Consider the following 144,179-nt stretch of genomic DNA (forward strand, 5'->3'; position numbering starts at 1 on the left):
CTTGGAATATGTGTCCCATCATCCGTGGTATTTATATATTTTTACATGGAATTTTCACTAGGGTTGTTACAGAACCCTCCCCCTTGGGGGAACACCGTCCTCGGTGTTCAATGACACCTATAACCAACATGACTGCTAAAAACAAAACATACTGCCCATGGAGCTTTATAACACAACTCGTTGTAGTATTTATAATGAAATACTTGCTCAAAATCAAAACATCATGACAACATACAACATATTGGAGCTTTATAACACAGCTCATTACAGTATTTACAATGATCATTCTGCTTAAGAAAACTCATATGACATCATAACATCATGATAACATAACCACATGATAGCATAATAACATTACACCCATACCGCATAGTGGAGATTTATTACATAGCTTGTTACGGAATTTACATCCATACACGGGTGTACATATAACAACATCATTAAAATATATATACCAAAACATATTCCAAATCATATACCAAACATATATCCATCATACACTAATAATCATATAGCATATATCAAAACATCATAAGGCATATATCAAAGCATCATATAGCATGTATCAACCAACATTAAGCACATATAAAATCATCATAAAGCATATACCAAACATCATAAAGCATATACCATATATCATAAAGCATATATCAATCACCATAAAGCATATACTAAACCAACATAAATCGAATACTAAACCATCATAAAGCAACTACCAAACCACCATAAGCAACCACAAAACCACCATATCAAGCTGCTAATTCTTGTAGTTGATTTCAACTACCCAACCGGGCATGTTCATGATGTACCACGCACATAGCTTCCATCAGTTTTAAAATAAATTAAAATAAATTCACATCATACCTCATTGGTAGCTCGTCAATACGGTACATTCTCGATCATGTTCGCTTCCTGTCACAACAAGTCAAACTAGCATATTTGACCAAGTCAAAATATATAAAAATATCACATTAGGTTAGATCAAAGATAATCATCAAAATCATAATAATGTAACCATCATAAATCAAAATCATAGATCACATATAATCATCATATACCATAGTCATAAATCACATGCATAATAAAATTGAAAAAAAATGATGATACTTATCCTTTCCTCAATCCTTAGCTTCTTCCTTTGTCTTTGTTCCATAGGCAATCCGGATCGGTTACTACACTCAACAAGCACCCAGTCCTTCTCCTCAACCATGTGCATAGACACATAATGTACATCACACACATACAACCACACGAGATACCACACAATGCAATACATGCATCTACACCTGACATACAACACATACACCTACACCTACTGTATACAATACAATGCATCCATCTATACCCAATGTGCGATAGCACCCAATACATGTTACTACACAAAGTACCACACAACGAGTACACATGTCACAATACCATGACTACATCATGCATATACATAATATTGCATGCCCATAACACAACATCAACGACATGCACATAATACCACACGTACACCAGTACCATATGTACAACATGTACACAGTACCCCCGGTACACCGCACCACCTGCACAATGTGTGCACAACATCACATGTACATGGCACCACCTGCACAACGTGTACACAATGCCATGTGTACACTACACCGCTATACAATGCATACACAATACCACATGTACACAGTACCACATGCACGACATGTACGCGACACCACATGTACATAGCGCCAAATGCATGACAAATACATAGCACCACATGCACACAACGCCCCTTGTACAATATGTACACAGCACCACATGCACACAACGCCCCTTGTACAATATGTACACAGCACCACATGCACACGACACCACTTGTAGAATCATGCACACCACACCATATGTACATAGTACCAATGTACCACATGAACGCAACACCACTTGTACATAGCACTGCATATCCAACACGTACATAGCATCATCTGTACACAACACTGCATACCCAACATGCACACAACACCATATGCACACCACATTGCATATCCATCATGCACATAGTACAATATGTACACAATACCACATATCCAACATGTACATAGCACCATCTATACCCAGTATTGAATATGTAACATTCATACAACACTATCTGTACCATCCTGTACATAACATTGCATAAATAACATGTACACATGCTATGTATACATAACACCACATGTGCACACATCATATATGAAACATGTACAACATATACAACGTATGCTCAACAATGGTACCACACATCTAAAACCATACTGTCCTTACCAAGAAACCTTGCTTTCGGTATCTCATCCAAGCTTATCCTAGCATGCCGCAAACCACACAGCTTTCACTTTGTTGATGTATCCTTCAACATTACCTGTTATAACATAGACATAAGCATACTGAAAGTATACAATATCAAATCATATCCACATGATACCAATCTCGTATATTTTTCGCGACTCTTCCCAGTTGATTCCTCGTAAGACCAGGAACCTCTTCATGTTGTTCTCTTGCATAAGCAATCATTCCTCCACATGAATGACCCCTGACAACCCTATTAGATAGTAACATATATACATGGGTATTACATATATAAACGTTAGCATAAAACAATCGTGATCCTGTCAGACAACGACATACATACATTCATGTATACATATATAAACATCAACATAATCATGATCATAACATAATTACCAAATAACATAAGGTCTAGGTTAAGAGAAATTCCTTTATTCATGCAACACATGCGCAACATTGAGAACAACAGTTCCCAACATAGCCAAGGCATTTGACACCTCAAATCCATTTACTTTACCTTTTGTTGTTACCTTTCTTGTGTCTGCGCTGCTACTGTCCATTTAGCACAATGGACCCAACCAATCCAACCAATTGTCATAGTCTCACCTTCCGTTGAGCTTACTCATGCACAGAGCTTCATCTGGGTCTTATATCATCGGTTGGGTACGAGAAATATCTCTCAATTTCCATCAAATTTCCTCTTTCCCAACCAATTCCCAAGATTCAAAACATAAAAAAAAGGCAAGACAAGAAACAAATAAGAAGAAGACCATAAAACCAATAACAACATGACTCCGCAAACAAAGTGGCATAGCTATGCACCAGACTCAATCAAAATTTAAAATCAAGCGCAATAATCGTAAAAGACCAAAAGCACAAGACTAATAATAGACACCATAACTCAATCCTCATGGTTCCCAGGGAAAGCTCAACCCGAGCCTCCTTCAAGATTTCATAGCAGTCTCTTGCCATGAAATCCCCTGCATCATACTACCATAAACACATAATTGTCAGTGCATTTATCTTTTTGTGCCAAGCATGCTGCTTGCAATTGAACACATCCACGCCATCTCTCAAGGGATTCCAATCCTTTAATAGATCCACCTGTAGCTAAATACTAACTAATATACCTATCAAATACATGTTGATGAATATAGCATGTATCCACATAATTTCAGACTAGATTAAGATTAAGAAGACTTCATGTATGCAAAGAAAACATTCATTTGGAATTAGGGTTTCCAAACATAGCTAAAGGAATTCTTGCTCAATTCCTTTCTTTTACCTTTTTACCTTGCTAGAATCAAGGTTTACTATGTGTTGTCACACCACCCAACTATTAGTTATATAGACACATCAACTATTACATTGTCATGCTAATACCAAACATGTTACCCTGTAACTGCTCACACATGTCAACCACTTGTTCAAAATATCAAGACAATCATATCTATTAATTTGAATTCAACCGTTACCAAGACTAACAAACACGTCATGATCCATAGTCAACTCATAGTCATCAGTCATAATACTACAACTATCAACTACATTCAAGTACATATCAACTGTCTCAACACATACATGTTAGTACAATCATCTTAAAACAAAATCATTTGAACACATATTCATATTATGCAATTCATCAAACATTCATACCATGTTAAATAAATCAACTAGATGACATAGTAAGCACCGAACTCAAATACCAAATAGACGACATAATCAACTATGAAACACTAAGTATAATACATAAGCAAACTCATAACTTAGTGTACCTTAGGGGAGGCTATATTGTCTGCATTATCAATCTAGTTAGCGAGATATAATTTTACAACATGTCAACTGAAGCACTCATAAGATCATGATATCCATAACAATATCTAACTAACATGTTCACATCGTAAACTCATACACAATTGTCATTCACACATATGAAAAGTCAATATAGATTAGTATGACACCATCTCACAAATATGTCGGTTCATACCTGAATATCGCAACCATAACCATCTGCATGCCGAACATACAATACATGTATGATGATCTTCCCTTGCCTCGAGGTCCAATGCTACAAATTCACTTTGATTATCTGCATCTCTTACTTGATCTCAGCCAACTCATTAGCATCATAACAACCAATAGCACCATGATGACCTAAATTGCATACAATGACTTCACAAGGCATGTTTGACCTACTATACATGCATAATCATAGCACCATACATGCATAACAACAATCATTAATCCATTGTACACATTGCCACATGCAACCAACAGTGTGCATAAGCAATGCAGAAACAACTACCAATACGCAGAACCACATGTAGTCGAACATAATCGACCAATCCTTGTAATCAATCTACAAGACTGATGCATGTAATCAAAATATTCAAAAATGTAACCTAACATACAAGGATGTAAGTAGGTATCATGAAATCAACATATAATCCATACGCAGTTAGTCGAATGTTCCAAAAATCAATACATCATGTCTATTACTTTGAAATCAATATTCACCAATACTAACAACCTATAAGCATACCCCCTTTACTATCCATGGTCCACACTAAGGTAGAAGGAGGAAGCTACTATAATGGTCCGACCTCCAATATCCAATTATGGAAATGGGATCTCCAAATCTCTATTCAATTTAACCATACTTGAAAAGAAATTGATTTTTATTTCTCCTACTTTTGTATGAGATTAAGTCAAAACATTGCACTTATTCCACTTGTAGCATAATAATTAAAAACATGCCACTTTTCCATTTCCTTACATGCAACTTTTCAAATTCTTGCATGCAACCTTTCAAATTCCCTACATGCAACTCTTCAAATTATTTGCATGCAAATAGGAATAGATCAGCTACATCCATATTATCATACTACAATATTATCCCATCCAAAAATAAGAAAATAACACTTTATTCAAACAATTACCGTACTATTACATTTTCTTCAAACAACTACTATACTATTACATTTGCATGTAAGCATTTCTTCAAACAGTTTACATGCAAACTAACATAGCAAGGTATTTGCATACAAGTAAGCATATATCACTACAACAATACTATTACACATCAATGCTATCCCCAACCACAAACAACATACTTAGTGGGGCATTTTATCAAACAGTTTGTATGCAATTAATCATTGAAACATTTAAGCATTTCATCAAACACTTTGCATGCAAAGTAATATAACGAATGATTCAATGAATATATCCTAAACTGTAGTAGTGCAAGTTATGGAAACAAAACCATATGATCAGTGGTATTTTTCCTCACTATGGTTCAAGTTTCAACTTCTAAGATTTCATAGATGAAAAGTTATAACAAAAATACCAACACAATCATATTTGGTGCACAATTCTAGGAGTATCCAGAAATCGCAATTTACACTGGTATATCTCCTAAAATATAGCGAATAAATGTCTGAAATTTTTATCACAATATAAGCGCGATTTCCTCTCATTGTGGAAAAAAATTCAGCTCCTGAGAGTGCCCATAATAAAATTTATAACAAAAATGTTAGTGTGACCTGTTTGAGACCTCATTTTAGGAGCATTTAGAAGGCTCGACTCCCTCTGCTCATATCTCCTAAAATATTCTGACCTATTACCTGAAATTTATACCACATAATCATTGGTATTTCCCCTCAGTGTGGAAGATTTTTCAGCTTCTGAAATCCTACAGAAGAAAAGTTATTGTAGAAATTCCAACGTGACCTGTTTAAGGGTGCATTCAAGAAGGTCATTTTCCTTAGATCATAATTCCTAAAGTATTGTGAACCAATATCTTGATTTTTTACTACATTATCAGTGGGATTTACCTTCATCATGGACAAAATTTCAACTTCAAATATTCCACAGAAGAAAAGTTATAACGGATATGACAGAAAAGTCTAAAAATTAACCTTTATTCTTCATTTTACCTATGATAGAGCCCATCCAATCCAAGTGTTTGAACCATGCTCTGATACCACTCTGTAACAACCTCTAGAGTAAATGTGCATATAACTACACTAATCAACCAACATATATCATGAATGTAACCATAACATCAAAAGACATGTACATAAACCTAGTGCATATAAAAATCATTAACTACATACCTGCAAGAAAATCTAATGTAGTTGCTAATGTTGATGCCTTCTTGCGCTTTCCTGGTCTTCCTTGGCCTTCTTGCTTAAAGAATCCAAGTATGCCACACCCTCTAAGAGTGCTCCAAGAAAACTCTAAGTAACCAAGAGTATGAGAGAGAGAATAATGAGAGAGCTCCAAAGCTAAACTGGCAAAAAGCTTGCCCACAGATCCTCATAAGATTTTTTATTAATGAGGCCTCTATTTTCTTCATTTTTCGTTATTTTCCTTCAATTTCCTCCTCACATGCAAAATGTGACCTTTCACCTTCCTTTTCTCCTAATTTCCATTATTTTCATAAATAAATGTGCCAAAATACCTTTTTGCCTCTTTAATGCCTTAGCCATTGCCTTTGCCAATTTCCTTAACCATAAACAACCAAATGAACACCCACTAGGATGTCCTACCCACCATTCAGATTGGAATACATGTCCCATGATCCGTGGTATTTATATATTTTTACATGGAATTTTCACCACGGTTGTTACAGTGTTGCACAAGTTCTAGGTGGGCGACAAATTTTGGCTACATTTGCAAAAGGAGTGCCTCGATGGACCCCAACCTCATGCTTCGCCCGCTCCGATATGGGCCATACACCATCACCAAGGTTGTCGGTGACAATGCCTTTGAGCTTAACATCCCAAGGTTCCTTTTTTTGCACCTAGTGTTCAATGTAGACCGCCTTCGACCATACTTTCCACCATTGTTGGACACATCCGACATTGTAGAACAACTCACACCAATAGAGCTCAACCCAGGCTACATGGAACAAGTGAAAACTGATCAGTTCAGGGACACGTAGATCAAGAACACTCGCCAGCAGAGGATCTAGTGAGATCGAGTTGTCAAAGTTGGCCAACTCCTTCACAAGGGAAAGTGGTTCACCAGGGACCAGGTTTAACATAAATTTCCTCACCTCATAAAGGCTTTGCACGCAATAGGTACCATTGCTTCCTAAGAGGGGAGGAATGATCCAAGTGGATATTGGTGACCACTCGCCTCTTCCACCTAGACCTCCGGTCGGTTTCATCTGTTTCCTTGTTTATTTCAACATTTACTATTTTTAGTAGTTTTTTAGGTCCTGAACTTCTGGAGCAGTTTTGATCCCCTAAACGACCTTTTTTTAAGGTTTGTTGCAGGCCCATAGCCATACGCGAGGGTCTGTCGCAAATTCTGTAGTACTTGGATAGACCTTTCCAACAAGGTATCATACGCATGAAAACAAAGATAATATGACCAAGTTACGACCCCGGGAAGTTGGTTGCCCAACTAACCCCAACGGGGCCCACAAACTCTTGGCATTACATCTCCTGGGGTTAGGGTTTTGGTTGTTTATGGTTTTCTCTTGTTGTTCAATAATAAATAGGCCCTTGAGCCTCATTATAACATAGTTTAGAGGCATGTAGCCACCACATCTCTTCTCAGAGATAAGCTACTAACGCCCGAGCTAGTTTATTTCCATTCTATTTGTAAGCATATTTTAGTATTCCACTGCAGTGAAATGAAGTGTTATTTCTACTGCATCTTTGTATTTAAGCTTATATTTGTAATTTGTTGCGTTCTTGTTTAAGTTTAGATCATCAACTTACTAAACCAACTGCAATATAATCGATCACTGAGTGCAGCAAATGTTTACTCCCAACTCATCCAATGAAATCATAACAGAGCCTAAACTGAAGCGACATCCTCATAAACTCTTTCTATCTTCAACACTCCGAACCCAGTATGAATACGTAGTTGTACTTCATTGTTTGAGACAAATCTTAAATCATAATTGACTTTGTCATAACCAATTGTATCATGTTGGTATTCCAACACATGTTAAGCAACATATCTTAGCTCAACCATAAACTAATTTGCTCCCTTCTCTGGATCACAGACGCTTTCCGGTCACCTTGACTGGGGGCTCCCTCTTAGACTAAGACATATCATGTTGTGGCAACTCGGGTTGCTCCCTCTGCCACTATTTTCTTACAGTATATAAGCTATCAATGACAATCCCTCATCTTGAACTCAGAGGTGAACTCCCTCTGAAGTTAAAAGCATGGTACCTGAGGAAGTCTTGATTGTTCCCTTTAAAGTAATTCTTTTGGTCAATGCAACTCTCTTTGACACATGAGCTCTTCTATTTTCGTTAGTAAACAAATCATATAAGATCAGCCTTGATCTGTCAATCCAAGTGTATAAAATATGAGGAACTTATACAATGCCTTCTTTTTGCTTGCAAGTGTAAGACTTCGTCATGTACCTCACAAGTTTTAGGTAGCTCTTATGTACACTTCTTCTTTCATTGAGGAGGACCTTCTTTACATCAAACATAAATCATAGAAATAAAATTTTAAAAGGAATGTACCTGACTTCATAATCTTCCCCCTCTTATTGAGATAATCCTATGCTTTGTACTTCTTTCCTGTTAGGACTCTGGACACCACATATCTCCACAATGGTATGATATTGTCCACTTTGGGCCTAAGCCCTCATGGATTTGTTTTTGGGCTTTACCCCAAAAGGCCTCATACCAATGGAGATATTTGTCCATCCTTATATACCCATGATCCTCCCCACTTCTAGTCAATGTGGGACTTTGGTCGTATACCAACAATCCTCCCCTCGAACAAAGGACCATCGAGCCTCCCCTCAAATGATTATCCATCCGTCCACTCTCTACCAACCAGGATTCTCCGCTCCAATGCGTTGGAAGCACACGCCTTACATGGAAGCACCACCTGCCTCGAGAGCTTGCTCTATCCCAGGTCAACTCCTCTTCACCGTGTTGGGACCATGACACGTCCATGAAGAATCCGGAGGACACCGCCTGTCTAACCGAGTTCATCCACGGATCCCATCGTGATATTACTGAGGCCCACCACCTTCATTCGGCATTCCGAGGATTCATCCACTTGGCTAACTTCGGGGCATGGCTCTGATACCACTTGTTAGGACTCTGGACACCACATATCTCCACAAATGGTATGATATTGTCCACTTTGGGCCTAAACCCTCATGGATTTGTTTTTGGGCTTTACCCCAAAAGGCCTCATACCAATGGAGATATTCGTCCATCCTTATATACCCATGATCCTCCCCACTTCTAGTCAATGTGGGACTTTGGTCGTATACCAACATTTCCATCTATTCACACTTTGTCTTGGAAGTCATCATTGACTTATTTTTGGCATAGATGAAGGGCATACTTCAATATTTGTTGATCTATCTACTCCCTCTGATCTTGGATCGCATCTAGTACAATATCTCTCAACATAAACCATGATTTTGGGAAAGTCCTCTTATCACATGCTTTACTCTGTTCTTCCATTTCATCTATCTCCTGCATCAGAAACCTTCAACACATACCTACAATCCTCATTAGGCTACCATGGAAGAACAATTACAACCAAGCAAGGATACAAAGATAAGAGAATATCTAGAAATAACAATAGTAATAATCAAAGAAGAGAGATATAAAATATTCATCTTTTGAGGATTATTGGGGAATGTCAGCTCCTCCTTGATTTTAGCTTCCTTGCATCCATTTTGCAACTTTATCATCCTTGTCCACATCATCAACATGGTGTCATTCCCTCCTTGCTAGGGTTAGGATTTATATATATATATATATATATATATATATATATATATATATATATTTATATTTATATATATATATATATATTTTTTTTTTTCAAGTGAAGAAAACATTTATTTAATTCTAGGGTTTTGTCCACAAACCCTTTTTTTTTCTTATTCAAGCCCTTTTATCTAGCTAGAGTTTTCAAATGCCTAACTAGGGTTTTGAACTTCAAACTTTAGGTCTTCGTAACCCTTCAAAAATTAGTCTAGGGTTTATAAACCCTATTTTTTGCAAGTCAACACCCAAATGTCCAAATAGAGTCTTCAAGCTTCTTAGATTAGGCATATACACTTAGGTTTCCCAAACAATTTTGCTCATCATTTTATGAGTCTTTTAATAATGATCTCTTTTAATGACACTTTTTATATCATATCATTGCATCCAAATGTAATCTAACAATGAAACAAACCTTTTACTATCAGACAATGGTAACGTCCACATATTTGACATACAAGCCCTTTTCCGACGTATTCAGGAATATTGTTCATTCGTACTTTGCCTTATCTTTCATATATCAACAAATAAATTCTATGAATTTATTATGGTTGCATATACCATTTGTAACTTTTTCTCTTTATTCCTTTGATTAGCAAGAACATCCAAGCATCTTTGTATTACATGAGACATCTGAATAGAGATATATTAAGGATACTTCTTAGGATTCTTGATCTGCAACCTTTCGTAGGTATTTCGGATTTTCAACAAAAGTATTGTGGTCTTCAAAACTTAAGTCTTAGATAGAGGTTCTCAACCTATTTAAAACATACCCTTGATGGACTCTTCAAGAATCACGAATCACAACTCAGATACAAGGCTTTTCAATCAAACATTTCAATGATCGTTTCCTTTAGCTGACCTTTCAAAGCTTATCAAGGTAATGAATACCATTGATATCTGTTTTTTGTAAGGCAATAAACCAACCAATATTGACATGGTCCTTTACTATGGAAGGATCTATAGTCTTGCATGAATTTTAGAACTTTGAAATACTTTTATCTTTAAGCACTTTAGGCATAAGGTTTTTCATTTGCATAACACTTTAATATGTGATCCAAAGGAAAAATTTGATACATACCTTGCATGAAGTAGACACCAAACCTTGGACTAAGGAAACCTTGCTTTTGTTCTTGCTGAACTTTGAATTTAATTGCAACACCTCTCTTGACCTGATACACTAACATGATCTCTCAAATAATGATCTTGGTAATTCAAAGTGACACAAGCTCAAATCCTTTTAAGAAACTTGTTCTTTCAATTCTGAAATGACTCAATCTAGCAACCTCGACTTCTTTAGAATTATGACAACAATCTCTCATTCTTCTTCCAAATGCTTGCACAGAGGCGACCTTGCATCTGAGACTTCTTGATAGATAAGGAAGCTATAACTTTTGACCTTTTCTCCTTAGATATTGAGGCTTAGAATTATCCCACCATTAATCTTAAGCTCTTCCAACAAGAACGCCACAACCTCGTCCTTCTGAATCAATCGATTAAGATTATTTTGCCAATCTTACCAAGGCTTTTGAACCTCTGTAACACTCTGAAATAAATTTAGTTTGAGGTTTTGAGATTCAACCTTATGTAATATGCTCTGAGGCCTTTTTGGCCCATTGAGACAAGAATTAGGACTTTGATTTTTCTTATAAGTGATTTTGGCCTAATCATAGGTTTACGAATAGATTATGATCCTTTTAAATATGAGACTTGAGATAAACTTTGACCTGCCTATAGTAAAACAAGATTTTGAGGCTTCCTCTAAAATAGTCCTAATATTTTCTTAGTCACGAACTCTGAGGCTAATACTTAATTTGTTTTAATTCATCAAGATTTCAATCCTCCTTTTTGGTATTTTTACAAGCTTCTTTGATCAATCTTTTTAGAGGCAAATGCAAGCTACAAATTTCAGCCCTTCTACTTAACCATCACAAAGATCCCTTGATTTTGACCTTAGATCTTATGGGGCACAAATATTCTAAGAGTATTTCCAACCAGAGATTGACTGGGGAAAAAGGAAACCTAAAGAACAAACTAGTTTCTCTTCTACCCAAGCTCTTATACCATGGTGAAAAATCAAGTGCAATGTATAATAGCACTTGTTTATGAGTCTGTTAGTTGCTTGTGATAACTTATTTTATCATTTACAATTTCTTCATCAAGAAATTATACTTCAGAAATGCAACCATACAAGAATAAGAAAAATAGGATCTCAATGCACAAAATCAACACAATGTTTACCCTGGGAAAACCCACTTGGGGTAAAAACCAAACAATTATTTCCTTAGAGAATCAATTCAACGAGAGACATTAAAGTCAAGACAATAGACATACTTACCAGCAAAGACGCCAACCAAGAGCCCAAGTCAAGCCTTCCTCAATCTATCTGCAATAGAGGTCTGAAAAGTTTAGCTTTCCACAAGAATTTGGATTTGACCAAAGAGATGTCACATAAAATTTCGGCCCCTTTCCACAGAGTGCATACCATAAAACCTCGATTATTTTCATAGAGTGTCTACCACAAAACCTCGCCCCTTTTCACAAAGTGTCTACCATAGAACCTCAACCCTTTTCATAGAGTGTCTAGCACAGAAGACTCGACCCTTTCCACATAGATAAACCACAAAAGTTTGAGCCTGTTCCTCAGATAATAACTACAGAAACGTCAACTTCTTCAGAGAGATTCGACTTGTATTTTTAATGTCTTTGATTTACTTCTTGATCTGCTTTGTTCTGCTCCTTGAGCTCCTTTTTATGGTTAAAAGATATTGACTTTATAATCAGGTTGAATGGTGCTTACGAAGAGGTCGAATGCCTCATATATAGTGATCAATAGGTTGAATGTGTGTCGTGGAGGGGTGGGATGACTTGAAGTCATGAGGGTCGACTTGGACACCTTGACGAGCCAAAAACAAAATTCAAAATTCAAAATTTTCTTTTGATAAATACATGAGTAATATAACTTTCTTTCCAGCATGAAGAACATGCTTTACATAAACAAGTACATCAACGATAAAAGTATATTAATAGGAAGACCGACCATAGCTACAAAATTCAACACTGCCTAGACAGTGAACCCATTCTCCTAAGTATTTGATTGGGCCTTGGTGTGTATTCCCTTGAGCAAATATCCCCTCAGACTCTGAGCTTGATTCAACGTTGTTTAGCTACAAGAGAGATTACAATGTAGTCGGCCTATGTTTGGGTGGAGAGTTGAAGTCTTCCTTCCGTTTCCAACCATATTTAAAAACATAAATAATTGTAACTTTCCTGTGTATATTGTTTTATGGATTGTGATGATTCTTGTCGAGTGTGAATGATGCAATATCTTGTGTTTTAAATATTAATGATTGTCTGAGCTGTGAGTCCCACTATTATGCTCATGATTGGAATGATATCCTATAAAATTATGGTTTCGATGTCTATTAGAACTGCACTGTCTATTGTTATGTTCACGATGAATGTGTAGTTAGTGTTTATGTATCCTCAAATGCACTCATACAACATGTAATTGAATACATAGTTCAAAATACTCCTCCATTGGTTACTCTGTTTGAATCAAGAGTTGGGCCCCAAGTTTTGGGCCATAAATTCAAGCAGTGGATAGTTCTAGCTGCTCTTGTGCTAAACACCATCATCAAGTTTGATGGATTGGGTTGCAAGCGAGAGGTGAATTGGCTTAAGACTTCAAGTTGCCAGACACGGGCGAGGAAATCACCTTCATGTTAATAGACATTACCTTGGATCTTGTATACTATGCTATAAGTATATGTCATTAGCACCGACGTGTGGGAGAGATAGAATTAATTGAATGCGAGCATGACCAACATTAAGCGAGCGCTAGTGGAACCTAACCCAAAGGAGCCATACCACATGGGCTGGCCATCAACCATCGAACACAGTCGGTAAGCCTAAGGGATAGTTAGAGGCCAATACACTTTGCCTAAAAGCATTTAACCATGAATGAAAATGCTAAGGGTGGGGCTCGGGTGAAATCTAGAGCACCAAAACGCTGCCCACCATCCACCATTTACTGCCTACAACTGTGATTGTTGCACAACATAACACATGTGAGCGCACCGATGGAGGTCAGTTGACCTGAACCATGGTTCCATCATGGAATATTACCACTGTTTGCTGCCACTGCCTCCTTCTCCTTGTTTAACTCTGAATGTCACTGACGGTGATAACCCCAAGCGATATGACATGGGCCTGACCGACATAACCCAACAAGGTGACCTATGAGAATTACGTTGAGGCCACATGGGCACCACGTGGGCAACATTTTGACATGGCCTTTTTTAATAAGCTGAAACCTTATTTGAGTGTAACTTTTGATTTTGGGTTCAGAGAAGGATACATTTTATATCATCAGAAAACTCTCGACAAGTTGAGCACAACAATGATATAAAAAGATTTAATTTTATAGACTCGAAAAAAAAGAGTTTTTTGCTAACCCCATCTTCATAATAGACCTTGGGGATTAGGTTAAACATTTCGTAACACCTTCCTTAGCTCGAGAATCCTTGAGGGGGTGGAAGGTTACATAAACTTTGGGCCTCTCTTGAGACTCATTAGGGTCTAAAGTTACTTTGGAGTTCAAAAGGAGAGGTGGTAAGCATACCCTCTTGCCATGTCTTGAGATGAGGTGTTTTGAGAGTGGCAACCACCTCCTTCCCCATGGCCAAGGTTGTGGGCTTGTTTCATGTTGATGCATGATAAGCCATTGACTTGTTGGGTTTATCCTTTTGTGTTGTTAACAAACATGTTGCTTTGAGAGGTTTTATAGTTTAGTTAAACCTAACGTCCATTGGAGTAATTAATGTTGACTAGTTGACTAAGTTTGAGCTTGATTGGATGAAGTTTTGGGTGGGTTTGACTTGAGCATATGTAGACAAGCATAGATCTTGTGATTTAGGTCTTGGCATCTAACGAGAATCAAGAAAATTGATATGTTGAACATCTTGCTCATTCATTTTTTCCTCCACTTGTATAAGGACAAACTCTTTCAAATTCTTGGACTTGATGACACACCCTCTTATGGGTTAGAGGGCTAAATAATCAACTTGACTCATGATATATATGAGAATCAAGAAAATGATATGTTGAACATCTTGCTCATTCATTTTTTCCTCCACTTGTATAAGGACAAACTCTTTCAAATTCTTGGACTTGACGGCACACCCTCTTATGGGTTAAAGGGCTGAAGGATCAATTTGACTCATGATATACAAAATTGCATATTGACATAAAGATGCACTTAAGAAAGGGCCAAAATTTAATGGGAAAATCATAAAATTGCACTTGGATAGGGAAATAGAGCCCAGCGCATTAATTCATCACAAAAATAGAATTGGAAAAGATGATCATATTGTTATAATAAACCCATTGAGAATGAATCACAATGGAAAGAAATACAATTCATTTGAAAAGACAAACATTTGGTTAACTCGCATGTGTAATCATAGTGTTATCCATGTGCCCCTCATGCCTCCTTTCACCTATGCCCAAATCGTGGCACATGACAAAAAGAAATACCCAAATAATGTGTGTTTTTTATATAAGGCACACACGTCATCATATTCAAAAATAGAAATATTAATAGTGAATAGGGATGTTCTTAAGAGCATTGTTATTATCTTGCCCTATGTTGAGTACCATATTAATAAACACCAACTAATCTAATGTGGCAAGGAATAAGAGTTACAAGGAGAGTGTTCACTGGAAAACCCCAACATAGTTCACTTAAAATTACATTTCACACTTTTTAGGTAGAATAACTTGATTTGAACTTTCTTATAAAAATATAGATATTTGTTTCAAAATTCGATATTGTAATTAAAATTTACTCAAAATATGCATTTTCCAATAAATTTTGTTAAAATTTAATATTTTTTTTAATGAGTCAAATTTATTTAATGTGTGTTTTTTTTTTTAAGTTTTATGGTTACCAATATATATCTCACAAAATATTAATATATATATATTTTGTAATATATCTCATTTTATCTAAAATTACTTTATTTTTTTAATTGGAAAAACTACTTTATAATCTTTGTAACTTAAAGTGGGTGAGGATTTATTGACTTTGTATTTTTTGTTTTTTTAATTGACGGCCTAGAATGATTCTCTAAGGGAATATGTTTAGCATATGCTTAATCTTAATGCTTATAAACGACTATGGCGTGTTACAAAGTTTGTTAGGTTGCATTGACTTTTAATAAATTTAAAAAATTATATTAATGCCACGTGGCTCCCTATCCACCAATTTCCTAGGGATTTGAGATTATTCCAATTCTAATAAGTTCATATTCTAATTAGATGGGGAAATTAATATATAAGTTTAAGAGAGATTCTTTCGGCATAAATCACATGATGTTTCATTTGTCGACGCGTTTCGAACCAACTAGTGTGGTTCATCGTCAGGACAAGTTGAATGAACAGATCTCGCTTATGCATATTAAATAGATAGCAGAACATTCTAGACCAGGTAACGGTTATAATGACAACGGTTAGATTCGACTGGGAAACGACTAGTTGACTTGGATAAGGGTTAAAAGCTTGATTAAATAAGTCAATATTCTTATTAAAAGACGAAACAGATCATTTTATAATTATAAAAATATATTAGAATAAGTAAAATTTGAATCCGTAAATCATAAAATAAATTAATCCAAAAATGTTAGTTATCAAAGTTATTATAAATATTAGTTAGTTATAGAGTAATCCAAAATTAGTTAAATTATATTTTAATCAAAATATAAGTTAAAAGGACATGTATTTATAAATATATATTGAAATAAATTAATTTTAAATTAATATATATTAAAATAAATTAGATAAATTAACCTAAAATTGTTAGTTATAACTGTAGTAAGAAGGTTGTCAATTTGTCCAATTTCTCTTTTCCCCCTTCGGTTTTTAAGGTTTTAGGCAAAGGTTTAAATTTTGCCTTAGCCCCTAAGAGGATCCCGGTTGATGAAATTATTTGCGACATAGAATATGGGATTCGTGGTTTACCTGAGAATGTTAAAAACACTATTAGATAGGATTGTGCTGTTATCCTGAGGAAGGCTAAGCCTCCTAAGAGCAACCTGAGCAGGGATGAGTTTGAAGCCTTGAGATCCTTAAATCAGAACAAAGATATTGTTGTTCTGAAAGCTGACAAAGGTGGGGCTGCTGTTATTCTTAACAAGGAGGACTACTACAATAAAATGTTGGAACATCTTCATAATAGTGGAAGCTATAAGAAGCTTCCCAAAAACCCGTTAAAGAAGATCTCCAGGAATGTGGCCCTTGCCATTAAATCCAGTAACTCGGTGGGTCCCCTGCATAATAAACTCATCGAAAGCAATCCTATTTCTCCTCGAATCTATGGTCTCCCTAAAATTCATAAGGAAGGAGCTCCCCTTAGACCCATAGTCAACACCATTGGTGGTCCTACCTATCTTCTGGCTAAGTTTCTCGCCTTAAAGCTTAAACCCTTGGTAGGTCGGACAGGGTCCTATGTTAAAGACTCGGCTTCCTTTATTGAGGAGCTTAAGGACATTAGGCTGGACTCTGGGGACATTCTGGTCAGTTTTGATGTTGTTTCCCTGTACACTTGCATCCCTATAAATGAGGCCATGGAAGTGATCAACCGTCTAACCGATCCTGATACCGCTCGGTTAGTTGAGATCTGCCTCACTTCGACCTTTTTTAGTTTTGAAGGTGAGTTCTTTGAGCAAACCTGTGGGGTCACTATGGGCTCTCCCCTTTCCCCTGTCGTTGCGAATCTTTTTATGGAGGATTTTGAATCCAAGGCTCTTAACTCAGCCCGCCTCCTGCCTAAGCTTTGGAAGAGATATGTAGATGACACTAATGTCATCTGGTCTCATGGCCAAGAGGAGTTAGACCTCTTCTTTGATCATCTCAATAGTCAATCCTCGGCCATTAAGTTCACTAAGGAGCAAGAAACCGATGGCTGCCTCCCTTTCCTGGATATTCTTATCTCTAAGAATAGTGATGGTTCCCTCTCCCACCGTGTGTTTCGTAAGAAAACTCATACGGAGCAGTATCTTCATGCTAGTTCCCACCATTTCCCTGCTCAGAAGTTGGGGGTTCTCAACACCCTTGCTACTCGTGCCTTAAGGATCTCTGATGAAAAGAGCTTCGAGGAGGAGAAATCCCATCTCCTTAATGTCTTTGTTGAGAACGGTTATAGTAGACACTTGGGACAGAAGGCTTTCCTCAAAGCTGCTAAGAATTCATTCACTAAAAGGGATAAGAAGGAGCGGATTCCTGGTGTCCACCTTCCGTTTGTTCAGGGGACCATGGATAGGATTGCGAGGATTCTTAAGATCGGTGAAGGATCCTATTGACCCCAAGGACATGAAGGGGGTTTATATTATTCCTTGTTCGTGTGGGACCCCCTATATTGGTGAGACTGGTCGCTCCATTAATCAGAGGATTAGTGAGCACGCAACTGACCTTAAGCATAGGAGGGCTAAGTCTTCTGCGTTAGCAGAGCATGTGGAGAAAACCAATCATCATATCTGCATCGAAGAGGCTAGTGTTATTGCTGGAGTGTCCCAATTCCATCACCGAAAATTTAGGGAAGCGCTTGAGATTGAAAAAAGGCCTAACAATCTCAATAGGGAGGATGGCTGGAAGATCAGTAGTTGCTGGGTCCCAGCCCTCTCCTCCTAGTCGTTGTCTTCCTGTCTTCCCCTCCCTTTGTCTGGGTTTTTTCTTTTTGCTTTTTAAATTTTCCCCTGGTTTTCTGTTTCTTGTGGCCTTTTGTTCTGCATGATTGATTTAGCTGGCATAGAAAATTATCTGGAAATTAATCTATGATAATTTTAACCCTTAAATCATCCTTAATTTTTAAAATAAAATTTTAGTTATTAGAGTTTTCTTTCCTCACATTAAATTACTTTAATATTTATATATTAAATATTAAATTAGAATTAATTTATTTTTAATTATTTTATTTATAAGTGTTTGTCCCTTTTCAATAAATATAACTATATATTCCTATAACTAATGACTATAATAATTTTTAGATTTAATTCACTTACCATTAATTTAAATATTTAAAATTTTTTTAACTATTAATTTAAAATTGATTAATTTTATAATTAATTTATGTTAATATGTATTTATAAATATATGTCCCTTTAACTTATTATTTGATCAAAATATATTTAACTATTTATAGATTATCTAATTTGTTTTTATAACTAACTAATAATTATATATAATAACTTTATAACTAACCATTTTAGGTTAATTTATCTAATTTATTTTAATATATATTAATTTAAAACTAATTTAAATTAATTTATTTCAATATATATTTATAAATACATGTCCTTTTAACTTATATTTTGATTAAAATATAATTTAACTAATTTTGGATTACTCTATAACTAACTAATATTTATAATAACTTTGATAACTAACAACTTTGGATTAATTTATTTTATGATTTACGGATTCAAATTTTACTTATTCTAATATATTTTTATAATTATAAAATGATCTATTTCGTATTTTAATAAGAATATTGACTTATTTAATAAAGTTTTTAACCCTTATCCAAGTCAACTAGCTGTTTCCCGGTCGAATCTAACCGTTGTCATTATAGCCGTTACCTGGTCTAGAATGTTCTGCTATCTATTTAATATGCATAAGCGAGATCTGTTCATTCAACTTGTCCTGATGATGAACCATACTAGTTGGTTCGAAAAGCGTCGACAAATGAAACATCATGTGATTTACGCCGAAAGAATCTCTCTTAAACTTGATATGGATCACAGAAGCCTCAATACAATAATATATAAGTAAATTTTATTTAGCAAAATGTTCAATTTTACAATAAAATGTGTAATCCTTTTTGTTCTTAAGTTAAAGTTGACCCATAATCTTTTTATACATGGTTAATCAAGTAAATGTGTACATTGATAAAACACTCTTCGTATTGCAATATTTTTTTTGTTATATTTATAAAGCCTTTGGCTATATCAACTACATTAATATTTTTAATATGGCTGTATTAGTATTATATAAATGTTTCATTTCTTATTTAAAAAAAAAAGATAAAACCAACAAATTATTTTAAAATACATCAAATTAAAACACATATAAATGTAAAATGTAATGTAAAAACTAAAATGAAAAATGCATAATGTAAAATGTAATGCAAAATGTAAAACTTAAAATCTATAGAAATCAAAATAATGATTTACTAACCATATTTAAATTTAATTAATAAGCACACAAAAACTTAATACTTGCAAGAAACTTTTAATATAGTAGGATTTTTAACCATGCATATTTACTCTCATTTTACCATGGATATTATTAATTTGTAAATAGTTAGAGAGATAGAGGTGGAGAGAGAGGGAGTGACAAGGGAAAGATGGAGAGAGAGTGAAGGAGAGAGGAGAGGAGGAAGAAAGAAACTTTTAATATAGTAGGATTTTTAACCATGCATATTTACTCTCATTTTACCATGGATATTATTAATTTGTAAATAGTTTGAGAGATAGAGGTGGAGAGAGAGGGAGTGACAAGGGAAAGATGGAGAGAGAGTGAAGGAGAGAGGAGAGGAGGAAGAAAGAGAGAGAGGAGGAGAGATGGTGGGGGGGGGGGGGGGTGTGGGTGCAGAGACAAAGGGAGGTGGGAGAAAGAAGGAGAGAGTGAGGGAGAGAGGAGAGCTAGAGGGAAGAGAGAGTGATTATTTTAAAATGTAAAGTATATAATTTATTTGAGCCTTAAGCAATCCAAGCCTCAAGTGAAGTGACATGATTACCACTAGGAAGAGTTGTACTAAGACTACATGGACACATCGTAATGTTCACACTCATGCATAAAGGATGCACATGTGGAAAATTAGGTTTATGATGCTAGGTAATCATTCTAGAGTGCACAATAATGTATATACCAAATGATTTAGTGGTAAATTATAAGCAACTTCAAATTTGGAAAGAAAGAATTAAATTATTTTAATGTCCACCAAGCTAAAGATAGCCTATGGGACAAATTGCTTCTTCATGTTGTTGTATTCCACGCTTTTCCTCTGAAGCCTCACAATAAACGCTCCCAACTTCTTGACACCCCTCGCTAAATAGATTATCCCAAGAGAGTATCCAAGAGAGCTAGCTACCAAGATATCTTCATAACTTTCCCTTATGTCTTTGAAGGCCTCACATTCTAAAATAAAATGCTTTTCTTTTTCCACTTTTGGTAAAAAACAAAAAATACATACTCTTTCCTCCCACACTTCTTTTGGCCTTTTCCAACGCCCTATTTCACAACATCTAACTTGATTATCGTTTATGTATTTGTGGTAAAACTAAAAACTAATAATCTTATTTATATAAACCAACCTAAATCCATCTTATCTACTAAATATCCAAAAAATAAATAAATCTTATATCATTTATCTTACTAAATACATCACATAAAAACCATACATTTTTATATATATTAATTATCCTCATAAATCAATTTTCATTTTTACCATACATTTAACTTAACTACTTTACTCACCTCAGCTCACCTTTCTATAAAAGGCTAGGCCTGCATCCTCAGCTCTTAGAAGGCTAAACCCTCATGCATACCGCACAGTTATATTAGTTCTGATCAAAAGGGATTTTTGGCTGGATTCACCCAATTGCCTCGAATGAGGAGATGCTCTAAATTTTTAAAAACAAGCAAACTACCAATTCAGCTCATTCGTTCAATTATGTAAACCACAACCCTAGTTATAGAAACCAAGCTAGAATACTGAACGCCATTTTATGATTGAATCCAAATACTAATTTATTTAAACCCTGGCTTGCAAAACCCTGAGGATTTTCTTGAGTGCAAGAGCAAAATGTATATATATTCATAAAAGCAGGACCATGAGCTTGGAACCAGAAGCAGACACACTGTCAGACAATGCGAAGACTAGGCAGCGCAGCGAAAAATACAAAGGAAGCCCTTTGAATAGCCAGCCATCCATAATTAGAAACCATTTTAAATGCCCAAAGTCTCAAGGCAGGAGCTCAGCGATAAAATACCGTGGAGGAAAGACGGTCTTCAGAGCTGTTGTTGTGTGAACGTCAGCAACAGAGTAGAGTGGAGTTGAGTGTAATATGACATCCCCAGCAGCTTTGGCTGGAGAAATAGAGGTGGAGGCGTTCAGAAGACTTTATCCCCTGCAGTTCTATGAGCGTCACCTCAATGACAATGTCCGTCCCGATGCCAGGCCTCTTGGACGAGCAAGAGCCACCTCACTTGCTCTAGGTGTCTTTGCCTTTACCTGACCCCAGATGGACTAGTGGTTCCACGCATGTATTTTGGGTATGTTTTTCTTGAGTGTTTTTGTTGTCTATATCGTGATGAGCGGTGTTGTGAATAATGCTTCAGGGACAGTGCCCACTGCAGATGGCTCAGCCATGGCAAAGATTGGCCACACTGTAAGCTTACTGCCTCTATAATACTTTTCAAAAATTGTCGGGTCATTTTGCATCTCATTTTGAAAACATCTGTCTTATAATTGAGGAAGTTACAGTGATATCTGAAGGTCATAAACTTCTAAACAGGGAAGAAAGGAAACGATCTGTATGTTCTCTACCTCTGCAAGTTATTGTTTTCAGAAATTCCAGTGTACTTTGTGCAGTGCATTTCGATAAACAAAACATGCCCCTTTTCAATCTACTTTCACCCAAACATGTTTAATATAGGTTAAGAATTTCTATAGAAATAGCTGCGGTAGACCCTCTCGTGATATCATCTGGGTTTGGCATATTATGTAAACGTTTCTTTTACCATTTGGGTGCTTTTTTGATCGCAGACCATGTTGGCTGGAGTGAAATTGGAAGTGATGACGCCTGCTACAGACGCTCCGGATGAAGGGCGCATTGGTCAGTTTGAGTGTACTTTCAACTTTGGAGCTCTAATATCTCAATCCTTATTTGAATTTGGTCCCTGGCATTAGACACCCAATTCTTATTCTGCTGGAGTTCTTTGCATTCAGCTGTCGACTTTCAAATGCCACCCATTTGTTCTCCGGATGTTCGCCCTGGCAGACCTGTAGATACAGCAGCTGTGATTTCTGAGCAGTTGTTTAGCGTCCTTGCGAGGTAGGTGCCTCTCAGTATATCTTAAATAGTTCTCAGGTAATCTATCCTGTTGCAGTTGGGAGAGCTTTATTGGTGCCCCTATACTGTCACATACTCAATCCGGTACAGGATTGATAAATTTTTTAGATATTCTGTGTAGAAATTTTATGCTGTCAATTTGCTGATTGATTGAGGGTGACTGAAGCGTTGTCTTTGCATTCATTGTTTTTAAAGCATTTGGGTACTTTTAATATTGACCAGGAGTTTAGTACTTGCTTCTCATAAGCACGAAGAAGGATCAGAAGAAACTGAAATGCAGATCTTTTGCTGTTTAAAAGATGCATGTATAAGATGGATCTATGGTCTTATGTTTGTTTTTCAGTTTTTTTATTGTAATGCATAAGTGGCTAACTCTTTTTTTTTTTATTATATTAATTTGTAACTAATTTTTCTAGTGGCTTTTGGCAATTTCTTTTTGTCAAACAACTGACATAATTGAAATGTAACCTGGAGGCCAATGTTTATGACCTGCCAAAATGGCATAGGAACTGAAATATTTATTGTCCGAATTCTAATCAGACTACTAAAGCGTAATGGTTTCTTTACCAGCTTTGCGGATGGAGGTTGTGTTCAGGGCAATGTCCATTGTTTATTTTGTCACCATTTCAAACTCGTATATCTGTTTTCCAATTGAAGAAGTTGTACATGTGAGGATGAAATCATATAGGTGGGAAGAAGCAATAGCCACGATAAAAAGGCGGAGTGCCGCATAGGTTTGTTTGCTTTGATTTTAGGATCCACATATGACTATTTTATAATTTGTCATTGCATCATCAATATTGTTATTAATATCATTTTTATTTCTTGAATGGGATGTTTTAGTTACATAGAATAATTAATAACGATACCACTTGAGTGGGGCCAATTGGTCCTCAATAGGTGAACTTCAAATTACCTACTTTTGCAAGCAAGCCATCCCATAAAGGGTGTTGCTAAGCACATGCCTTGAAGGGATTAGAACCCTAGTGGGCAGCTTGAAATGCCACTGCGGTTGTGTTAATTTTAGGTATGTTCTATGCTTAGAGCAATTTATTCCAATTTTCACAGTTAGCTCAATATCTTTTTCAGACTAGCAATCACACTAGCATAATAGTAAATTGCAGATAGAACATAAACATAAATCGCAGAAGACAAGACAAGACAAGAGGACACAAGATGTGGCACTAGCCAGGGACAAACCCCAATGTGGGGAAATCCTTGATCAATTCTTCTTATATGTTCTTTAATAGTTCAACAGAGAGAGAGAGATAGTACATATACAACAGAAGTCAACACTTTGACTTATCTAAATAAGAGCATAGATCATCTCTAAGAAGATGATACATGAGGTAGCTGAACTCAGTTGAAGACATGCTGCTTCAACTGATTCTCCAAGGTGACTCCATCACCATGCCGCACCTATCATTATGCTGCACCCATCATGACTGTACCCATCACTATATTGCATCTCCTCATGCTGCACTATGCTGAGCTCTTCATTGCACTATGCTGCACCCAAATGCATGCTGCAATACCTCATCATCCTGCTGCTGCAATACATTCTTGCACCATCACTACTACTGTGTGCACTATGCTGCATTGTACATCCTGTACCCATTGCTGCTCCTGTGTGCACTATGCGGCACTGTACATCCTGTACCCATTGCTGCTCCTGTGTGCACTATGCTGCACTATACATCCTGTACCCATTGCTGCTCTTGTGTGCACTATGCTGCACTATACATCCTGTACCCATTGCTGCTCCTGTGTGCACTATGCTGCACTATACATCCTACTATGCTGTCTATAATGTTACAACATTCATCATAAGGCTTGGATCTATCATTCATGATTGTGATTCAATCAAAACAATAGATAGAGCATCCTTATTTATAACAACGTTAAGGGTCGCTGAAGGTGTGGCTTCTTTATCTCAGCGTTTAAGTGTGAGAGCATTCCTTCTATGACAACAAGGGTATTCCTTTTATGACTGAGTGTAGGATGAGGGCTTTTCCTTCCATGACAGCGAGGGCATTACTTTCATGACTGCGTATAGGATGAGGGCTTTTCCTTTCATGACAGCAAAGGCATTCCATGTGTAGAACACTCTTTTAAGACAACGTTTAGGTGCCATCTCCATTAGGCAGTGTAGCAACTAAGTTTAGGGCATCTCCTCTCCCTTAGTCCTGCGGTTAGGGTTTCTGCCTTCATTTCCATGGCTACGTATTTAGGGCATCTCCATAACTGCGGTTAGGGTCACCCTTGGGACAACGTATTAGATGAGGGTTGTTTTCCTTGACGGTGTAGAGGATTACGACATCTCTTCTTCACAACATGACCACGTCCTAGATCTAGGTCATGCGTAGAGTTGTCATGAGCTAGGGCTCTTTTAGGACTGCGTTTATCCCTTAGAGATTCTTCTTTCCACTAAAACCCAAAACAAGTGGAGAAGAAGAAATCTCAAGAGAGTTGTGTGTCCAAATGACTTGCAAGGCACCTGAATTTATACTAAAACATGAAGCGAAAGTGGGGGCAGATTAGTTGCTAGCCAACCTTGACGAATTGTCCCATAACACAAATAAATTCATATCTCCATGAATACTTATTGAAATTGGATGATCTTTAGATCAATCCTACACCTCTTGATGAGAGGATTCCAAGAAAAATATCAGTTGCCATAAATAAGATGACCCACATGGAGTTTCGATCTAGTTGCCAATTTTAACACTCCCTCTCAACCAGGGAGAACTCCATCTGCTAATCCATCTGCTAGATTGTACTATCTCTGCCATCAGTGCCCTGCACTGCTTTGCTCTGCTCTACTGAACCATGAAGAAGAAGAATTGATCGAGAATGTCTCATACCATTCTCTATTGATCCGAAGTTAGTCCCATATGAAGAGTGTGTGTCATGCCACTCTCACTGATCCCAAATTCGTTCCAAAAGAGAGTGAGTTATATCACTCTTACTAACTCGAAGTCAGTTTCATTGATCCCATATCAATATCAAAAGAGAGTGTCTCAAACCACTCATACTGACCCGAAGTCAGTTTCATTGATCCCAGATCAATATCAAAAGAGAGTGTCTCAAACCACTCATACTGACTCGAAGTCAGTTTCATTGATCCCAGATCAATATCAAAAGAGAGTGTCTCAAACCACTCATACTGACCCGAAGTCAGTTTCATTGATACCAGATCAATATCATCCTAGCATAGGGAGTGCGGTAGTAACATGATACGTACATCGGTACTACTATGGTCCCTTTCCTCATTTCCCTGCTCATTGGCCAGATGAGAGATAGTTGCCATGAGTCCCAGACAACATGGGTAGGATGTCTCAGCAGGAGAAGGATAAACCACTCGTCTTGCCTACATATTGCAAGGGGTATCCCATGGGAAGGTTGAACCACTCACCTTGTACACAACAAATCACTAGGGGAACGCTGAACCACTCACCCTATGATTGTGCCTCGGCAGGAGAAGGATGAACCACTCATCCTGCCTACATAGCAAACCATTAGGGGAAGGATGAACCACTCACCCTATGGTTACTCATTGCTCCCAAGCCCCTCGGAGCTCCCAGAGCCCAATGTCCATATCATATAGGACCCTTAGGAGAGAGTCTCTCCACGACTCCTAGTCGTTCTCGGAAAGTCACAAATTTGACCTTTCCCCGGGGCTTCAACAGAATGTTGGTGACTTGCACATCAGTCCAATGCGATGGAGCCTTCTTGCTCATCAATGTACCATATCCCAGATAAAGTGGTACTTGATGTCTATATGCTTGGAGCGATCATAACACACGAAATTCCTTAACAATCGAATCCCCCTTTGGTTGTCACAGAAGATCACGGTGGTATCCATCATGTGTCAAACAACTCACTGAAGAGCTTCCTCAACTAGGCAGCTTCACACGAGGTCATACTCGTAGCTATGTATTTGGTCTCAGCGGTGCTTAAAGAAACCGACTTCTGCTTCCTGCTCATCCAGGATATTGAAGTAGAACCCAAAGAGAACCAACACTCAGAAGTGCTCTTGCGATCCTCCACACTGCCTGCCCAGTCAGCATTCAAATAATCATGCAACTTTACATTTCTGGCTTTGTATCTCAATCCATGAGAGATTGTGCCCTGAAGATATCTTAGAAGATTCTTGACACCAATCCAGTGGGGCTCAACCATATATGAGCTGAACATGCTAACTGCAAAACACATATCCGGACTGGAGTTCACCAAGAACATCAATGCTAGAATGAGTTTATGAAACTCAGTGGCATTTCCCAAATCAGGATCGACATCCCTACCACATAACTTCTGAAAGTTAAGATCCATCGAGGTAGTCATGGGCTTGTTGTTCACCATTCCAAATTCGGAATCCAACTCCCTCTTAGTCTTGCAAATGAGAGGGTCTGCACCTGTCAGAAAGAGGTCATCCTCATAAGGTGCCAGTATGAGAGGTGTATCATCCACAACCTTTAAGCAAAGGTTTGGATCGGCTTCACTCCTAGTGAATCTCAGCTTCATCAGACAGCTATCAATCCTCTCATATCAAGCCCGGGGGTGTTTTGCTTTAAGTAATAGAGTGCTTTCTTCCACCTGCATACATGAGATTCCCGATCATGAATCTCAAACCCCTCGGGTTGTTCCAAACCTGTGGACTTGCTACATGAGGGGAATGGTCCCCTTGTAATATTTTCCTTCGGTACATCTCAGACATGTACCTTCATGCTTTTCTTGAATTTAGGCATCCCTGTCATCATCTGACTCACATCGAGTGGGGCCCCATAATAAGCAGACCTCCGGTGCTATAGATGAGATGTGTCAACTGACATGGTCCCTAATGGACTTCCTGCAACTTGATACAAATTGCCAACCCTGAACCTATGAGTAAAAGCATCTTTGAAAATTTCATTTTCAAACACGTACCTTTCCATCGATGAATGCCACCTTGAAGCCTTTGGCTTCCATTGTCGAAATGGACACCAGTTTCTTCTTGCGATCAGGTACATAAAGAGATTCTTGTAAATGAATCGAGTTACCCTCATTCAATTGAGGGGTAACATTCCCTACACCCTTTCTGGGATAGGTGGCATTGACTCCAAGTATAATCCCATGATTGTTTCCATCTCTACCAAATTAGAGAGAGCACCCATCTATCTGATGAAGTGCCTCGAAACATTACAATTAATAAGCGAGATTCCCAAAGAGTCTGGAGGAGAGGGCCAATATAAGATAACGCTGCTTTATCTTGTTAGAAACAAAATTTGATTCTTCATACATGGAGTTCCTTTCTTTCTTTGAAGAGTCGACCATTTCTTTGATGACTTGCATTACCTGTCATTCCTCCGATCATTGAAGATGTCCCTGGAATGATTGTTATCATCATCAAGTGATGTGTCCCTACCATTCGGACACTCCTTCGCATAATGGCCGAACTTATTGTAAGTAAGGCATTTGCCTTTCCTTCTACCCTTAGATCTAGACTTCCCATTGAAATGATCTTTAGGTAGGCCATCAAGTGCTTCCGCTGCGCCACATTAACATTCTCTGCGTCGACTTCACCCTTGGTGAATTTGAAGAGGGATGAGGAATCCATTGATCTTTTTGTTCTTTCCAACTGTCTAGGGTGATTGCTCTTTCACTCTTGCTTGGACTTTGTCTTCACCTCAACTCTGATACCATGTTAATTTTAGGTATGTTCTATGCTTAGAGCAATTTATTTCAATTTTCACAGTTAGCTCAATATCTTTTCCAGACTAGCAATCACATTAGCATAATAGTAAATTGCAGATAGAACATAAACATAAATCGCAGAAGACAAGCCAAGACAAGAGGACACAAGATGTGGTGCTAGCCAGGGACAAACCCCAATATAGGGAAACCCTTGATCAAGTCTTCTTATATGTTCTTCAATAGTTCAGCAGAGAGAGAGAGATAGTACATATACAACAAAAGTCAACACTTTGACTTATCTATATAAGAGCATAGATCATCTCTAAGAAGATGATACATGAGGTAGTTGAACTCAGTTGAAGACATGCTGCTTCAACTGATTCTCCAAGGTGACTCCATCACCATGTTGCACCTATCATTGTGCTGCACCTCATCATCATGTTGCACTCATCATGACTGTACCCATCACTTTACTGCATCTCCTCATGCTCCACTATGCTGAGCTCTTCATTGCACTACGTTGCACCCAAATGCATGTTGCAATACCTCATCATCTTGTTGCTGCAATACATTCTTGCTACTGCTATATGCCCATCATTACCATGTTGTCCCATTGCTACACCATGCTATGTCCAACATCACTGAGCTACACCATGCTGCACCATCACTATGCCCAACATCCTTGAGCTACACCATGATGCACCATCACTACTATTGTGTGCACTATGCTGCACTGTACATCCTGTACCCATTGCTGCTCTTGTGTGCACTATGCTGCACTATACATCCTGTACCCATTGCTGCTCCTATGTGCACTATGCTGCACTATCCATCCTACTATGTTGTCTATAATGTTACAACATTCATCATAAGACTTGGATCTATCATTCATGACTGTGATTCAATCAAAACAATAGATAGAGCATCCTTATTTAGAACAATGTTAAGGATAACTGAAGGTGTGGCTTCTTTATCTCAGTGTTTAAGTGTGAGAGCATTCCTTCCATGACAACAAGGGTATTCCTTTTATGACTGAGTGTAGGATGTAGGATGAGGGCTTTTCCTTCCATGACAACGAGGGCGTTACTTTCATGACTGCGTATAGGATGAGGGCTTTTCCTTTCATGACAACAAGGGAATTCCATGTGTAGAACACTCTTCTAAAACAACGTTTAGGTGCCATCTCCACTAGGCAGCATAACAACTAAGTTTAGGGCATCACCTCTCCCTTAGTCTTGCGGCTAGGGTTTCTGCCTTCATTTCCATGGCTGCGTATTTAGGGCATCTCCATAACTGCGGTTAGGGTCACCCTTGGGACAACGTATTAGATGAGGGTTGTTTTCCTTGACAGCGTGGAGGATTAGGGCATCTCTTCTTCACAACATGACTGCGTCCTAGATCTAGGTCATGTGTAGAGCTATCATGAGCTAGGGCTCTTCTAGGACTGCGTTTATCCCTTAGAGATTCTTCTTTCCACCAAAACCCAAAACAAGTGGAGAAGAAGAAATCTCAAGAGAGTTGTGTGTCCAAATGACTTACAAGGCACTTGAATTTATACTAAAACGTGGAGCACAAGTGGGGGCAGTTTAGTTGCTGGTCGACTTTGATCAGTTGTCCCATAACACAAATAAATTCATATCTCCATGAATACTTATCGGAATCGGATGATCTTTAGTTCAATCCTACACCTCTCGATGAGAGGAGTCCAAGAAAAATATCAGCTGCCATAAATAAGATGACCCACATGGAGCTTGGCCCTAGTTGCCAATTTTAACACGTTGCCTATTGAATCACAATGACCTTGGTAGTCTATTCCTCCTTGTAACCAAGCATGGGAAATCCTTGAAGACTTAATATTGTTGACACGTGGTAATTAGGGAATTCATCAATGTTGAGCTTCAAGAGACTCAAACCTTTGAGCTCCCCAACTTGCGGGAGAGATGTCATGTTTGGCTCATAATTGCTTGACCTAACCCATGGCGATAAAATATTAGAAGCATTTTGTCTTGCCCTCAACCACCTCAAATGAGTCTAAGATTGTTTGTATCTTGCTAGCCCCAATCAACCCATAAGCAAAGATGTCACAAGTGGGATTTGAACTTGGTTGGAGAGGATGACTTCTCCTCTCAACCACCCAACCTAAACCTAAATGACAACCTCCTTGGTGGTTAATATCATTAAGACATAAATAATGCATTATTAGGTTATTATTAATGGTAAGAAATATATTTCCGCATTGTGGGTGATCATGTAGCAAGGACGAAGAAAACTTAAGAGATGGGAAGGATGGGGGTGGTGGAGATTTGTGCCACCTCCCACCTGGTGGCAACCATTAAATAATATCCATGCGTGCAAGGGAAGGCTGAGGAAGAATGCAAGCATGGGGTGGTGGGTTAAGTCAGCGCATCTCCATCAACGCGCCATTATTGTGAGGTGAGAATGTATGTCTAGACTAATCTCATGGAAGAAGAAGGGATGCATACAAAAGGATATGGAACTCTCTAGAAAATCATGGTCAAGAGGCCTCATGGGTTTTGCTTGATCAACTTGCCATGTATCTTTTGGGAGCCCTGTTGAAATAAAAAAATATTCTAATTCTTGATTCCGTTCCATTTTTACGATATGGTGGTTCTCCTTAGCTAGTGACTTATTAAGATTTAGGGTTGGTGCAATTTTCTGGTATGGGAGGTTCGGGTTTTGGCTAGAATCAAGGTTGGTACCTCATTTATGGAGATGGGAACCTCAGCTTATAGGGTTGGTGGATAATTCAATAGTGGTTCTTGGTAACATTGTTTTGATTTCAAAATTTTAGGTGAGTGAGAACTCTCTAGTGAGTTTCGAGTCTCAAGTTGGTTCTTGTTGTAATTTCCTTGAACAAGTGGATTTATTTGTCATAGCTGTTTCCTTTCGTAGCTGTTGTCTAGTCTCTGTTTTATGGGGGGTGTCTGTATAGTCAAGTCTTTTTCCTTCATAGAATATAGTTACCTGTTTAGCTCTTGGCTTAAATTTTTTTGTGGGCAATTTTTATGTGCGGTCTTTATTGTGATTGGCTTAGCTAGAACTGGGACTGAGTTTAGCTTTGGGGGGAGTTCTCTTGCCCGAGGTTTAAGTTCCTTGGCTCTGCCTAAACTATCAATTCCTATTACTCATCTGGTCACCCCTGCTCGCTCAATTCTTCCCTTCTCTTGTTTACTCGCCCGGAAAATTCTACTGCTCTTGGTCCAACTTCATACCAAGTGTTGAGTTTGAAGATTCTTGTTCTCCCCTTTGCTACCATGGTTCGCTCAACTTGCACATGGGGTCATAGGGGTGAGAAGAGGTCAATACCCCCCCTCCAGCCCTCGGGTTCAACTTGCTGCAGAATGCTTAGTTGCTGTCTATGTGCATTCCATCCCACTTGAAATCAAAAGAGAGATACAAGAGGCCAAAAGGGAGGCCATGATAGAACAAATATTCATCACATATGTTGATGTGAAGGAGGAGGTTGGAGCCTAGGTCTCGGACATAGGAAACACTAGAACCCGACAAAGTAGATATATACAGACCATTGGCATTTACTGCTGGTTAAAAATCATTATGGGTAAAGTTTTAGTTGAGTGTTCTGAAACATAGCAGGAGATCATAACAGATTTCCTTAAAACCCAGTAGCTTATTTGCAATTTTCCAAGTGTGCTACCAGAAATACAAACAATTGCTGTTCTGAAAACTAAATTACAAATACATTGAGTTTTCTAACTTAGCATACACAACGGAAATAAATAAATTAGAAGACAAACACCATTCAACAAATAGAACACAAGATATACCCAGGAAACCTCCACTACCTGCAAACTGTGCATGTCTTTTATTATTCTTTGGCAAAGGTAATTCTTCATAAAATTTACAGCAAGGGAAAGCTTCCCTTTCACCACAAAAAATTCTGATAAGCTCTCCCAAAGAAAAATCGAACTCCTGCGCACTCGTTCGGCTTATCTGTGTGCAACCCTATCTCTCTGCGCACACGTGCGAGCTGAATGGCTGCACTAAGGCTATCTGTGTTAGAGCAATTCTGTCCTCACTTAATCTCTCTTTCTTGGTCGCTGAAACTTTGCGATCTGTTGAAACTCTAGTGTCTCCCTTCACTGATTTGATACACACTGCTTGTGCCCAAGGAACTGGCCACTTCTTCAGTGTATCTCCTCTTATAATTTTGACCGAAACCCCACAAACACTCTCAACAACTGCAATTAGATCTTGGCAAAGGGCTGAGATTAAATCATAAGTTGACTTTAGGATTTTAAAATTTTCCTAAGTCTAACTTTAAGAAATAGTTAAATAAATTAATATTCTGCTAAGTGGCTGTCTTGTGGGTACCTTTGCTAGCCTTGGCACCTAGGAAAGCAGAACCCTTACTTCTCTACTCCAATCAACACTCCCTCTTTGAGAGGAAGGTGTTTTGCACTACACCCAACTTCACTTTGAGGTAAAGAAATCTGCTTGTGGCAAAGCCTTGGTCAGAATGTCTGTTGTCTGCTCCTCTGTGGGTACATACTGGACTGTAACTACACCTCTCTGAACAATGTCCTTGATGCAGTGATAACGTATGTCAATGGGCTTTGAGCAATTGTGAAACACTGGATTCATAGAGAGTTTGATGCAACTCTGATTGTCATAGTGTATCACAGTGGGCTCTAGCTCCTGTCCAAACAAGGCCACGAGCAACTTCCTCAACCAGATAGCTTTGGATCCTGCCAAACTGGTAGCCATGTACTCAGCCTCAACTGAGCTCAATGCAACAAATCTCTACTTTAGGCTAAACCAAGAAATAATTGCTGATCCAACATTGAATGTGTAGCCCGATGTGCTCTTCTTGTCTGTGGAACTCCTTGCCCAATTTGCATCAATGAAGCCCTCAAGCTTCACCCCATCAACTTGTACATACCACAATCCTTACTCTACTACCCCCCTAAGATATCTCAATACGTGCTTGGCAGCAACTCAATGCACTCTGGCAGGCTCGACCATAAATTGGCTCAAAGAGTTAATTGCAAAACATATGTTTGGTCGCGTGTTAGAGAATCTAGGGCAAAGTAGTGTTGTGGTGATTCTCCGAGACTTGATAACAATTTGTGAAGTCTTTTTACTTTTTCTTAGTTAGCTTATACTTCTTCTTGCTCTTATTAGTGCATATGTGTGTGCTTCATCAAACGGCTACCAAAACAAAGTACCAAGAACACAAAATTTGGCTCTCTGCTAGAGACAAACCCTCTCCACTCTTGAGAGGGAAACCCTTTGTAAGTTTTCTCTTAATGAAGCTTCTTATTTGAACAACTGTCAAACCCTAGACCCTTGATTAGGATATCCTCCGAGCATAACTCAATTCCTTCCTCTTTCTGCAATGTCACTTTCGACGCTTCCTCCGACACTTTGTCTTCCAACACTTTTGTCTTCTAGTTTAGGAAACCCTAGAATATTAGGGCTCCTCTTCTTTGCTATGAGGAGGTCCTTCTCTGCTTATCTTGGAGACCTTGTAGACCTTTCTCTACATCCAAATGATACCCCTCAAAGTGCTGTCTTTAGACTGCTGTCAATTTGCAACTGTACCTCGCACGTGTGACTGTTTCTAGCCCTAGAAACAATCCCTTTCTTTCTTGACTTCCTTCGTTTGTGAGGGTTTCTCCTTCGCTCTAGAGGGAGGTCTTGTAGACCTTAAATTCCACCCCAACCAATGATTATTCTTGACCTGAAGTATGACTGCGGTTAGGGCTGCAGAGTGGCCTTCTTACTTCGCATGTGTGGCTGAGTTGACTTTAAAAAGTTCTTCCTTCACTTTGCTTGAGAGTCCTTCTTCCTCGCTATAGTAGGAGGCCTTTATAGGCCTAGTTACTAGCCCAAACCACAAAGAATAGACCCCTGCAATTTCACTGCTGATCTGGCCGCAGATTGTCCCTTCTTTCTTCGCACGTGTGGCTGTAGCAGCTTCAAAATAGTCCTCCTTTGCTTCGTTGTTGTCTTCTTGCTACGCTGCCCTTGTAGCCCTTCTCCTCGTCTTCTTTTAGTCCTTAGAGGCTTCTATTACTTGCGGATTTCAGAGCTTGTGAAATATGTCCAAGTGAGGAGTGGGCAACCTCTATTTATAGAGGTCTGTCCCTCCTCCTTTAAGCCGACTTGACAATCTCTTAGGCCGACTTGCAGTTGCATTATATTTCAATATTTATTCATTGTTTTTGCTGCTTGTAGACTTCGTTGCTGCTAGGAGAGGATTTGACTTGCCCTGGAGGTATTCCCATGACCTTATATGACATCATACATGATGTAACATGCCCTCAAAGGGTCTTATCATAATTACATTTTGACTTTGATTCCTGTTGTAGCTCTTTTATTTTTGATAAGTTAGCCATTAGTTGAAAAAATCAAAATGCCATAGGAAAAATGATAAGTAGGGATATGGACCAAAAAACAAAACTGAAAATAAAAAATGTTAGGATTTATTATTATTTCAGTTCCATATCATAAAAAATGATAGGGTAGTTGCTCTAAAAAAGGAAGGCAAATAAAAAATGTTAGATAAGCAATAAAATAAAATATTTGCTTTAGAAAAATTAATTAAGGCTGCTAGTTCAAACGCGCCTTTAAAATTATTGTTTAGTTTAAAAATAATGTTTAAATCCTTAACCAGGGTTTAAATTATTATAATAAACATGATCGCTTTGCAAATAGTCAATAAATATGATGTCGTAAACGACGGAAACGACAAAAAGTCAAATCAAGCGCCGAATAACTATCGAGCATCTTTTAATGGATAGGGTTCACTCCGCCCAGATCGACGACAGAGGAAGCTTTTCAGCCCCCCTTCGGAGGTTTCTCGTTAACGCGAGCGGGGGGGGGGGGGGGGGTCCGAAAAGTAGTTTTAATGGCTGCCATTTTTTGCTACGTGGCATTCCCGTAGCGTTTTGGGCCCCCAAAGCTCAAAACCGAAAACCACCGCACCCCACCCCACCCCCCCGGAAATCCCGTCGGCGGTTTTCCTCCATCCAATCGTTGACCTTGTTCTTGTGCCATGTCATAGACCCATTATCCTTTTCCATTCACAACCCTCCACGTCATTAGTTCGTTATATCTCACCCATTTGTCGCCCGCCATGTCGCAAAGCTGTTGCGCCCTACGCTCCAAAATCGTTACCAGCCTTAGTTAACCGTTTAATATCCCGTTAGACATTAATTCTCGCTCCTCTGCAAATTAATTGCCTACGGCTAGATTTAAATGGCAAATTAAGCCCGATTTCATTTATAAATACCCCATGGCTCTACATTTTACCACTTTTCTGTTTTCGTCCTATCACCTAAAGCCTTTTTCGCTCTGTGTATTTTCCCCTGTCATCTGTCTTTCAATTAAAACAATTTCCAAATCCCTCACCCGCAGAAAATGGCTCCCAAGGCTAAAACACAGAACGCTGTTGAAGAAGGAAATCCATCTCTACAACATTGCTTGATTTAGATCACCTTCCCCTTGTAAACTCCTTGTTCAAAGCAACTGAATGTGAATGCGAATTCGATTTCCACGAATTGCATTTATGATTAAAGCAGAAATATGCTGATAAAGAGGATCCCATTCGTTTTTGGGAGACACTTTTGCCCTTGTACTCCTTTCCCAAGACTCATCACTTCCCTGATTTAATCACTTGGTGTCAAGCCAGGTATGATCTTGTACAAAGAACAATGATGACTCAGGATGGAAAAATCCTGATCACCATTACTGCTCAGAGCATAAACCAAATGTTAATGATACCTCCATCTGACTCCCTTAGCCTTTTCTCACTAGTAGCTCTCATGGACCTTTACAATAAACTCACTTTCCCACAGAGAGCCCTTATCTTTGAACTTTTTCTACCAGAAGATGTTGAATTACCCAAGAGAAATCCACCTTATCCATCTTCTATGTTCCCTGAAGCCACTAGACATATTATCTCCCTGCTATCATACCTCCTAGGCTATGAAAATGATCAATCTGTTGATGAATCCATCCTTGGATTCTTTTCCATTTTCAACAAAGAATATCAACCTGCTTTCATGTATAATTATAGCCAATTTCTGGCTGATAATATACATGAACAATTTATGAATTTTACCACTCAAGGAGTTTTCAGATATAGCTCAGTCATAATCCATTTGATTTTGTTTCAGCAGGGAGATTCATTGCCCATTCAGCTTAACAGACAAGATGAGCAGGGAGTGAATCAATCAGTGATTCACTGGACAGAGTTAGTGAAAGCAACATCATCAAAGTTTACTTTCTCTCAGTTTATAGATTCTTTTGTACATCCAGTTCTTCAATTACTCAATAGCCAGGCAGAGCCCAAAATTGGAGAAGAGATTAAGAAGACATTGCACTTATCAGAGCAAACCAAGACTGGTGACTGGTATCTCTACCAGAACTACACTGAGATTAGGATATATGGCAGTGAGTTGGCTCCATACAAACTGCCTAAGTATGTGCCAATGAGGATATTCTCACTGGAATACATCAGGCAGATGATAAATATGGATGAAGTCCATTTTGTCTCAAGCAAGAAAAAGTCATAGTTCAAACTCAAAGCCAAGGTAGGGACATTCATTTGTAATACTAGGTTTGTAGGTATAGAGGCAGACAAATTATTGAAGAGTATGAATCTCCAGCCAAGCTTCACTTGGTCTTATGATCCTTTTGGGATCATTTCAACCCTAAGAGTTCAGTTGAAGGCAACACCTTACAACCATACTCCCAGGCCAGAATTGGAGAAGTTTATGAACCAGGAGCAGTGGTTTGAAGGAACTCTCACAGAAGTAGATGAACAGGTTATATCCACTCCACAGGTAAAGACTCCAGTCACTCAAAGTACTCAACACAAAAGAGCTAGAGAGGAAACTGAGTCAGCTATAGAATCAATTAAAGAGTACTATATACTACAAAAGAAATTGAATACAGGATTGTCACTGTCAACAGGGAGCAAGCCACCAGAAATAATTGATCTTGGAGAATTGGAAGATGTTTCATTAGCAGGGACCACTGATCCCAAACCTCCTTCTACTTCTTCAACTCCTTCTTCAACTGAACCTATGGAGATTATTCAGTCAACTGAGACCAGCTCAGCAGAAGATACTAATATCTTCTCAACATTTTTGGAAATCAAACAAAAGAATGAAAGTCTTAAATCACAAGTATACAGTCAGTTTTGGAAACAAACATCCACTTCTCAGCACAGACTTCTCTCTGCCTTTGACAGTGAAAGAGGAAGGATGCAAATGGCATTTTTGCAAGCTCAAATTCCATTTCCCAAATCCACAATAGATTACAAGAAGACTATATTTTTGTTTGATGTAAACCAGATACATCCTATTGACCAAATGGATTTGCATAGGCAATCAGGGGAAATGTTATTTTCAACAATGACTACAACTGCCATGTCTCTTTCAAAGCTCAGAACTGCCTTGTCAAATGTGCAGTCACAACTTAAGATTGAAAAACTGTCATCTTTATCTAAAGATAACAAATTGAAATTTTAGAAGATATTATTATTAAGGTCGGATATGATCCCCAAGACTGTAAAGCAATTGAAGAAATGCTCAAGAAGAAGAATACAGAGATAGCAACCTTGAAGAAACAGTTGAAACTGCCTTCAACCGAGGATCCACAAACCAAATAGATTGCAGAAAATGAACGACATAGGGAGGAGATGTTGAAGCTCATTATTGAGCAAAACATATAGATCAAGAAAATGGAAGAGCAAATAGAACAACTGCTCAAGGAAAAAGAGGCATCACAGCTTGCTGTGACCTCAGTAACAACAATTCCCATAACAGGTACAGATTTAAGCTCATCTCCTACTGACATTGCTTCATCTTCAGCAACAGTTGAAGCAACAAGATTATCACAGGAGTTACAGGTACAAAAACAACAAAATGAAAAGCTACTCCAGAAGTTCCAAGCCCTGGAGTCACAGAAGGTAAAGAATGATACCTTGTATGTAGAGGAAATGCAAAAATCACACAGGTTAGAACAAAGGGTCAAACAATTAGAGAGTAAGACTCTAATGGCAGACACTTTGGCCCAAGCCAAAGAAGACATCTGGTTAGATATCATCCACTCCATAACAGAAGTATGGCCATCCATACAAATCATTTTTGAGCAGCAAGAATTGATTGCTAGATGCAGGACAAAGATAGATAATCAGAAGGCAACATTGGGCACAAAACCCAAAGAAGCAGCAGGGATGATCAAGGTACTAAACTCTAAGACTAGGCAACAGTTAGAAGAGATAAATATTCCAGATAGGACAACTACTATTTTGGAGATTAAGAAAGTCCTAATGAAGAAAAATCTATTAACTCAGCTGAAAACAAAGTGTGAAGCTTTGAACACTGCAGTCAGAAGGTTTCATTCTAAATTCAGTATGTTGCATAAGAAAGGTTTACCAGAGTTAGTGTCATCAAATGATCAGCTAGTAAAATTGGAGGATTATTGTGAAAGATTATATACTATTGCAGCAGACAACAGTCAATTTGCAGGGATAAAAAGACAGATTACTGGCAAAGAGTTTTTGGAAGCTTTGAGCCCTGACCTCACAATTAAATATGAAGTTGGACATCTCTTTCTCACTAAACCCAATTTTGAAAGATATACCAAAGTTGATGAGATACTTAGAAGAATGGTAAATCTGGAGATACTGAGTGAGCAGAGGTGGGATTAATTGTGTGAACAATTGATTAACTTTCAATCTCAATAAGAAGACAACACAATAGTTTTGAAGGAACAATCATCAACAACTTCCTACCTAATAGGGACACATCATTCAAAAGTTTTCTTTTCCTATTTTCTTTCAAGCTATTTTTGTAATAAGTTTTGGATATTTTGTTCACTATCCAAACTAGTATAAATAACTCTCTTCTACGAGTTATTAAAGGTGGCACCTTTCCATAAGCAATTTTGTAAAGCATTGATGTACAAGCTTTTTCTAGATCACTGATAATAAAGCAAAGGATTCTGAATTTGGTATCATATAGTTTTGTTTTCTTCTGTAAGTTTTTCATGTGTTTCATTCATTTTGTTAATTCTGCATATGCTTAAGTTTTACAGAGATATCAGGTGAGAATAAATGTGTTATAGTTATTCTTAAAATTCCTTCTGAAGTTATTATTATAAAGAGATTGAGATATTGGATTGTTTGTCTGAAAGGCTCCCTCTAAATCATAAAATTGTCAGTATCTTATGTTAAGCATATTTTATTAAACTTCTGAACATTGGTCAAAGGTTTCCCCACTTATGATGATTTATATTTCTATCTGAAGTTCAAAGTAATCATATCTTCTTACTATTCTTCTGCACATTTTATCAACTTAAATCACTGTGTGAAGTTAAATAGCAGCCCTTTGGTTATTTATTAGTACTATCTAAAAAGGTTAAATACATCATTCTTATAATTTGTTTTATGTATTGGTCCTCCATAAAAACCAAAACCAAAACCCCAAAAGAAATATCTTAGATGCTCTGGCATGATCAATTGACCACTATCATCTCAGAGGTACAACAACTCCCTAGAAGCACTTCAAAATGTGCTTGACCTATTTTCAATGAGCACGAAACTCATTGACAAATAATATCGAAATAAATTCTCTTTTCTTGAATAAGTACGAATATCAAAATTACATATATGAAGACCGAACCTAGTTACATCTTCTCCAACACTCCCTCTTAAATAGGGAGGTATTCATACAACATTACAAGGTGTTTGGAAATTTTCAATCTTGAAGAATTCACATAAGAGAAACTGGATTAGCAATCCATTTGTTATAGCATCATATCCATCAACATTGTCATAGTGCAAGGCCTTGACTAATGACTCCATCTCTTTACAAGACCATGAGCCACAACGCTGGCGAGACCAATGATTTATAAACACCTTCATCATTGTCTCTCAAGGTACGTACCCACTCGGGTGTTCTCGAGTATGACCTTCTAGGACTATTCTTATCTTGGGTTCCCAGCCCTCAAATAATGTCGGTCCTCTTGCCTACTCTTGTCTTGGATGCCCTACACATCCTCAAAGAGTATCAGATGCTAGATGATTACCTAATCCTCCCATTCTTTCTTCTTGTGTCTACATTTCCATTCATGGCCTTCATCTAGACTTACGACTGTTAGTCCTGCATGACCCATGACATGGAAAACACAATAGTCACTCCTTTGTAATCATGGGTGATTCAAAACTCCCTCTTGATCAGGGACTTGTCAGAGCTCCCTCTTAACTGGGGACTCTTTCCTTCATCAACAACTTCTTCTTCGTGGGTCCTTTAGTTGCATGATCTCCTTCCTTTCTTGATGTCATGAAGTCTTCGATCAAACTTCTTCTCGGTAGGGCACCATCCATCCATCACTTTCCTTCTTGGTTAGTCATGTCATTGCTTCGTGGAAAGTGACTATCAGGGTCTTCTAGTCATCTTGGCTACTCCTTTGTCACTAAGTTGCATGAAACGGGGAAACGGAAACGAGTTTCCGAAACGGGAAGCGAAACGAAACGCGACCTCCCCAAATTTTGGAAACGGGAAACACGAATATATATAATAATATATATATATATTAAAAATATTTAAAAATTATTATTATATATATGTGCAATCATAAAGCATGAATGATACATTTACATTATATGATTATAATTTATTACATTTAAACATTAAGATTAAATTTACATCACATTTACTCATGAGTCATGAATGATCACATAATGAAAATAAAAATATAGGAAAATCCAAAATCAGCCTTTATTTATATTAGTATATGAGGTTGCAAGTACAATAAAGACTATAAGGCTGCAAGAACTATAGAGACAAGTCACAAAAGACTAATCCTCATCATAACAATCCTCATCAAAAATAGAAGCAGCACAATGCTCAACAGTGGATGGTAGTGCTGAAGAAGATGATGCACCAATTCCACTATCAGATTCGCCCTCAATATTCAGGGCAGCAAGAGAGAGATCCAAATCAGGATTTTCTGCATCCACATCCCATTCTTTAGAAGGACCACTGTTGTATTCTGGACCCCTACGAGATGCAAGGCGAAGGTTGGAGTGCACATAAACAAGATCCTCTGCTTTCTGTGAGCCCAAACTATTGCGCTTCACAAAATGAATAAAACCATAAGTGCTCCAATTCCTTTCTGTTGATGAAGAGCTTGCCACTTGTGAAAGAATACGAATGGCAAGGTTTTGCAAATGTACACCATTTGCTCCATGACAAATCCACCACCTAACTGGATTCATGGTGCTTCTCTCCTCCAAAGCTGATATATCTGCATAATCATCTATTCCTGCAGCAAAACTGGCAAATTCCTCCTTTAGCTCCCTATGTAGATGAGAAGGAAACATTCTCATAAGTGCTTTTTTCACCCCAGTAGCCACCTCTCTATCCTTATGGGGTGCCTTCCTCTTCCCATTGCTTTTAGCAATAAGCTCCTCATCATAAAATTTGGGGTTCAAAGCATGTGCTAAAGTGTGCAATGGTGTATTGAAATTGTTCCACCCGTCAACAATGATTTTCTTGATCAAACCAGCAAAATGATCATCAACAAACAAAAGTTGTGGAGACTCCTGCGAAATGATTTCCATAGTTTTCTCAACCATGGAATCCATGCCATCATATACCTCTCCCAAGAAAGGTTGGTCAGTGTCAGCACTCCGGAGAAGCTCAAATGCAGGGGTTGTGAACTTTAGCAAGAAATCTACCTTGCTCCACCAACCCTCATCAAGGCACAATCTACGCACCATAGATCCCTGCTCTGAATCTGCTTGTCTCCACTCAATCCAAAGTTGACTCACCACCATACAAACTAATGCATGCTTAACCTCAATAAGGCGGCGCAACATCACGAAGTTTGAGGCATATCTTGTCTCAACAACTTTTAACAACTCCAATTTGGAGTACTCTCGAAATATGGCTTGAGACTGGTGGTGGTTGGTGATGAATTTGATAATCTCCCTTGCTTCCCCTATGAGTTCCTTTATCCAGGAAACTTTGTTGTCGATCTCCTCTAAGATCAGATTCAGATTATGGACAATGCATGGTGTCCAAAAGATGTGGTCATACCTCCCCTCAATAATTAAACCTGCAGCTTTGCAAACCGGTGCATTATCCGTGATAACTTGCACCACCTTGTTAGGCCCTATTCGTTCAATAGCTTTTATAATAACATCAGCAATGTACTGTGCATCTTTCACCTCTCCTGAGCAGTCTTCTGCCTTGATAAACATTGCTCCTTTGGGGGAAGTGGCAATGATATTTATCAATGGTCTGCGCCTCATATCTGTCCAACCATCTGAGACTATGGTAACCCCAGAGCTACTCCAGGAAGAACGAATTGGAGCTAAAATGTCCTCCACAAGGTCCTTCTCATTTTTGAGAAGCTGGGTTCTGACTTTCTCATAGTTGGGCCCCTTGTACCCTTGAGGAGCTTTGTTAACTGCCCTTATCATATCTTGCCAATAAGGAGAGCGAACAACATTGAATGGGATACCACATGCATAAATGCACCTAGCCACTCTGGAATCAGTTTCTTCTCTTGCTTGCACATTCACCAATCTAGCAATTCTGCTATCCTGAACTGAAGGGGATGCCCCTGGGCCTCTGGTATTTTTGGGTGCTGGTTGTTCATGTTGTTGAGTGTGACCAACTCTCCTCTTTCTTGCTTCAGCTACAATCCTTGGCTCAATGTTAGATGGAGCTTGAGTAAGGTCATCATGCCTTCTCTTAGTACCATCCGCCTCATCTTGCTCTCTTTGATATGCCCTCCTTGCCAACGGATCTGATGTTTTTGTGCAACCTGAAATCCCCTGTCCTCCTCCATGCAATAGATGCGCCTTCACTCTTGGGTAGGAGCCCTTGTACGTATTATTGCAAAGATTGCATCGCCATTCCCATGAGCCACCACCTCCACATCTTTGAAGCTTCGTCACATGCCTCCAAAGAGGATAATATTCAGCCCTTGGGTTGGTCCTAGGGCTTGAAGTTGCAGCTGCACTTTGGCTGGAAGCCATTGCTGCAAAAATAAATAAAAAAAACAAATCTGTAAATAATAAAAACGTTTTTCATATTTTTGGCTGTATAAACCCTAGAAAAATTAAAGAAATAGTAAGAAAAAAACTAAGAAATGAATGTGGCTTACCCAAATTAATTTTCTGTGGCTGAATCTACCCTAGAATGCCAGAAAAGAGGAGAAATATGGCTGTAGCTGAGCCAAATCTGCTGCAAAAATAAATTTAAAAAACAAATCTATCAATAAAAAACGTTTTTCATATTTTTGGCTGCCTAAACCCTAGAAAAATTGAAGAAATAGTAAGAAAAAACTAAAAAATGAATGTGGCTTACCCAAATTAATTATCTGTCGCTGAGACTACCCCGAAATGCCAAAAAAGAGAAGAGAAATATGTTGTAGCTGAGCCAAATCTGCTGCTACTGAAATCTCCTGCTGAAATCTCTTTCTCTTGCTGCTGAAATCTCTTTCTCCTGCTGCTGAAATCTACTTTGCTCACTGCTCAAAACACCCTAGTTGAAACAACTGCCAGTCTCCAAGAGAAACGACTTGCTGAATAGTGTGATGAGAGAATGAGACAAACTGCTCTTTTATAACTTTAGAATAGGTTTCTAGAACATCCTGGAAACCTAAAAAAAATTTAAAAACTAATTAAAAAAAAAGTTAAAAAACACAACATAAATTTGGGGAAACGTGGCTTGTACGGCTTGGAAACGCGTTTCCGTTTCGGGAAACGTGGCTGTACGGCCGGAAACGCGTTTCCAGGCCGTACAGTATGCGGAAACGCGTTTCGTTTCGTTTCCCTGGGTGAAACGACCCCTAGGGCCACGTTTCCTGCAACTTAGTTTGTCATTTTGTCCATGCTTCGGAATGCTCTCCTCATGGATGCTCCATCATACTAGCTAGGTTATATGCTTTGACCGGATAGCCCATCATGACTTCATCCTGATATTGCTTCAACATTGTTTTTTCTTTTGTTGGATGGCTTCTTCATCACAACACCTTGATAGAGTAGAATTAGTTATCTGCACCTTTTATATCTCCAAGGTCTTCAAAGGTGTCAAGGGTCCTTTCTTCCTTCATCAGAGTTATTCTGCCTTCTTTTGGGAGATATCTTTCAAGGCATTTTGTCAAATAGTGATCCTCAGTGATCATGATGTTCTTTCACATGCTTGATTTCTTTCTTTATTTGCTTCTTCTCAGATAGATTGGTCAACCACCTAATGCTTCTTGTGGAAGCATTCCTTCATCCCTTGCTTTCTGGACTTGTCAACATTTCTTCTTGCTTCTTAGTCAGCAATCTTATGCTCCTTATGTGAGCATGTTCTTTTGTTGACCTTTATTGCATCGTGGTACATGCCTTCGAGCATGTTCTTGGTGAAAGAGATCCTTTCATGCTTGATCATGTTATAGAACTATACCCATAACTCAATAATATACAAATGATGACATGACTTAAACTTTGATGCATACATACCTCATCTTGATCCTCCTTGATCATTCTTTGGTGTAGCCCTTCTTGCTTCATCTTAGCCTGCCTGCATATCATCCCTTTTCTTGAATCCCATGAGTGGGATTCCCAATGAGACATTTGCCTTGGTTCACGAACCTTCTCTTGAAGATTCCATCATAGGATTTTAAAGATCCTTGCCTTGCAAATGTTTCCTACCTTTGATGATTTAGTTCTTTGAAGATTCTTGTCATGATCAAGTTTTCTTCCATCATATATGAGGTCCTATTCTAGGTATGCTCCTTCTACATGAATATCTTTGAGCTATATTTGCCATGCTCCTATATTCTAGAAGATATTTCTACTTATGCATTTTTGTTCTTCTCATAAATGCTATATCTATGTGAGTGTCTAGAACTCCATGTACAACATGCTGCTAGATTCTAGAGAGTCATTCTAGCCATGCAATTTAATTTATTCCTATATGCTCCTCTTCTACTCAAAACTTTGAAAGAAATCTACAAGGAAAGAGTTTGACCTAGCCATAGTAGAGACTTGGAGGATCTTCCTTCTTTTGCTTCTTTCCTTCCTCTTGCACCTCTTGAGTTATATGAGCTTCTTCTCTCTTTCTCTTGTTGTTGTTGTCCTTCTTAAGCTTGGGACAATTCCTTTTGTAGTGTCCATATTTTTGGCATCCAAAACATTGGATCTTGGACATGTCTTTGTTGTTTGTTCTTCATGGACCAAACTTGCCAAATTTACCCTTTCTTTCGGCCATGGTAGCAAATGCTTGCTCCTTTGATCCCACATCTTCTTTCGCCTTAAGTCTAGTCTCCTCTGTTCTGCATAGAGACCACATATCGTTGCGAGTGGTTGCTTCCTTCTTGGCATAAATGCTTGATGTGATGTTCCCCACCCCTCAGGTAGAGCATTGAGTACAACAATTGTCATCTCTCTGTCAAACATGACTTCCCCAAGCTCTTGAAGTTGATCTTCCATCTTAGAGATTTTCATGAAGTAGGGAGCTTTTCCTTCCTTTGTTATCTTCAACTTGTATAATTCATTCCTCAGAGACAATACTTCTCCAGTGGTGGATATTGCGAATTGCTCTACTAGCTTATCATAAATTTCTTTTGATGTCTCAAACTTGGAGACATAGGGAATGAGAGAGTCCTTGATTGATTCTATCAGAATCCTTTGAGCTCTTGTCTCATCCTTACTATACTTGGGTAAGGCTTGAGTTTGTTCCTTAGTAGGGACAATGATGTTCTCCTTGACATATTCTAGGAGCTCATTCTCCTTGAGAAGTAGATCAATCCTCTTCTTCCATGCAAGAAAGTTATTGGTGCCTACCATTTTATTGCTTTCCTTGCAAAAAGACATTGATGTATATTCAGCAGTGATGCGAAAATCGCGATTTATTCAGATTTTCGCGATTTTTATTTTTTCCCGATATAATCACCTGATTATTAAACCGTTTTTTCTTTTTGGTTTGCGATTTTTTTTTTTTTTTTTTTTTTTTTGTTGCTGAAAAAATTGCGATAACAACGCAAAAAATCGCAATTCGATTAGTAAAAATCATTGGGCCAGAGGACAACAGGTTTATATTAACAAAAAACGATTTTTTTTTTCATTCATTTCGACAGACAGGGGCAGCGGTGGATTGGGAGTGACCTAGGAGAAAAAACTTGTCGATTGGGAGTTGATTGGAGGAGAAAAACGACTCAAAAACCCTGGTGGATTGAGAGCTGAGGAGGAGAGGATCAATTTTCTCCAGCAAACCGGTATGGGCACCAAATTTATGTGTTTTGTTTTGTTTTTTTTTATTTTTTGGTTGGGTTTGGATAACCCATTGTTTATCAAATATTTTTGAATTGATTTGATGGGGTTTTTGTTTGTTAAATTGTCAAAAATTCCATGTGTTTTGTCATGTTACTCATATATGTAATTTTTTTTAATTTTTGTAACTTGCAATCATTATTTTGCCATAGGTTCACCATTCAACTTCAAAGTTCAAATTTCATCTTACAAATTTAAAACTCAAGAGTCAAGAGTTCAACCAAGTTACAAACATGCCAAGGAAATTGGACCCTCTGTGGGAATTTGGTGAACCTGATGGAGGGTTTGATAGAATGAACTTGAGTTGCAAGTTGTGTGGGCATCATATGTCGGGGGGGTTTATAGATTGAAGTATCACCTTGCACAAATCCCTGGATTGGATGTAGGGCCTTGCACAAATACAAATTTGGAAATCGTCTGAAGAGCCATGAGATCATTGGAAGAATTAGAGTACGACAGAGAGGCCAAAGCAGAAATGAAGAGGCAACCAGCAAAGAGGGTGTTAGGCTTAGGTGAAGGAAGTGGCACTGGTTCTACTTCAGCATCAATATCTACAACCAACCCGGTAGCTGCCTCATCATTTTTATTCCTAGAACCACACCTAGTTCACAACCATCTATCACTTCAATGCGTAAAAAACTGAGAAAGAACAAGCTGACAAGTTGTTGGCGAAATTTCTCCTTTGGAGTGATATTCCTTTCAGCGTTGCAAGGAATAAGCCATTTTTCCAGCCTGCTGTTGATGCTATTGCAACTGTTGGCCTAGGGTACAAAATCCCTTCTTATGATGACTTTAGAGGCTGGATTCTTCAAAATGAAAAGGTTGACTGCACCAAAAGATTGGAGGAGTTTAGGGCATCATGGGCACAAATAGGATGCACTGTGATGTCGGATGGTTGGACCGACGAAAAGGAGAGAACCCTTATAAACTTCTTGGTTAGTTGTCCCAAGGGGACAATGTTTATTAAATCTATTGATGCATTTTCACATATCAAAGATGCAAAAACTTTATGTGATTTGCTGGACGTGTTTATTTTGGAGGTGGGTGCAAAACATGTTGTCCAAGTCATAACGGACAATGCTGCAAATTATGTTGTTGCTGGCAGGTTGCTTATGGAGAGGCATTTTACTTTATTTTGGACACTTTGTGCTGCACATTGTATTGATTTGATGTTGGAGGACATAAGAAAAATTTCCTTCGTCAAAGATATTGTTGAGTCATCAAAAAACATTACAAAATTTATATATAATCATACATCTGTGCTTAGCTTGATGAGAAAATTCACCAACAATAAAGAGTTGGTGCGCCCCTCCATTACACAGTTTGCCACCAGTTTCATATCTCTTCAATCCCTCTTGAATTCTATGTGGGATGTGAAGAGAATGTTTCTTTCAGAGGAGTGACGTGCTTTGACAATGAGCCGCAAACTAGAGGGAGAAGCCATATGCAGATTAGTTTCATACCAGGAAGACTTCTGGGCGGGAGTGTAGGAGGTGTGCACTGTTACTGAACCTTTGGTAAAGGTTCTTCGATTAGTTGATGGTGAGAAAGCCCACAATGAGCTATTTGTATGAGGCCATGGACAGGGCCAAAGAATCCATTCGAGCCTACTATGATGATAAGGGAGATGAGGGGTTTCAGAAACAACTCCTCCTATGGGAAGTGATTGATGAACGTTGGAACAACACACTTTATCGTCCCATTCATGCTGCAAGGATCTACCTGAACCCTGCATTTTCTTACCCATGTGGGTTCGTATTTGATGCTGAGATCAGTGATGGATTCTTAATCTGTGTTCAGAGGATGGTGCGATCTCCAGCTGAACGTACAGAAATCTCCAAAGAAATGGAGACATACAACATGGCAGGTGGCACATTTGGCTTTGAGATGGCTGTGACTGATAGGACGACAAAAATGCTAGGTATTTTTTAGTTTGTTTCAAATTTCATTGTTTCTTCAAATTCATAACTTCATACTTTGCTTCAACTTTCAATTTTTCTGTTGTTGTTGTTGTTTATTTAAAATTTTATTTGTAATTTTGTTGTAGATGCATGGTGGAGAATGTATGGTGCCAGGGTACCCCTTCTGCAAAAGTTTGCCATTTGAATCCTCAGCCAAACATGTAGCTCCTCAGGATGCGAGCACAACTGGAGTGTATTTGAAAAAATACACAACAATAAGCGCAACAGGTTAAACTTAAAACTTAAAATATTGCAAATTTCCAAATAATTTTTTGAATTCATTAAAAAAATGATTTTTTTTTTTATAATTATTATTTCATGATCTTTGTACAGGTTGGAGTCCCAACAACTTAATGACATGGTCTACGTCTACTACAATCTTCGATTGTGGGTGAGGCAACTTGAGAGGACACCTGATATGGAGGCCATCTCATTGGATGGGATTGACATCACTGCTGCATGGAGGGTTGAGACCGAGAGGCCTCTCATAGACTCTGTCGATGATTGGTTAGAGCAGGAGGTAGTGGAAGGCGTAGAGGGGGAGGAGGAGGAGGAGGAGGAGGAGGAGGTGACACCACCTACCCGGGCTACCCCTGCCACCAGTAGAGGACGTGGTATACCTCCTATAACTCCTAGTTCTTCAGCGTCTAGAGCACAACAGAGTCCACTGCCAACTCCACCGACATTTACATCTAGAGAGAAAAGGAAAGCTATTGCATTTCCTCGCAAGAGGGGTAGTAGGAAATCAGTAGGTGCCTTTATATAAGGTTCTCCTTCTAGCTTTGTAGCCGTCCTTGATGGATTGTAGACCCTTCTTGTCCTTGAAGTGGTTGAGACTTCTAGGCTTGATGCTTCAACTTTGTAGATGCTCGAGTGTTCTTGAGTTGCCCTTTCCTTGATGTGTCACCTTCGCTCTGATACCATGTTAGAGAATCTAGGGCAAAGTAGTGTTGTGGTGATTCTCCGAGACTTGATAACAATTTGTGAAGTCTTTTTACTTTTTCTTAGTTAGCTTATACTTCTTCTTGTTCTTATTAGTGCATATGTGTGTGCTTCATCAAACTGCTACCAAAACAAAATAACAAGAACACAAAATTTGGCTCTCTGCCAGGGACAAACCCTCTCCACTCTTGAGAGGGAAACCCTTTGTAAGTTTTCTCTTATTGAAGCTTCTTATTTGAACAATTGCCAAACCCTAGACCCTTGACTAGGATATCCTCCAAGCATAAGTCAAATCCTTCCTCTTTTTGCACTGTCACTCTCGGCACTTCCTCCGACACTTTGTCTTCCAACACTTTTGTCTTCTAGTTTAGGAAACCCTAGAATATTAGGGCTCCTCTTCTTCGCTATGAGGAGGTCCTTCTTTGCTTATCTTGGAGACCTTGTAGACCTTTCTCTACATCCAAATGATACCCCTCAAAGTGTTGTCTTTAGACTGCTGTCAATTTGCAACTGTACCTCGCACGTGTGACTGTTTCTAGCCCTAGAAACAATCCCTTTCTTTCTTGACTTCCTTCGTTTGTGAGGGTTTCTCCTTCGCTCTAGAGGGAGGTCTTATAGACCTTAAATTTCACCCCAACCAATGATTATTCTTGACCTGAAGTATGACTGCGGTTAGGGTTGCAGAGTGGCCTTCTTACTTTGCATGTGTGGCTGAGTTGACTTTAAAAAGGTCTTCCTTCACTTCGCTTGAGAGTCCTTCTTCCTCGCTATAGTAGGAGGCCTTTATAGGTCTAGTTACTAGCCCAAACTACAAAGAATAGACCCCTACACTTTCACTGCTGATCTGGCCACAGATTGTCCCTTCTTTCTTTGCATGTGTGGCTGTCGCAGCTTCAAAATAGTCCTCCTTTGCTTCGCTGTTCTGTCTTCTTGCTATGCTGCCCTTGTAGCCCTTCTCTGCGTCTTCTTTTAGTCCTTAGAGGCTTCTATTACTTGCAGATTTCAGAGCTTGTGAAATATGTCCAAATGAGGAGTGGACAACCTCTATTTATAGAGGTCTGTCCCTCCTCCTTTAAGCCGACTTGACAATCTCTTAGGCTGACTTGCAGTTGCATTATATTTCAACATTTATTCATCGTTTTTGCTGCTTGTAGACTTCGTTGCTGCTAGGAGAGGATTTGACTTGCCTTGGAGGTATTCCCATGACCTTGTATGACATCATACATGATGTAACATGCCCTCAAAGGGTCTCATCATAATTACATTTTGACTTTGACTCCCTAGAAGCACTTCAAAATGTGCTTGACCTATTTTCAATGAGCAAGAAACTCATTGACAAATAATATCAAAATAAATTCTCTTTTCTTGAATAAGTACAAATATCAAAATTACATATATGAAGACCAAACCTAGTTACATCTTCTCCAACAGTGTGTTTACCAAATACATAAGTGACCTTATCAAGCGTCGATAGAGTGTGGGTTTAACTCGATCCATCCAAGATGTATCAACCTTCCTCCAGTTTGTGACTAGAGACATGGTCATGGTTCTGTAATCTAGCATGCAAAATCTCCTCAGAACCTCCAGGGCCTACTTTCCTTGTCCAAAGAGATCTCCCCATCTCCCTGCCAAAACCTCCAGCCCAAGGAAATAGTGCATCAACCCCATATCCTCCATCTCAAAGTCGCATGCAAGATCTCTCTTGCACACCTAGATAAACTTATCTGCGTTTGTCAAAATCAGATCGTCCACATATAATGCCATAATAAGCGACTCACCTCCAACATCAATGTAGTAGAGGATGGGGTCCACTTCACTCTTGGTGAAGCCCAATCCCCGATGGTAACTGTCTATCCGAGGATACCATGCCCATGGAGCTTGTTTGAACCCATACAAGGCTCTCTTGAGTTTGCATACATGTGTCTCTCTGCCGCATGTCTCAAACCCCTCCGACTGCTTAATATAAATCTCATCCTCAACAACCCCATTGAGGAATGAAATTTTAACGGTCCATTTGGTGGATCTTCTACCCCATCTGAGCTGCGATCGCTATGATAGTCCTAGCAGATGAATATCTAGCCACTGGGGCAAAAGTCTCGTTATAGTCAATCCCTTCTAGTTGTGAGAACCCTTTTGCCACAAATCTTGTCTTGTGTTTCTTGATGCTTGCATCCATCCCATGCTTGATCTTGAAGACCCAATGAGAGCCCACCACAAATTTTCCCTCTAGCCTTGGCACCACGACCCAAACATCATTCTTCGTGATGGAGGCATACTCCTCCACAATGGCATCTATCCACACCTGTTGAGTGGCCACCTCATTGTCACTGGAAGGCTCAACATCCAAAAGCTTCGTCATAAGTGCCATATATCTTGTGTACCTTTGTGGCTGTCTGCTCTGACGAATTGATGTGTTGGGAGCACCAAATCGCTCCTGCGCCTCTTGGATCAACTGGTCTGCCATATTGCTCTTCTTCTCCCTGTGTTAGGAGTTACGATCGGAGTGGGCACCGCTCTCTCCTCCAACTGTGTGTCCCCCTTGTTCTCATGCTGCTTTGCTTGGCCATCGACATGCTCAACTATAGTCTGAGGTACTGGCTGAGCATCTTGCTTGGCAACGTGCTCCTCCTCCTCCTCCTGTATAGTAGTCAGCTCCCGCTCTAAGGACTTCCTCAAGGCCCTTTCCTCCTCAAAACCTCACATCTCTCTTGATGATTGTTTTCTACCTGCGAGAACCCTTTTGCCAGAAATCTTGTCTTGTATTTCTTGATACTCCCATTAGCCCCATGCTTGATCTTGAAGACCCAGTGAGAGCCTACCACAAATTTTCCTTTTGGCCTGTGCACCACCACCCAGACATCATTCTTTGTGATGGAGGCATAGTCTACCATGGCATCGCTCCACACCTGTTGAGTGGCCGCCTCTTGCTAACTGGAAAGCTCAACATCTAAAAACTTTGAGGTGCTGGGTGAGCTCTTGCTTGGGAGCCTGATCCTCCTTCTCATGTATAGTAGTCAACTTACGCTCTAAGACTTACTTAAGGCCCTCTCCTCCTCAAAGTTCACATCTCTCCTAATGATTGTCTTCTACCTGCGAGAACCCTTTTGCCACAAATCTTGTCTTGTATTTATTGACGCTGTGAAGAAAATGTCATGGATTCCAATGTTTGTAGATATGATAAAAAATAGGAACATGGATCCCAATGCAACATTTATATCATGGATCTTGGGGCATGGTACATAGATCCCAATTCATGGTGCTCACTTAGAATAGTGAGTCCAACTTCTTGATGTGTCATTAGGTGGCATAATCTTAGTGATTCATTCAAACACAACAAAACAAAGGGCAGTGTTATACTTTGCTACATTTTACCAATGGGGAACAATAATTAACTCTTAGACATGTTAAGTCCCAAGACAAGTGTGTTTTCCAGGTCCTTAAGTAAAAGACAGGTCATGTGATGGAAAATCATGAAAAGGGAAGGGGAAAGCTTCATGTGTTGACCTTCAAAGTAATGATGCATAGGTCTTATATATGATCATCTAGCTTTTAAGAGATATGCATTTTATGTATAGAAGCCTTTAAAGAGGGATTTTAGCATTGAGCCGCCTTTCCTGAACATTGTTTTTTACTATTCCTTTTGCTTTATTCTTTAGATGTTCAATTCATTGAACACATCCATTTTCTTTAGATATTCATAGACAACCATGGGGCTAGGAGCAATGGCTTTATAGTGAGTTGACATTCATTCAAGCTTTACATTTAGTGGCTCTCCACTTAGCCTTTTTTGGCTTTAATGGTTTAGGCTTTTCTTCACTTAGACCTTTTTCTGATCTTTGTTAAGTCAAACATGAAAGGGGAGAGTAATTTTATGGATGGGATAGAGTGAAGGGGTGTAACAAAGAATGTTAACTATGATTGGGGATGCATAGGATGCTATCTTAACCAATTTCCTATTAGTACAAGTTGACCTAAGAAATGGCAACACTTCTAAAAGAAAACCATTTCCCTTATGGTATGACTAGGCAAAGAATAAAACTATAACAATACAAAGTGTTATCATATTTCATTAGATCTTACCACTTTCATAGTAAGATAAAAGAATTTACAACACCACATCGAAGTAAAATAACCAATACATGGAATATCGAAGTAGAAGATGTTGTAACCAAACTTTACCATCCATAAATGCATTTGTAATTTGAGAGGTGAGGGTGAAATATTTGATATATCGTAGTTGAGCTAACACAATCATCTGCCTTAAGGAGAAAATGAGAAAAGCTGTCTCAATCTGCAAAGCCAAAGCATAAAGCTTATTAAAATCAACATCATGCACCCTTGTGGGGGTGCCTCTAATATAGTTTCTCCTTGGTGGGTAACACATACTATAGCCTTCTCATTGGCGTTCCGTTGGGGTATGGGATCCTGGCTCCAGTTCCTGTGGTCTCCAGACATCTCGGTCCTAGGTTGAACTATGAGTTTTTGATATATGTGACTTGCAGGTTGTTGCATATATCTGGGGAGGTTGCTAGTTCCCCAACAACGGTCAACCATTAACTGTTGAAAAAACACATATTATAGCCTTCCCTTAAGTCTAGTACAAAAACTCCATCTAACCAAAAAGCCCTAGCTAGGGTAGATCTTCAAACCCTACTTTAACGAAGATCCAAGTGCACAAATATTTCCAACACAACCTCCAAAGCAAGATGTCCTCCTTTTCTCTTCTTCTTCACAAATCCACCATAGGGTTTTCTCTCAAAACCCTAATGTCCAATCTCTAAGGGATAAACCTTACCCTTAGAACTCCAAGATGCTGCAAGGAACTCCAAGAAGACAAAAAAACCATACTGCTAAGAGGGAGAGAGAATACAAGTACAAGTGCAGATTTGAGAGAGGGAGAGAGAGAGAGTGCATAGTCTCTTCTCTTAGTCACATCTCATCACAAGAGTTGAATACAAAGTGAGTGAATGAATATGTTGTCGAAAGACTCTCTCCTTCTTCTATTTATATGAGAGGTAAGGGAAGTCAACAATACTATGTGAGCCTAATTCCTTGCAAGCAACCTACATCAGCCAATGTAGGCCACAAAAGTGAGATGTTAACTCCATAGTACAAGTGTCATTTTCCAATAGCAATGCTATGCAAAATAATGACTCCGGATCGAAGGTGATGGAGCTAAAGGCAAGTCCACACCACTCTATCATGAGCCTCCACAAACTCCATATATCTTGCAACGAAGCGTACTCCACTGGGTTGGTTACCCCTTGCAAGAACATTGTCAAAGCCCAAAGCACACCAAGCCATCTCCAATCCTTCAAATAGGAAACCAAGTTGCTACATGCCAACGAGGGCTTGAAAGTTGAATCCCTTCTCCATTATGCACAACACTCCACATATGTTGTAGGGTGTGCTCCAAACGAGTGACTCCTCCATGAGGCCTCAATGAAGGCCATCCAACAAACTGTCAAAATATCTCCAATGCCCAAACGAAGACACTACACTTGCAATCTATAAAGGTCAAGCATCCATTGAGCAAGCTATCTGAATTGTGCACATCCTTCACAGACCATCTCTCATGCTACAATCCATCTTGGACCATCTTAGGGCTGACCATACACCATGTACCCCAAAACTTATGAAGCACTTCTAAATGTGTTATAAAGGCTTTCAGAGTAACTCAAAAATCTAAAAAGAATCACTATTGTTTGGCATACAAAATTAGATCGATTTTGTCCAACATCGCGCCTCATATGTGGTAGTCTAAAAATGGTTTTTGTTTGTCCTGTATAGGAAGTTTCAGGTCAGGTAAAGGATATGGTGTGCATAAAGGCTTCCCACATCCCTTATAACAAATCTTCAAAGGCACTTGCAGATGGCCAAGAATATTTATCTTCTATTAAAGCTTTCTCAAACATATTCTTTCAAACCTCTGCAATGTCCTTAGCAGTGATTCTTGCCTGAACAAAGTCCACTGTTTTTGTGATGGATGTGTACTCCTTGCAAGGCATGCAGTATCTCTTGTAAAAGCTTTTAGTGTCTCTTTCAGTGCCAAGCTTCCCACAAAATCCTCAAGTCTCTGTATCTCAGTCCGATTTCACATTACTGTGCATTTAATGGCCTTTAATTGTCAGCAGAGAAAGATGCTCCATCTGCCCACCACATCAGAGTCTGACTCTACACCCTCCTGATTTTAATGTTCTTTTGTTGTCAGCAGAGAAGTTTGCTATATCTGCCCTCAGCATCGCAGTCTGACTCTTCACCCTCCTGATTTTAATGTTCTTTTGTTGTCAGCAGAGAAATTTGCTATATCTGCCCTCAGCATCGCAGTCTGACTCTACACCCTCCGCATGGCTCAGGCTGCCCCTAGACCTCTTACATTTAGTGGCCTTCTATTGTTGGCAGAGAAAGTTGCTCCATTGTTTTCCCTCCAAAGGAGACTTCCTACATTGTTGCAACAAGGTTAGGCCTCATTGTTGCCTACTAATTACTTGAGGTCTCATAACCTGCTACTTCATGAATAAACCCTTGCCTTGTAATTGGTTGGCGCTTCATTGCCTTCTGTTGCAAATGCTTCCAGCATGTGAAACAGAACCTGCTTCTGAGATTTCCACTTTACCAACAATAACCTCTTGCTACTCTTTTCTCTTGACATTTTCCCCCTGAGATTGCCTCCTTAATGTAGATTGATATCGACCGTAATTTTCTTTGGGAGCTCTACTTTTATGAATGTGTGTATTCTTAGTGCTGTAGTATATTTAGCTCGCAATTCAGTTTGTTTGTTTTAGTTACTATTTATACATTGTGAACTAATACAAAAAGTTGATCATGCACAAGTGTGCTTTTTGGTAGTGAATATTCAATAGAGTGATTTCTCAGGTTTTTGAGCTTCTGGACAATCTTTTTCTTGCAAGTGGCTTATGTAGCTTTTTTTAGCTGTTATGTGAGGGAGCCTGAAACTCCGAGTGCTTTGAATATCTGTGCTTGAAAGATTATTTTGACAGTAGTACTATTGGAATTGATGCAGTTCTGGGGTTATCAACTTAAAGGAACTATCAATATCAAAGGGACAAGCAGCTTGGATGGCATACTTGGTGAATATCTATTCTATTCCTTCTTCATCCATTCTGCATAAATATGAAAATAAATTGTCAACAGGATGCATTTTGTTGGAAAGGTTTTCGTTAACCAAAATGGATATTTTTGATTGCTGCATTGAGTACCCATTTGGTTGTATGCAATACTCTACATTTTTCATTTGTAAATCTCGGTCCCTGTTTGGGTGAAATCACCTGGGACTAGGAGACTGTAAAACTGATGGTTACAGCATGTGAGTTATGACAATCATTTAAAACCACTCTCCAGTTGCAAATTTCTGAAAACACTATGGCATAATTATATATGAACAAGAACATAACACATCTCTGGGAAGCAGGATATATACTGTCTCGATGCCGATGGTGCTCTGTTTGATGCTGCTTTGCTTGCAGCTATTGGTGCCTTTGCACACTGTATGTTCTATCCTATCCTTCTTTGCAAGTTTTTCAAAGTAATAGTGGCAATAATTTTTGTATTATGGATATTGCAAATTAGTATGGAAGTTGATGTGCAATCAATAATGTTGACATCAAATGCATTTATTTCCTACCATTATTTGTGCTTGGATTGGTAGAGAGGGAAAACTATTTGAAGCTCTTATTCTCTCCATGTTTATTTTGATGTGATTGATTCACTTTTCCCACCACTTTACATATGTACACTGTTAAGAAAAAAATCTGTCAGTGCTGTGAGATAGAGACAAGCACCCCTAGATAGTCTCTTGCATGTATTTTTTAACTCTAATAAGCATCTGAAATGACAGGAAAACAGTAGCAAACTCTATCTACCTGGACTACTAATACATATCAAATACTTGACACCTGAAAAATTAGAAATGAGTTATTGAGAGAAGTTACTCTGATTTTTTAGAATATGTCAGTTAAATACATTAATTGCAGTCATGCTTAAGTGAAGATGGTGCCTAGATTGAAAATTTCTGTTTAAACTTATTTACACGGATGTGCTGGTACTATCCCATGGCATTGGCAAACAACTGCTAAGCTGCTAAGATACAGTGCAAGGATAAGATAAACTCTGTACTGATATCGTATAGAAAAAAACAGCTCTAAATAATCATTTTGCAAATACAATAAGAGTTACACTATTCAGACATTAGAGAAATTTTGAGGTCTAAAATGGGCCTTCTAAGGAATATTATAAAATAATAGTGGAAATAATAAAAAAGATTAGATTACCTCATCAAGTTTTGGAGGGAAAAAAGGAAAAAACTATTTTTTTCAACTCATATTACTATTTTCAACTTATCTCCCTATGGTTTTATTCAAATTTCGAGTGAGAGCACTCTTGGATGCGGAATTTAATTTTGCATCCAAGGAGTACCAATATTGCATACTTTCAATGGACTCTACTATATGAAAATTGTGAAATAGATGAAAAATGTGGTTGCAACCACATTTTTTTTTATGTATTTCATAATTTTTGTGTAGTAGGGTCCATTGAAAGTATGCAACATGGGTACTCCTTGGATGCAAAATTAAATTCTGTATTCTACGAGTGCTCCCACTCGAAATTTGAGTAAAATTGTAGGGAGATAAGTTGAAAAAATAGTTATTTTTTTGGTAATTTTTTTTACTTTTATACTCAAAAAATGGTGAATCATCCCCATGGTTGACACCATCATATTGAATCCTATTGGTTCTTATAAAATTAATTTTGTTGTACATTTTTGTTTTGAGGCCCATTTCTTACCTCAAAAAAATAGTGGCAAAAAATAGTACTTCTTTCAATTCTGAAAGCAGTCAGTCTTCAATTTTTGAAAAAATGTCAGTTAACCACATTAAAAGGCAGTCTTATGCCAAAACAATACCTAGATTCATAACTTGTTCAAACATCAAACTTACACACATCCACATGTGGATGCACACACATACACTTGGATAATTATCCTGTGACAGATAATTTGCCATGATAAAGTTCTCAATTTATCAACTTGAACACAAAAACAAAAGGACAGATGGATTTTATATGGACGGAATTTAATTGTGGGTCAGTTTGTAACCGTAATCAAATATGATCAGATTTTAATTGTAGCTAATTAAAATGTCATGATCAAATTTTTACCATGTCTAAACATGGTGAATTTTTAACTGTTTTTATCTGGGTTAACTGTGGTTAAATACTTAAGTGCTTATGCATGTGTAGATGCATATGGATGTTGTTTCCTTCGTCGATATATTTTTTTAACAAAAACAAGTTTATCTTAACCGAACAGAACTGCAAGCTATGCCGGCTATACCTGTTAAGCAGTTCAGACTGAAAGACTCAAACATAGCAATATCTAAGCTTAGAATTATTTATCCTTGTTCCTTCATTTTTTTCTTTGGCTCGACTTTTATATGGGAACTTGATGCTGATGCTTTGATGGATGGAATTCCTTGCTTCGCTAGCTCTGCTGATATTGGATCTTGCATTCTTGTATCTTCTTACCCAACTGTAGAATTTTGAATATGAATATGCTTAGGAATTTCCTCTTTGTCAGTAGCTGATCTAGGATGATGAGGTTTAGCTCTTTTTCTTTTTGGTTGTGTCTCTGACCACTTATCTCTTATTTTCCTTTGAATGCATTTTTGGAATCCATCAAGTTTTTCATTGGCTTTGGAAGGATGAATTTCTTCTACCTGAATGGATATCTTTTTTGGACAAGCATCTTTTAGATGTCTCTTTTCTAGGTAGAGTCTACCCTTGAATGTAGTATTCTCACAATCATGTTGTTGGGACTTGTTACCGCAAAATCTAGCAGGCCTAGTGCAAAACCTCACTAGGCAACCTAGGTTTTATGGCAACAAGAGACTAGCCACAACTGTCACTTTAGTGGCTTTTCTCCAGCTATCTAGTGGTGGATATTATCCCCACAAGGGAGGCTTCCCTACAAAGGTCACCGACAAGATGTTCAACTAAGGAGGACTCAAGGGTTATGCAAGGTCTACTAATTGAAGGAAAAGGTACTGGCCAAGCATTGAAAGGCTGAGATAATAGTTGCCTAGAGTTCAAGTACACTTTTCTAAGACCTTTATAATTTAGAATAAGGTTGCTATAAGTTAGGGTTTTTATGATATGCAGATTTAGGGCATACAATGGCATATAGCAGCTTGAGAAAATAGCATATGAGTGATAGTATCAACAAAGGAGCAAAGGCTATGAAGGGGGCAAACTAATGTTTAGTAAACAATGGTTTTAAATCGCTGAAAATGCATATGACAACAATTAAAATCAAGACGCCAGTCCTAATTTTGGGGTGATAGCATGCAATTAATGCCGAATTTTTCCTTTATTATATTTATTAAATGCAATCAATTTCAATAGGGCAATAACAAATGGACAATAAATTGCTATTAAATGCAGATTTAAGCTAACCCTAACCCTAGTTACCATAAATTGAAGAGAAAAGGAAGAAATTAAAATGACCACCACAAGCTAGTCTAGTGCCTTCTCTTGATTGGGCAATGGAGTGAATGATGGTGAGGTCAAAAATAGAGGGCCCTAGATGAGGTGGGTGGACAAATATGAAGCTTCTCATAGAAACCCTAGCGACTTTCTCTAAGTGGAGATTTAAGATCAAAGCAGGCATACATAAGTCCTTTGATGGATACTTGAAAGACTAATATTGCAAAGCATAAAGAAACAAGATTTCATAAACAATATTGCACTTTTTTCATATGGTACATAGAAACCCTAATTTCGGAAGTTTGCATGCAAGAAGAAAGAAAATCAGCAATAAACTAATGCCATTCAATCAAGAATCACTTTGTCAATCCAAGAGAAGTCGCCTCATGCAAAAATACCCCTCCCAAGACAATTCGCTCCAACAAAATTGTTGATAAATCAATGTAGATGGAAACTAGGGTTTTGATTCCTCTTTTTTTGATAATTACTTGTGATTATATGTTGGCCTTTAAATCTTTATTATTATTTCTTCTTTCATCAAGCAATTACCAATTCAAAATGTATGAAGATCACAAGAACAAGAGACACAAGATATAGGCTCTCAGCCAGGGCAAAACCCCTCTCCTAGGGGAAAACCCAAACAAACTCTTCTCTATATAGAATCAAGTGAAAGTGAGACAACCAAGACCCCAAAAACAAGACCAAGGACTTCCACCAAACACCAAGTCAGCCCTCCAGTATCTTCTCCAAAAGAGTCAAAGTCTATCCAAGTCAATGAAGGTCAAAGTATCTTCCTTCAACAATTCTTAAGGTCTCGGCCTATGACTTCGGCCTTGCAACTCTCGGCCTGCAACTTCGGACTGTTGCAGTAGCAGATTGTGAAAATTTCTGAATCTACACATCAGAAATGTTAAAATTGGCAACTAGGGACAAACTCCATGTGGGTATACTTATTCATGGCAACAAATATTTTTCTTGGATTCCTCTCGTTGAGAGGTGTAGGATTGATCTAAAGATCATTTGATTCCGACATGTATTCATGGAGATATGAATTTATTTGTGTTATGGGACAATTCATCAAGGTCGACCAACAACCAAATTGCCCCACTTGTGCTCAACGTTTTAGTATAAAAGGTGGCTTGTTAGTCATTTGAGTCACATTCATTTTTCTCTTGTGATCTCTTCCTCTCCACTTGTTTGGGTCTTAGTGGAAGGAAGAGTCACTAAGAGGATATGCTGCCATAGAATGAGTGCCCTAAGCATCTACATTGCCCTAATATGAAAGTCCTAACGCAGTTTATGGAAGATGATGGAGAAGCATCTACGTTGTCCTAATAGAGAAGCCTAACGCAGTCATGGAATGGAAGCCTAATTCCTATACGTTGTTATGGAAGCCTAAATCCTATACGCTGTCATGGAATGGAAGCCTAATTCCTATACGATGTTATGGAAGCCTAAATCCTATACGCTGTCATGGAATGGAAGCCTAATTCCTATACGCTGTTATGGAAGCCTAAATCTAATACGCTGTTATGTGAGGATGTTATCTACAACAATCCTATATACAATCTCTCGGAGGAATGACTTCAGACGAGGACAGTATATGGATCTGCCTGTATATCAGTGATATATATGTCTGCACTCTTTCATGGTTTGATGAAAGTAAAGTTTCAAAGACATTCTCTTCAACATTGCTATGTGCTAGGCCGTAGGCCATAGCACCATAGCTAGGACTACCTTGGTGCTGCTATCTTAGTTTGAAGACAGCATGATGATGAATGCTGCATCATGATGTAAAGGGGTGCAACATGATGTGATGGAGTGGTGAAACATAGTGCACAATGATGGGTACAGTAGTATGATGGTGCAACATAGTGCACAATGATGGAATGGTGCAACATAGTGCACAATGATGGGTACAACAATATGATGGTGCAGCATAGTGCACAGTGATGGAATGGTGCAACATAATGTACAATGATGGGTACAACATTGTGAATGGTGCAACATAGTGCACAGTGACAGTGGTGCAACACAGTGATGCATAGTGCAGCATGATGAATAGTACAACATGATGATGAAGAGCAACATGTTGGGCACAACATGATGAGGTACAACTCAGTGATGGTGCAACATGGTGCAGCACAATGATAATGGACATGGTGATGGTGCAGCGTGGTGCGACACAGTGATAATGGACATGGTGATGGTGCAACATAGTGATGATGGACATGGTGATGGTGTAGCATGGTGCAACACAGTGATGATGGACATGGTGATGGTGCAACATGGTGTAGCATAGTGATGATGGACATGGTATGATGATGCAACATGGTGCAACACAATGATAGGTACATCAAGGTGATGGAATCACTTGTGTCTAGATCAGCTACCTCATGTGACATCTTCTTAGAGAAGATCTCTGCTCTTATTTTGATAAATCAAGATGCTGACTTCTGATGTATATGTACTATCTCTCTCTCTCTGCTGAACTATTGAAGAACATAAGAAGAATTGATCAAGGGTTTCCCCACATTGGGGTTTGTCCCTCGCTGGCGCCACATCTTGTGTCCTCTTGTCTTGGCTTGTCTTCTGTGATTTATGTTTCTGTTCTATCTACGTTTTACTATCATGCTTAATGTGATTGCTAATCTGGAATTGATATTGAGCTAATATGGAAAATTGAAGTAAATTTGCTATCAGCATAGAACATACCTAAAATTAACAAGAAATCCTACTGCAATCATTGGTTTATCATCTCCTACTTGTTATTACATTCAACAAGTTATTTAATTTATAAACAGTGATGAAAAACACTACTGCAGACTACATTGACATACAGATCATAGATTGAAATAGATACGAGACAACACACAAGGGACACTGTTATTTTTGGACAAATGTCCCCGGAAAAATCCAATGTGGGAAAACTAGTGCAGCAGCTCTGAGGGTTTTCTATTATTAAGCAGTAGTTCTGAATACAACTTTGGATGCCCTCTCGGCTATCTAGTTACAAAGATAAAATATACTGGCAAAAACCTAAGTGAGATTACCTCACTTCACTCGGAAAAATCTCTCCGATTCGGCAACTGGACTGACTATCCTTGTCTACAACTGCACTGCCCCTTCGCAGTAGCTACGTGGGCCTGCATGGAGCACTTTGAAACTTTGCGTCAACTCTGCACTGCCTCCTCTACCTCATGGAGCTTTGATGTCAACCTTCTCGGCTGATCTTGCTGCTCCTCGACTGAATTCAAATTTCTGCAGGAGGGAAGCTCTTCCCCTATGCTAGCACTACGTCAAGCAATGCGTGGGCCCTCCTGGCCCAGCGTCAACCTCCCTTGAGTTGCCTCCTTTGATGTATCTCCGCCTCTCTCTACTGAGTATTCGGGGTCTTGGAGAAGATCCTTCAATCCCAACTATCCCTGCCCCTCTGCTGCAACTCAGATCACTTGTTCGATTTTCTCAGCAAACCATACCCCAGAAAAATCGAACTGACTGATGAATATGGTGTATCTCCAATTGACCCTTAAGCCTCCTCTTATACTTTTCTTGTTGATGAATCAACGACCTAGATTAAGTCACTAATCAACGACTCAGATTAAAACAGACTTGATCCTCGTCTCTTAGAAGCTTCTCACCCATATTTTTATTAATACCCATTAATATTTTTATTTTCCTAAGTTTAGACTTAGGAACTCCATTAAAAATATTAATTATTTTAATAAGTCCTCATCCGGGTGGAATTTCTCCAAACGATTTCTAGTTCTTGGAGATCTCATGTGTCCTAGCCTCTCCACAAAATTTCGGAGCTAGAGCACATCCGATGCTACCCAAAATCAACACTCCCTATTAGCGAGGAATGTGCTCTAGCAATACTCCCCAATAGAAGCATCACACTGATCCACGACATCAATCCTCTGTGCAGTTGATGCTTGGCCTGCTGCCCTTCATCCACTGCATTGCTGCATCTTGTACTGCTGCCCATGACTCTGCCATTGTCATTGCTACATTTGTATTGCAGCTCCCTCTCAAAATGCTGCATCATGCTACCCATAACATTGCCACTACTAATTGCTGCATTGCAACTCAGTTACTGAGAAGTAAGTAACTGAAACTTCACCCAAAAACTGACATGCCAGTCAGTATGGATGTCTTGTGATGCTAAAGCCACCTCTGCTGCTAATATGTGTTGACCCTCTGCTGCTACTGCGCTGCTGTAATTTGCTCTATGCCTCTCGCACTGCTACAACATCCACTATCCTGCTCCAGACTTTGGCACTCTAGCTCTGCCATTGTTGCTCCATCACACCCGCACTAACTGACACCTGTCATTTTCCTACTGTCGTTAAGGGCTCCTGTAGCTGTATGTGATCCAAGAGTTTGGGCACCTCAAGGATCCTGCCCTTGTGTAGTCCTCCCGACTACAATTCGGTGTCGCCCCACCTCTTCTCCAGATGTGCATGAGCACTCATGGCACAATCCTTGTCATCATTCTCCTTGTCAGCTTTCACTGTGGCAGGCTTCGAGTCAGAAGCCTCTTCCTTGCCCTTCTTCCAAGGGCACTGAGTGGCGAAATGTCCTAGTTCACCACACCTGAAGCATTTGACCTTGGATATATCCTTTTTCCTCCTATTCTGTTGCCCATGCTGTCCCGATGATGCGAGAGCTACATTCTCCTCCTCCTTCTTGACCCGGGCTCCTCTGTTGCTACTTCTTTCCTTGGTCAGCCTCTTGATCTCTTCTTGTTGAAGAGATGCCCACATTTCCTCCCAACTGGGGAGAGAAGCTCTGCCCAAGATACTCTGGACAAATGCCTCCCAGTCTTCGGTGACTGCATTCAGGGCAATCCTGACCATGAATTCAGGATCTGGTGTAGACCCCACGGAAGTCAGCTGGTCTCGAATCCCTTGAAACCTGAGAAGGAAGGGATCGATCTCTTCTCCCTTCTGCATCTGGTACTGTCTCAACTGATTCTCCAATAACATCTTTTGTTGAACAAAAGTCCCCTGGTACAAGGTGGTCAGCGTCTCCCACATTTCCCTTGCTGTTTCCTTCACAACAATGTGTGGGACCACCTGATCTTTGACGCCATCTTGAATCATGCATTTAGCCTTCGTCCGGGCCTCCTCGTACTTCTTCAGTGGATCTGCATCGACCAGAACAACAACTACCTTCAAGGCATAGTCCTTGATGCGATTCTTGTCTAGGACTGCCAGGATCTTGGCCTTCTAGATGACAAAATTGCATGCTCCATCCAATCTGTCCTGATCCCCCAGATCCCCCAGTCCATTCATTGCCATCTGTGCTCAACAAATATAGGACTGGTTCTCTTCTCCCTCTCCTACTATTAATCCTACAAGACTAGGATCTGGATATCTTCGGCGCTAGAAATCCTCTAAGGAACAAGCTCCTTTAGACTCCCTTTGAGTCTTGATTTCCTTCACGGAAATCCTCCGGCCAAATGTCGAATCGCTCCTTTCCAATCCTCCTTTGTTGCTGCAACCTAGATCTAGATTTCTTTGGCTAGAAATATGTCGAGGCAGTGACTCCCTCTACCTCGGCTTTGTCTCCACAGGCACTGTTCTGCACCAACAACAATGGCAACAACGTCCCACCAACTCCACTGATCGAATTTGCTCTCTAGCCCCGACAACTGATTTGAGCCTCTCAGGCACTGCGTTGGCCTAGAGAGCTGACGTAGTCACTGTGTGAGCTCCTCTCGGGTACTGCGTCACCCTCTACAGGTTTGAAATGCTGATGCAGGCACTTCGTGAGCCTCTGCGTCACTTCTTTGGCTCTGTGTCACTCCTTCAACTGCTCCTTTGCCTCTGAAACAACGCTGTCACTCGGGACAATTGCTTCTCTGCAACAAATTCACTGGATCTCTCGGCTGATGTCTTCAGCGTCCTATGATCTGTAATCCTCTGATACCATGTGAAAATTTCTGAATCTACACATCAGAAATCCTACTGCAATCACTGGTTTATCATCTCCTACTTGTTATTACATTCAACAAGTTATTTAATTTATAAACAGTGATGAAAAACACTACTGCAAACTACACTGACATACAGATCATAAACTGAAATAGATACGAGACAAACACACAAGGGACACCATTATTTTTGGACAAACGTCCTCGGAAAAACCCAATGCGGGAAAATCGATGCAGCGGCTCTGAGGGATTTCTATTATTAAGCAGTAGTTCTGAATACAACTCTGGATGCCCTCTCGACTATCTAGTTATAGAGATAAAATATACTGGCAGAAACCTAAGTGAGATTACCTCACTTCACCCGGAAAGATCTCTCCGATCTGGCAATTGGACTAACTATCCCTAGCTACAACTGCGCTGCCCCTTCGCAGTAGTTGCGTGGGCCTGCGTGGAGCACTTTGAGACTCTGCGTCAGCTCTGCGCTGCCTCCTCTGCATCTCGGAGCTTTGACGTCAGCCTTCTCAGCTAATCCTGCTGCTCCTCGGCTAAATTCAGACTTCTGCAGGAGGGCAACTCTTCTCCTGCGTTGGCACTGCATCAAGCAATGTGTGGGCCCTCTTGTCCTAGCGTGAGGTTCCCTTGGTCTGCGCTTCCTTCTCTGGTGTATCTTTGCCTCTCTCTGTTGAGTATTCAAGGTCCTGGAGAAGATCCTCCAACCCCAACTATCCCTGCCCCTCTGCTGCAACTCAGATCACCTGTTCGATTTTCTCAGCAAACCACACCCCAGAAAAATCGAACTGACTGATCAATATGGTGTATCTCCAATTGACCCTGAAGCCTTCTCTTATACTTTTCTTGTTGATGAATCAACAACCGAGATTAAGTCCCTAATCAACGACTAAGATTAAAACAAACTTGATCTTCGTCTCTTAGAAGCTTCTCACCCATATTTTTATTAATACCCATTAATAGTTTAGACTTAGGAACCCCATTAAAAATATTAATTATTTTAATAACTCCTCATTTGTGTGGAATTTCTCCTGTCGATTTTTGAGTCTTGGAGATCTCATGTGTCCTAGCCCCTCCACAAAATTTCGGAGCTAGATCACATTCGATGCTACCCAAAATCAACACAGATTCCCTAGAAAAACTCGCACATGTGAGTGAATTAGGTCAAAGATCAAACTTTTCTCCTTCTCTTGGATTCTCTTCCTTTCTCCTTAGTTTTGCTTGCCTTTTTCTTATGTTTTTGGTGCAGATTGAACTTGCTTGAAGATGGATGCCAAATAGGTCGAATACTCTTCCCTTTTATACCTTTTTCAAAGGTCAAATGGGCCTCTTCTAGGCCGACTTCCCTAGCAGGGCCAACTTGGTGTTGGGAGTCCAAAAATGAAACTTCAAACTTAAAAATAATATTTCTTTCTTGATACAATTTTCCCATAAAGGTGTTATACATATGACAAAGACTTAAATGACTCAATGAACCCTAGAAGCATGAAGAACATGCTTGACCTAGTTGACAAATAAAAGGAGCATGAAACCCATGCTTCGTAAATAATTTTCTTTTTCTCTTTTTCATTTTTACAATAAATATATAATTATGAAGACCAAGCATAGTTACATTTCTCAACAAAGATCACATTGCATCCAAAACAAAAGAGAACAAGAGGGTTAGTGTGCGCTTCTCAAGAGAGAGAGAAGTGTTGTGATACGTGATGATTCAAAATGAAAGTGACTCTTCTCTATTTATATGAGAGTAAGCAAGTCACTTTTCATTAATTTACAAGTAAAATACCCAAAAGTTTACTTGAGCATTCAACTAGGCCTATAGGTCACACATCAACCTTAGGATAGCTTCAAAACATGATAAATGCATCAAAATGACTCACATGTGTGGGAATAGAAGATCTCTATAATGGCATCATCCTCTCAAAATGGACAATCTCCATCAAGTGACAAATAGGGTCATGAGTGCTTCTCACTCCAAGAAATCATCAAAGTGCATGGGTATATTTCCAAATAACTCGTCCTCTACCATGATGTCATCTCCAAGAAGGTTTATGTCACCCTTCTAGGGTACATAGGGTGACATGGAATTCTCTGAGGCAAGCGTTGGCACATGGGCATGATGTACTAGTCCTCCTAAGTCATCTCAATGATAGTCGTCCTCATCTCGGCTCTGGAACAAGGCAACCTCCATCAAACAAGTTTAAGTCTAGCCTAGGGGCATCCTGGGTCCATTTGGGCATATCATCAAATAGGCCAACGCCTTGGCTTCCCGACACATCATTTCAACTTTTGGAGTTGTAGCTAGGGGCATACAACTATGTGGAGTCTTGTCAATGCCCAACGCCCATCTGATAAGGGCAACACTGAGGCTACAATGTCATGTTGGATGTCAAAAATGGGCAAAACATCCTCTTGAAAGGTGCTAGATATGTGTCAAGTCTTCTTTGAAAGGATCTTTGTTGCACAAGTGATGAACCACCAAAAACATGCCCTCAAGATCAAGTGAGATCAACATCATTAGGGACAAAAACCATTAAAGTATCATTGTCATCCATATTTAATGTTAGGGGCACACAAGAACAGTTCACACAAATCTTGCCTTTCATTGTCTATCTAGATGCCAGCCCCCAAGGGGAATGACATGCACAAGTAGACCCATCAATTCATAGGTGCATTTGATAATGATGGTCATGGAGTGGTCAAGACTTCAAGGAAGATAGACATAGCCATGGTATCGACTAGAGGGTTTCTAGCATCTTTGAGTACTATTATCAGAAGAAGGAACAATTGTGGAGGCATGAGTTACCCCTTTTCTCGGCTTTCTTTTACCAACCCCCTTGGTGCAACTTTTACTTTCATGATTTATCTTTCTACTTGCATAACTTAGGAGACCAATCTTGTTTTATGCTTTTTCAATACCCCTTAAAGATGTAGCAATTTCTTGCTGATTGGGGTTGGAACATTCAAGAGTTCATTTTAGATGTAGCATGAAATTTTGAGGATCTGAGTGATGCTAGTGAGTGGTGTAGAGCTCATGCTAGGCTTTTGGCCATGTGTTTACTAAGTGTTGATTTTTGTGTAGCATCAGGAGGTATTCTCACATGCCAATAGGCCTCCTAAGTTGGCCTAGAAGAGTTATGGAAATTAAAATGATTTTTATTTTTTATTTTTGGGCTTCATGTAGGCTCCAAATCGTCAAGTCGGCCCCACCATGAAAGGGTGTGACCCTTGGTCAAAATTCACCCATTTGACAAGTATAAATACACAATGTGACATCTTCATTTGACCAATTCGGATCATCACATATTTTTCTCTTCTATTCCAGGCACATGTGTGAAGTCAAAGGAGAAGATGCTTGGAGGTATGATTGAACTAGTTCTTGACTATTTGACTGAGTTTGACCTACTATTTGATTGAGATTTCTGGCCAAGTTTGATCGTAGAAGAGGGCGGGTTGACCGCAAGTTTGACTGTGGGTTTGACTGTAGGGGTTGACCACAGGAGTCAACCACAAGTTTGAAGTGTTGAAATATGTAACTAGGTTTGGTCTTCATAATGATAAATGTAATCATGATTTTATGTATTTGATGTAAAGAGAAAAATAAATTTATTATTGTCATTCTTGAGGCATGGGTTTCATGCTCAAGGGAAATTTATTTTATAGGTCAAGCACCCATTGAGTGCTTCTAGGGCTTGTCTTTGAGTCAACAAGTCATAAGAGTCATTGTCATGTATGGAAGACCCTTTTGGGCATGTTACATATTGTAAAGAAAAAATTATTTGAGTCAAATTAGAGTCAAAGACCCTCCAAGACCTTGTCATGGTGCCTCAAGCAAGTCGGCCTACATGAAAAGATCAAGTCGGCCTCAAGGAAGCAATTCATACCCCTATATATAAGAAGGAACTCGATCTCATTTGGACACAGAATAAGCGAGTTCAATCTCTTCAAGAAAGAAGTTGGAAAAGGAAGAAAATCAAGGATAAGAAAAAGAAAAACAAGATTGAAGTTTTTGGATCTCTCTCTTTCTCTCTCTCTTGTGTTAGGGTTTCTAAAGTTGCTGGGCAAGTCAAGTTGTTGGAAATTTGCTAGGCAAGTCGAAGTGCTGGAAAGTTGCTAGGCAAGTTGTGTTGTTGGACAAGTTGAAGTGCTGGAAAGTTGTTGGGCAAGTTGTGTTGTTGGACAAGTTGAAGTGATGGAAAGTTGCTGAGCGAGTTGTGTTGCTGGACAAGTCGAAGTGCTGGAAAGTTGCTGGGCAAGTTATGTTGCTAGACAAGTCGAAGTGCTGGAAAGTTGCTAGGCAAGTTGAAGTTGCTGGAAAGTTATTGGGCAAATTGAATTGCTGCAAAGTTGATGGGGTCGAAGTTGCAGAAGAAACTATTGGGGTCGAAGTTGTAGAAGAAATTGTTGGGGTCGAAGTTGTAGAAGAAGCTGCTAGGGTTGTAGTTGCTGAAGAAGTTGCTGGGGTCGAAATTGCTAAAATGAAAGCTCATTAAGAAGAAAGGTTGACTTGGTCTTGGAGGGGTCTTTGTCAAGGGTCTTAAGTCTTGGAATTTGTCATTTAAAGATTCTATAAGAAGAGAAGAATTCTTGTGGGTTTTTTGGCCTTGGCTAGCAGCCTACATTTTATGTTCTCTTGTCTCTTTGATCTTCATTGTTTGGTAGCTGTTTGATGATAGAAAACATAATAATAATCAAGTTAAAGAAGAAGCTAATCAAGTTAAGTAAAAAGACATCACAAGTAGTTATCAAAGTAAGAGAAATATTTTAATCTAGCTGCCCTAGATTTCTCAACATGGTATCAGAGCTAAGGTGACCACAACAAGAAGAAAAGGCAGCTTGAAGATCATTATTGAAGAAGGATACATAAGGGCTGAGCACAAGGAAATCATCAAGAAGGACTAACCCACTCATCATCTTGAAGGAAGGAACTAAGGAGTATCTAAGAAGACCTCAAAACCCTAGCTCATCCAAAGAAGGGTTCTACACTTGAAGCATTCTTGTGAAGCTCGCACATTTTACAATCCGTCATCGCAAGGAAAAGAAGACCTCAAGGACCCTACCTCCAGTCAAAGAAGGACTACACATTGAAGTATCTTGAATGTCTCTATATCCAAGGAAAGCAAGAAGAAGCATTGCCATCATCATCATCAAGGAAATCAAAGCAATCTCCCTCATTGAAAGGATCACTTTTCAAAGCATACTTGAAGGAAGACATCTTCTATTATCAACATCTTCGAGAAGGCATGAAGTTGAAGATATCATCATCAAAGGAACATCTTCACTTGACAAGTAAGTATCTTTATATCTATGTTTGAATCTACAATCAAAATGACTTCATTCTGCAAGGAAAGCAATAAATTGGTTGGGCCATCGAATTTCCTTGCATGGAAGAAGAGGATGGATTTGATCCTCATAGAGAATGAAGTTATTATGCATATTAAGAGTTCAATCTCCAAACCATCACAAGAGGAAGCTCAAGCATTGTCGAAGTATATGAAAGGGGAAATCAGGGCTCAAAGAATCCTTATCGCATCAATCAAGGATTTTCTCATCCTATATGTAGCAAAATTGGACAATTCAAAATTCATCTATGATAAGCTGGTAGAATTGTTCTTCGTAAGCATTGCAGGAGAAGTGATATCTTTGATAACCGAGCTATACAAGATGAAGCTATCAAAGGAAGAAGGAATAGCCTCATACTTTATGAGGGTATCACAAATAAGAAACGAGCTACAAGAGTTGGGGGAAATAATGTTCAACAAAGAAATGACCACCGTTGTGCTCAATGCACCACCGGAGGAATGGGGCAACTTTGTATCAAGCATCTATGGAAAGAAGGAAGCTACCCCATTCAGTGAGCTTTGGTCATTATGTAAGATTGAAGAAACCAGGTTGAAGGCAAAAAACGATGTAGGATGAAATGAACAAGTTCAAGAATTTGCTGCCATGGCTAAGAGAAAAGGAAAGTTTGCAAAGTTTGGTCCTCAGAGAAAGAAGAAAATCGATATTTCAAAGATCCAATGCTATGGTTGTTAGGGATATGGACATTTCAAGAAAGAGTGTCCTAAACTCAAGAGGGACAACAAGAAAAAGAAGGAAAGGAATGAAGCGCATATCAATGAAGAATTGGAAGAACCTGAAAAGAGGAAATCAAAGGAGGAGGAAGTGAGAGATCTCTACTATGACTGAGTTAATTTCGTTCACGTAGTTCTTTTCAGTTTTTGTAAGTCTTTTGGTAGCTTTGGCAAGTGATACTTCTCTTGAATGTCAGCTATGGCACAAAAGATTTTCCCACTTAAATTACAAAGCCTTACCTTGAGTAATGTAGATGGTCACAGGGATGCTTGAGTTTAACATGAACCATGAAGGAATCTGTCAGGGATTTGTAGCTGGGAAACATACAAAGGGACCATTCCCTTCTAGTGAAAGCAAGACAACTAATATTCTTCAATTGATCCATTATGACCTGTCTGGTATCTTGCCCATAACTTCATTAGGAGGAGACTCATACTATAAATTTTTTGTGGGTGACTTCTCACACAAAACGTGGATTTATTTCTTGCAGAAGAAGGATGAAGTGTTCAAGTGGTTACGTTCTTTCAAGGCATTGGCAGAGAATCAAACAGGGAAGAAGATCAAGACGTTGAGGACTGATAATGGAACCGAATATGGATCCAATGAATTCAATGACTGTTGCAGAGAGGTTGGCATTAAGAGGGATACAATTCTTCCATACACTCCAAAGCAAAATGGTGCTACTGGAAGGAAAAATCGAACAATCATGGAAGCCACCCATTCCATGATTTATGATCAAGGTCTACCAAAATTATTGTGGGGAGAAGTTGCCAACACTGTCGTATATGTTCAAAATAGGAGCCCTCATCAAGCTTTGGATTTCAAGACACCGAAAGAAGTTTACACTGGTAAGAAACATGATGTTTCCCATTTTAGAATCTTTGGCCGTCCTATATATTTTCATGTGCCTAAAGAGAAAAGGAATAAGTTGGAAGCTTTTGGGAAGAAAGGTATATTCGTTGGATATAGTGAAAATTCAAAGGCATATAGAATATATGTACCTTGTCAAAGAGATGTAGAAGTAAGTAGAGATGTTACCTTTTATGAAGACACTGCCCTTCTATTGCTCTAAGCATAGAACATACCATTGTTATCCTAAAATTAACATGGTATCAGAGCTGAGGTGAAGACAAAGCTCAAGCAAGAGTGAAGAGCAATCATTGATCAAGAACACGTCTCAATGGCCTCCACATCCTACTTCAAGTCTGATGATAAGCTTCATGATAAGTTTGATTATCATGCATGGAATATGTCTCTTGATTTGACTTTAGAAGAGCAAGATGTCATGGATAATGTGCAGGGAAAGATTCTAGAACCTCCTTCAAATGCATTGGTTGCTGCTAAGAAAACGTACAAGAAGGGTGAAGTCAAAGCTAAGAAGATCATTAGGGATTCTATTCATAAGCACTTAGTTGCTTACATCTTCGATTTGAATACATCAAAGGAAATATATGACAGGTTGGTTGGCATGTTCAAATCTAGCAATGCAAATCAAATTCTTTTCCTCAAGAACAAGTTGAAGGATATAAAGAAGGGAAAATGTGAGGATATTCAATCCTACTTCATAAGGATTACTGAGATAAAAAATGATCTTCTTTCGATTGGTGAAGCTATTGCTGACAGGGAGCTCACTTTCATTGCCCTTGGAGGTCTTCCTCCCGAATGGCATGTGTTCAACACTACTATTCTCAATAACGACAAAATTCCAGGTTTTGAAGAATTGTTGACTAGATGTTATTAAGAAGAAACAAGGATGATGGAATTGGAGATGCCTTAGAATAGGAACAAGAGGAAGAACAATGCAGGTTCAAAGAACCAAAGTCCAGGAAGACTGGAATTCAAAAATGGAAGGAAGGGAAGATTCTTCGTTTGCAACAAGTTTGGTCACTATGCCAGGGAGTGTCCAAATAGAAGGGACACATCTCATGATGATGATCACAATCATTATAGGGGCAACAACAACAGTGAAAGGAATGGTAGGTTCAACAACAAAGGGAAAAAGGAATGCTTCCGCTACTCAACTTGGAAATGATCGAGCTTCTAAAAGAACAGGAAACTTTAGGTATGATGAGTCTATTGTTGTAAATTCTAAGCAAAAGGAATTTCATCTTATATCTGCCCTCTCTACTGTCTCCCCTCGGATACTTTGAGAAATTGGTTGATCGATAGTGGTGCCTCAAGGCAGTTCACGAGTATAAGGAAGCTCTTTCAAATCTGATAGAGAAGGATACAAATTTGGAAATTATCCTTGGAGACAATGCCACCTATCCCGTGAAGGGAGTTGGGAATGTTACCCTTCAATTGAATCAAGGTAACACCGCTCATCTTCAAGAAGTACTATATGTACCTGATCTAAAGAAGAATCTAGTGTCTATCTTGGTGATGGAAGACAAAGCATTCAAGGTGACATTCATAGATGGAAAGGTACGTGTATGGAAAAGAAATTTCAAAGAAGCATTTACTCTTGGATTCATGGATGATGGTCTATGTCAAGTTGGAGGAAGTCCACTGGGAGCCATGTCTTGCGACACATCTCTTCAATCCGAACCATGGCATCGAAGGTTTTCTCATCTTCACTCTAAGGCTCTACTCGATGCAAGGAAGATGGTGACAGGTATGCCCGAATTTCAAGTAGAACATGAAGGTGTTTGTCAGGAGTGTGCCGAAGGAAAGCATACAAGGGGACCATTCCCCTCAAGTGATAGTAAGACTACTGACATATTGCAATTGATTCATTCTGATCTATCTGGTGCAATGCCGGTGAACTCATTGGAAGGATATTTATATTATGCCATCTTTGTCAGACCAGGAGTAACTCCAGACTAGGCAGAAAAACTGATGCATTTATTTCATTAGGTAGCTATTGTTATATACATGAATGTGACTGATCAGTTCATCTTCTTGATGACTGTTCACATTCCACATTCACCCAATCGCAGAGGATTAGGTGTCAACATTCCCCCCCTTAATCTGAAGGGATGTTGGCGAGTCCAAGCATCGTTCTGAATCTTTCAAGCTTTTCTCTTCCAAGCGCTTTGGTGAAGATGTCTGCAATTTGCTCATTTGTGGAACAATGACAAAGATGGATTGTTTTGGCCTCAACATGATGTCGGATCAGATGATATTTAGTATTGATGTGCTTTGTACGATCATGGAACTTTGGGTTCTTGGCCAACTTTATTGCAGAGGTGTTGTCAATCATGAGTGGAGTTGATTGTACTTGTTTTACCTGCAAATCTTCAAGAATTTTCCTGAGCCACACAATTTCTTTCGTTGCTTCAGCTGCTGCCACGTATTCTGCTTCTGTTGTGGAATCTGCTGGAACTGATTGTTTGCGTGATCTCCAAGAGACAGCTCCTAATCCAAGACTCATAGCATATCCTGAAGTAGATACTCCAGTTTCTTTGTCTCCATCGAAGTCTGAACCAGAGTATCCAATCAAGCTGAAGTCGTCCACCTGTGTATACTTGATTCCAAGGTCTTGAGTTCCCTTCAAGTACCTTAGAACTCTTTTTGCAGCAGACCAATGTCCCTCACAAGGCTTTTGCATAAACCTGGAGAGGATTCCAACAACAAATGAAATGTTTGGGCTGGTAGTAGTGAGGTAGATGAGACTTCCTATAAGCTGTCTATACTTTGTTGCATCCTCAAATTCCTTTCCTTCAATAGATGTGAGCTTTAAGTTTTGTTCCATTGGAGTAGAAAGAGGATTGCACTCTGTCATGCCAAATCTGTTTAACAAATCTCCAATTTATTTCTTTTTGAGAAAGAAATATGGATTTTGGATGTTGGGTTACTTCAATGCCAAGATAGTAATGAACATAGCCCAAATCAGTCATTTCAAAACTTTTTCCTAATTCTTTCTTTATGGATGCAATATAGCTTTCATTGTTCCCTGTCATTAAAAGATCATCTACATATACCACAAGATATACAACTGTTTTGCCAATTTTCTTGGCAAATAAAGTTGCATCATCAAGATCAAAATGATTGAAGTTGAGTTTCAGAAGATGCTCAGTTAGTTTTTCATACCAGGCTCGCGGTGCTTGTTTGAGGCCATACAAGGACTTCACAAGTTTGCATACTTTTTGTTCATGTCCTTTCACAGCAAATCCTTCAGGCTGGGACATAAAAACATTCTCTTTTAGATCTCCATTCAAGAATGCAGTCTTTACATCCATTTGATGGACTTTCCAACCGTTCTGAGCTGCTAGTGCAAAGAGTGTCCGTAAGGTGGCCCATTTTGCTGTGGGGGCAAAAGTTTCCTCATAATCGACCCCTTCCTTCTGTGCAAAACCTTTTGCCACAAGCCTAGCTTTGTGCTTGTCAAGTGAGCCATCGGCTTTGTACTTGTTCTTGTAGACCCACTTGCAGCCAATTGGTTTGGTTCCAAATGGAGGGTCAACCAGCTTCCAAGTGCCATTCTTTATGAGAGAATCATACTCCTTTTGCATCGCTTCTTTCCATTCATCATGAGAAGCAGCTTCTTTGAAGGAAGTTGGTTCAAAATCTGTAGACAAGTTCAATTCACAATCATAAGTAACATCCATATCAACAGGTGAATTAGAGTCATCTACATCACCTCCATTTTGTCGGTTTGAATTTCTGGGTCCTGTTTTTCCAATTTCATCAGGATGAACACTTTCAAGTGTCTTTGTCAGCCACTTTGGGGGACCTTTTTGAGATGGTCCAGGCTGCTCTGTTGATTGAGTTGGGACTGAATCAAGATTGAGTCTCCCAATTCTATCAATTACATCACTTAAAGCATCATCCGTTGTTGGAGTTTCATGCAGGGGAGATTGTGCTTCAGAAGAAGATTCCACATGTTGATCTAGTATAGGAATCCCCCCTTCAAGATGTGGAATCTGATTATCAAATTCTTGAAATGATTTCGTTTTTGCAAATCTATCCAAGCGATCAAGTTGCCGCTCAACAACATTGTCAGATTTGGATGATTCAAGAAAAATGACATCTCTAGATACAACAAACTTTTTATTTACTTCATCATAGAGGCAGTATGCTTTAGAGGTGTTTGAATACCCCAGGAAGATACACTTACGACTTCTAGCACCAAGTTTGTTTTTATGTACCTTTGGTATCAAAGCATAACAGGTGGAACCAAAGATCCTGAGATGTTTTACCGAAGGAACATGTCCATACCACAATTCATAAGGAGTCTTGTTTCTTATAGCATTAGATGGACATCTATTCTTTATATATGCAGCACATAGAACAACATCAACCCAAAACATTATCTTTACATTTTTGAAGAAAAGCATGGATCGTACCATATTCAAGATTGTTCTTTTCATTCTTTCAGCTACACCATTTTGTTGGGGATTATAAGGCACAATTGTTTGATGTTTGATCCCATGTTGGCGAAGATAGTTTTCAAATTCATTTGATGTATATTCTTTTCCATTATCAGTGCGAATAGACCCAATATGAGATTGTGCATCATTTTCAATCCATTTATGAAAATTCTTGAATGTTTGAAAAGCATCAGATTTGTTCTTCAATAAATAAACCCAACACATTCTGGTGTAATCATCAATAAATGTCATGATATATTTATTTCCATTTGCAGAAGGAACAGGCATTGGACCACATAAATCTGAATGTATGAGTTCAAGCTTCCTATGTGCTCTTGAATGTGAATCATGAAAAGACTATTTGCTATGCTTTCCTAGAATGCAAGCATCACATTGCTTATGTTTCCTAGGAATTGTAGGCAAACCAGCAACACCATTTTTCTTCAATAAGCGAAGACTGTCATAGTTTAAATGTCCAAATCTAGCATGCCATAATAAACTTGATGGAAGTGTACCTTCTTCATGATGAGAAATATATGAGAAGTGTTGTGCATGAGCAGAGGTTCCTTGCAGTTTGAGAAGCCTTTCTTCTTCTATCCCCTCATGACAAGTGAGTGGTCAGATGCTTTTCTTACCTCAAGCTTGCCATCAAACATATGAATGGAGTGACCTTGCTGATGGATGTGGACCAAGGACAGCAAGTTTCTCTTGAGCTGTGGGAGATATAGAACATGATCCAGAAGAAAGTCTGGAAGACCAGGCAGTTTAAGCCTGATTGTGCCAAGCCCTGATGGCTTGATTTTTGACTGATCTGCAAAGTATATTGCTCCATCAACATTGTCAGTGAAATCTTCAAAAAAATCTTTCCTATGAGTCATATGACACGTTGCTCCTGAATCAAGCAACCAATCATTTTTCGAAGAAGCAAGTGAAGCATTAAACAAATCTTCATTTACTCCAATGTTACATTGTGCCTCAATATAGTGAGCGGATTCAGGTGCTTTACCTTTGTCTGTATCATCAGTTTTACCTTTCTGCTGGTTTCTTTTCTGCTCAATTTTGTCCCATGGTAGCTTGCATGTAGAAGCATCATGTGATCCATTTCGTTTGCAGCGAATGCAATGCAGATCTGCTTTTTCTCCTTGAGAATGTCTGCCCCCCCTGCCTCTGAAGTATCTTCCTCTTCCTCTTCGTCCACCTCTTCCTCTTGTAGAATCTTGAGCAGGATGCTTTTCTTTATGAGCAAGGCAAACAGTCTCTTCAGAAGATTCAGGGACTGTCTTCTTTCCAAAGGCTTTCTCTCTTTCAGCAAACTTTTTCACAAGAGAGTCAAAGGTTATATCTTTAAGATTTCCATTTGCTTGTAAAGACTCAAGATAATTGGAGTAAGTAGGATAGAGTGCCTTGAGAAAAGCAATAAGAGGGATATCCAGCTCAACCTTAGTGGATTTGATATCATGCATTTTGGATTTAACTTCAGATGCAAGAGCAAGAGGATCATTATTTTTCAGTTCAAGAGTGAAGAGTTTAATCATGAGCTGAACAACTTCAAGTGCAGAATGTGAGTCATAGAGTTCTTTGAGCTTTTGTAAAGCTTCAAAGGCAGTTGAATATGATGAAATATGGCGACTTACTTCTTCATTTACAGATGCTGCGATTAATGCATATGCTTTGCTGTTCTTGTTATCCCAAATGACGAGCTCTTTGTCTGATGTAGGCTGTACTGGGTCATTGTCTCCTTCTCCGACACACACTCCCTTCCACAACTCATTGAAGATGAGGGTGTGTTTTATCATCCGGGACCATTCAGGATAGTTCTCCTTGCCAGTGAGAACTATCCCTACCATAGAGATGATTGAATGCATTCTGTAAAAATTCTTCTGCTGGAAAAAAAATCCTTATGTCACAACCTTATGCACTTTATTTTCCTTTAACGTTTGATAGAAGCATCAGCATTTCTTTGTACATATCACTTCAATATATCATGCAATACTACTATGTTTTGAAAAAACGCACAAGGGATCACTTCAATATATATCAATATATCATGCAATACCACTTTGAAAGCAGCGCAATATATCACTATATCACTTCAATGTATCAATATATCACTTCAATATATCATGCGATACTATTTTGAAAGCAGCGCAGTATATGACTATATCATTTCAATGTATTAATATATCACTTCAATATGTCATCCAATACTATTTTGAAAGCAGCACAATATATAAACGCTTTAAAAGTTTTGAATGATATTGCACAATACTCAAATGTTTTGAATGATATTGCACAATACTCAAACGTTGTAAACTCTCAGTCTTCACTGTTTCAGCAGATTGAGTCTCTTCCAAGCGCGGTTATTCGAACTCGATTACCAATCACCAACGAAGTAAAACGTCTGATGCAATATACTTAACAATACTGCGATCGAAATACCAATCACCAACGGATTCTGCAATGGTCTTCGAATTCAATTTTGGAGAATTCGCTGAGTGCCACAGAGCTTGTACGTTTGTTTGACATGTTTATCGATTCATGTTATTCACACTGGTCAGATTGAGTCTCCCATGCGCAGAGACATACCATGTCAGATTGGAGTGATATACAGAAAGTTCAAACAGTGGAAATGCACCTCTCCAAGTGTGCAGAAGCTCGGAAGATTGGAGACTGGAAAACCGTATTGAAAGAAAGCAATGCAGCTATTATGGCGGGTGCTGATTCTGGACGGCAGTTCTTCGCATCCAAGGCAGAGGCACTACTGAAGCTCCGAAGATTAGATGAGGCAGCTACAGTTCTGATGACTGCACCGAAGATAGAAATTAATACATCCACCAGATATTTTGGGATCGCAGGAAATTCTTATCTGCTCCTTGTCCAAACACAGGTGGACATGGCATTAGGAAGGGGTCTTCAAAGGCATTTCAGTATCTGTTCTACGCTATGGATGGATAGATCCAACCGAATGATTTACAGAAATTGAGTGGAGAGGCAGCGAATTTGGGTTGCGATGGAATCTAGTCAAGGTATTCATGTGCAGAGAATCAATGAGACGCAGGACAGAGGCAGCGCTCAGGTATTCATGCGCAGAGAATCAATGAGACGCAGGACAGAGGCAACGCTCAGGTATTCATGCGCAGAGAATCAATGAGACGCAGGACAGAGGCAGCGCTCAGGTATTCATGCGCAGAGAACCAATGAGATGCAGGACAGAGGCAGCGCTCAGATATTCATGCGCAGAGAATCAATGAGACGCAGGACAGAGGCAGCGCTCAGGTATAGGGAGTTACGACTATTCTCAGGACTGGCTCTGATACCATGTCAGACCAGGAGTAACTCCAGACTAGGCAGAAAAACTGATGCATTTATTTCATTAGGTAGCTATTGTTATATACATGAATGTGACTGATCAGTGCATCTTCTTGATGACTGTTCACATTCCAGATTCACCCAATCGCAGAGGATTAGGTGTCAACAATCTTTATGGATGATTTCTCTCGCAAAACTTGGATATATTTCTTGAAGAAGAGGGACGAAATATTCTCATGGTTCCCTGCCTTCAAAGCCTTGGTGGAAAATCAAACAGGGAAGAAGATCAAGATATTGAGGACCAATAATGGAATCGAGTATGAGTCAAATGAATTTAAAGATTATTGTAGAGAAGTTGGCATTAAGAGGGAGACTACTACCGCATATACTCCTGAGCAAAATGGTGTTGCTAAAAGGAAGAACCGTTCTATCGTAGAAGCCACTCATGCCATGCTTCATGATCAAAGCCTTCCAAAGTTCTTATGGGCCGAAGCAACAAACATTGCTGTGTACGTTCAAAATCAATGCCCACATCAAACATTGGACTCCGAAACCCCCGAAGAAGTTTTCACTGGTAAGAAACTTTATGTTTCTTATTTTAGAATTTTTGGTAGTCTCATATACTTTCATGCGCTGAAAGAAAAGATAAGTAAATTGGAGGCATCTGGGAAGAAGAAACTTTTGTGCGCTACAGTGAAACTTCTAAGGCATATAGAATCTATGTGCCTAGTCAAAGAGAAGCAGAGTTGAGTCATGATGTCACCTTCGATGAGGATGCTTCCCTAAGGAAGATTAGCAACCTTCCTATTCCAAGGAAGGACAAAGAAGCAGATGTAGGAAATCAAGGAGATTCGTAGGATGAGCCGATGCCTGATGTTGAAGAACTGATGGATCCCATTAATCCTCCTCCTCATGAGCCCTCCTCCTCCCAAAGGGGACCCTCATCGTTGAGGGAAACTCTTGAAGATGCCAAGAGACATGTTGCACCGAGGGGAACATTTCGTGAAAGCAAGAAGCCTAATAGGTACCAAGGGTACTTAACTGCTATGAGCACCATTATTCAGTCTGAACCTTGCTCATTCGAAGAAGCTGTGAATCAACAAGTATGGAAGGATGCTATGAATGAAGAGTACGAGTCAATTATGAATAATGATGTCTGGGATGTGGTCCCTAGACCCCTGGACAAATCTGTTGTCACCTCTAAATGGCTCTACAAGATCAAGCATGGTGTTGATGGAAATGCTGAGAAGTTCAGGGCTAGATTTGTTGCTCAAGGCTTCTCTCAAAAGGAAGGTGTAGATTATGATGAGGTATTTGTACCTGTTGCTCGCTACACCACCATCCATTCAATTATAGCCCTTGCTGCCTCGCAAGGATGGAATCTACACCAGATGGATGTCAAGACTGCCTTCTTGCATGGTTCACTTAAGGAGGAAGTCTATGTGGAACAACTTGAGGGGTTCGAAGTTCAAGATTGTTAGTCACATGTATGCAGGTTGAAGAAAGCCCTCTATGGGTTGAAGCAAGCACCCCGGGCTTGGTATGAGAGGATCGATAGCTATCTAATGAAGTTGGGATTTATGAGAAGTGAAGCTGATCCAAACCTTTATTTTAAGGTTGAGAATGATAAACCTCTCATCTTGGTACTATATGTGGACGATCTCTTTCTGACAGGTGCAGACCCTCTTATTCGTCAATGTAAGAGGGAGTTGGCTTTCGAATTTGAGATGAAGGACCTAGGATTGATGCATTACTTCCTAGGGTTGGAGGTTTGGCAAAAGGCAGGCGAGATTTTCCTTTCCCAAGGAAAATATATTGTGAAGATTCTTGAAAGATTTGGGATGGTGGACTGCAAGTCCGTGACTACTCCGATGGAACTTAACTTCAAGAAGTTATGCAGAAGTGTTGTTGGGCCTGATTTGGGAAATCCTTCTGAGTATCATCAACTCGTGGGGGCCTTGATGTTCTTGGTGGACTCTCACCCGGACATATGTTTTGCAGTAAATACATTGAGCCAGTTTATGGTCGAGCCTCATCACATACATTGGATTGTTGCCAAGAATCTCTTGAGATATCTTCGGGGCACAATCACTTATGGACTGAGATACACTGTCGGAATGTGAGGCCCCATGGTTACTTGATGCAGACTGGGTTGGCAGTGTGGTGGATTGTAAAAGCACATTTGGATGTTTCTTCTCTCTAAGTTCTGCGTCGATATCATGGATGAGTAGCAAGCAGAAGTTAGTTGCCTTGAGCACAGTTGAGGTTGAATATATCTGCTAGTTTGGCCTCCTATTAAGCTGTTTGGTTGAGGAAGCTCTTTAGTGCGCTGTTTGGACATGTGCTGGATACCACTGTGATCTTCTACGACAATTAGAGTGGGATTCGTCTTTTCGAGAATCCCGTGTTCCATGACCGCTCCAAGCATATTGATATTAGGTACCACTATATTCGGGATATGGTACAACTGGGAACAATAAGGCTCCAACACATTGGGATTGATGATCAAGTCGTCGATATTCTTACAAAGCCCCTGGGAAAGGTCAAATTCTTGACCTTCTGTGAATGACTTGGAGTTGTGGAGAGACCCTCTTATGAGGGTCCCGTATGAGATGGATGTTGAGCTCTGGGAGCTTTAGGGTTTGGGGTACTTCTTGGAGCGATGAGCGACCATAGGGTGAGTGGTTCACCTTCCCCTAATGGTGCGCGATGTACAGGGTGAGTGGTTCAACTTCCCCTGTGATACCCCATGGTGGCATATGCATAGGATGAGTGGTTCACCTCCCCCTAATGGTGCGCGATGTACAGGGTGAGTGGTTCAACTTCCCTTGTGACACCCCATGGTGGCATATGCATAGGATGAGTGGTTCACCTTCTCCTATGGCATATGAGCAGGATGAGTGGTTCACCTTCTCCTGCCGGCACATCCTACCCATGTAGTCCAGGACTCATGGGAAGTACCTCTCATCTAGCGAATGAGTAGGGAAATGAGGATAGGGACCATAGGACTACAATGGACACATCGCGTACTACCGTACTCCCTATGCTAGGATGTTGATATCATTGTTTTAAGAAACGGCCGTTTCGATACCGAAACGGCCGGGTTGATCCGAGCCATTACCCTCTGCTGTGACCCGGCCCTTGGAACAGTTCGACTAGCCGAGTCATGGCTGACTCGGCCAACTCGGCCGTTTCTGTATTGACTCGGCCGAGTCATAACCAATGGCCTGTAACCCCATCAAAACAGCGATTTGACATTTTTTTAATGAAATTTTGAAGTGTTTGCTGATTGGTTTGAACTCCAATGTGTTTTATGAATTAGTTAAATGTTATTTGGGGTCCATTTCCCCCTCCCAAACCCTATTTAACATACTCAAATGCTCTCTACTATTGATATGCTATTCAAATTTCATGGTAATGTTAAATTCTTAAAGTAAAAGTGACATTCTCCTTAATCTTCATTTTCATCCTTTTACTTAAATTTTTAACATTACCATGAAATGACTCAGGATGTTTGAGAGTGGTTTCGGCCTCATTGGATTTCATATGGAGAAAGTAGAATTTTAGATTTCATTCAAAATCCAGCAGACTTATCAGTTTTTCAGGATTTCAGGATTGGAGGATTGCAATGTTTCCATTGAATTTTGTCATGTATTAGGGTATGGAACTCGTATTTAATCAAGAGCACCAATCCCTCTATGTACCTTGATGTTAGTGACATTGGTTGTCGAACTCCTCTGGGATTCGCTCCCAAACCAGGAGCTTCTGAAAATGTCGCTCCCACTCCCGTTTTCTCTCTCGCTCCCCACTTTCGCTCCTGCTCCCAACTTCCAAGTAACACTGAGCTAGATGATGTTGGCAACTCTAGCAGTAGCCAGTAGTACTGGTCACAGACTTTTGTTGTAGAGGCCATTTATAGCCTCCTTGGTTATCTGTTTTTGTTTTGATCTCTATATCATCATCGTGTATGTATTGGACAATGCATTGGGTGCCATTTTGATATAATGGATATATTCATGAGCCTACTTTGATCATATGTTGTCTTCTATCTATATTCTAATGCTGTGTGTTTGGAAACATGAACGAAAATCTTTAAAATTATGTGTTTTTATAAAAAATAAATATTTAATGTATTTTTTACAATGACCGAGTCATTGAAATCGAGCCGGCCGAGTTGATACCGAGTCGGAGTCGGAGTCGGAGTCGACCCTCGGCCGAGTCGGAGTCGGAGTCGGAGTTTTAAAACATTGGTTGATATTGATCTGGGATCAATGGAAATTGACTACGGGTTAGTTAAGAGTGTTATTGTTAAATTTGGACAACTAGGTCCAAACTCCATGTTCTGATGCTCAGATTAAGAGGCTAATATTTTTGTTGGATTCCTCTTACTGAGAGGTGTAAAATCCATATAAAAATAGTCTTAATCCGATGAGCAGAACTTATATTGTGAATTTATTATTCTTAATAAATTATATGTGCAAGGTCAGCCAGTTTTGTAATGTAGGCTCACATGCCCAACAGATGTGTCACACACCCTCATTAATGGATATATATACAGGAAAAGTTGGAGAGAATTTCAAGACAACTCAACTCACATCTTCCTCTCTCATCTTAGAGAGTACGCTACCTGGAGGACGAATTTCAGCCACACGTGGGAAGGACGAAGAGGACAGACCGTACGGATTTTCTGCTGCTAGGGTTTCTGCTGCTAGGGTTTCGCAGAAAGTTTGACCAGCGTTGACTTTGGTCAACGCTTGGTCCAATCAAGCTGAAAATTGGTGGAAAGTTTGATTTTTGAAGGCCGTACTATCTGGCACAAAAATCGAGGTCAAAGGGTTGACCGTTTTGCTGCTGCGTTGACTTTTAGCTTGCTGCCCCTGCGTTGACTTTTCAGGACAACGTTGACTTTTGTAGAATTGACTTGGGTTGACTCATCTACTAGTTGGAGGGATCTTGTGACACATCTGGGCTGGCTGACCAAAGGAGACTTTGCTGGTTGAAGCATCCTGTTGACCGCCGAAACGAACACACACATTTTTCTTGTTTCCGATTTGTCTTCTGTAAGATCTGCTTATATGTTCTATCTGCATTTTGCTTAACTACTTGTATGATTGCTGTGAGGAAAGTGAAATTGCTCTTAGCATAGAACATCTACAAAACTTAACATGGTATCAGAGCTGAGGTGAAGACAAACTCTATCTATAGCAATCATCATCGATGTCAATGGATGCCTTTGTGTCGCTGTACATAAAGGATTATATACGCTATCAATGATATACACGTTGTAACGGAAAGATATACAACGCAGTACTGTAGAGGATATGTTTAGGCAGTAAAGGAAGCCGCAGTCATAAGGACATGAGGCTGCAGTCATGAAGAGTCAAGTCGTAGTGATGGAGAGGTATCCGCAGGCTTAAGAGCTCTGGCCAAAGTGCGAAGAGGAGTATTTCTGTGTCTTTTGTTTATGATCTGATTGGCCGAGTAAGGAAGGAGGCTAGCCGAGCTTGTAAAGAGGAGTTCTGGGCATAAAGACAAGGGTTATTCTCTATGCACAGGCCGCTGAGTGATTTTGAGTTTTACAATGGGACAAAAGTCTGTTTTGAGAGGGCCGAGAGGCCCAACAAGGAGCAGGAAGAAAGCCGCAGTACCCTTGACCATCAACGCAGTAATTAAAGAAGTTTGAAGGCTGTATAGTAGGGCTGTCGTAGCAGCCACAGAAAGCCCTAACCAGGGCCGAAATTTCAGGGTCTGTGCATTGGTCGAAATGTATTTGTGGACAGAAATATGACGTCTATCGCAGGTATGTGCTTGTCTTTTATAATGATGAATTTGCCAGATATTATGGTCCAGATTAGACAGTTTGCAATTCTGGTATAATGGGCTGTAAGTAGCTCCAAGTATAGTCCCTTGAGAGGGACAACAAGGGCTGTTACAAGGCAGATGCTTTGGAGTCTTAAAAATGGATATATGGAAGAGCTTAAGGGTGGTCAAGTGGGCTTATTATCAGACCCCATCTTCTGTAGTGAAACATGACAATATGACATAGTTTTTTGACAGTGATCTTCTGCACTTATTGTAGTGTCACTTACTCTCATGACAGTTATGCCTAGCAGTGATATTTCAATTTTCACAAGTCCTCCATCTACAAAGATGTACTCTATGTACCCAAATTGAAGAAGTACCTTGTGTCTGTATCTGCCATGGAAGACAAAGGATTCAATGTAACTTTCTCTGATGGAAAGGTACTCATGTGGAAGAAGAGCTTCAAGGAAGCTATCTCAATTGGTTTTAGAGTTGGTACACTCTACCAGGTTGGAGGGAGTCCGTTGGGAGCTATGACTTGTGATACTATCCGTCAAACTGAACTATGGCACCGAAGATTTGGACACCCTCATTACAAGGCTCTTCCCGAAGCAAGGAAGGTGGTGACAGGGATGCCTGATTTTGGAAATAATCATGAAGGTGTATGTAAGGGCTGTGCTGAAGGAAAACATTCAAGGGGACCTTTCCCCTCAAGTGTCACAAAGACATCTGAGATATTGCAACTGGTCCATTCTGATCTTTCCGGTATGTTGCCTGTAACATCCCTAGGGGGATGTTCTTACTATATGACATTTACTGATGACTTCTCTCGCAAAACCTGGATATACTTCTTGAAGAAGAAGGATGAGGCTTTCATGTGGTTCCGTACCTTTAAAGCCTTGGTGGAAAATATGACCGGAAAGAAGATCAAGATTTTGAGGACTGACAATGGCACTGAATATGAGTCAAATGAGTTCAAAGACTTTTGCAGAGAAGCTGGCATTAAGAGGGAGACTACCACTGCATATACTCCTGAGCAGAATGGTGTTGCTGAACGCAAGAATAGGACTATTGTGGAAGCTGCCCGTGCCATGCTATGTGACCAGGGTCTTCCAAAGTTTCTGTGGGGAGAAGCTGCAAATACTGCTGTGTACATTCAAAACTGATGCCCTCATTCCGCTTTGGACTCCAAAACTCCCGAAGAGGTTTTCTCTGGTAAGAAACCTGATGTCTCACATTTTAGAATTTTTGGATGTCCTGTCTATTTTCATGTGCCGAAAGAAAAGGGAAGTAAGCTGGATGCTACTGGAAAGAAAGGAATGTTTGTGGGCTACAGTGAGACTTCTAAGGCATATAGAGTCTATGTACTTGGTCAAAGGGAAGTAGAGATAAGCCATGATGTCACTTTTTGACGAAGATGCTTCCCTGAAGAAAGTAGTAGATCTTCCTAGATCTGAAGAAAATCATGAAGAAAGACCTGGAAATCTGGAAGAACCCCAGGATGAGACTATGCCTGATGTTGAAGGGCCAATGGACCTTATTGATCCTTCCCCTTCTCGAGGAAAGAGGCCATCATGGCTCAGGGACACCCTCGAAGATGCTAAGGGTCATGCTGCCCCAAGGGGGACATTCCGAGAAAGCAAGAAGCCGTGTAGATACCAAGGGTATCTAGCTGCCATGAGTTCTATTATACAATCTGAACCTGGATCTTTTGAGGAAGCCATCAAGCATCAAGTCTGGAAGGATGCTATGCATGAAGAATATGAGGCTATTATGAAGAATGATGTCTGGGATGTGGTCCCGAGACCAAAGGACAAATCTGTTGTCACCTCTAAATGGCTCTACAAGATTAAACATGGACCTGATGGGAGTGTTGAAAAGTTTAAGGCAAGATTTGTTGCCCGTGGCTTCTCTCAAAAGGAAGGAATTGACTATGACGATATATTTGCACCTGTGGCACGATATACCACCATCCGATCCATCATAGCCCTTGCTGCTACGCAAGGATGGAGTCTTCATCAGATGGATGTCAAGACCGCTTTTCTGCATGGTGCAATAAAGGAAGAGGTGTATGTAGAACAACCTCTGGGATTTGAAGTTCAAGATCGAGACACTTATGTCTGCAGGTTGAAGAAAGCCCTCTATGGGTTAAAGCAAGCACCCAGAGCTTGGTATGAGAGGATGGATAGTTACTTGATGAAGCTGGGCTTCACTCGAAGCAATGCTGATCCAAACCTTTACTTTAAGGTTGTGGAAGGAAAGCCTCTCATTCTAGTGCTGTATGTGGACGACCTCTTCCTGACAGGTGATGACCCTCTCATTCATCAATGTAAGAGGGAGCTTGCTGCTGAGTTCGAGATGAAAGACCTAGGACTGATGCACTATTTCCTAGGCCTGGAGGTCTGGCAGAGACCTGGAGAGATTTTCCTTTCTCAAGGAAAATATATTGTGAAGCTTCTGGAAAGATTTGGGATGGTGGACTGTAAGTCCGTGTCGACACCAATGGAACTCAACTTTAAGAAGTTGAGTGGCAGCGCTGCAGGGCCTATCTTGGCCAATCCTACTGAGTATCGTCAACTCATAGGAGCTTTGATGTTCTTAGTGAACACCCGTCCGGACATATGTTTTGCAGTGAATACTTTGAGTCAACAGATGGTTGAGCCTCATCATTTTCACTGGGTTGGTGCCAAGAATCTTTTGAGATATCTTCGGGGCACGATAAACCATGGGCTGAGATACACTGCCGGGAGTGTGATACTCCGGGGATATACTGATGCCGATTGGGCTGGCAGTGTGGTGGATCGTAAGAGCACATCTGGATGCTGTTTCAATCTTGGTTCTGCTTCGATCTCATGGATGAGCAGGAAGCAGAAGTCGGTGGCTTTGAGCACCGCGGAGGCCGAATACATTGCTGCTAGTATGGCCTGTTGTGAAGCAGTTTGGTTGAGGAAGCTCTTTAGTGAGCTGTTCCAACATGTGCTAGATACCACTGTAATACTCTGTGATAATCAGAGTGGGATTCGTATGACTGAGAATCCTGTGTTCCACGACCGATCCAAGGATATTGATATCAGGTACCACTTTATCCGGGATATGGTACAGCGAGGCGCCGTAAGGCTCGATCATATAGGAACTGATGAGCAGGTCGCGGATATTCTCACTAAGCCCCTGGGGAAGGTCAAGTTCCTAACCTTCCGTGAGAGTCTTGGTGTCGTGGAAAGACCCTATGATGTGGGTCTTGTTGGACGATGAGCTCTGGGAGCTCTGGGGGGCTTTGGGGATAGCTTCTCGGAGCTATAAGCACTCATAATGCTTTTGCCCCACCCTTGTGATTATTGAGCTGGTTCGCCACTCATTTATCTGTGCCCCGTATGCATCCTACCCATTGAGTTCAGGGCTCATGGGAAGTACCTCTCATTTGGCCAATGAGGTGTGGAAAAGCTAGAGACTATTAGCAAAGACTGATGGACGCATCAGAGATTGCCGTACTCTCTATCTAGGATGGCATGGTCCAACCACTTGATCTGGGATCAATATTTGTGAGGTCTGGGACCTCTGGACTGACTATGTCAGTCGGGGAATGATGTCTTTGTGACTGACCCACTTCTGTTCTGAAATAAAGAAGCCAACAAAGCAAGTTTCGGTGGGATGACTCACGATGTTGATTGCACTAATAAATGGAGTTCTCCCTAGTTGAGAGGGAGTGTTAAATTTGGACAACTAGGTCCAAACTCCATGTTCTGATGCTCAGATTAAGAGGCTAATATTTTTGTTGGATTCCTCTTACTGAGAGGTGTAAAATCCATATAAAAATAGTCTTAATCCGATGAGCAGAACTTATATTGTGAATTTATTATTCTTAATAAATTATATGTGCAAGGTCAGCCAGTTTTGTAATGTAGGCTCACATGCCCAACAGATGTGTCACACACCCTCATTAATGGATATATATACAGGAAAAGTTGGAGAGAATTTCAAGACAACTCAACTCACATCTTCCTCTCTCATCTTAGAGAGTACGCTACCTGGAGGACGAATTTCAGCCACACGTGGGAAGGACGAAGAGGACAGACCGTACGGATTTTCTGCTGCTAGGGTTTCGCAGAAAGTTTGACCAGCGTTGACTTTGGTCAACGCTTGGTCCAATCAAGCTGAAAATTGGTGGAAAGTTTGATTTTTGAAGGCCGTACTATCTGGCACAAAAATCGAGGTCAAAGGGTTGACCGTTTTGCTGCTGCGTTGACTTTTAGCTTGCTGCCCCTGCGTTGACTTTTCAGGACAGCGTTGACTTTTGTAGAATTGACTTGGGTTGACTCATCTACTAGTTGGAGGGATCTTGTGACACATCTGGGCTGGCTGACCAAAGGAGACTTTGCTGGTTGAAGCATCCTGTTGACCGCCGAAACGAACACACACATTTTTCTTGTTTCCGATTTGTCTTCTGTAAGATCTGCTTATATGTTCTATCTGCATTTTGCTTAACTACTTGTATGATTGCTGTGAGGAAAGTGAAATTGCTCTTAGCATAGAACATCTACAAAACTTAACAGTTATGGCACACTCTCTATTATTGGAGACTAACTTTGGGTCAGTGGAGAATGGTATGATACATTCTTGATCATTTCTTCTTTCTTCATAGTTCAACATAACATCGCAGAGCAAAGCAGTGACAGGGATGGTACAAATTGTCAAACAGTTTGGCAGGTGATGTTCTCCCTAGTTGAGAGGGAGTGTTAAATTTAGCAACTAGGGCCAAACATCATTTTGGACAACTCTTATGAGGCAGTTGATATTATTCTTGGGTTCCTCTTTCCGAAAAGGTGTAGGATTGATATAAAGATCATCCCATTCTGACATGTACAAATGAAGTTATGAATTTATTTTGATTATGGACAAATTGTCAAGGTCAACCAACCATCAAATTAGCCTCCTCCAGCCTTCAACATTGCATATAAATACAAGGTGCCTCCTCCTCATTTTGGCATCACTCTCATTCATCTTTCTCTCTCTCATCTTGATTGGGTACAAATTTCTGGGCTCCTCTCTCCACACGTGCGAAAAGAAGACTATCTTTTCTAGCTGCTGCATTGACCAGATTTGACCAAAATTTTAGGAGGCTGACTTTGACCAGTGTTGATCCCATTTGACTTTGGTTTTGTGAGGAGACTTCTGTTTGGGCAGGCCCTTGTTTTGGGCACAAAAACTGAGCTAGTTTGACCCCTGCATGGACCAATGTTGACTGCCCTAATTTAGGTTGTTGCGTTGACCAGATTTGTCTAGTTATTTTCAGACTGTTTGGGCTGCATTATCTTGCTGTTGGAGGTCGAGTTGACTAAGTTTGACCGAGCTGTTTTGGAGGTCAATTTCAGCCCTGTTGACCAGCGTTGACTTTCTGGTTAAGGCTTTCTGTTTCTGCTGTTTTGACTGATCAATTTGGGCAAGTGAATATTGTAAATTGTACTCATGCTCTCTGCTGAACTTTTGAAGAATTATAAGAAGAATTGATCAATGGTTTTCCCACATTGGAGTTTGTCCTTGGCTGGTGCCATATCTTGTGTCTTCTTGTGTTGGCTTGTCTTCTATTGTTATTGTTTATGTGCTATCTGCATTTTACTATCACGTTGATGTGATTGCTACACTAGATATGATATTGGGCTAATAAAGAAAATTGAAGTAAAATTGCTCTAAGCATAGAACATACCATTGTTATCCTAAAATTAACAATTTTATATCAGCTGAAAAGGAAAAGAGTAGAGTAGTCCTGTAATGTTTCCTATGCAATTTGCTAAAAGTTTTAAATCAGCATAAGTTGTTTGGGGCTGTGGGCATTAAAATTGTGCAAAAACATACGAAACTTGGAGGGTTACACAGATCTGAAAATTTCTATGTGGTATTAGAGCAAATGAACCTATAGTGAAAGTTGAAACCTTCAACTGATAAGAAAACCTAGAGCAAGCAACCTTCTGCTAAAATAATGAACAATGAACCAAAACTGCCTTCAGATACCTAGAGACTTGTGGTTGAGAGGGAGGCTAGTCGCTGATATTCATCTGAAAATTTGTGTTGGTTGTGGAGGTCAAATGGCGATTGGTTTGAGGGTCGAAGATAGGTTGAGTGGGGCTGAAAATTTTGGCTCTTGGAAGGAGAGACTGATGTTTCCGCTTGAGGAAGTTGAGGTGTGGAACATTGTGGAGAGTCTAGGGCAACCTCCCACTAATCTAGCTTAGTTGGTTGACTTCAACAAGCGGAATGTGAAGGCGAGGAGAATCATTCTTGATGCTATTAAAGACCATCTATTCCCTTAGGTGATAGGGATGAAGTTTGCCTACGAGATGTGGGATTCTCTTGGCACACTTCACCAGAGCTCCAATGAGAATATGAAGATGGTGTTGCGTCAGAAGTTAAGAAACACCAAGATGACTAAGAATCATACGATGACCTCATACCTCACAAAGATCACACAGGTGAGAGATGAGTTGGCTGTAGTGGGAGAGGTTATCCCTGAGGACCTGTTGGTCAAGACGACACTAGATGGTTTTCACAGGTAGTGGGATGGATTCATATATGTCATTATGGCCAAGGAACATTTTCCAGACTGGAGGAGGATGTGGGATGATTTCATTCAGGAGGAGAGAAGGAGTGCCAAGAGTGGTAGCCAGCGTGGTGGGGTAGATGAGGAGGAGAATGTTTCCCTTGCAGCTAAGGGAAAGAAGAAGGTCAAGAAGGGGTCTTCTAGTGGAGCTAAGAAACAAAGGGGAGAACATGAGTTAGAAGGACATGAGCAAAGTGAGTTGCTTTGCTTGTGGGAAGATGGGTCACTATGCTGCTTAGTGTCCCAACAAGAAGGGGAAGAAGAAGGATGTGGCAACATTAGTTGAGGTGGATGAGTTTTCCACCAAGTTTGACTCAGAGTTTGCTTTAGTGGTGAGTTTAGCCACTAGTGTTACATCCTCTAGTGTCTTGCTTATAGATAGTGGAGTATCTGACATATGACTGGAGTGAGAGAGCACTTTATGAGTCTTACAAAGGATGATGTAGACTTGGAGGTGGTGCTTGGAGATGACTTCAAGGTCAGAGCGGTAGGTGTGGGGATTGTATCCTTTCAGAGGGAGTCATTGCCACCTTTGAAAGTGATGGAGGTCCTATATGTTCTAGTGTTGAAGAGGAATCTTATTTCAGTTTCCATTATTGAGGACAAGGGATATGTAGTGGTGTTCTGGGATGGACAGGTTCTTATTTATGCCAGGGGATCTAGCATAATATCTGCTAGAGTGGTTGGTGTTCGTGATGGGAGACTTTATATGTTCATGTTTCAGACTACCAGGGCTATGAGGAGGTAACGAGAGGATGATCATGTAGAGCAACAGGGTCTTGAGTAGGGGAGCACTCTACATGTTTCAGGTTCTTTAGGGGGTGCAGAGGGGTGGGGAGGATCACAGAGTTCTGAGTGACAAGTACATAGGTTACAGATTCACTACAGGCCACAGGGGCATCTTCATCAGGATCACAGGTTCCAGGGGATGAGGTTCCCACCCTAGTTCAGGAGGCTACTTCAGGGAAGAGGAAGCCAAGACAACTTTATGATACCTTGAAGGAAGCACATGAGTTAGTGAGGGAGAGTAGACCACCAAAGGCTGGGTGGTTGTGGCGAGTGCAGTGGATGACAACATGGTACCAAGGGGTAAACATATCCACTTTAGAGATAAGATGGGAGTGGTGAGAAACAACTTCCGTGGTAAGAGGTAGTGTTGAGAAAAAGGGTACCAAGGGAGTGTTTCCTAGAGCTTTGGCCTAGGAAAACACATTAAACCACCTTTTTAGTAAATGACTTTATGAGCTATTAAAGTCATGTGACTTAAAGTCACTTTATGAGGTACTTTAATATTATTAAAATCACTTTAAAAACATAAAGGGACTTTATGTGAAAAAGGTACAAGGTACAACTTAAAGGTATAAAGTGACTAGGGAGTTGAGAAAAAGGGTATCAAGGAAGTGTTTCCTAGAGCTTTAGCCTGGGAAAACACATTAAACCACCTTTTAGTAAATGACTTTATCAGTTATTAAAGTCATGTGACCTAAAGTCACTTTATGAGGTACTTTAATATTATTAAAATCACTTTAAAAACATAAAGTGACTTTATGTGAAAAAGGTACAAGGTACAACTTAAAGGTTTAAAGTGACTAGGGAGACTCATTAATGAGGGGGGACACATGAAAAAGGGGGTCAAGTGAGGAAAAGATATCCACCATTGATCTCCACCCTTGATCAAACGGGTTAGGTTTCTCTCATCTTAATGAGAACTAAAAAGGGAAAAAGACATGAGAGGTCATTCATTCTTCATGAGCATTGTTGGATAAGAGAAAAAGGAGGCTGTGAGAGCTTCAAGGAGATGAGAGCTCATTCCATTCTTATGTGCGTTTGTGAGGAGGAAGAGAAGTGCAAGAGAAGTGAAGGAGAGAAAGCAGAGATTGCAGGGCTTTGCTGAAGGAAAGAGACCACATCTACAACAAGGAGAACCACCCCAGGGCTGAGCTCCTAGGGAGCCTGAAAATTTCGGGACGTGTTTCTGGGTTTCCAGGTCTGCATTTTAAGGTGGTTTAGGTCTGCAAAATTCCAGCTCAAGTTTGGCAGTGAGTAATAGGCCTAAATGCAAGGAGATGCAGTCAGTCTGAAGCTGTTAACTCAAGGCTAAAAGTGTGCTTCCAGAGGGACCATTTCAGAGGTTTCCAGCGTAAAAATCGAGGCACCTACAGCAGCCTTCAGCACGCAAAACGAAGAGAGATTCCTCAACTGTCTGCTCAGATTTCTAGGACACAATTTGTCTGTTGAAGCATGAATTTCCAGGGGGTATTTTTTGGTACAGAAGGCCCCAATTTTGTGGATAAATTTCTGGGCAGAGGGTGCAGATTTCAAGGAAGAGAAGTCAGCCCTGTGGCACGTTTACCAGTGCAGAAAAGAGCTGACCAGTGGCACAGAATTCAAGAGAGGAGGTCTGATAAATGCACAGAGTTTGGGGAGGCAGAGATTGCTAACAGTGAGAGAAATTTCAGACTCTGGCTTGAATTTCTAGAGGAGCTGCGCATGGATTTCAAGGGGTGATAAGTACCCTTGAATGGGATTTTAAATGCTGTAATATTTTTCCTGAGAAAGAAAATAAATCTCTTCAGTACTGGTTTTCCCCTTGTGGGTTTTTCCAGGGTCACTGTTAGACCAAAAACAAGTGTGCAAAAATTTATGTGATTGCATGTCTTCATTTTATATCATCTGAAAAGGAAAAGAGTAGAGTAGTCCTGTAATGTTTCCTATGCAATTTGCTAAAAGTTTTAAATCATCATAACTTGTTTGGGGCTGTGGGCATTAAACTCGTGCAAAAACATCTGAAACTGGGAGGGCTACACAGATCTGAAAATTTCTACGAAGGCACACTGGATATCAACGGCTTCAAAGAAATTTCTAATACAAGTCTTTGACGCAGACTCTTCCAACCAGATCTATGCTTGGTATTCATTGACAGAGATCATTGGGATCACAATTCAGACAAAAATCACTGTGGAAGATAATACATACCTCTTATTAATCTCACTGGAATTCTTGTAAGTCTGCATTCCCATGACTATTTCATCTCTGTGGATCTTCAGCACTTCAACCGTAGCATCAGTTTCAGTAGTCATTACAAACTATGAAAATCCACTTCTAAGTTCAAACCAAGATATCAGTCCAAGTGAGACATCAACCCAAACACTTCTTTTATATATATTCACAAAGAATGACTTAGCATGTTTTCAGACAAAAACTTTTCAACTCCTTTTAGATGTCTTCTTCAAGGTGACACCGTTAAGAGGCTCGGAATCACAAGTTTGTGCTCATGACCTTTTCTTGTAGACAAGGTATGCTCCATTGATCCTTACTTCTTATGAAACCTTGATCAGATCACAAAGGGTTACATATCGAGAACGAAATGTGGTCTGCTCTTTCAATTTTCTGAGGTCATTTATTGAAGTCATTGTCTTCTAGGATTTGTCATCACATAGCATCCTCTGCACCAGGGTTAAGCTCCAATGTTTTGCCTTAGGAAACATCAATCACAAAAAAGATTACATATCAAAACAAATTATAGACTGACTGATAATTCAGGCTTTTGAGAAGTACTCGACATCTATTATTTGTCCTGAAGTTTTCGGCCTTTTCTGAGATTAGCCCAGAGGCATTTTGACCTTATGTAACTAAACTGAGGCAAAGATTTTCTTAGAAATCTCGTCCAAAAGCACAGATATATCTTTGCTGTATATATGTTCTACTTCCAAGCTGTAGCATTTTAATTTACAACAGACTTTCGGCCTTCCTTTGATCGATTGTATCATCTGAAGGAATTTGACCTCAGACTAGGGCTTTGACCCTTTTGCAACTTCATTCATTTCCTGAGGAACTTCTGTTTTCCCTAATAGATTAGACTGATCTTTGAAAGGTCTTATTCCAATGTTCGGCACTCCTCTTCTGGTCATAAAGACAGATCTTGAACAGACTTTTCACGGTTTGAACAGAACCTTGTTAGGGCACGAATTACATACAGTACTTCGGTGGTATTTCTCAACTTATCCTGAACAGAGTTCTGACTTGGCTTCATTTTGACCTTAAATCTTTAAGGTTGCTCTTCAACCATAAGCTCTGATACCATGTTGAACTTTTAGGGCATGCTCTATACTGATAATAACTTATTATGATTTCCATTAGGTTAATCCTTTTCTTGTGATCTTTTCCACAATGAAGCAATTACATAGAGGAATATCAATGTTGAAAATAGCAATAAGAAATGATAAAAATAGAATCCAGAAATTCCAGTTTAGTTTGTCATTGAATTAAACTGAGAATTAAAATCGAATTCTATTCTCATAGCAACTTGTAATAGTTAACTAGAGTGAGTTGACTTAGTTAACTTAGGAATTTCAAGTTGGAAGTCTTTCTGAAGTCATGTATATGTTCTCCCTATATTATAGTGGTCCATGATGAGTTTAATTTGAGTTGTAATTAGATAACTCAGTTTACTGAGTTATGTTCAGTTAAATTAGTTCCAAACTGTTTGTGGAACTAATAGTGAGTTAACAGTCAGTTGGCGCACTAATGCATTAACTAGTGCTACTCTAGTTAATTGAAGATTCCCTCATCAGAAACTCATGCATGTTGATTTAGAGAAAGACCTAGTTGAAATTAGAGTGCAAGGACAATGTACTATCCGTTGTATAATTTTCTGAGTTGTACAGATGGTGCATGCAATCAGTAACTGAACCTAGAAGGGATTGCACGGTTTTGGATGCACTGGTTTCCCTTTAAGATGGGCTAATTAGCGATAGGAATTGCACAAGGAAATAGGGGCTTGGAGAGCTGGAGAATTGGCTAAGCGTTGGTCAAGAGCTTGCTTGTGAGCTGAGGATAGATTATACTGAGTGCTGGGATTGTTCTTGTGAGAACAAGCATTGTATTATCATCTTGAATTTCTGATTAATGCAATATAGATAGTATAGATAGTAGGGGTTTTGAGTTGTGGCTTCCCACGGGAAAACTTATTGTGTTATGTGCCATTGATTTGTCTTTCTATTATTGTTTTCATCGATCTATTACTTCTACATGTTATTAGAGATGAGAATAGTATATTAGTGGATATTTCGAAGTTTTGAGTTTTGGGTTACAGGTGAAATTCGAATTTGCAATACATACTTTAGGATTGACAGATGGCGTTCTACGGTTTGCGGCTCGAGTATGCCTTGGATGACAACTCGAATTATATAGCCTGGAAGGACAGGATGGAGGCTGTGCTGGAGGATAATGGCTTGAAGGAATTCATTGATCAGAACATTCCTAAGCCATCAGCGTCGGATGCTCAGAATCTGGCCGAATGGAAGAAGGAAACTCCTTGAGGGAGTTCGAGATAATGGCAAAGGCAAGGTAGGATAATCCTTGAGGGAGTTCGAGACCGCATTGTCTCGAGTCTCCATGGGAAGGAAACTCCGCATGCTATGTGCAAAGCATTGAAGGACCTTTTCCAGAATAGCAGTGACCAAAGGAAGTTGGCACTAAAAGACAAACTTCGAAAAATTAAGATGGAGGCGGGTGACTCAATTCCAAATTACTTGACCAAGTTCACTCAATGTCGTGATGAACTTGGAAGTGTTGGAATTACAATTGCCGAGGATGATATGGTGAGTCTTGCTCTTCTAGGACTCCCAAAGAGTTGGCATAGTTATTAGGACTCTGTCAATGGTCGGGAGAAGCTGCTAGATTGGGAACGATTGTGGTTGGATTTGATGTAGGAGGAGATCAAGAGGAACACCAGAGACGGGACCTCGTCGAAGGAAGTGGAAGAGGATTTCGCCTTAGCGAGTAAGGCAAAGAAGGCCAAGGGAAAGATGTCCCAAGGCGAGGAGGGCAGAAAGAAGATGGGCTTGACGAAAGTCAAGTGTTTTCACTATCATGAACATAGGCACTATGCCAAGAACTATCCACAGAAGAAAGCAAGAAAGGAGTTGACAGTAGTGGCAGCAGTTGAAGCTCTAGCTTCACAATTCGAACTTGATTTCACTCACATTGCATGCATGGCTAACATTGCCATGGGAGGCGTGTGGTATCTTGACAATGGTGCCTCATTCCATATGACGGGGAATAGAGATCTCTTTAGTGATTTTGAGGAGAAAGACCTCAAGCAGGGCATAGAGTTTGGAGATGACGAGAGGTATAGAGCTATCGGGATTAGTACAGTTACCTTTCAGAGGGAGTCTGGCTCCCCTCTCAAGATCACAGATGTGATGGATGTTCCAGGACTAAAGCAGAATCTTGTTTTAGTTGCGGTATTGGAAGATCGTGGCTATGATGTGGTTTTTAATAAGGGAAAGGTTTTCCTTGGACACATCACCACGGGGCAGGTGAAACAAATTGGTGCACGAGTCAAGAACCTATATGCTCTTGAGTTTCAACATGCATGCAAAGCCTTGAGGAGCAAGGCAAAGGTTAGAGACTTGGTGGTTGAGAGGGAGAGTAAATTACCTCTCAACATGCAGCCCTAGAAGAAGCCTCTGAAGCAGCTTCAGGAATTTGTGGAGCAACCACATCTAGAGAACCTGAGAGCAGGCCGAGTGGAGAGATCCACTCAAGCAGAGAAGAAGCAGTCTTAGATAATTGTGGAGCAGCCACAATTGGAGAAGTTGAGAGGAGACCGAGTAGAGGCATCCAGTCATTCAGAGACCTCCAGTAGGGGGGAATTTCGAGCCAAGTGGGCAGAGGGAGCACATGCAACCAAACCTCCAGGTGTGAGGTGGGGCGATGTGAAGTGCTAGTCCCAAGTGGGCTAAAATTGGGCAGGGTCCATTGAGAGGTTTTATCTCATGGATCGTACCTTACTACGGGAGCCTAAAGTACATAGTAGCGAGAGGAGTCAGTGGGATTGATGCAGTCAAAGATTAGAGTGACAGAGGCTAGAGCAGTTAGATGCTGAAGAAGTGCAAACAAGGGTTGACAACTGTGCAGAAAGGCAAAGTCAACAAAAGCGCAGGGTTTTCAGCCGACAAAGGTAATAGCAATCAGAGACTTTGATGACAGAGGCATCATTCTGATTCAGATTGGATGTTTTTTTGTTTCTAGAGTTGCTGTAGCAACAACACTAGAGAGAAGTGTTGCATGCAGAACATTCCAAAGGTTCAGGATCGGGATCGAGTTGAATTTCTTTCTTGTTGAGAGAGAGTGTTGAAAATAACAACAAGAAATGATAAAAATAGAATCCAAAAATTCCAGTTTAATTTGTCCTTGAATTAAACTGAGAATTAAAATCGAATTTTCTTCTCATAGCAACTTGTAATAGTTAACTAGAGTGAGTTGACTTAGTTAACTTAGGAATTTCGAGTTGGAAGTCTTTCTGAAGTCATGTATATGTTCTCCCTATATTATAGGGGTCCATGACGAGTTTAATTGTGAGTTGTAATTAAATAACTCAGTTTACTGAGTTATGTTCAGTTAAATTAGTTCCAAACAGTTTGTGGAACTAATAGTGAGTTAACAATCAGTTGGTGCACTGATGCATTAACTAGTGCTACTCCAGTTAACTGAAGATTCCCTCATCATAAACTCATGCATGTCGATTCTGAGAAAGACCCAGTTTAGACTAGAGTTCAGGGAAAGTGTACTATCATTTGTATAATTTTCTGAGTTGTACAGATGGTGCATGCAATCAGGAACTGAACCTAAAATGGATTCTGCAGTTTTGGATGCACTGGTTTCCCTTTAAGATGGGCTAATCAGCCATAGGAAATAGGGGCTTGAAGAGTTGGAGAATTGGCTAAGTGTTGGCCAAGAGCTTACTTGTGAGTTGATGATAGATTATACTGAGCGTTGGGATTGTTCTTGTGAGAACAAGCATTGTATTATCATCTTGGATTTCTGATTAATGCAATATAGATAGTAGGGGTTTTGAGTTGTGGATTTCCCCGGGAAAACTTATTGTGTTATGTGCCATTGATTTGTCTTCCTCTTGCTATTATTGTTTTCATTGATCTATTCGCTTCCGCTGGTTGAAAGTAGAAGTAGATTCTTGTCCCGTGCTTTAGTAAATTGCACAAGCTTGTGAATCTATAGGATTTTCTACAATCAACAGTAAAATAAAATGCTAGAGGATCATAAAGAGACAGTCACACAAGAACACAAGAGTTTACCTTGGGAAAACCCACATGGGGGAAATCCCAACAATCTTTTTCTTATAGAATCAATTCAACAAGAGAGACATCAAAGTCAAGATCATAGACAGACTGACTGGCAAGATGACAATCTCAGGAATCCATCAAGAAGCCAAGTCAACCCTCCAAAAAACTCGGTCAAAGATATGCAATAAGGTCTGCAATTTGGCCTATCTTCACAGGATTTCGGTCTTGACAACGGAGAGATACCACAGAGTTTCGGCCCTTTTTCACAGAGAGTAATCACAGAAGTTTTCGTCTCTTTGCACAGAGAATAGCCACAAAACTTTGGCCTCTTAGCACAGAGAATAACCACAGAACTTCGGCCTTTTTCATAGAGTATTCACCACAGAAACTTCGGCCTCTTCACTGAGATTTGTCCTGCACTTTAATGTCTTTTCGATCTGCTCCTTAATCTCCTTGATATGGCTAGAAGAAATTATGATGATTTGATGTTCAGATCGAATGGTGCTTGAGAAGAGGTCAAATACCTCATATATATAGTGATCAATAGGTTGAATGGGTGCCTCCAAGGGGCCAGACTGACTTGAACAGGAGGGGCCGAGTTGGTCATCTTGTGGAGCCATGACACAATATAAATTCAACTTTTCTCTTTTGGAAGGTCTTGAAGGACAAGACTTCTAATTTTCTTTGACAAATACAAATAATATAATTTTCTTTGAGCATGAAGAACATGCTTTAATAAATACATAAATAATGAAAATATACATTATGAAGACTGACAACAGTTACAAAATTCAACATAATGCACATCCATGTTTTTTGCAGACTGGTTTAATGTAATCTTATTTCTGGTTCTATTTTCTTTGAATGTTTATGGATTTATCATCTCTGAAGAAAAATGATAAATTGCAAACTCTGCCATTCAGTGTTATTTATCTTCCCTTTATAGAGAATTCACCTATGTGCATTTTTTCTTGAAAACCTCTTATTTCAACTAGGCATTCTTAATTGCCAATTTTATGTTTTCTAAGATATTAGGTTTAGTTCTAAAGGATCCTCTTTTGTGAATGCCCAATCACTTGTACACTCTTTTAATCGATAACTGATGAATCACTAACATGGCAACATCTGAATCATTTGCACGTGCAAATTTTATTTTTGGTATGATTGCATTTCTTATTTGACTTTATTGGAATTCCTATGCAGATGATGTATTTGCAAAGTTTAATTCAATTTTTAATATCTATATGAAGTTCTACTAAAGTAGGGTCTAGTATGTCTGAAGGGCAATCCTGCCATTAAACAACTGATTATCTGAGGAATTGTGCTGGAAAAGACAACGCTATGACTGCAATGAGTTTTGTTGTGAACTGTTGTCTGAGTATATTGTGATGAAGTTTCTCCAGTTGTTTGTTCCTGTACTGTTCTTATGTGTTCCTGTGTTCAATGCAGTGCGGTTTCCAGCTGTTTCTATGACAGAAGAAGGAAAAGTGATTCCCTTGTCTGGAGATACTGTTCTGGAAGATGGAAACAAAGAACAACCTAAAGTTCAAGAACAAAGGCAGCAGCTGACACTAGGGAAAATTCCGTTTTCTTTGACATGCATGTTGCACAAGAAATATATATTAGCAGATCCTACAGCTGAAGAAGAAAAGATTTTCCAGACAACTATCACTGTTGTGCTTGATCCTTCTGGACGCCTTGTTTCCTTTTATAAGCCTGGTGGTTCTGCTCTTGCATCCACTTCCACTATACAGGTGTGGAATTGCACTAGCTATTTTACAGTCAACTTCTTTAGATGCCATAATAGGCTGGTAGCACATAACAGGTACATGGCCTGATGATGTAATTTCTAAAAAAATTACTAACAGATGTTTACCTTGGGCAGGATTGCATGGCACTCACAAGGTATAGGGTCAAAGAATTACAGAAAATTTTGGATGAAGCACTTTCAGAGATGGAACCTGTCTGAACATTTGATTCAATGATCACATTGCTGAAATCTGCACAAATGGTTGGTTGTAAATGGTGGTGCTTTTTCATAACCACAGTGAGATGATTTGGTGTTCTAAACCAAAACAATAAAGAAGAAAAAGTAAAGGCATTCGGAGTTGGCATTTTCCTTTCTGCTGTAGTTTTTCAGATATAATGCATCTTTGCATATCAATCCCAACTCTATTATCAGTATTTTTTAATCCTGTAATCCAGTTTTCAGGATTGCTATTTGAGGTAAACATACAAACATTTTCTGGAATACCTGATGTTCTGTCAATTTTTATATCTTGTGTGTTGTTCCTAGCATAACCTGTTTGAACCAGATACAGCCTTTTTCATGATCAACAAATCCTTCTTCAACATGTTGAAAGGATTTGTTTATAATCAGGTAAACTGGTCATATAGCATTGCCCTAAACTAGATTTTTTAGTTGCATTATCTGATGGCCCATTTCTTATATTTTTGTTTTCCATAAAATGCTTGCCTTTTTCTGCTTCTTGTAATGATGTCTAGTCAATCAGAAATGGTAAGTCATGAGGTTCTCCAGTGTTGATTATTATGTCTTAAGAAACCATACAAGAAGTGATTTAGGTATTAGCCGATTTTAGACTTTGTTAAAACTTTGAACCATAATAGTTCAAAGTTCTAAATTTAAGTTAGGGACCCTGCATCCCCTGTGATATTCCCTAAAATTTGGGGTGTGTTTCCACATGCCACTTGGATGCATTCCCACATTCACACATCCCCACATTCTGAAAACTTGGTGGAACAATTAAATCATGCATTTTTAACCATTGTAGGATTAAAAGGAGGCTGTAGTAATTCAAAATTGTGTGGTTGAGACTTGAGAGCTGAGGTAGATATCATACATCATACATGCAGCAATGCAAAATAATGAGAATCACAAGTTGTAATCACTTTACCCTTATTTTAAGTGATGGTTGGATGTTACATCCTTTTTTTTGATGGATCAGGATTAGAAATGAACTTGTATTAGATCAGTATGCATTCAGAATATTCAGTGATTCACATGCATGGGAAATGAGTAATACTACCAGAGATCCATCTTAATCCGGATCTTATGACCATTGAGAGGGATTAAAAAGAAGCTAAGGTGCAGGTTCAAAATAAGTTCTAATCATCTCAAATAAAAAGCATGGTTGTATTTGTTAAGTAGTGGTAATTTGGACTAAGCTATAATCATAGGATTCTATTGTTTTTCTAGAGGAAAATCAATAAAAGACTTTGCTTGTGGAGCATTAAATCATTGAAAATTGTTTTCTGAATTTGATTCATTGAACTTATAAAGCTCAAATCTACTTGCAAGAAATGCAATTCCCAGTTATGAGATGGTAATTAACTGTTTGAAAAATTGATGGTTGTAACAATAAGGATTGCTAGAGATAGTGACTCTGCTTTCACAAGGTGATTTTGAGGGAGTAATCATTGTGGTTAAATATCATAATGTTCATATTTTGTTTTGTCTTGGGTAATTTACCAGTGACCTGTCTATCAGAAGCAAAAAGTGAAAATATATTCAAGAATAATTTGCCTCCTTGGATTAACAAGTTTGGAATCAACGAAGTTTTACTCCACTTTATGTTGGGGTAAAGGGAGAAAGTGTAATTCTTTAAATAACTGAAAGCATTTAGTGTGATTTCAATGTTTATTAGTGTTGACAATGGTAACTTTGGCATTTCCAAGTCTCTTTTACACTTGTGCCCAAATTCAAGTCATTTAACAGTCTTTCCTACCTTCTTGGTGTGGCCATGAAATCATTTCACTTTTGATTCCAACCCAGGGACATTCCTGTTCACGTTACATATTTTCCTAAATTCATTGTCTCACTGTTGGGTCGATCCCTTCTTCTGTTATATAACAACTCTTTATTTCCGAAGTTTGATCTCCTCAGTTATATGTGTGTTTGCGCTAACATCTTTCATCTCTCTTTGGCATACACTTCCACAAGTACTTTAAACATGACAAGATGCATCTTGTAGTATGCGTGTGGAAGCAATTGTTATTCGTTCTGCAGTACTGATAAAGCCCATAGAATATTGTTTATACTTAGTCTAGATCCTGTAGCATATTTTGTAGCATTGTGCAAAGCAAATGTTGTTTGTCTGTCGCATTATTTGTCCATGGTCTAGAACAATACATCATATTGTGTGACTATAGATATCTCGTTGTCAGTTGAGAAACGGCAATTAATTTTAGCCTTGAATTAGTCAGATTTGTCATGGCATCTAGCTGTAGTCTCCTAGGAGGTTGTCTATTCTGTACTCTGATAATAAAGCCATGGATTGCATTTTCTGTCAGAAACACTGATGTACGGGAAAATATAACTTTTGCAAGTGCTTGCCCCAAATCTCTTATTGTAAACTAGCATTGGCATATTATTTTCGGCCAACTATTTTGGGGGAATTGAAAACATTGACCACTAGACATCTACTAAACACTGTCAATGCTCAACAGATAAGAGAGCCTTCTATCTAACAAAAGTGTTAAAACTCATTGAATTCTTCTTGTTACTGTCCTTTGAAGTAAGTTAAAACATATACTCTGCAAACCAATAATTTCTTCAAGGAAAAGGCATATCTTTGATCCTCGCATGTAAGATGAAGATGGAGAGAGATTATATCAAGTCTCTAATTACATGCTTTTATTGATCTCTGGTCTCCTTTAGATGTAAAAAATGAATACCCCTTGCATGTCTAATAAGCACAGTTTAGAAGAATGTGAGTCGAGCAATATTTTGCTGAGACCTACTAGAGAGTTGGTCTGTGCAAACCTAAAGCTGTCCACTGCATATGGAGGCACATATACATAAGATATCAATGGTGCCATCATAGATTCAAAGAATAAGAGTTTATGTTCTAGCTTTGTATCAAGAGAATAGTGTCGGCAGGTCCAGGTGACAGAGTAATGCCTTATCAATTTCAGTTTGAATGGCGGCATATATCATCCTAGATATCTGTTAAAATCTGATGTAAAGGCAAACTTTTGATAGAGATCTACCTATTTTATAATTGGTGGTGGTGTTATCATGTCATTCAACTTGAATTAGATACTACTACTTTTGTCCTATGTTTATCAACGCAAACATTAATGGGAAGGCATATCTCCTCATGCAAGGCTTGTGAACTGGTTAGTACATAGCATATAGTTGACTGATGCATGCTTTGAAACTCAAGGAATGATTATGTTTTGCATGTTGCTTTTGTCCTATGTTTATCCACCCAAACATTAATGGGAAGGGATATCTCCTCGAGAAAGTGGAAAGAGATCTAAAATGGGACAAGTTTAGATTGAGATCACTGTTTCAGTAAATATTGGACAATTTTTGATCTCACGGTATTCTAAGCTGCATGCATAGAATACAAAATATTAATTTGTCTCCAACTATAGTGAAGAGTGAGCACATGGTGGTCTTGATAATACATTGCTTAGACTCAACAGAAGGTTGTTTGAAGTAATCTCTGTGATGTTCAAAGGAAGATCCAAAAGACAAAGAGGCATGAGTGCCATGGGCTTTATGGTGTAATCCGTGATGAAAAGAAAATAGTTATGGGATGCTTGATGGGGAGATGTACATAATTGGGCTAAATATGCCTGAGCCTAGAGTAGCAGACTTCGGCAAGAAACTATTCAATTGCTTGACAGGCACTGTTTAAAATTTAGTTTTGTGTGGTGGGTGGAGGTTTTATTGCACTGCCAGTAGTCGGGTGCATTTCCATCCCAGGGAGATGTGTCACATCTGTAATGCTAATAAAGTAAATAATAAAAAAGAGCTCTGTAATAATGAAAACAAACTCGCTTTTAATAAGAGAACTATATATAATAACAAAATAAACAGCATAGATCCATCTTAACCCAGATCTGTGAAGCACCGATAAGTTTGTGCTTTGATTTCTTTTTGATTGGTTGACTGAAATAATCCCCACATACTCATGAGATTATTTTCTGATCTACACATCAAACAGAGCGTGGCTGTGACTTGGATCGCAGATCTCTTTTCCTTAAATTGTCTTTGCTGATAATAATTATCAACCTATAGGCAAATTTAGGCGTAGGGGTCTTCAACATTCAAAGCTCTTAAGAATGAGAAAGCATCCTGTATCTCTCATGAAATTAAGACCCAATACATGCTGTCTTTCAAAATTATGGTCAAAATTTTCAATTACATTAGTGCAAGAGCTGCCCATGGAAACGATTGGACCAGTAAAGGTAAGTCCTTCACTTGGTTAAACAGAGTACTCGTACACAAAAAGCAAGAAGTGGGGTTGGTTGGACGAAACCCTTAATCCTGTCAGGGAGAAAACTTGCAAGTTACTCGACAATGGAAAACAATTGCCACAACAAAGCTTTTATTTGAATACAGAACATCTTATTCTTCTTGTCGTTATTATCATGTCCGCCTTATCATACCTGCCCATGTAGGTATATAGAGATCGCTATGCGGTTGACTGTATATTAATTGGGTTGCCCTTTTTTCATATTAGTCATTTAACCAAACTTTTCCATGCGACTGAGTACTGCAGGAAGGATTGTAAAGCTTAACCAAAGTTTCCTTGCCCTTTGATTGGGCAAGCAAATGAATGTCTTATTGCAGCCTCTCTATAATTACCCTGAGCAATGTATTGTTATTACAACATTATCCTAAGTTTTAGCTAACATCCGGGATAACTTTACAACATTATCCTAAGTTTAGTAACTTTAGGACTCACGCTAGCGTTTATGTATCATATCCTAAGTTTAAAGTTTTATATTCAAGTCAGCTGTCGTGTAACCTACTGTTGGCATGTTAGCCATCTGTCAAGATTCACTCACAACCCACTATTGGCATTTTGGCCATCTTTCAAGCTTCCCACAACTACTAAAACAAGCTTCAATTCTTTGCTTCTATCTTTGGTTTTGGTCTAGGATCAACCACTCCCTTTCTTGATCTGCAAGTGCACTCCCTTTCTTGATACTTGATCTACAAATGCATTCTCTTTCTTTGTTTGTTGCAAGTGCACTTTCTTTCTTTGTTGGTGATAGAGGTAGAGGATTTTTCCACAAGAAGGAAATCAAGGACCATATCCCCATTGCTACCATATCCCCATTGTGAGATACAGTGAAGAAAGTGCATTCTTTATTCTTTGTTGGTGATAGAGGTAGAGGCTTTTTCCACAAGAAGGAAACCAGGTACCATATCCCCATTGCGAGATACAGTGAAGAAACATTGTAGGAGGCATTGTCAAATACAACATTTCTAGGTACCATATCCTCATCACCAGATAGATACAGTGAAGCAGCATCGTCTGATACATTGAAGGAGCATCGTCTGATACGGTGAAGCAAGCCACATTGATACAGTAAAACAACGATGCCAGCACACTATCCCTTGCGCCCTTTCACCCTGTACATTGAAGCTTTCTCTTTCACCCTGTGCATTTATAATTTTCATCATGTAATCCATTTACATTGAAGCATCCTAACTTAGTGTTTACATTTAACATAGTATTACATTGAATAAGAAACAACAACTTCTTCACATGGTTCAGCTCAAAAATAAGATATTTTACACAAAATATTACAAATTTTGTTATGTATGTACAAAGCATTTAGCATTTTCCATATCTGTTTGTTTTCTGGTTCTTCAAGTTTCAAAAACACTGAAGCATTATAAATTTAGTCTATGTTGGGTCTAAAATCTCTTGTTTGCTCTTAATTTTCCAAAATAATGAAGCATTATAAATTCTGTTTATGTTATATGCAGTAATTTCACCTTTATATGCATAAGAAACACCAATTTTAGCATAATTTCACCTTTATATGCAGAAGAAGCACCAATTTCAGTAGTAGCAGTTTACCGGGGACTGGTTCTTCCATGAATGGCATTGGAACAATGTCAATTGGATATGGGTATTGATCTCGATTAACTGAATTTCCAATTGATGGGATTTCTGTTGAACTTGATCTCCATCTTGATCCATCACTACTAATGCTTTTGCAAATAGTGAATACAATAATTGCAAATCCTCTGGCGTCTTTAGGTAAATAATAAGTAGCTGTCAAGAAGTCGGAAATAAGGTAAAATGCCCGGACTATAACGGGTGGGATATATAGGCCTTTGCCTCTGCCTTTTATGCTCCCACCTATGACTATGCCTTTGCTGATGGATAAACTGAAATGGGTTGCTGCTTCTTTTACAAAGGCTGAATATAATAATTGGCCAGAAACTGTACAAGAGCGAGAGCGATTCCCATATTAGGCTTCGATACAATTTCACAGGGTCCTATATGTCTGGCCCAAATAAATTTGTTTCATCCTCCTTAGGTCGTGGTGCACTACTTTGCCTCGACAACAGAGGCTTGACCAACCTGTCCTTACTGTAATCTAAAGGAGGCATGAACAGAGCAGCTAGTTGATCATGTAGAGGCTATGGCTGATGATGCAACAATGGCTATAGCACAAAAAAATTTGACTCCTTATTCGAGCCAACAGTGATCTGCATAGACGTCCACTTGTCTCAACAATGTTTTGCATCGATGCCAATCAATGATGCTCTGCCTGGATGCCCACGTGTCAATCTTTTAATACAATGGATACATTATAATGTCAATCTAATTTCATAGGAATCCGTTAAGTAACAAGACGGTGTTGCGATATATTATAATCCCAATCTTTTATAGGAATCCGTGAAGTGACAAGATGGCGGTTGTTTCTTTTTCAAGAGCGTTCAATAGACCTTTCGAATAAGTTACTAAAAATCAATGATAACCTCCATGCCCAGGTTAGGCTCTCCAATAACACAAAATCTATCCAATTTGATGTCTTTCATTATGAATATCAAATTCATGTATTTTAGAATGAACAACTAATTCAGTAACTATATTGACCATCTTATTTTTTGTCTTTCATTATGAATAACAAGTTCAACCTCTTATATCATGTATTTTAGAATGAGCAACAAATTCTGAACAACGAATTCAGTAACTTTTATTTCAGAATGAACAACAAAGTTTAGTGTCTTATATAACGTATTTAAGAATGAAAAACTAATTAAGTAACCATATCCTGTATTTCAGAAAGTTTAGTGTCCATGAAAAACTAATTAAGTAACTATATCCTGTATTTCAGAAAGTTTAGTGTCTTATATCATGTATTTCAGAATTAAAAACTAATTCAGTAACTATATCCTGTATTTCAGAATGAAAAACTAATTCAGTAACTATATCCTGTATTTTAGAATGAACAATCACAGATATCGTGTCTTTCAGAATGAACAAATTCAGTTATTAATGTGGAATGTAAAAGGACATAAACTAAAATGAGAAGAATCAACTTTTACTTACCTTGGATTTCAGCATTTACGTAACTTGGATTTCTAAATTTCAATTTCTCTTCATTGGCAGATCTATTTAGGTTTTCCGAATCATGGTTATACTGCCACTGCTTTCGTGATGGAAGATTACAGCAATAAGCAGACATCTCTTTATTAAAAAATTAAAAATTGCTTCTCTTTACGATTTCAAAAAATTAAAAATTACTCCCCTTTAAGATTTCAGCATTGTAGTCTGACAAATACAAATCATTTAAAAAAAATCTGCAAAAATAATTTAAAAACAATTTCGCCAGACATCTCTTTATTAAAAAATAAAAAATTACTTAGGCAGGTATGTCATCTGCAACGTAGATCTTGTTATAATTAGCGTCCATACAAAGGCTACGACTAACTTCCAAAAGTCTCAAGGAACAAAAGCAAGTCACATGGTCTAGTGGTAAGATCTTAATATGAATGTTTAATATTTGAAGGGAATATGTGAGGTCTGGAAGATTTTCTTAAAAAGGCCAAAGGAAAAATTTCATAGCCAATTGAAGATTTTCACAAGTTTGACAACTACACTTCGTCTTAAAGGTACCTCATAGACTCATTAGTTTTCCACAATTTTGACGTTTATGTTTGGTGTTAAAGGTACCTCGTGGATTTTCCTCATTTACGAATATATTTTAATAAAGAACTTTGTTGTTCATAGCGGTACACTGTTATGCTCTTCAGTTTTCCCTCGGTTTATCATTTTATAGCTTTATTTTTTATAGATGAGAACGCCGAGAAGTTTGGCTTACATCATTAAAAGCATTATTAATTTCTCCAAGATTAGGGGCACGTGGTTTGAGATTCCTGGACTGAATATACATTAGGTTTTGAGGTTGATATGTAATTGAAGAAATTATTGACTAATTGTATAGAAGACTAGCGACATTAAACTGAATACCTTGACCACTAAGTTTGCATCAGCATAGAGTTTACATGTGCTCACTAATAACTACATGAAATATCATCAATATAACTAACATGAAATTTGTAATGCAACATACATATTAACATAAATCAACTCTAATAACTAAGCATCTTATCTCTTATAAATTCAAGTAGGGTTAAATCTAGAAAGAAGCAACAATTATAAAGCAGATAAATCAATTTGGGTTGCCCCCTTTTTGGGTTGAACTGAAATTTTCTGGATCCATGAATGGTCAGAGTTTTGAAGAAATAATAAAAAACCCAGAGTTAAGGGGCATTGAACCAATGTTCCAGAGCATGGGTTAGACTGAAAGGTTCATGATTGACAAAGGCATGGTCAACAAGGAGTCATTGACGGAGATCTCATCGACAAACAAGTGATTGACAAAATAAGCGATCAATAAGCAGGGGACTGACAAGCCAGTGCTGAAGTTAGATGCAAAGACCATCAGTGGGTCAGTTGAGAAGTACGAGGCCAAGTGTAATTGGTGATGGATGAAGACTATTGGTCAATGTTCTGGGTTGTTTGATTTAAAGATAATTCATCGTTTTCGGACGCTGTGATCTTGCAAGTTAGTTTGAGCAAAATCAATAAGGAATTAGCAATTTGCGGGAAGAAGGAAAGTTGTAAAGTTTTTAGTTATCTTTGAAACAAGCAGAGAAAGATGAAAACCAGAGCTATGGTTTGCAAGATACAGTCAAAATTATTAGTGTCTGATTTGGGGATGAGAATATGAATTGTTTTAACTTCTTGGCTGTTTTCGGTTGAAGCACGGGGGATACATGTTATGAGAAAGATTTAGCCGAATGGAAGGAAGATAGATGGATTATAGAGTACAAACATCTTCCTGTAGCCATGATGAGAATGTTGTGATTGCATGAGGCACATCGTATGTGGCATTTACGGAAGTAAAACGCAGATCATAGAACATTCATCTATAGCATATTTCTGAAGTCACTATAGAGTTTAATATTAATCTAGTCAAAAGCATATCTATAGAAGCCCAGGGGGTGTAAAAGGGGTATGTAAGAGCCAAAGGGATGCTCTGGTCAACAGAGACATGAAAGCTACAAATGTATCTGTATGAGGAACTCTACGGGTACAATATTTATAAGCTTTTTTTCGATGCAGATTTAATGACATCTGGAGTCTTCTTCCCCTAGAGGGTTTCTCTAGTTTAAGCCCATGGTGTGTCGTGTTATGTGCATGTTGATTGTTTTGCTTGTGCTACATAATTGTTTTGCTGCCATGTAGCCATATCAAGGTGAAGCTAGAGTGATTGATACTGAGAATGATGAGCTTGCTGAACCTCGTCTCGTGCTGCTACTTTCTTGGAACTTTCACTGCGAAGATACTGGGCAAAGCGGAACCTGGTCTACACGGGAGTTGCCCCGTCAAAGTGGAAAAGGAAAACCCGGATGTTGCCCCTTCAAAGTGATATAAGGTATAAGCCCTCTAACCTGTGCTCGCTAACCCTGCCAATAAGTGGTCCAAGAAAACTGTTAATATCATAAATAATAAATCTCACAGATGAAGTTGCCACACAGACGTTTATGCTCGTTTTGGAGTTCATTTTATTTGTTGAACCATAAAATCTGTTTCGTGTGTCATTGGGAGCTTTTGACATAGATCAAACATAGAAGAGAAGTCCTTTTAGGAGCCTCGTAGGAACTCAGTGATGGGTAAAGCTTTAAAGAAATTCAGACTTAAAGAACTGCATGCAATAAATCCAATGAAATAATTGGAAAATATGTCTAGCAATGGGAAGAAAGGAATGCACCACTGCAAGTAAAGTGGCCAACCAAGTAAAACTCAAGTATTCCCGTGGAAAGAATGAAAGAATGGAGGTTCATAGTATCTACTGTTATAAGATTGAAGTATCCATTCCCTAGGAGACGAATTGAAGTAAGAAAGGAATGTTCATGACATCAAAACATTGCAACAAGAATTGGATGCCACGAAGAGAATTGGCAAGACTCCAAATAGAAGTTGAAGGGGCATCAAAGGCTTCCATATCCATGTATCCTCAAACTAGCACAACACTTAGGCCATTATTAGGCTAAAACTCCCCTTTGATTCCTTAGATAGTTTTGAATTGCACACCAAGTAGATGTGCTCTATGGTTGCCAAAGCAAATGGGCTTCAATGGCTAGACTTTGGGAAAGAATGACAAATGATTTATCATATATTTAAATGTGTTATATATTATATACATTTGATAGGTTACATGAACAGAGTCAATTTGCATTATCTTGAGTCGTTAAACGGAATGAATGTTATCCTAGCCACCCTAGTTCAAATTCCCATTAGTGAGATGTTGAACTTTGATGCTTTTATGAATATTGTTGTAATGGCTTTGAGTTTGAGAAAAACAATCTTAAGTGATTATAATTGTGGGCTGGCTTGGTACCAACAACCTCACTTTTGCCTTCAAGCTGAGAGAGGTTGATTTCTTTCCTAAAAAAAAGAAAAATAAAGGAAAAATAAAGGAAGAAAGAAAAATGAGGTTACTGAACTGAGTATTTGTGTATATATTGGTGTAGAAGATATAATAAATATGTAGTGTGTGTAATATATGATATATATGAAAGTATGAAATAATACAAGAGTTATATACTATTATATTGTTTAACTTTGCGTGCAAGAGGTGGCTATATGATTTGTAGATTAAAATAAACTTATGTATATGAGATCCCAAGGGCTCTTATGAGTGAATGGCCCAATAAAAATATATTTACCTTTCAATATATTCATTTTATATTTTTGTTCAAATAAAGAAGGCAAAATTTTTGGAGAAAAAAAGATGTTTGTAGTGCACTTAGATAGATCTTCAATCAATAACTAAATGTGAATTATATATGGGAAGGTTGATCAAGTACACATTATGTCACCATCATTCTGTTTGACCATTGACTTTAATTGAATGAGAGCCATTGTTGGTTGACTACTCAGTGTTTCCATAATTGATATAAAACTTGGTTTGGCAGTCCAACACATCAAAATTTTGGGTTTGCTTCTTTGAGGAAGCACAATCTCATGGATTACTATGGATAATGCATATTGTACTTGCTATTTTCCTTTTTTCCTTTATTCATTTAGACTTGTTTGAGCAACTAGTGCTTCATGTCTTGAAACCCATCTCTTTTGAAATCTCTTTGATCTTGCCATTATGGGTGAGTTTTCTATGAAATTACATCCATTGTTTTGATTAACCAATGTTGCTTTGTTGCTTTTTCATCATCTACTGGGTGAAATAATTCATCTTACACCCATAGCAACCACCTTGGCTATTTCTGTCAACAATAAAATACCTCTCATTGCTAAAAAAATAATATCTAAGTGTGGATTATGCTTCATCATGCCACTGATCAAAATTATATTTTTCTCCAAACAAGGAACATAATAAGCATTATTAATCATTATCTTCTCACTTATTTGCTGAAGTTGGACATTTCCCTTTCCTATATCTTTCTTCCCAACTACTCAACACAACAAAATCATATTGAAATTTATCCTTATAATATTAGCATACAAATCAACCTTCTTAGTAGAATGTGTAATGAGTCTAAAATTAATTAATTAAGTGTTTATTAGTTATATGATCTTTTATTGTTTGTTTGTTCGTATGCAAACCTTTGATACTCTTGTATATATAATGTAATTATCTTTTGTAATATGATGATTGTATAATTTATAAAATATATTGTTTATTTGGAATAATTGTCTTCAAAATTGGTCTCGAAGTTTTCAACCTCGCATGACCTTGTTGTGCCAATCTCCCTCTTGCACTATGTAACACCCATTTGTTGCGTTTGCGCCACCCCTTGCATCTCTTGTGTCCACCTACCCTCTATGTCCACCTCGTTCATTCGTTCCCTACATCCCTTCCCACATGTCCAACATCTCCCTCACAGGTGTTCCCTTGAGTTTTCCAACATCTCAAGTGTCTATTCTCTTGTTGTACCATCTTCTTACACATCCATTCATTTCATCGTAACTTTATGTCCCTTTTTCATCAACACACCCTCTTCATCTATGTGCTGTTGGTTTACATGCCTTCTTCATCTAGTATATATATATATTCCCTACTTTATCCGACACCATTCCACTTCCACATATTCCACATCCTTTTGCCACAATTAATCATGAATACAAGAACACTGCTTGAAAACTTGGTGGACCTCTCGAAGGAAATGAGTCAAGCAAAAAAAATCAGATGTCGAGCTTCAAAGCAAAATTACACGGATTTGTGCAAATTTATTACAAGAATCCAACAAAAATTATGAAGAACTTCCTGCATTCAAGAATGAAAACGAAGCCTAAAAAAAATGCAAGGGAATGAGTAGCCCAACTCATCCTCATGGCCACAATACTCATTGAAAATAAGTTTGTTCAATAATGTTATACACTAGGTGAAACTAGATATATCAAGGTTTGGTGGTGAGTACAATCAAGAGGGCACAAGATGGATTAATAAAGTCAACAATTTTTTTCTATGCATCGTATCTTTGATGAAGAAGGCAAAATCAACATTGCTTTGAAGTATCTGGAGAAAACAACTTACTGTTGGTTCTTATGGTGGGACTTTAAATGTTAGGGAGGATTGCAGAGAGATTGGAATACCTTTAAGGAAGATTTGTTTTCAATTTTTTTTTAGATATAGAAGAAGATGAACTCTTCGCCAAACTCACTCGCTTGCTACAAATAGGGACAATTGAAGAGTTTTTAAACGAGTTCCATGTATTAACCACTTGTGTCGATGACATATCTAATAAGAACCTTCTATGAATTACCATAACTAGGTTGAAACCAAACACACAAAATGAAATTAAAGTATTAGATATCAAAAATGTGGAGTTAGTTTGTAAAAAAACTACACTCATTGAAGCAAAACATATGTTTCATAAACAAACTCCTTATTTCATATTGGAAAAATCAAGTTCAAAGTTATTCCTCCTCAACAGAGGATCTCATCATTAGATGCAAAGAACGATAAGAGTCATTTTAGATGCAATGCTCCTAATTGAACTCATGGACATAAATGCAAGGACAATAAATTCTACCTATGTGAAAAAAATAACAATAATAAAAAGAATGTCAGTGATAGTGATGATGATGTTGGGGATATATCTTCTAACATAGAAACAAACTTTGATCAATCCAACATTCAGAAAGTTGAGGATACTCCAATACTCGTTGCGGCCATAGTGATGGATAATTTTTAACCCCAACTCCTAAAGTCTATGGTTATGTCAAGAAAAACATAGTGACAATGCTAATAAATAATTGTCACATAACTTTATAGATATAAGAATAACAAAGCAATTGAACATATTTATTTACCCTACCTTTTAATTTCAAGTCGTTTTTATCTTTCATCTTCATAGGTGTCTTGTAGCAGGGTCTCCTTCTTCTTCTCCTTCATCATCATCATCATCCTGTCATGTGAAAATGTAGTACCTGCAACTAGAACTCACTCATGACAAGACAAAATCAATATGAAAAACTCTTAGTCTAACATGCCTCATGAAAATCATTGATTGAGCTAGAACTAGGTGTTGGACTGAGAGGCAGACACAGGGATTGCGCAGCGCGTAGTTCCATAGGTCGGGAGTGGAGGAATGAGTCTTGAGACTATGTAGTGTGTAGTTCTGGAGGCCTATGAAAGATGACTGCGCAACTGAGGAGCTTAGTCAGGCAGTCTTGAGCCTTGAAGTTGCCCAATGCATAGTACAAGAGAGTGAGAGGCCTAGGGATTATGCAATTGCGTAGCTCAAGGAGGGAGGATGACAACTTGAGACTTGCCATTGCACAGTGAACAAAAGAAGGCTGATTGGGAGGATGAATTGCACAATTGTGGAGCTCAAGGGGATAGGGTTGAACACTGAGTCTGCGCAGTCCTTAGAGGCAGGAACTGCTCACTGCGTAGTTCAAAGATGCAAGCGCTAAACTTGAGGGTTGCCAATGCACAGTGCGCAGTTCCAGAGGGCTGAGTGAAGTCAAGTTGATCGGACAAGAACTTTCCAGAATTTGACAAAGTGGGGATTAGTGAGGAAGAAGTAAAACCATGTTTAAACTCATGAATGATCACACACACTCTGAACAATTGACGACATAACATTGAACATTCAGTACACAAGAAAAACATGGCCCCCTCAATGCAACGACAATACAACAACCTCCTCCAAGTGTGACATTTAAGATACACTTTGCGACGACAGTGACGACAGTTAAGATACACTTTGCAACAATAGTGACGACACTTGTGTGACAGTGCATAAAACTTTGGGGATGAGTGTAATACATGTATATATGATAAATAAGACTCATTGGCACCAAAGTTACCCCTTGAAATGAACCATAACTCTGCTTTTGTGATGTGAAGCTTCCCATGCCAAAAGGCGACACTTAATTTTTCTTCTGAAAGGGACTAGAAAACTTAGAGAATATACATGGAATGACTCTTACTGCTAGAAACAACAACATGCAAGGTTAAAGTAGGCTCCAAAATTTACTAGTGTAGGCCAAAATTTTGGAGGGTGTTGTAGTAGCGACAACAACACCCATGAAGGCTTGTATGAGTTTCAGGTCATGCCCTTTGGTCCGTCCAATTCCCCTGCTACCTTCCAAGTAGTAATGAATGATTTATTTCGTTCATACCTATGAAAAGTTGTACTTGTCCTCTTTGATGATATACTTGTTTATAACAAAAAATACCAGAACTTACACCTCAAGCACATAGACATAATATTAAAGCTCCTAGAAAAAAATACGTTCTATGCTAACAAATTCAAATATAGCTTTCAATAAAGAGAGTTATAATTTTTGAGATATGTCGATTCAAATGAAAGAATCAAGATAGATCCAAAAGAAATTGCAACAATTACTAAGTGGCGTAACCCTAAAAAAAGCACATCACCAAGAGGATTCCTATGTCTTACTGATTATTATAGAAGATTTGTTTGAAACTAAACATAGATTATGGCCCCATTAATAACACCATTGAAAAAATATGCTTTTAAAGGGAATGAAGAGGTTGAAGCTTGTTTTAAAGAGTTAAGACCTTAACGACATTTATCCATGTTTTGGTAGCCCTAGATTTCTCCAAAACATTTGTCCTTGAATGTGATGCTCAAGGAATGGATTACGTGCCATACTCATGCAAGATAATCACCTTGTCGATTTCAATAGTCAAAGATTAAAGCCAATGGTGCAAACAAAATCTACATATGACATAACTATTGGCAATAACGTATGCTTTGGTTAAATATAAGCCATACTTGTTGCGAACCAAATTTCTCATGAAAACATACCACAATTGTTTGAAATATTTCCCAACTCAATAAAACCTTTTGTCATATTCATAACAAAAATGGGTGAGAAAAATCCAAATCTTTGACTTCAACCTTCTTTATAAGAAGGGAATTTGGTTGTGGATAACGTATGTAGAAGACACGATAGTGACATACTTTACACTATGCACTATTTCATAATAATTTTTGAATAGATCTTAGAAGTTCAAATTAAGTATATCAAAAACTTAGAGATATGGAAGCTAATAGAGGATGTTGAAAGTGACCCAACAACAAATCATAAATTTATTTAAGAGAATGAGATAGTGTGGTACAAACAACATATATATTTACCTAATTCTTTTAAATTCAAACCCTAAATTTTAAAAGAAAATCATAATTCTTTGGCAGCAAGCTATGTGGGTTTTTTAAAAACATACTACAATATGTTGGAAAAGGTAACTATGTTTGGTCTTCAATAATGTACTTGAGTCATTATATAAAGTGACTTGTCAAAAAAATAAAGAAAATTTTTATTATGTAACAAAGACTTATTAAAGCATGGGTTTTATTCTTGGGTCATCATTATAGTAGTCAAAGTCCCCATTGTGGACTCCTAGGATTAATATTGAGTTTATAGAGTCATTGTGCATTCGAAGAGACCCTTCTTGGGCTTTCGAATCATGTAAAAAGGTTTTGTATTAAGTCAAATATGAATTATGTGTCCTCCACATCATGTCAGCCTAAGGACCTCCATTTGACCCACAAGAAGCCTATATATTGAAGGAGGTCGAAGTCATTTGAAGCACTCACTCTCAAGGAAGTTTGATGTCTCAAGAAGAGCTGGGGAAGTGCGAAGTCTGTTGCCGGGAGGACAAAATAAGTGCAATTTTGGGGGAGTCTCTAGAGAAGAAGAAAATCAAACTTTTGGTGCCTCTCTCTCTCTCTCTCTCTCTGTTTTGTGGTCTGGGTTGGGAGATCAAAGTCTCTTAAGATTTTGTTGTTGCCGTAAGATGCATGTTGCTAGAAGTTGCTGCCTAGTCGAAGTTACTAGAAGGGGTCGAAGATCTTGGAGGCTGACATGGTGTGGAGGAAAAGTCTGGTCTTGGTCTAGGGTAAAGAGTTTGAAAGAATACTATTGAAAGGAAAAATTATCTTGACTAGGTTTTCCCCTCGAGGGGGGTTTTGCCCTAGCATGTGCCTATATCTTGTGTCTCTTGTTTTGTGATCTTCATGTATGTATAATTGCTTGATGAAAGATAAGATAATAAAGAAGTAAAAGAAGCCAACACACTCACAAGTAATTATCAAGAAAGGAGAATCAAACCCTAATATAATATCCTTGATTTTCCAACATGGTATCAGAGCTAAGGTCAAGAGAAGTCGAAGATCACTTTGTTGGCATGGATTCTCCCTCTATGGTGAACTACATAAGATTGGGTTTCAACTCTGCTGGAAGATGGATCAAGAAGATCATCTACTACCTATTCAACAAAGTCAAGAGTCAAGGATTCTTGGCTACCCTTACAGGTTCTCTTACTGATGACAATGCATGGATCATTGATAGTGGAGCATCGAGACACATGACAGGTGAAAGTAGGAAACTACACACACTATAAGAGATTAAGAGATTACCCTTGTTTGCCATCAGAGATTAACCTAAAAGGAATGGGGCAACAGTTTGGGATTTCCTTAGTTGAAGAAGAATAGGCTAATGATGGGAAGCCGAACAAGAGATAAGTTTAGGAAAGTTCACAAAGCAACTCTCTAAAACTAAAATATGAACTATCTATGGTCTAGTGGTCATATGACTTGATCCCAGTCACTTGTTTGTCCAAATGTATCTACACCTATTGGGATTGATATACAAAAGTTATCGAGAAGTTTTTGGATCCTCCATGTGCTCCTTAAAATGATATATGACTATGCTTATCCCACCTTTTTTCTTTTTGGCTAAGAATGGTATTAAAATATCTAACCACAACATTACTCACCTAATAATATATCCCTCTCCAAGAAAGACAAACACATATCCCAACAATCCAATTTTTCAAGATATGTACAAGGTAGATTAACGTTCATTATATTAAAAACCTCACCCAAATGCTAGTGCATGAGACTAGTGAGTAACCAATGCTGGAACTGTTGGCTATAGTTTACTTAAAAAATATAATTATTCCATTATGCAGAGGCATCCAAAAGCCCTTTATGCACTTACCTCCTTACCTTCCACGTCTTTCCAATTCCTTTTGCACTTAGGGATCCATCAACCTCTATCTTGGTCTCCTAGAGTAGTATAATTAAGGGTTTTCTAACTTAACCATATCCATTACTATTTTTATTTATACTTTCGAGTCCCTTACAATTACAAGAGACAATATTCATCATGACTTGGAGGATTTTGATTCCCACCTTGAGGCGGGTTCGTGCCACTTCGATTTTGTGTGGTTCTTGTGGGTTTTAGATACATTTTTTCAATGGTAATATGCTAATATCTCTCTCTCTCTCTCTCTCTATTTTCTTTATGCAACTTTCTAACCACCCTTTTCTGAGATATGTCTCTCTCTCTCTCTCTTCCATTTCGTCTCTATTTTCTTTATGCAACTTTCTACCCACCCTTTTATGAGATATATCTTATGTGACTTGTTCTTCCTTGTCCTCATTAAACAACCCCATCCCCCTCTCTTCATGTTAAATATTTGATGGATAGGCTCTACATTAGAAGAGTAGGGCTTTTTATTTGGAGAGTGAGGAAAACCCTCTTCCTGAGTAGGGAATTTTCTTTCTTCTATTGGTGATGGTACAATCAATATTTTCTTCCAAGATTAGGGTGATAATGGAGGATCTAGAATTGAACATGGGAATTCCATTGGTTTCCATGATAGGAATATTGTCTCAACGAGAGAGAAGTTCATACCTATTTCTAGTTGATTGGCCACCTTTCCTTGTCGTCTATTTAAGGAGTTCCCTTTGGTACTATTTACCAGATCTTTAAATAGACTTGATAAGGATGATTGATTTAAAACTATTCCCATCAAAATGGTATAACAATTGCAATTGAAAAGGGTGATTGCTTAGACTATAGAGCATTGGATGTTTGTTTATTATTGGACCTTTTATTATTCATATGTTTCCATTGATTCTCCTTTTCTTGAGACTCTTGTTCCATTGTTAACTTTTTTGGACAATTTTTTTGCAAATACCCATATTCATGACATTGTTTACACTTAAATGGAAGTTTCTTATAATCAAGAAGGTGGATGTGTTTCCAATTATCTAATGTTAACTAAATCACTTCTAATAATCCCTTTTTCAAGTCAACTTCAACATATAAACACGCATAGGAAAACCTTCCATCTCTTGGTTTATCTTTATCTATATAAGTTCCTATGGTATTCTTGATACTCCTCATAAAGTGGAAGATGAGGTAATTTTACCCAAACAAGGATTTCCATTGGGATGTCATTTTGAGGGCTAATTTTTGGAGTCCATTTGTTTAGGTACAGTGCTTTGGTGCCATAGAAATATGACCCACTTAGGAAGATTATATCCCTCTCTTCCTTTGTTTCGAATAAGATAAAATAAAACCATGTACCACATAAATAATGAGAAAACTTTCCTTTTATTAGTCCTACCTATCTCTTATGAATCCAAATATCCATGGCCCTAAGAGAGGGCCAAACACTTGTGAATTGGATGACCAATGCATAATTAGCTATTTTCAAAGCCATTTGATGAGCATTAGAAGGTGGAAGGGGAAATTTTTGGATCTCATCCAACCTCTTGACAAAATGAGGACAGATGATTTTAATAGATTTTCTAAGCAAGGAGACCAAAATGTGAAAATCACCAATCTCAAAAATGCAGGAAGGGGTGGGGGGATTGCTTGCCCCTACGACTAAATCCATAGAGAACTCAATGTTGCACACATTGCTAGGGTTGTAGAAGTCAAAGCATGTTTCTACACTTCATTTAATTGCAAAATTGATTAAATAAGCAGTCAATCATTTCATGTGGAAACCTACGATGATACTTAGAATTTAAATTGTGCTACCTATATCTCCATCAACAAATGATTAATATTAAAACATGATAGTTGAGATTGAGTTGCAGATTTCCATGAAGGATAAATTTCTTGAGTGGATTCATTTGTGGTTGATTTGTTGTAGTTTTTAGTATACATGTTACTTTTTGGGGGAAGGAAATACCCTCCTTCCATCCACCACATGGAAGAGCCACACAAAAGAGGTGGCATGCAAGGACTTCTCCCTCTTCTTCCTCTGGTGGAGTTCCCATAAGGAGTGTAGTGGAATCCAACCCACTGAAAGGGGGTCTTACACATTCAATCCTCCACTCCTTTTTATGGAACCTTGAGTGGGGTTGCAAAAACCAATGAATTGGACAAGAATGAAAAAAGAGATAAACATTAGAGTTTGCAAAGGTCCCAAAAGGGAGTTTTGATAGGATGTTCATGTCTATCTAGATAATGAGCATGTGCTAGGGAGGGGTGGAAACATTACAATATGCTATTCCAAAACTTAAAGCCATTTTTTTTTTGTTTTTTTGTTTTTCTATATTGAATTTAATTACCCCTTTTTATATTTAAAAAAATTGAAAAAATGAATTGAGTGGGAGATGGGGACCACTGTTCCCATAATGATTTTATATATGGTATCATAAAGTGATTGGGTAGCTTTCATTGAAATGATCAATGACAATAGCTTTGAAATTTCAACCTTTGATTATGCTTAGTAATTTGTATAGAGTTAACTTGGGATGCAATTAGGATTTTTTTCTGTTCTTTTGAATTGAATAAATGGCTGAATTAAAAAATGCAAATTGGGCTTTGTGTCTGTCTAGCCCAACAAGACCTAGTATACAAAATCATCTTTTGTCCCTTCAATTTTTTTTAGTGGAATGGGTTGACAATGAAGAGTTTCTAAACTAGAGACACATTAAAAGCACTATGTGAGACTTAGATGAAAGCAATAGAAATGGTGCTTTCTAATTATTAATGAAAATGTTTGAATTTAAAACTACACATTATTTAGGTGCTTCAATAAAAATGATTCCATAATTAAATTCTCGATGAAAGAACCTATACATGAAAAATGGTGCAAAGTTGTCATATGCACCTAAAATCCTAAGCTACATACGTTAATGATTGAAATTGAAATTGGAACCAAAATCAATGAATGGAACCTAGCCTTGTAGCTTAGTATGGTAGATGGCTAGAACTAATGTGCGAGTGTACCCCTATTGTGCTACTCAAATTGTGTAAAGGAAACATTGTGAATATTGAGACAAACCTTGTGAGCTTCAAGTGAGGTGGTAGTGACATGTGGATTGCCAAAAAATTGATTCATGTAATAGATAAATGAGTATTTATTTGGTCAGGGATTGAAAGAAGAGAACCACGAACTAGCACATTTGTGTGACTTATGACAATTGTGTTTAATGTTCCTTTCAAAAGCAATTGTTCCAAATTTGAATTAAATATTGACAAGCCTAATAGGCTCCATAATGCACTACTCAACAAAATTAAAACAAAACAAAACAAAGCTCTATTATACATATCCCCTTCAAGGTTTGCCTTCGTTTACAACTTCCAATGCCAATTAGCATTTCTTATCCATTGCTAATCATTACATGCATATATATAGAGCATAAAGAGATGGAAAAGGCAACCAAATTCATTGAGAAAGTCTAAAACATCTAGTGTCGAGAGTGAGGTAAGAAAACCACGGGCAAGTATTAAAATTGACAATACCATATTGTGCATTGTTAAAGTTGGCAATAATGTAGGGTTCCACACCCATGAAGATAGATTCAAACAACCTCATACGAAATTGCTCCTTATAAATTACAAACCATACATTATCACTGAGAAAATTGGGGATAATGACTTTAAACTAGATATTCAAAGATATCTTAGCTTGTACCATATCTTTAGCATCACTTCTTTGGCCTTATGACATTTTATTGTTGGAACATTGCTCGACACAATTTAATCCTCCAATATACATTGAACTAAAGGATAATGCCCCAAACATGGTTAAGATGAAGCATATGTAGAATAAGGTTATTCCTATATGTTGCTTCTTTATGTTTAGTCAACAAATGACTTGCATACTAAAAGAGGTTCACATTGGAACTAAGTGGAACAAAATTTCCCTCATTTACATTGACATAATGGGGACCATTGCTAATCAATTCAAGGTGACTGGTTTGAGAAACAATTTAAATTGGGACTTTTGTCACAACATTAGTCTCATTAACTATCAACATTGGTGCCAACTCAAACTCTTGGAACAGATGCTCAACCCAAACCATGCATTAGGTGCAAGCAATAAAAAAACACATTGGATTCGTGCCACACAACATCACATCAGAAGCTTAAGGCCTCATGTGGTTTCACTCTAGATTCCCACGTACAATGAGGCATGTGCCATTGAGTTCATGCATAACTATCAATTTTTCTAAGTGCCATGTGTCTGATTTTGGTATACTCATTCATATATTGAGCCCTATAGCTCCATTGTACTCTCTCAAATTGTGGACACATAAACAGCTAAACATAATCTTTTAAAGTTAACTATATTAGTTTTCTCTTAGTTTGGTTTGGGAGTAGGCTCAAAAGTCATTGAGGTTATGGAACATGTTCTCATGGTTAATACTCTTGTGCATTACAATGTGCAGTGGTTATTAAAAACCTTTAGATTATGACATCTAATTTCTTGTTATTATACTAGTTCTACGATTGTCATTATAGGTGTTGCTTTGCATTATGTCCCAGTGAAAATTTCTCAAAGTATTTGTACTTACAAGTGTTGTATTCCAACAAACTACAACATATCACACTCTTTCGTTATAGTGATTGGGTTCCTCAATTTGGTGGTTGGCCCACATATTTCTCCTAGGATCCAAATCACTAGATAGATGGATTGATTAGTTTTTGTTCCAAAGCAATCAATCTTGTAGCACAATTCATTATTACACCAATATGCGTGTTTATTTTGGAATACAACTTCCATAATTTTATTAAATGGATGGTAGGGATTTAATCTCCACAAAATATTATAGAATATTCTCAGTAGTCACAAATAAAAGGTTGAGATTTATCTCAAAAGCAACTATGCCCTTTATATCCTTTTAATTAAATTGATTAATAAAAAAATGTCATTTGAACATGTCAAGTTATGGTTTTTGGGCATGTGGCATTAATAATCCATAGTATTGACCCATGGTATTGTAACAAAGCCTATTTACAAATTAAGAATCTCCATGGTAAAGTGGGTTGAATCTCCATGGTTAAGAATATTGTTAGATGTTTTTTCAAATGTATATATATGTTTAACTCATACATTAATTATTTTTATAATTAACAACAATAATAATTTAAAAAAGTATAATTTAGTTATTATTATTATTATTATTATTATTATTATTACTTAAATCTTGGCAATGCCAGATATATCATGATATAAGTGTTTTGATATCTAATGGTGTTTACCAGCCATTTAATTTATATGCTTGTGCTAGAATAACTTAGATTATAGAAATTATCTTTGTTTATTATTTTAAGTGATGACCTACTGAAAATTAAATTATATTACCATTTAATATCTATGCTTCAATCAAGACACATGAAAAACATTCAACACTCATTCTTCTTTCTTGCAAAGTACATATAAAAAGAAAAAAGAAAATAACATATATTTATCAATATAATATGTAGTATAGGTTATACACAGATAATTTGCTTAGCAACTACACTTATTTGTTATACTTTTTACTTCTCTTATAAGTCCCTAGGATTCCTCTCCATATCTCTATTCTTGAACATTAATATGCCATTCAAATAGCCATTTATATTACAAAATATAACAATTCAATAAATATCATCTAATTAACAAGTGTCAAATTAGTTGGTGTTGGCCAGGAGAGGCTTATTGGTAAGTGGCCAATGTTGATTTAATGACAATCCCTTTGACTTTGATCCTCAAGCTCATCCCTCCCAAACGAATCACACCCTTAATATAATTGAGTAAAGTAATATGCAAATAATATATTGGCATTACACCAAATATCCTAATTATGCTCATTCACGTAATAACAAAATGTTTCAAGCCTCTAAGTTTTAGTTTTATGTATATCATGTTGATGATCAAATGCAAACATTCAAGCAAAGTACTAAGGGTGGAATTGGTTCAAAAAGGCACATTAAGGTTTTTCTCTTATTTATGTTTGTTTTAATAGATTTTAGCAAGATTCTTCCGTGAGACAACATTTAATTAAATTTGTTATTTTTGGTTTGTGTTTCCATAGTATTTGTCCTTAAGGAGCACACGGTGGCCATTCTTAAATTTAGTACAGTGAAGAAATAATGATAGAAAAAGATTGATGACAAAACATGAATAGTTATCGTTATCACTCCAAAAAATTCTCTAGAGTTGTTAGGAAAGAAATGATAGAGGTAACCACAAACCTATTTTGGAGATTAGGATCTAGCCTTCCTAATGCTCAGAGAGGGCTCTCTCTTTATGATTTAACTTTGTTTAGTTAATTGATTTTAGATGGATAGATGGATGTCTTTTACCATTGGGCTATGGGGTCAAATGTCAAGAAAACAGGACTGGATCAAGTTCTAAGAATAGTGTCTACAGGGAAAGGTAGCTGAGTTATTTTAGATCTTAAGGATGGACGATGAAGTGGTTTTCAATCAGATCAAAGGAGAAATTATGGGTTCCTTAGACCGGATTATGAAATAAGTGAAAGAGGTCAACCAGGATGGGAGAGCAATTAAGGATTCTCAAATCCGGATATCAGAAGAAAACATAGAAATGATTAACTGTTCAAGACAGAGTGTACTTAAACAAATTATGAAATAAATTTCCAATTAATTCATTCACTTTAGATAACATGTAAGTTTTTGAGATACATAAGAAAATAACAAATTTGACAAATAAAATACTTCACTGTAATAGCTCAACACATGAATCCTGTAATGCAATCTCTTTATTACTTAGTCCAGTCTGCTGACTTGAAAAATTGGTACAATAACCCTCAGGTTTCTGATCAATACAACTCTACAAATGTCTAGAAATCCACCCCCAATACTTCGATTTATGAAGTATTTATACAAAAATAGTTTACAAAATATCCCAAACTGTCTTGGGAATTAATCTAGGAGAAAGAAATATCTTCATGCAAGAAGATAGAGACAAATGTTCAACTACTGTATGTTGTCCCTGTTTATTTGGTTGTGCTATCTTTATGTTATGATATTTTGTTGTTTATTCTCTGCTTTGCTGTTGGTATTCACGCTGATTGTTCTTTTTATTTTTCCCTTTCTCAACTGATACACTTCACCTGATACTCTTTCACCTGGTTGATCTGTCATTTTCCTTTCACTGTGCTGTTTTCACCTTTACTGTGCATTTTTACAGCAAGTCATTTAACTTCTCCCAAATATTTGCATCTGGTAATTTTATATTTACCATTTTCTTGTAGATTTCATCTGCTTCTGTGTATTTGGCAAAAGTGGGTTTGTTCACAAAAAGGTGTTTTACCTCATGCTGGAGGTAAAACAGGTTCTCAAATGTCTGATATAGAACCTTTCCAGTAGGCATTCCCTTCATAGAAGAATTACTTGCCTGATCCCTTGCCACCTCTCTGATTCTTCTGTTGTAGTCCTCCTGAGGCATCAATTTTTCATTTATCACCAAGGGATTTGGCAGACCTTTTTGGCTCAAAACATCAAACTTTACCATGAACCTGTCTACAACCAATTGCATGGTTTGGCATTTGTCCTCAAGGTTCATCATTAAATTCCTCTTGGTGAGGACCTTTTTCACTTCTATTATTGTCCCTGTCCTGGTCAGTATGTCCAACTCCTGCAACTCATATTTGTTTTTAGAGTTAAGGAAATGGATTATTCTAGTGGCTTCTTCTGGCATGTCTCCCAGTTCTGCCTTAACTCTTTGTATTGCTTCTGTGGCCTCTTTTACTAAGTCACTTTGTTCAAAGATAACTTGAATGGATGGCCAAATATTATTGGCAGAGTCAATGATATTGGCCCATAATTGTTCTTTATCTTGGCCAAGTGGCTCCTTTAATGTCAATTCCTTCTCTGAGCTCTTCATTCTTTCAGTCAACTTGGTTGACTTCTGAACTTCTTCCTTGTGCATAATCTGTGCAAGCTTATTGTCATTCTCTAAACTTATTATCTTTTCTTTAAGCTTGTTTATCTCTGTGGTCTGAATGGACATGTCTTCCATTGCCTTGACCAATTTACTTGCCTCATTGCCTGGCTGAGATGCTGCTATTGTCGAACATGTTACTGATGTAGATGTTTTGGTAGCTGGTAGTGCTGTAGCCAGTGGAGCTGTAGGAGCCAATGAAGCTTCCAAGGTGGATGGTACTATTGTAGTGACTGTTGGAATGACAGTGGCAGTGGCAGTCTCAAGGCTGGCCTGTTTCAGTTGTATTAAGTTGTCCAACTCCTTCTCCATTTCTTTCAATTGGTCATTAAGTTGTAAAACAAGGTCCATCATTTCCTCTTGATGTGTTTGGCTTTCTAAGACCTCTTTTGTCTGTGGGTGCTCTGAATGAGGCAGTTTTAGTTGCTTTTTGAGAGCAGCAATATCCTCATTATTTTTCTTTATCAACTTCTCTGCAGCCTTGACATCATTGGGATCATGTCCAAGCTCAATTACCAAGTCTTCCAGTGACTTGATTCTGTTGTCCTTGGCCTGTGAGGAGGCCTTTTCCAGCTTGTACTGTGTAGTGATATTATCTAATGAACTTTGCAGTTTGTGTGTAGTCATAGCTTTACTTGTCATGGTGGAATAGATCATCTCACCTGCCTGCTTGTGGAACTCAATTTGGTCAATGGGGTGAACATCCCTAGCCAAAACCTCAAAATCTGTTTTCCTATAGTCTGCTGATGATCTTGGCTGCTGGACTATAGGTTGCATGAATGTCATTTGCATTTTACCTGTTTTAATGTCAAAGGCTGACATTAATATGTTTTGATTTGCAAGTGTCTACTTGAAATATTGGGCATAAGTCTCAACCTTCAATTTCTCATTTCTCAACTTAATTTCCTTGTACCTATCTTTAATATCTTTCTCTTTATCCATAGGCATGGTGAATGAAGAGACCTCAATGCTGAGTTGTCTCTCAATAAGTTGAGTGTTTGATGTTGAGGGCTGGTGTGTTTCTCCTGAAGTTGATGGGCCTTTGCTCCTTTCCACCATTGTATCAGTGTCAGTGATTTCCACTGAGTCAATGGTGTCTTCCTGTTCAGTTACATGATTAAGCTTGGGCCTCTTCCTGTAACTGATCTCAAACTGTTCATCTGTGGTTTCCATGGCTAAACTAGAACCTTCTTCCTTGGTTCTCTTTGCATTTCTGTCTTCATTTGCTGGAGTCTGTAAAAGAGGAGGAATATTCATTGGTTCTCCTAGGGCTGGAACCTACAGAAAGGAACTAGTGTCAATCTTCTTTTCCACATCAATTAATGTATTCTCCACATCAACTACAGTACTGTCCATGTCTATCAAAGTGTTTTCCAACCATTCAGACTGGTTGGAAAATATCTCAATGTCTGGCCTGGGATGATGTATGAAAGGGCCCAATTTGACTTTGAGCCTTAGTTTATTTATGACTCCATGAGGGTCATATTTCCACATAAAACTGTTCTTAAATTTCATCTGCTGTAGAATCTTATTTGCCTTTGGTCCAACTTCCCTATTATTACAAATAAAGGGGCCCAATTGGTTTTTCATTTTGAATTGAGTCTTCTTCTTGGCTGCCAGGAAGTTAACTTCATCAGAGTTTATAATTTGCCTAAAGTACTCTAATGCAAATAACCTCATGGGGAGGTATTTGGGCAGTTTGTAGGGAGCTAGTTGGCATCCATATATCCTTATCTTTGTGTGGTGCTGGTATAAATACCAGTCTCCCACTTTACTATTCTTTGCCAACTATAAAACCCTTTTAATTTCCTGACTGATCCTGGGCTGATAGCTACTGGTTAGCATGTTTACAACAGGATGCACAAATGAATCAATGAAGTCTTTGTAGGAAAAAATAGTGGAGTATTCTTGGATCAATGGTGTCCAATAGATGACTGATCTTGGATTGCCTTTGGTGTCCAACTTCTGAATGTTGATTGGAAACTTGTCTGACTGATAGTAGAGGAACATGTGAAACAAAACTGAAGAGTACTTGAAAACTCTCTCATTTGGTAGTCTAATGAATTGTTCATGCATTCTGTCTGCTATGAACTGAGCATAGTTATACATTATAGTAGGAGGCTTTCCTGGGAAAAAGATAGAAAGGAAATCCAGGACAACCTCATCCACATGCTCATCTATGGTGTACCCTAAAATGCAAGAGAGCATGGTAATAATTTGTCTGCCTCTCTCAGAAAAAATGGTGGCAGCATAAGGAGGACTATCTGTTGGAGTGTGAGACTCTTTAATGATGAAAGTTTGAATAATCTGAGCCTTCTTGGGTATGTCTAACTTGGTATAGAGGTCAAGTAAGCCCTCAATAGAAAGTGGGGTCTCATTTGGGCTTGGTTGGACTTGCAACATTTGATTAATGGATTCTACTGTGATGGTGAACAAAACTTGCTAGTCAGGGGTGACAATGGCTCTTTGGCTGGAAATGTAGCAAGCTTGGCAGAAGTGGATGATTTCTGGGTGGGTAATAGTACTTGGAAAAATTGGACTCCCAAAGGTGAATGCCATCATTCTGGTTTAAGAACTTGTCTTTACTCTAGTGGTGGAGTCTTGGTAGGTAGGCAGGGGAAGCAGTGCCCTTAATTTGGAAGTCTCTGTCTACTAATGCAAGGTGGTCAATATCCAAGTGAGGGGTTTGTAGAGGTCTTATGTCCAGAGAGGTTTGGGAAGCCATAATTGGGTTTAATGAATTGAATTAGGCTTTTAGTGGTTTTAGGAGTGAGGCTTAGAAACTCTGGAACAGTGGGAGGGTAATTATATTCTGTGAAAAAGGTTTGGGATGTACAATAGGTTTCTTTTCAATTCAGGAAGGTTTGTTAATTAATTTAATTAATTAACCATTCAATTATAACTATATGTTTTTCAAATTCAAGGGTCGTTCTATTTTTTCCCAAGAATACTTGGAAATTGGTGATTTGGTGTGCAGACTAGGTTTTGTGGTAGCTGCACAGGGTACTGAGGCTTGAACTGGTTATATGCTTCTTCAATTTGGTAACTGTAGCGTCTTCAGGTGGTAAAAGTGGATGAATTGGTCGTTCAGAGGTTCAGGTTATCGCAAATAGCTTAGTAGAGGTTTATAGTGAAAGCGAACGAAAAGAGTGAATAGGGGCTTTTTCGGCCTTTTAACTGATAACAGTCACATTTTGGTGCGAAAATTATTAAATGAACAATGGGCAGTTTTCGGTTTAGGCGGGGAGGTGGTTTTCTGCGCCATCGCACCGCTTTTGGATGGCAGGTGGTATTTTTCACGAACACGGGATGTAATGTGGTACTGCCACGTAGCCAAAGAACGCTCGATCAAAACCGCGAAATCTCGCGTGCTCTTGGGCCGTTATCAGTCGAAAAATGAATCTGCGCGATATGGTTGTACACCGTTGGATCTGGGGGCAAGAGATCAGAGGGATATCACACAATTGAGTTGCACAGACGAAGTCAGGACAATGGTTGGCAGGGCTCGAGGTTTAATTACAAAGAAATGTAATTAATTAGCGTCAGGTTTTTTAATATAAGCAGCGGGTAATAAGGTGGGACCATGGGTTATGTGGTGGGGTTTTTTAACCGCACCAAGGGTTGGTGGGTCAAAAAGGGTATTAGGTAAATATAAAGTGGGGACATTAATTACATAATGCGGGGGCATAGTAAATAAATACTTAGGATAAAGGGTTTTTGTGGGTTTTTAAGGGGAAAAGGGAAATTAATAAGGGGGAAAAGTGATATTTGTAATGGGGAATGGGTTTCACACTAGGGAAAGGGGTTTTGGGAAGGGAGGATGATTTTTGAAGGGTAATTTCTAGGGAAATGTGTGAAACCAAGGGGTAAAAGGTCAAAATGAGGGGGAAGGGTATTTATAAGTAATGAAGGGATAATGGGGGAAATTAGCAAATAAGTATGTGGGGGTGTAGTGAAATGAGGGGAAATTAGTAAACAAGCTTGGTGAATATCCTTTCTTTTTCTCAACTCCTCCTGCACATGAAACATAGGATTAAGCATGATAAATGTGCTTTTGACTTAGCAACCTTGTGCACTTTGCAAAACTTCTTCTACCTACCCTTTATTTACCCTAACATTTTTTCTTCATTTTAATGGGTGCATTTGAGCTTGCTGACCCTTTATTTCCTTTTCTTTGATAAGCAAACTATCTAATTCTAACCTTATAACTTCCAATGGCTCAGATTAAACTGATGAGCTCATTATTATTCTCTACCTAACTACTGATTTGCCAAGGTTAAATAGTTTGGCTAGATCTTTATTCTCTATCTATCAACATGAAATTTAAAGCATGAATGAGTCAAGATTAAGCTATTTGACCATCATGGATTGTGGCATTTTTGACAAGCTGCACACAATCTTATTTTGCATAGTAAAGTAAAAGGTAGTGGCATTTGAATTTTCACACTTTCATGATCTATTTTTATTTCTTTTTGGGGTTCATATTTTTCACTTTTTTGATCTTTCATTTTTCTTTCTTTTTGTCCTTTGATTATTATTTTAGGACATACCCTCTTTATATTTTTTTAATTTTTAATATGGAAAACATTTTGCAGAAAGCAAAAGTATGTACAATATTACAAGACTAACCATAGCCAATTCAAAATTATGAATCCTATTATTATAGGACCCTAACAATTATCATTGAGAAAAATTAGTAAAGAAAATTTTAATGCTACAAAAACTTAAAATCAAGCGCCTCCTGATTCTCCTAGTAAGAAGAAACTTCATCATAAGATCCCAAATAAAAGAATATTCACAACACGATTATTTATCTTCTAACGAGTTGGAATTAATATTAGATTTATTCATAATATACATGTTTTATATATGGGAAAATGTATTCTAACTATTTTAAATTAACTTGGATTAAGAGAATTTTATATTAATATTTTTCTTTTTTCATTTCACCAAAAACAAATATTTAGAAAAAAATGAGAATAAAATATGTGATTAACAATAGGCTTACAGTAAGACAAATATGCTTTATTTATTACATTTAAAATATAGTAGAATAAGACACATGTATAGAGTCCACTATCTTGTCTAATATGCAGAATAATGAGTTTTTTTATCATTCCAAATTACATCAATGGCCTTTGAAAATAAGTTTAACTATCAACCATTTCCATGATGAGAAAATATAGTCTTTCAATTTTGACTTGAAAGGGGTACTAAGGTTTCTCTCTATTAGAGAGACCCTTGGGTTTAGAGGGAAAGAAGAGTTCGAGTCTTATCGCTAATTCTGAGAGAGAGAGAGAGTCCAATTATCAAGAGAGTGAGTCATATCATTGACTTGTGTGTGTGTGTGTGTATGTATATATATATATATATATATATATATATATATATATCTATATATATATATATATATATATATATATAAACTTGGGTTCAGAGAAAGAGAGTGAACCATATCATTGACTTGGATTGTGTGTGTGTGCACGTGAGAGAGAGAGATGCAACTTGGGTTGAATTCCTCCAGTAAGGGTCAACGAGTTTAGGGATAGGTGGCAATGGACTATAGTTGGGTCTCAAAATTTTTGTACCAATTTATGTCAATGGGTTTACTGCACATGTCATCTACAAATGGGGGAAGCATCCTACTATTTCCTTAGGATATTGTTTCCTTGAATATAATACCAAACCTAATTGTTTATTTAAATCTTCAAGCTCCTAAAGCCTTAACCTACTTAAATATAAACATGTGAACACTCTTTCAAAAAAACTAGCATTCTCAAATGTTTTACTACAATGGTCATTTAGCTTTATCTTATATTGATCAATAGTATAAAGCTTTAAGTTTGAGTTGTTGATAACTTGATGAATTTGACTATAACATAAATAATAACTATTTTTAATATAGTAGAAGAATCTTCATTATGATGTTTATATTTTTCTTTGATACTAATTCTTTAGGAAACTCCGAGGCACTTCTCCTCATTCTAAGGATGGTACCCAATGTAAAGGGGTACTTAATGCACCTAACCTCATGGTTATCAAAATGTAAAATTGCATAATATGTGTGATTATTGACAAGATCCTAACAACAGTAGCACCAATCTCTCTCTCTCTCTCTCTCTCTCTATATATATATATATATATATATATAGAGAGAGAGAGAGAGAGAGAGAGAGAGAGAGAGAGAGAGATAAATCCTTCAATGTTGAAGTGTGGCAATGAAAAATAATTACCCTTCATGATAAAGGGGACTCAATTGTGATCATTCAAATGGAGATTGAATAAAGGGTGTTTATTTCACACAAAAATAATTAGATCTAAATGCCACAAGAATTACGAAGGCATTCAATAAAAAAATTGCATACTTATCAAGAAAATTTTAGAGAATTCATGTATGGTCACTTATGTATCCCTAGTGCAAGGTAAACTTATTTTTACATGACTAATTACAATACAATTTTTAAATTTGTTTTTATGATAACCATTTTTTATTTCCAAAGAACATCTATATGGAGGGTAGCTCAAACACTAGCAACAATAGTGGCTAGTAACATTAAGGGACTCAATTAGATTTGAACATTTGACCTATGACCTCCCTTTTGGAAACATGGATGTTTCGTTGGACATATGGTTTGACCGATTGAACTAATCATTGAGGCTTCTGAGAAGAGTTCTTTTATTCAAAGGCATGACCTACTTGTGTTTTTCATATATTCACAAATCAAAAAAGACCTCAAGTGATGATAATAATAAAGGTGGATTATGCTAATGATAACGAGAATATAATACTAGAAGATTTAGTGAAGTGTGAATTAGTAATACCATCCAAGAAAGAGTCAAACACATTCAACAAGGTGTTGGAATCATTGAGCAAAGAGCACTAGTTACATAAGAATTTTGATTATTTTTATATACTTTTGTTTGGTAGTCCTTGAATACACACACAGATATATATATCTATATATATATATGAATGAAGATGACCTAATTCTTATTTTAAAGAAACTCGTTTATTTGAAAAGAGAAAACATTAAAAATGATCTATATATATAATGCTTTAAAATGAGAATTAGGTCATCTTCAAATAAATTTATTGTTGCAAATTTCATTTAAAATATTGTGAATTTAAATATTTGATAATTTTTAATAGGTTAAACCAAGTGACAACTTTATATATTTTTATAAATTCAAAATAACATACTAAAAATATAACTAGATATAACTAGAATTTAATAAAGTACCTTACATGTTAAACATGAGTTAACATATCATATCATTTAATATTTGTAAACTATATTCATACATAAGCATATCATACCCTCTCAGGTTTGCAAACTATGTTTAGTTGCAACCAACCTCTAAAAATGCAAATTATATATAAAATTAAAGAAAATATATCTATGCATACTATGATACAACAAGACCATTTGACAAAAGAATATGTACTCACAAAAACTTAGAATACTCACTAGTCTTGAACAAGAAAATAAGTAGAAAGCCCCAAAGTCCACGATATAGTTTCCAATTAAATTGAAGTTAGCTCAGGAAACATGTCATTAGCAATAGGGATATAAAAATTAAATTGAAAATTAAATTGAAGATAAATGTCATGAACACTAAAACCAATTCTTTTTATGGTTTTGTTTTTGTAACTTGTGAATCTCTACTAAAATGTTTTCAAGAGAGATGATCCAACACGTCATCGTCACAACAAAAGTCAAAATTAAAGTGAAGTTTCAAATAGATAAATAAAAGGATTTTTAGTAAGGAATGGTGGTAGGAATCAAATTCATAAGTTTGTGGCAGAATTTCCACAACGTAATTAGGTATGATCAATTCTTGCTCCAAAAAAGTAACTTGCTACTTTTTGAGTTATTTAAGGGATCAAATTAACCTATTTCCAATGTGTTTTTGGAAAAACTAACAAATTCTTTTATTAAGCTTGCTTCATTAAAAAATAGTAAATAATTAAATTATAAAGATAAAATCAATACTGTGACAAAAATACTCACACTACAAAGATTTTGGTGTAGGTCAAAGTGTTCATTGTAATCTTTATCGAAAACAAAATACAAAATCTATAAAGACATCAAAATGTGAAATTACCATAAAGTTGAAGTTCCCAGAATTAAAGTAATATACTAATTATAAAATTAAAAAATAAAGTAGCCTAGATGGGGTGGGAAGGAATGTGCAACTCGAATAAGATAGCTTAATGTCGCATCAGGGAACCAGACATGTAGGATTAGTGAGACACGTGTTATCACTTTGTAGCATGTAGCTACCATGATGAGTTAGGAGTGAGCTCAAAATGTTGGTTAAAAAATGATAATTAAAGGAAACAACACTTGGTGGTCCTTGTCATCCAACCGACCTAGTATCACGTTAGATCTCCACTGAAGTTTCGTTAATTATTTGTGTAAATGATATGGCAGTGTGGGTGCTTGCCAACATCTACGGTTTTCATTAAATGATGAGGAATGTAAGGAATGTTTGGTATCTAATCAAACAAGCTATGTTTTGCAGTCTCAGGCCTCTAGTTCACAAGGGTGTTGGAATTTCTTTGTTTCTTATTGCTTCGTAGCTCAATCATCTAGTTCTCCTGTCTACATATTGGTTATTATATTTTTCTTAAGGTTTGGTTTCCCCTCTGTCAATGTTGTAATTCCTCATGATTTCACATTTCTTTCTAGCTTAAGGGGTGGTTTGATTCAGGGAGTCTTTGGGGTGCTTGAAAGAGGTCATCTAATTCCCGAATGCAATCTCAAGTTCGGGAGCCTACTCGCATTACCGGGAACAAGGACCCCCACATATTAGGGATGAAATTTAGTCTATCAAAATAGAAAGTCAGGGGCAAGGGATATAATCCATGATTTGGACATAGACATAGAGCTTGAAAATTAGATACAAGATCCAAGGAGCTCATGAGCCAAAGATACCAAATACTTGAAAATAGGTGTTCTCTACTTACATATAAAAACTAACTTTGTTTAGGAGACTTCTTTTAGACAGGCATGAAGCAAAGGAGGAAATTGTGCTTCAAATGGATGAGATAACTCAAATATATTAGTGCAAGGTTTCTAGCTCTAGCACAACCAAGCCCTAGTCACTAGTATCCCGAATTCTTTGTGAAGCACTCTAATGCATGAGGCTTTACCCCTCCACCAAGCGTTGACTTCCTTCACACAAATTAGTTTCTTCTTGTTTAGAATAACTATCTTTTTGTTTATAGCCAGGAGTACTAGCTTTGTATATGAAAAGGCTACTATGACTTATAGTTTGAACACAATGTATTCCAACTTTTTTATTATTCTGAATCTTGCATAGCTTATCATATTTTTTTTGTAAGTAAGATATGTTCTATTATATTAAGATGTGGTAATTACAATCGATGTGGTGCTCGATTGGTTTAATAGATCCATGCCCTGACCAACGGTAGAAAAAAAGTTTCATGAGCTTCCTGTTCTTACAAAATTTACAAAGGTTTTTCTTCTCGTCCTTACAAAAATTTACAAAATGCCCTCTGCCTTGGTCTGAGTGTTTTGACAAAATCCGAGTTCATCCAAGTTATTTTTGGTATGATTTTTACAAATTTTGTAACCTTGACATCAACTTGGGGATCAGCTATAGTGCCGAATTTTACACAAGATATCCATAGATAGTGAGTCCCAAAGAGGACATATATCTGAAACAAACAATACATAGAGAGTGTCCAAAATATAGAGAAAGCACAATTAATTAAACTTGATTATCTGAGGGTTCCTCCTCCAACCTTATTGACTTCTCAGGGGTGCTTCTAGCCGGGGCATCCTCGGAGGCCTGGTGGTTGGTGGAAGCACCACTTGTGTCACATTCAATGCTCGACAAACATCCTCCACTTTCCTGTATAATGGCTATACGAAGTTTCAAAAACACATAGCGAGGTGAATCATTGGTTACAAAGAGATGGTGATGAACATTATCCATGTAAATGGTGAATTTGTCATTTAGCATATCTATCTTAGCCTCCAGAATCTTGGCGTTCTCGCTTTTCTCCTGCAAAGCTAAACCAAACAAGGTTTTAATATGCCAAGAAAGCTCAATAGTCCGACTGTACAAGTTCTCCCTTGCCCTGGTGAAGCCTGGGTGCGGAATCCATTCAAATTGAGTGTCAACCTCCTCAGTGTAATGTGACATCGAATGTTTCTATCTTGGAGCTCCAGATTTTGAATATGGTCTTGGGTGTTCGAAGCGATAGAAAAATATAAGTTGAGTGTGACTCTCCTAACTGACGCTTGTGAGCGGGTCCTTGGCTGCATGCTGGGATCGTTCAACGCTCATTGGTTCTACCTCTTCCTTGATTGGGGGTAGGAGCCAAGCCGCGTCGAGGTGCCATGTTGAGGGAGGGTGAGTCGGGGTAAAGGCAGGTAGGCTTCGAAGCTGAGGATAGGGAAAAGAGGGCAACAAAGGCATGAGGAAGGAGAGAATGATGAAGAGGAGTAGAGGGGGCCAGGGTATTCATAGTAAGGGCAAGCGGAAGAGAGGAAAGGGAGGGAAGCGACTATAATTGTGCCATTGAATATGACCAAAACTAGGTACAGAGCATTCATGGGTGAGTGAAGGATTTTATTGGGCAATGCGTCAGGGAGGTGGCGGTCTGATAACAACATTACAATCGAGATTTTCATTCCCTCATGTGGATAGTTGGAATTGATGCTTGCGATGGATTTCATGATAACAAATTAGGGGAACCATACCGGTCTGGTTTGGGAGATCTGACGAGCTCCACAAAACTAAGATTGTCCCATACTCTATTATCCTTGACATTTATAACCTCACACTCCTGGCGGATAGGACCTTCATCCAGGTCCTTCCATGCAAGGGAACACAACATGATTTTTCCAACTGTGCCCTCGTTGGCTAGCCTTTTAGTTAAGTCGTTAGTCTTCCATTTGACGACTTGGAAATGGAGCCCACTAAGTTTGCTGACGTGTTGGTTGATACAATGGAGAATTTTGATTAATTCCAATTTTCCGTGACCTTGGTCATGGTGGTACCTTACTGGAGCTTGTGACCGGCTAAAGTAGCCAACGTCGATTCACCTTCGACGAACAATGGCCAGAAGCCTTGTTTTTTGGCTATGGCGAGACCATGCTCCAGGTAGAATGTTCCAAGCTCTATTTACCACAGGATGGGGGGAAATGGTAGATCTCCAATTTTCCAGAGTGATATGAATGGAAGCTCTGTCCATGTCTAAGGTTCTGAAAACTTCAGAATCCCACTCCCATATCGTGCTGATGTAGTCACAGGTATTCAAAATATGGTTAATGGTTTCCTCGTGCAACTCAAAAAGAGGGAATATTGATGGACCAGTAAAATGTCTTCTCCAAAAATTGTCCCAAATGAGAATTTTCCCCTGCATGACTATCCAGAGAAACAAAGTGATTTTGGGCCACAACTGTCTCTCCCATAAAATTTTCCATTTTTGATGTTGTTGAAGTTTATCACGATTGGCTATATAGCCATAGGCCTGTTTGAGATTGAAGAGCTTGAATGAGTTCTTGCCCCATCTTAGCTTATCCTCCCCTTGGTTGAACTAAATTTTCCTTTCTTGAATGGTTCAGACAAAGGCATTCTAGTCGAGATTGTCAGGTAGGTGCTCCCAGTCTTGGGCATCTAGCCAATCTCTCCACCTATCATTCCCAGTGCTAGGCTTCCAATAGTGAGCCACATGGAACTTCCCCCTTGCTTGCATGGATTCCAAAGTGAGGTGTACTGCTCCCTTTCCAAGATTCGTAGTTGTTTCTAGGAATCCTCCCAAAAGAGGGCCTTTTCCCCATTGCAGATTTCCCAGAAGCTATGCTTTTGAATGATTTCTTTGTTCTTCCAGGCTTGGTTCCATATTGCAGAGCCATTAATGTTTCCTGCAAGCCTGATAAGATCTCCATTTGAGTAGTTAGGCACATATTTCACCTTCCAAATAAGACCCCAAGGTGTGAGTGGGTTATCCAACCATCTCCACCAGGTTTTAGCCCCTAGGTATTTCCCTAGAATTTTTGGGTCTCTTAGACCTAGCCCGCCAGCATTATTGGGCTTTCAAACTTATTCCAAGGATACAAGGGCCCATTTTTTCTTGATATCTGAAAATATCCATAAGAAATTACGTTGAATGCTTCTGATGGCATTGGTTACCGACTTAGGGGTAGGCAAAGCTGGGAATAGATATAGGGGCATGGCTTGTAGGATCAATTTTACAAGGACCAGTTTTCCCTCTAGATTGAGGGAAAAAAAGGTATAGTTGGAGAATCTTTTGTGCAACCCATTGAGGAGGTCATCCCAATTAGATTTCCTGTAGGATTTATCAGTGAGGGGAAAACCCATGTATTTTGAGAGAAGAGAGCACATTTGGAAGCCAATAATTCTTGTGATGTTTCTTTGAATGGCCAAGGGGCTATTGAAGAAGGAGATTTTATATTTGTCAAGGTTGATGGAGGTACTAGAGGCTTCCAAAAAACAATTGAGAATGCACTTGAAGGTAGCTTCTTCATAAACCTGGACCTTTGGGGTTAATCTGATCTGCTATAATATTTGCTAATATTCTTGTAAGAGCCAAATCCTCTGGGGGTTTCCTAATCGTACCCTGTTTTATTTCCTCTTGCAATAGATAAGATACTTCTTTTTGTATGTGCTCCTCAAGTATGGAAGCCAAGCCACCTTTCTCCCATTCCTCTGCTATTGAGTTGAGGTCCACTACTTTGAGGGATTCTTCTATGGCATAGTCTTCAACTGATTTTTTTGACATCATCAGTTCCATTTTAGTGTCTTTTATAGTCTGGTCCTCCTCGTCGTGGTAGTTCTCATAGTTCTCTCCTGGAAATTGGTTATGAAATGTTAATTTTTGGATTATCCTTTTATTTCCTTCCTATTGTGGCTTCAGAATTCTGTTGCCGAAACATGGGGGATAACCACCCGGTCTGGACCTTAAGGCAACTCCTTTTTCGTTTAAAGTGGTGGCTTCGACTGGGGATAATGGGACCAGTTTCCAAAAGTGGGTTTTAAGATGAGAGTGGGTGGTTCATGAGTGTTTTTGCAATAGCATAATGATAATCTAAGTGACTTATTCTATGATGCAATTTCTCTAACTTAACTTATTCTAATATAAACCCGAGTGTTCTTGCATGATATGCGATTTGCAAAGATATCCTTTTAACATGTGATAATAAATATTGAACACAATTAAATGGAGGTGATAATGTAAAAGATAATTCCTTTGACTAAATAGTTAGTCAAAGGAATTTATAAAATATATCACATGTCTAATGAGTTATATATGAAAATCAAAACCTCAGTTATGGCATCAATACAAAAGTGCAATTAATGCTTCACAGAAACAATAAATCTCACATATAATTCATGAAAAGAAAGTTTTGCCACTAATTAAAAGTAAACAAAATTATGAATACACGATAATAGTACCGGATGTATGAAGTTCTGCTCATTTGAAAAATGACATAGACCAAATTCTTCCTTCAAATCAAATTGTCTCCCAAGAATACAGAAGTGCATCAACAAAGGAAAGTAGCCTGATATATAAAAGAAAATATCATGTTCCATCATTTCACCAAAGCATTCACAAACTTACAATAGTGCATTCTTTGCAAATGTTTTTGATAAAATTCTGGACCCTTCTCTAAATGCATGAGAAGGGTATAAATACTATTCTAACTAAGTATGCAAAAATAGATTATACAAAATTTGAGGTTTCAAACAACCTTCCTCCTACATAGGTAACTAACTCCAAAAATAAACAGAGATCAACTAAACAAAACTAAGAGGATGACTTGTTGTCTGCCATCTTGTCCTTTAAATCGCAAATATCGATCATCGGTTGAATTTGAGGAGGTGGCCCAAAATGAGATTTGAGCTGTCCTGTAAAGATTGCATCGGCAAGAGGTGGCAACATCCTTTGAGTCACATGAAGGGAAAAATTGAGGGTCATGATCTTGCTATGTGGCTTGACCAGATACTGCGAATATGACTCCCAGTCAATCATAGTCAGTTTTGTAATTGCATCTGTTTGTTTCCTCGTTTTTTCTTGCCAACCTTTACTCAGAGCAGTTAAGTCAGACATTTCTTTCAAATTACCCTCCTTCATGAGATTGGTAGCGAACATGGTATGATTTACTGCCTTAATGATGTTCTTTGATACTCCAGTTGCCCTCACGACTACCAGCTCGATCTATTTTATCCTAGCATCCCAATCAGTGAAGAGGATGTCTTTATGAGTTTCCTTAATCTCGGGTAGATTGGAATTCTTTCCCTCTTCTGATTCCTGCCATTCAATGAATTCAGAGATTTTGGTGTTTAAATCATTAAACTCTGTTCTCCGGTCAATGGCTCTATCTGTGAGTTGGTTGCTGGTAAATAGGTAGGGAGTGATGTGTGATAGCTTCTGGGATAAATACTCTTGCTTCTTGACTAGAAGAGAATTTAGTTCTAGAGCCTCTTTGATGAATTCCTCAGCAATAGGAACATCCTTGTACCTGTCCAAGGATTGTTGTAATTCATGGAGCTGCATGTTTTTGGCCAATAAGTCGGCTTCATGGCTTATTTTCAAGACTTCCATGTCCTGCTGTAATTGTGCGAGCTGTTGGGCTACCTGCTTGTTTGCACTTGATTTTTTTGTCTCAAGCTCTTGTTCGGGCTGCGCA

At 38.5% G+C, this 144,179-nt stretch overlaps 1 protein-coding gene across 1 annotated transcript; it reads left to right on the top strand.

The window, feature by feature from the left end:
- The first annotated feature begins 21,630 nt into the window (after positions 1-21,630).
- LOC149227744 (3'-5'-exoribonuclease family protein) lies at positions 21,631-104,164 on the top strand. The gene is made up of 8 exons (XM_089377902.1): positions 21,631-22,324; positions 22,448-22,497; positions 22,875-22,944; positions 23,058-23,163; positions 57,113-57,179; positions 57,521-57,596; positions 103,165-103,469; positions 103,601-104,164. The coding sequence occupies exons 1-8, from the start codon at positions 22,174-22,176 to the stop codon at positions 103,682-103,684; spliced, it is 909 nt and encodes a 302-aa protein (XP_089234028.1). The 5' UTR covers positions 21,631-22,173; the 3' UTR covers positions 103,685-104,164.
- The last annotated feature ends 40,015 nt before the right edge of the window (positions 104,165-144,179 follow it).

Source organism: Pinus tabuliformis, chromosome J (genome assembly GCF_031772625.1).
Source record: "Pinus tabuliformis cultivar Carrire ecotype Pingquan chromosome J, CPIR1, whole genome shotgun sequence".
NCBI lineage: Eukaryota > Viridiplantae > Streptophyta > Pinopsida > Pinales > Pinaceae > Pinus > Pinus tabuliformis.

Excerpts from the sequence above, each read along its gene's own strand:
- LOC149227744 (XM_089377902.1), top strand. The coding sequence starts at position 22,174 with ATGACATCCCCAGCAGCTTTGGCTGGAGAAATAGAGGTGGAGGCGTTC. Across the intron at positions 22,325-22,447 it reads AGCCACCTCACTTGCTCTAG|GGACAGTGCCCACTGCAGAT; the intron begins GTGTCTTTGCCT and ends ATAATGCTTCAG. Across the intron at positions 57,180-57,520 it reads CAGCTTGGATGGCATACTTG|GATATATACTGTCTCGATGC; the intron begins GTGAATATCTAT and ends TCTGGGAAGCAG.